The sequence below is a fragment of the Prionailurus bengalensis genome, chromosome C1 (assembly GCF_016509475.1).
Source record: "Prionailurus bengalensis isolate Pbe53 chromosome C1, Fcat_Pben_1.1_paternal_pri, whole genome shotgun sequence".
NCBI classification, from domain to species: domain Eukaryota; kingdom Metazoa; phylum Chordata; class Mammalia; order Carnivora; family Felidae; genus Prionailurus; species Prionailurus bengalensis.
Genome location: NC_057345.1, coordinates 178,436,850 through 178,581,028, shown reverse-complemented (window position 1 = coordinate 178,581,028; position 144,179 = coordinate 178,436,850). Strand labels below are relative to the sequence as shown.

Sequence of the window (144,179 nt, the reverse complement as noted above, 5' to 3'; positions counted from 1 at the left end):
TGAACTGCAGTTGGGCTCTTTATAATACTACTTTAATGGTGTGAAACTCCATGGAAATAAAATTAGAAAAGTCTATCATGTAGTGTGTTTATTGTAATGCATAAATATATCCATTTTAGAAGTGGGTGGTATTTTACATGGCTTTTTTGTATTACTTGGGGATAATTATTTCAGAATTTTTTGCTGATTTCTCTATAGCATATGGAAGAAAAATTTAGGCATAATTTATTTTAAAGATCTAATCACAATTATGTCAATTTAATTCAACTCATTAACTCTCTTTTGAGCTTCTATTGCATACAAAGGACGGAACTAGGCAATATTGGGAATACAAATGAATAATAGGGCATGGCCCTCGTCTCTAAAGAGGTCATAACATAACATCATTATCATTGTCAAAGTGTATTTCTTAATGATTCTATCATGTGTGTTATGCCTAATGGGGTATAAAACTGGGTAAGCAAATCTCAAAGCCTGCTCAAATCTTTTTTTGAAAAAAAGAATGTACATACATAAATAATAATATGCTAGTTCCCAAGATTTACTCTTGACAAGAAACACAAACACCAATAAATATGAAATTCAGTTAAAAATTATAGTAAAGCCTAATTTATCCAGTATTATCAAAGAATATATATGTGTTTTAATTTTCCTGATATTGGAAACACATTTTTTAAAGCACCAAAGCATTTTAAATATTAATCAGTTTGAGGTGTATCTTTCTAAAATGTATCATCTATTTCTTCTGCCTTGTAAAGGTGTGTATCCTGAACCAAATTTAACATTTTCTTAATGAAACTGGGATATTATTGTGAACATCAAATAGTTTGATGTATTATAAATAGGGAGCTTTTCAGGAAGAATATTGAGGTGTGCAGGGCTATTTTTCTGTAGACTAAATGGACTCAGACTATATTTTTGGCTTATCTGTTTATTTATTATAAGAATTTAAAAAAATTTAAAAATATTTATTTAAAAATTTTTATTAACTCCAATATAGTTAACATACAGTGTCATATTCATTTCAGCTATACAATATAGTGATTCCACAATTCCATACATCTATTATAAGTATTTTTTTAAAAATTTTGTTTCCTGGGGTGCCTGGCTGGGCCAGTCAGTGAGGCGTGCAACTCTTGACCTCAGGGTCTTGGACTCAAACCTGACATTAGGTGTAGAGATTACTAAAAGAATAAAAATTTAAAAAAAATATTTTAAAAAATCTTGTTGCCTTAGTGGTTTAACTCTCTGGGCCAGTTACTATTGCTATGTAATAAGTCACCCCAAACTTAGTGGCATAAAAAAAATCATTTTATTATGCTCTCAGATTCTGATTCTCAGAATTCAGAATGGGCAAGTGGAGAGAGCTCTTCTTTGCTCTGTGATGTCTGGCCCCCCATCTAGGAACACTCAGATGAGTAGGAGTGACTTTACTAGATGAAGTCTGGACCAGCTGTGACTAGAGAATCTAGTTTCATGATGACATCTCACTCGCCTGCCTGGCACCTGGACTAGAACAGCTAACGGCCGGGTTCAGCTGGGACTATTGACCAGAACACCTATACAGGGCCTCTTCATGTGGCTTGAGATGTTCACAGCTTGTGATTGGGTTCTGAGAGGGGAGGCCCCAAAGACGGGCTTCTTGAAGATGACTGTTCCAAGGGAAACAGGTGGAAGTTTCATGGTCTTTTCTCATGGCCTCAGAAATCATACCGTGCCATTGTATTAGTAACAGGTGAGGTGTGAGGTCAGCCCCAGATTCAAGGGGACAAGATTTAGACTCCCCTTCTTGATGGGGCAGTGAGTGGCAAGATTACACCAGGAGAGAGCATGAGGGATGGGAGAGATTGTTGCAGCCATCTTTGGAAAATACAGTCTGTCAGCAGCCATTTTTATTGCTATTAACAATGTCTTTTCCGTCTAGGCTTTCCGCATACTTAGTGTAGAGTTTCAGTTCTAAAATAGCAAAACAAATAAGCTATCTTTTAAGAATTAAATGTAAAATCAGAATATGCAATCATTTGGGTGAGGTCAAAGCATTTTCTCATGAACGGGGTGACTGAGTTTTAATACACTGACCTGATGGTAGCTAGTCTGGCTGCCATGGAACTATGAAAGGTTGCAGCAAGAAGGTGACTGCCTGTAAGCCAGGGAGAAAGGCCTGAGGAGAAAACAAACCTGGCAACACCAGAGATCTGCTGCCACCTTAGAGATATTGTGGGTTCAGTTCCAGATCACTGCAAAAAAGCAAGTCAAATGAATTTTTTGGTTTCCCAGTGTTTATAACACTTTTGTTTAAACAATACTTTAGTCTATTAAGTGTCCAATAGCATTATGTCGAAAAAATAATGTACATACCTTAATTTAAAAGAGCTTTATTACTAAAAAATAGTAACCATCATCTGAACTTTCAGCAAGTCATAATCACTGATCACAGATCACAATAACAAATACATATACTAATAATGAAAATATTTGAAATATTGCAAGAAGCACCAATGACATAAGCAAGTGCTGCTAGGAAAATGGTGCCAAAAATTTGTTCAATGCAGGGTTGACACAAAACCTTCAATTTGTTAAAAAAAAATGCAGTTATCTGCAAAGCACAATAAAGCAATGTGCAATAAAATGATATATGCCTAGGGGCACCTGGATAGCTCAATTGGTTGAGCATCCAACTCTTGATTTCAGCTCAGGTCATGATCTCACAATCCTGAGATAGAGCCTCAAGTTGGGCTCCACACTGGGCATGGAAACTGCTTTGGATTCTCTCTCTCCCTCTTCCTCTGCCCCTCCCCTCCCTTTCAAAACAAAAAACAAAAAAGATAAATGTCTGTAGTGCAGGTGGCTGGATGTTATGAACTGAATTGTGCCCTGCCCCAAATTCATACATTGAAACCCTAACCCCCAGTGTGAACGTATTTGGAGATAGGGCCTTTAAGGAGCTAATTAAGGTTAGGGGATACCTGGGTGGCTCAGTGGGTTAAGTGTCCAACTCTTGATCTTGACCTCACAGTTTGTGAGTTTGAGCCCCACATCAGGCTCTGCATTCACAGCAGGGAGCCTACTTGGGATTCTGTCTCTCCTCTCTCTGCCCCTCCCTCACTTGTGCTCACTCTCTTGCTCTCCTCTCTCTCTCAAAATAAGTAAATAAACTTAAAAAAATTGTTTTGAAAAGAGCTAATTAAGGTTAAATGAGGTCATAGGGTGGAGCTCTAATCCAATTGGACTGGTGTTCTTATAAGAAAAGGAAGAGATAATAGGTGTGTCCACACAGAGGAAAGGCTATGAGGTGGCTGTCTACAAGCTAGGGAGAAAGGCCTGGGGAGAAACCAAACCTGACAAGACCTTGATCTTGGACTTCCAGGCTCTAGAACTGTAAGACAATAAATTTTTGTTGTATAAGCCAGTCAGTTTGTTTTATTTTATATGGCAGCCCCAGATTATTAATACACTGGATAACTGACTTCTCAGAGGATATGGTCTTAGTCCTACTGCCCCATCTCTACACTCATCTATGCTCTCTTTGCTATACCTAGATATTCACATGTTTCTATGCCATCACTCATGCTGTTCCTTCTATGTAGAAAGTTCTTTCTAGGGTGCCTGGGTGGCTCAGTCAGTTAAGCATCCATCTTTGGCTCAGGTCATGATCTCACAGTTCATGAGTTCAAGCCCCGTGTTGGGCTCTGTGCTGACAACTTAGAACCTGGAACCTGCTTTAGATTCTGTGTCTCCCCCTCTCTCTGTACCTCCCTCACTTGCTCTCTCTCTCTCTTTCAAAATAAGTAAACATTAAAAAATTTAAAAAAAAAAGAGAAAGTTCTTTCCTTCTTATCTGGGCCCATTAACTCATTTCTCAAGGCTCAGCTCAGATGCCATCTTCTCTGTGTTTTTACTTAATCAACCATCCAGACAGAATTAGCCATTTGATCCTTGTGCAGCTACCTCGATTTTAATCATTTTTAAAATGTTTATTTATTTTTGAGAGAGAGAAAGTGGGAGAAGAGGAGAGAGAGAGAGAGAGAGGGAGACACAGAATCCAAAGCAAGTTCCAGGCTCTGAGGTGTCAGCACACAGCATGACGTGGGGCTTGAACTCACAAACCATGAGATCATGACCTGAGCCAAAGTCAGACACTTAACCAACTGAGCCACCCAGGCACTCCTTGATTTTATCATTTTTAATTTTGAGTGATAGTCATCTCTGATCCCCTCTCCCCTGCCATAGAATAAAGTGGTTGAGGGGAGGGACTGCATCTTGGTTCCCCTAGTTTCTGGTATAGTGCCTGACGTTTAGTAGGTGCTCAATACATGTTTGTTGATTTAATACATTACACTAGAAACACATAAAATTTAAGACCCGGATGACACTTTACCGATGATGTAATCTAGACTTTCATTTTATAAGTGAATAAAAGGTTGGTTTAGACAGATGTTCAAAGGAAATCACCACCACGCTTCTAGTTGGTACAAAAAAACATCCTGAAAGGTAATAATTTTAGGGATGATTGAACAATTGAAAGGCATGAGCTCATAGAGCTGAGAAGGGGAATGTGTTCCAGACATTGGGTGGGGCATTGAAAAGGTTTGGAGACAGAGGGGGATGACTGAATAAAGTGAGTACCAAGTTAATGTGTGCACGTTTAAAATGCATTATTGTGATTTGGAAGGTCTGTTCACAAATCTTCAAAGAAACTACACATTAAATTTTATTACTTTTATTACCTGTATCTCCTAATTTTCCCTACTTAGTTATCGATGTGTCGGTTGTTAGTGACACAAGTCAAAACTTAAGCAGTTGGGATTGTGCTGTGTGTATATCCTGGTAATTGCATATAAATTAAAATAATAAAAACACATCCCTTTATCTCAGTATTCTCACTCAGTCAGACCTAGAGCAAAGATCTTACGCACCTCCTTTCAGTTCATTTCGCCCCTGGCAAACTTCCAAGGATAGGCACGGCTGCCATCTTTCACCCCTCATCCATCTTCCCTCAGAAATACTTTCCATTCAGTGCTAAGGGTTGTAAGAGTATGATTATTTTCTTGTTTCCTAAAACATACTGGCAGTTTGGACTCCAGCCAATAACATGTGAAAGAGCCCGCTTGCTATATGTATATATATATATTGGAATGGTCTTTGTGTCTAAAGAGACAAGCAAAACAAAAAATAACAACAACAAAACAGTGGAAAAGGCACAAAAGAAACCTAAAACCCCATGCTTTCATTATGGAGATAAAGGCAATAACATTATCAACACATAAATAACAACGCAGGGGTTGTTGTGAGACTTTAGTCAGATGATATTGTAAAGAGCTCAGTTTACTGCCTGGCACTTCCTGTGTGAGTGCGCACAAAGCTGTAAAACGTTAGCTGTGAACATCGGCAAGAAGTTCCATGTAGCAGTACCACTTGCCCCATCTGCTTATGAACTTGGGATAATTACTTACCTTTATGACCCTCAGTTTCTTTATCCATCAAATGGGGATAATGATGTGCTTTCCATGGGGTTGTTGTGAGGATTTGATGAAATGATGAAAGGGAAGGACATACTACTGGGTACTCACAGAGATATTTCCTTTTATCAGTGGAAATACTTGGGTTCTATTTCTAATTTTTTAAGTGTATTTATTTATTTTGAGAGAGAGAGCAAGTGGGGGAAGGGCAGAGAGAGAGGGAGAGAGAGAGATCCCAAGCAGGCTCCACTCTCAGCGCAGAGCCCGATGTAGGGCTTGGTCTCACAACCGTGAGATCATGACCTGAACTGGAATCAGCAATCGGAACTCAACTGACTAAGCCACTCAGGCATCCCTAATTTTTTTTTTAAACTGATTCCCTAATGACCTTGTATCAGTTAGGACTTTGAAGCTCATTTTTTTCATATAAAATGGAGAGTTGGGCCAAGTAGTTTCTCTTTTAACTGTAAATTTCTAGGGACCCCCTCAATGGGGCCATCACTGACTATTTGACCTTGGCTCCCTTTTTTCTCCCTTTGCTTATTGGGGTCACTGCAAGCCCTGTGTTAGGAATCTTTATGGGATAGAGGGTTGCAGCAGGCAGAACGGTGTCTCCTTCACTTCACCCTCCAGCCGGGGTAGCTGCTTCTCCCCCCGTTGTGCCCTCTCTCTCAAAATAAATAAATAAACATTAAAAAAAAAAAAAGAAAAGATTTGGCCTTAATATATTTCCAGTGTGACCAGCAGACTTCTTCCCTCCAAGAAGGTGATCAAAAAAAAGGATGATCTAAATAAGAGCTGTATTTTAAATATTTAGACAGTTATTTGTTAGCTGGTTTCTTATTGGATTGGTTATCTATCTAGTAACCAATGCTGCAGTCATGCAGTCACTTGTAAATTATTTAAATGTATTTGACTGTTAAATGCACTGCCTACTAATAATGACATAGACCTTTGTGAAAACCTTGGGGGAAAAAAAGCAACCTTTGTGAGATAATGACAAATGACTTGTCCTGTACATGCCCAGGATTTATCTTCATGCATGGATACCTCCTGAAAATGTTGAACTTAACTAAGCAAATAATGCATACAGATGAAACGTTTAATTGTGTTTTCATGGTCTGGACTAGGATTAGCGCAAAGTTTCTGTTCATCAGAGCTTGGATACCTTCAGGTATCAGATCCTAGTCAGGCTCCCACACTTGGAGCCATTTAGTCAGTATTTATGCCTTAAAAAAAAAAAATACAGAGACTTGAGAGTTAATGATTTGAAAGGATTTAACCTGTAGATTTTTTTTAAAAAGTCAGTGAGAGTTGGGTGTTGAAACAGGGGTGTCAAACTGTAGGTTGACTGTTTAAATTGCCCAGGCCTGGGATTTCCTTTGTCTATGCTAAGGTAGAAACTTCCAAAAAATGATTCAGTTTTACCTTTTGCATGTTAGGGTGAAGGTCATGAACGTCCAGTTTCTCAAATCCTCCTTTTCCCTAAAGTACACAAGAATTAATGGGGAGCTAAAAATAAGCACAGATTCTGTGATGTGTTAAGCATGATTTGTCTTCAGTAACGGGAAGAAAGTTCCCTTAGAGTTGTGGTTTTCTAGAATATAAAGGGGGCATAACATAGAATAAAGAAAAAAGCTTTGGAAAAGCAAGACTGTCCCTCTGAAAAGAGTACTGAAGTGAGGAAGGAAACGGCAGTAGAAGGACGTGGGTGGAAGGAGATGATTCAGCCAGAGGGGGCTGGGTGAGTCCTGTGGGCTGGCCTGCCTGAGTGTGAAATGGGCGGGTGGTTATGACTAGCATTGAATGGGAGATAATTAAGAGCAAGTTGGTACCAGTAGCTGCCACGGAAGGGAAGAGAATATGTCCAGAAAAAGCAGTTCTTGAATTAAAACACCTACCCATGGGGGGCTTTGAGAATCTCATTTTGAAATGAAAAAGTATTTGCTGAAAACAATACAGATGATTATGAAATTCTACGTGCATTCTTCTAGTGTCATGGTGAAAATGTTTCAAAATGATATAATTGTGCTGGGTACTCTTTTGTGGAAAGAAACATATATTTTAAAATACCAGCCATTCCATAAAGGAAAAAGTATTGCTGTTCAAAGTCATGCACAACACAAGTATCAAGTTTCAATGTGGGATCAGCTACACATACATTTCTGAATCTTTTTTTAAGAGAAAGGACGGAAAATGCACAGCTTCCATCGTCCTTTAAATAGCTTTCTGGATTGAAGAGCATTATAATTAAACTGTACCAAGTGTCACTGTAGAGAAGCTTCTAAATTATGGGTCTGAATGGGGGCGAGAAATGCTATTTGATTGCTTGACAATCAAAACCAGAAAATGTTCAGATATGTACAACCCAGACTTATTGTAATTATATCAGATGGAGAAGTGGGAGGAATAGGTGTAGCCTTGAATTCAATAATTACTTGTTTATCTCTCTTTCAAAAAATTTAAAAGAAAAATTATTCATAAATACTCAAGAATGCATATTCACAGAGTACTTTTGTATAAGAAAAAAAAAATATTAACAAGTAATCAGTCCTTTCAGTGTGTCCCAGAAACAGGTTGTGGGGAAATGGTCATGTATGTCCTCAAAACACTCTCAAAATTTAGAAACTAGTACATTGAACTCTTCGATGAGAACCTTTTTTCAAACAGAATGTCAGGAGGGATGTTCATCATGAAATCTACTTGTCATACTGTTTTGCACTCCATTTCGCCCAGCTCTTTGTTCTCTCAAAGCTCTCTTTCTCTTGTAAGGTGGGAAGGAATAGGTAGAGATGTTATCAGGACATTGCTTAGGCAATTGAGAAGATTTCTTGCTTTTTAAGAGGCCCAAAGATGCCTCTTGGAAAGAAAGTGAGAATTTAATACCATACCAGCACCTTTACAAAGTGCCTGATGCCTTGTTAGGTAGTATATGTGAGAACAAACATTAAACATTTGACTGGGAAACATAGGTAGCAGAAAACTGTCAGGCTAAAAATGATGACATAGCACATTTTTTCATTATCCATTCCTAAGAGAGAAACTGCGACCCTAAATTGTACACATAATACATGCATTATATATGTAAACAAAATGATCTCTTATTCTATAGTCTTCTGGATTGATCCTTCCTTTAACATTTAGCTATGGATCTAGTTTCCATCTCATGTAATGAGGAAAGTCCATTATCCTCTTCCAGCCTTCCCTCTCCTGGGCGTTTTTCATTCCAGATTCTCACTACTGGTTTTATGTACTAGTTAACAATTTTTCTTTCATAGATAAGTGAAAGAAATGTTGAACATATTGAAGAATAATTAAACAGTTTAAGAACTGGCTTGAATGATTCTTTCTAAAGAGGGCTATTTCCAGACAACTGTATATAGTCCCCTAGAGTGAGCCATTAGATGCCAGTCATAGAAGGACAGTTTCACTTCAGTTAAGGGGGAGTTATTTCTGTAGGTCAGAGATTTACCAAAACAGCCTCAAGCATCTTGAGATGCAGCAAGTCCCTTATCTCTGGAGATGTTTGAGTATTCAGTGGCTACATTAACTTGAGATTTTTCTCACAGAAGTAGACCCTGAGATGAGGATCCAGGGTAGTTTATCTGGCAGGTGATCCCAGAAAAGAGTGGTAGGAAATATAGAAGAAGGACAAGGAAAGGATATATTGTTCACATGAGAGTCCCATATGGAAACAGGAACTCTAATCCCACTTGGAAATTTTGGAGGCCAGTGTAAAATAGTCACCTGTTATCCTGCCAACAAACTGAGAGGGCTAAGATATTTACACACAAATTTCCATCAGTAGAGGTTGAAAATTACCCCAGGAAACCATTAGTCCTCTGCCACTTTCTGCCTGCCTGGTGCTATGCTGGCAATTGAAAGCCAATTTGGCCCACAGTGAACTGCTAAGAAGGAAAGAGTGTGAGGCAGGGTCTCAGTAGTATCTGATAAATTAGCTAAAAACTTGAGAAGGCTAATGTGGAAAATAGATTGTAATTTGATAACCCAAGGAGGGAGCAAGCCCAGAGAGGTGTATTTATCGGTTTTTCACAGTGTTTGTTTTTCAAATTGAATTTGAATGACCATAGATACTACCATGCCCTCTTCAGTTTGCCTCAAGTCCTATCACTCTGCTGCTAGTTTCACACATTTGCATTACTTGTCTTCTCTTAGAATTTGCTGCCGTTGAGGAAATTCAAATCTAAGATGGTGGGTAGGTCTGGGAAGTCTTGGAGGACACTGCCAACTGTGAAATTCTGTGATGCCATGACTAGATGGTTCCTAAAACTCCTTTGAGCAATAAAATTCTATGAGCTAATTATATGCTGTCTTTTTAATTATCTTTGCAAGTTCCTTGAGGCCAATAGTATAGACCTATAAAAGCTCTGGATTAATTGAAATGCAATTATACATTTCGAAGTGCTAATAAATAGAGCAACATTCATGTATAAATTCACTACTCCTTTAATGTTTTCACTGTACAAGAGTAGCTTGACACACATGTGAATAGAGGACAAAGAGAAACTACTTAGTATTCAGCAGGTTTGTTTTAGGGTCTACAGTCATACTCCAGTGAATTTGTTAAAGCAAGCATGCACATTGATGCTCATCCACTTAGTCTGAGATCACAAGGAAAGATGACCTTGGCAGACAACATTAAAGCTTTTAAAAATTGGTCTTGCATTACGCTAACTGCAAGAAGCCAGACATATAAGGCTATATACTCTGATTCCATTTATATGACATTCTGGAAAAAAACAAAGTATATGGTTAGAAATTAAGTCCATAGTTGTAAGGTTGGGGGTTAGAGTGGGGGGTACTACAAAGGGGCAGGAGGGAATCTGTGGGGGTGATGGAAATGCCCTGTCTTCATAGTATGTTACACTACTGTCTACATTTGTCAAATATCATCAAACTGTATATGGAAAAAGGGTGAATTTTACTGTATACATATATATTTTATATATGATATATATTTATAATATATAATATATTTATAATATTTATATTATATTTATATAATATATAATATATTCATAATAAATATATATTTATATATAATTTATATATTTTTATATATGTATATATACATATTAAACCTCAGTAAATCTGATGGTTTAAAAAGTTGAAAAATAAAAACAACCTCTAGGTCTCAGGCAAGCTCCTTGCATGCCGCCACACAGGAAGTTTCCCCAGCATCCTGGGAAAACCAGGGGAGGCTGGGCTGGACATCCTCTGAGGTAAGAACACATAGTTCCCTCTGCCCCTGAGTTGCCTATTATTTTTAGCATTCCAAATCATCTTTGTTCTTCTGATATGATGGAAACAGGTCAATGGATGAAATAAGGTTTGTTTTGTTGTTGCTCTCAACTTCCTGTGACAGTATCTGCCTTAAGTCTTTTTACCTCCGGTGTTTTTCTCTAGGCCCTGTTTCAGAATTCACATTTTATTATTTTGACATATTTCTTCCTTTATTTATTTAAAGGAGATTTATAGGAGCTTTCTAATTTCCAAGCAAAATCCTAGGCTGTAAGAACCCTAAGTTGAGAGGAGAGATGACGTGGTTTGACTAAGCCTGAACGCCTCCAACATTCTACCTCAAAAGCTGGAGGGCTTGTCTTCCCTGTCAACTCCATTTCTATTCTCTTGAATTCCCTGTGCACAACACATTCCTGAAGAACCTTGTCCTTGATTCTCCCATGGGTAAGCCACTCTCTGGATGTGGTTATATCTGGGGCAGCTGCTGAGGGTGCTGATCTGGGGAGCGGGCAGCAGGGTGGGGTGTCAGGTGCCATTTACATTTCTCTAGTTGACAAGGGAGAGCACTCATGCTGTTCCATCAGGGAATGAGGGATGGTTATAAGAACCTGGGGCCAGCACCATGTACCCTATGTCTCTATTTGCCTATAGCATCTAGCACATTCCCCAGCCTCACACTGGGTGCTTGGTAGTTGTCAATTATTTGACTGACCTCCACTCCTATCTATGCCAAGACTTCCTACTGAGGGACTTGTACTCATCCCTTATATTTCTGCTATACATCCTGAACCTCCAGAGCCAGCCTTTCCCTCCTAGCCAGCCCTAAAATCTGTTCTAGGTATCCCTTCTTTGAACTTTCCTAAGACCTTCTTCTTATACTTATTATAGCCTAGATCACTCTGTAGTTTAATTGTATCCTGATTTCTGTGCCCTCCACCCCTGCCCACTATTGCTCACCACCCCTCCTCCAACAGTACCCTATGGGCCTATTGAAGGCAAAGTTTTTTTTTTTTTTATCTTTATTTATTTTTAAGAGGGAGAGAGAGGTGGGGGGAGAAGAACAGGGAGAGAGGGAGACACAGAGTCTGAAGCAGGCTCCAGGCTCTGAACTGTCAGCACAAAGCCTGACACAGGGCTCGAACTCACAAACTGTGAGATTGTGACCTGAGCTAAAGTCAGATGCTTAACTGACTGAGCCACCCAGGTGCCCTTAGAAGTGTGTGTGTGTGTGTGTGTGTGTGTGTGTGTGTGTGTGTGTGCACGTTGTATCTGGAACATTATAGATTACTTATAAATGTTTACCAATGAACCAATAAAAATTTGCTCATGCTACTTTCAGAAGTTTGCTTCTCGATTGCAAATCATTTCAACTGCAAGAAAAAGAAAAACCTGCTAACTTGTATTAGCTTATACAAATAGATGTTTCTTTTTCTGGCGTTAAAAAAAAAGGTTTGGAAAAAAGCAGCTGCTGACCATGTTTTAGACATGCAAGAGGTCAAGGCCAGAGATTCTGTGATTTACTTGGCCTTTTCTTTATGACCACAAGATGGTTTTTTAAGTGCCCAACTTTTGAAATTAAGTGGGAGAGAGTTGTATCAGTTTTCTATTGCTGTGTTACAAATTGCCACAAATATAGACACTTAAACAACACAAATTTTGTTATCTCCAGTTTCTGTGGGTCAGGAGTCTGGTCAGTGGTTAATTGAGTTCTTGCTCAAAGAATCACCAGATTGAGAGCACAGTGTCAGCAGGGGCTGCATGCCATCTGAGGCTCAGGATCCTCTTAGAAGCTCACTGATAGTTGGTCAAATTCAGTTCCTAGGGCTGAGGCTCTCATCAGCTAGAGGCTGCTCCCAAGCAGTTCACAACATGACCATTTGTCTGCTTGCTTTATTTTTTTTTAGAAGGGAGTGTCTTTTTTAAAAGTTTATTTATTTATTTTGAGAGAAACAGAGGGAGAGAGAGTGTGAGTGTGTGCAAGTGGGGGTGGGGCTGAGAGAGGGAGAGAAAGAACCCCAGGCAGGCTCCACACTGTCAGCACAGAGCCTGATGCTGGGCTTGAATTCACAAACTATGAGATCATGACCAGAGCCAAAGTTGGACACTTACCCGACTGAGCCACCCAGGTGCCCCTATGTTTGCTTTCTTTTACGAGGCCAACGGGAAATGATCTCTTTTGAAAAGCTTGCCTGATTATGTCAGGCCCACCCTGAATAATCTTCCTTTTGATTGACTCAAAGTCAACCGATTGGTAACATAATCATGGTGGTGATATCCCCCATGGGGAGAGAATCAAAGGGAGAGGATCCTACAGGGCATGTCATCTGAGAATTCTGCCTACTGCAGAAGTGATGTCATCTGTGCCTCTCTCTTTCATTTGAAAAACAAATGGCTTCTTAGAGTTCCTCTTAATACGGTTCTGCTTGTCTCTCATTGGCCAGAACTATATTGCATGGCCACTGCTAATTACAAGGACAGCTGGTGAAGAGGATATCTAGCTTTTCTACCTTCTATAAAGAAGGCAAGAAAAGGAGATGGGCTGGAAATGGATGTTGGATTAGTGTATCAACAGACCATGCCACCTGTCAAATCTCCTCGAAACTTAATTATAGAATGTTAGATCTGGAAGAGTACTGAAAATCATTTAGTACTTTTCAGTTTTCTAGATAATGAAACTAAGGTCCAGAAAACTCATGTAACTTTCTTTCTTTCTTTCTTTCTTTTTTTTTTTTTGAGACACAGAGTGAGCATGAGTGGGGGAGGGGCAGAGGGAGAGAGAGAGAGAGGCGGGGGGGGGGGGGGAGAGTCAGTCTTAAACAGGCTCCACACCCGCATACAGAGCCTGAAGTGGGGCTTGATCTCACAACCTTGAGATCATGACCTGAGCCAAAATCAAGTAGGACGCTTAACCAACTGAGCCACCCAGGCACCCCGAGAGAACTCGTGTGACTTTCTTGAAGTCACACATTACTTTTTTTGAAGCACTGGACAAAAGCATATTCACCTTCTCTAGCAGTTTAGTTGATGAAATCTCCAGGGAAAAAAAGATATTATACAAATAAGCCTATGATAGAATAATCTCTCTTGAAGTTGATCACTGATCCATCTTCCTATCACACGAAAGAGGTTTCTACCTTCTAATCATAATTTGTGAAGGAAGCAGCTTGGGCAAAAGGGATGGCCGGTAAATCATAGGTGCAGAGGGTAAGTCTGCCTGAGTTCAGAAAATGAAGATACACTCCTGACTCAAGAAGTCAGGGAAAGCATCAAAGAGGACCTAGAATTTGAGATGGGCCTTAAAGGGAAGATAAGGTGTAGCATGGGGAGATCAAGGAGGGCATTCCATCTAGGGGGAGACATCAAAACAGGAATAGATGTGTTAAACTAGAAAAATGTACAAGGAGGACAGAGATCAACTCAGCTCAACCAGGCTGGCTTCAGAGGGGCTGATTTGTTAGTCTAGGAAAGAGGTAATGCTGACTTGAACTTGGAGGGTGACAGTGAGGGTGAAAAGGATGGCAGGGAGGATGGAATGAAAGTTGTGTATGCTGATTGGACATGTTTTCACTGAGTCTGTAAGCACAAATGTAGGAAGTGGGTTTATTCACCTCCTATTCCCAGCCCCATGACCAATGCCTGCACGTACTAAGTATTCGGTGTTTTTAGTTTAATTTGTGAATGATTTGGTACAGAAGGTAAAGGAAAGGATGGTATCAAGAACCACTTGAGGCTGGATTGGAGAATAGGAGGAGGTGCAGAATTCAAGGGGGTATGGAGTTCAGTTTCAGACATGTTGAGCCCCCGGTGTCTCCTGGAACTGAGGGATGGGATAATGTCTAGTAGGTCACTTGAGAGAGGCACCCAAGAAACTGGCGGGCCTGGAGATCTAGCTGTCAGGGCAGAAAAAGAAGGTAGTGGAGAACTATAGGGAATACCTGTATTTAAGAGGGAGGTAGATAAGCCAGAAAAGGAGAATGAATAGTTATAGAATTGCCTAGAGAAAAAAGATTGTGGGTCCAAGAAGACAAGGAAAAAGAGTGTCTAAAAGATAATAACCAGCAGTTTCTGAACAAGACTGCTTTCAGAGAGAATGCGGTTCTCTCTGAAGAGCCGCAAGAGGTTTAGGAGTGAGTAGGGAAGGGGAGCTGACAGCTAGTATAATTCACTTTCAGAAGTTTTAATGATGGAGAGATGACAGAATCAATGGAAGGTGATTTGGTTTATTTGCTTTTGAGAATGAGAGTGACAGGCATCTAACTTCTGTTTGGGGGGGGGGGGTGTGGAACAGAGGAAAAGGGGAGAGTGAATATAAAAGAGAAATCCTGCTAAGGGGGGCAGTCTAGCATCTGGGGGTGATGGAAGGTGGATCCAGAGAGGAGGAAGCACTCCTTGTCTTCTGAAGCAAGAGGAAGAGATGAGGAGAGAGAAGGAAAGGAAGGTTTTTTTCCATTGCCCTGTCACTAACTGACTTTGGGCCACTATGTAAAGCCTCCCTGAATCCTCATCCATAAAGTCTCCTCACCCATAAAGTCAAGCCTATGCCTAGGTGGTCACTAGAGTATGATAAACTCTTTTTTTTTTTTGCTTTAGATATATTTCTTCAGATTCCCTTCACTCCTCTGCTGTCTTCAAACAATCATTTTCCAATAATGGTAATAATTGGCACAATCATTTACCAATAATGGTAATACTTGGCACAATAAATGGCCACAATTTATTGCATGTCTCAAAGGTCATACCCAATTAGGATGAATTCTGAAAAGCTACATGATGGAAAAATCATTTGAATGTACCTTGAAGGATGGCATTTTATGTATGTGTGTATATAAAATGTCTTAGTATACATATCTAAAATCTTACAGTTAATTCAGTGTAATGTTATTCTATTTCTTTCCTGAGTTCACTCAGCTCTTGTCTTATTTCTTACTGAGTTTTTGTCTGTTTTTGTGCTTAGTTTTTGAATTTATGATTCAAAATGTTTCTCATAGTCCCAAATGCTGGGTTAAGGATAAATAATTCAGTTTGGAGAATTGTGTTACAGTAGGAGAGTTTTCTTTCACTTTGCCATTATTTGGGGGATGAGTTTTTCTCAGTTGATATAGAAATAGATACAGAGTTCTATTGTTTGGATTCTTTTTATTTCTATTATAATGATTTTGCTTAGATGAAGACTGATCTGCATTTCCATGGACAGGGCTGAATGGTGGGGTGGATGAAAGATTTCCAGATCAAGAGTGCCCTCTTCTGTTAGTGTAGCAAAGTATACTGTTTTGTTTTCTTTTTCTTTTTTTAATTGATTGATCATTATTTTATGGAAGAGGAATAATAGGAGAAGAGGAATTATTGTGCTTCCTTCCATTTTAGAGGGAGAGAAGGTCTGATAGGTTCCTAAATTTACCCCTCAAGTTTTTTCCCTTCATCCTACAAGATTTCTGAAACTCACCTCTGCTTTTGTTTGATCCCTCTGCCCAAAACTTTATCTTTCCAAAACTGCTTTCTTGCACCCTCCACACACAGTTAAGTGCCTTCCTTGTAGTAAGTGCTCTGATCTACCAGCATGTTTTTTCAGTGTTTTCAAACTTAGGGTGGGCTTTCTCCTTTGGGTGGTGGTTTTAGATCAATCTTAAGTCCACCACTAGTCCCCCATTTCTACACTCTGTACAGTTTTTCTCAAATTGATTTGTTTTCCTGACAGGCTTGCATCAAGAGTGTGGGGGCAGCTTGCTGGATTTCAGTGTTTATTTTTCTATGTAAAGTTAATTTGAAATTTGAACATTCTCTGTTTTCTAGTTATGTTGAAGGCATGGGCATTATCTAGTGTTATTTGATCTTTTCTTTCTTTCTTTCTTTCTTCCTTTTGAGTCAGGGAGTATGTTGGTAGATTCAGATTTATGCCATCACCATTGTGTTGGCTACTTCAAATTCTTCCATAATGTTTACTCTAAATATAATTTACCAACAAGATATATAGGAATCCATTGACTCAAATTGTCTTATCTTTCTGTTTAAGCTTCTGTATCTGTTAAGAATTCAATTGGGCTGCTGGTTGAGGGGACCCCCAAACCAATGGTTTAAACAAATTAGGGGTCTTTCTTGTGTAACAAGAAGTAGGGGGTAGTGGGCATTAGCTCAGCAGCATAGTAATGTCAGTGTTGATATCTCTGTGACATCTTAACCTTTTCCTTGTTGTTGCCATAGTTGTAATAAGGCTGCTCCACCTCTAGCATTACATCTAGAATCCAGCCAGGAAGAAGGACAAAATGCAAAGGGCAAAAGGCGTTTGTGGACTGTCAGCTCCATTTTAAGGATCTTTACTAAAAACCCCATCCAAAAACTTTTGCTTATGCCTAATTGTCCAGGGCTGAGTTAATGATAATCTCTAGCTGCAAGCAAAAGTGGGAAATGTAGTTTTTGTTCATTTTAGGGTTTTTGTTTGTTTTCCTAAGTACATTATTGCCCATAACAAAATTGGGGAGCTATTAATAAGGAAAAGGATACTGAGTAGGCAACTAACAATTCTCCTCTACAGCTCCCAACTTCCAGAGTCAAGAGTTGCTGGTCTTGCACCATTGACTCAGAAACAATTCCCAGACCCATGACTATTGGCCATCTTTGGGAAGCCCTAGGAAAGCCTATATCAAGAGAGGTAAGAGAACGACAGAGGGACTAACCAACTATAGAAGAGGGCAAGAATAAAGCAAGACTGAAAATTGTCCCAGGCTGATTGACCCTTATCTCAGGAGAGGGCCAAAAAGCAAATAAATAGTTCTTTTTTAAGAAAAACAAAAAGCACATTAAGGAATGCCTTAGTTTATAAACAAGGACATAGTTATTATCATATCTTTGCTCTTTTCTCCACTCTTTCTCCAAATGGAAGTAATCCTATAATGGAACAACTTCTTGAGGAGATAAAATCTAGCAGAAGATCATCTGTTCTCAGCCTGGAAAGATCTAATGGGCTAAATTCATTTCCAAAATGGCCCTCAGTCATCTCATCTAACACACACACACACACACACACACACACACACACATTCATAGAGACTTTCATAAATGATGTCCGCATAGATACATATATCCAAATAACCATTAATTCAGCTACTTGTCCATTTGAGTAACCTCATTTGCTGAAATATGTACATTATTCATTATTCTTTTGTCTTAAATGCAAGCTACTTTTGTAGGTACCCAATTATTTAAGATTCATTTCAGAGAATAGGGAACTAGATACTGAAAAATTTCCAGACATAAAGACAAACATCCAAGTTTATGAATACACCCATTTATTTACTCCAGCAGACAGAATCTTGGCATATAATGATTGCATTTTGATCCACAGAAAATTCTCAGGAGATATGAACTTCTTGTTCTACCACTAGCTAACTGTGCTATTTAGAGCAATTTACTTAGCCTCTCTGAACATCATTCCCCATTTTTAGAAGAATGATGTCGGTATTAGTGTTTCCTCTAAGTTTCAAGATCCTATGATTTTAGATATTCTTATATTCAATTAGTATTTGTTCAATGTCTGCTATGTATTAGGTACTATTATGTGTACTACGAACACATTATAGTCTAGTAATTATAATGAGGGGGGATTTCAAGTCAATTAAAAGGAGAAAGTAAATTAAATACCTAGGAATAAATTTAAACAAAAGTGAAAGACCTATACACTCAAAACTACAAAACATTGCTGAAAGAAACTAAAGGGCTAAATGAATGGAAAGACATCTCATATTCATGGGTAGCAAGACTTAATGTTGTTAAGATGGCGACAGTACTCAAAGCAATCTACAGATTCAGTACAATCTCTATCAAAAATCCAACTGCCCTTTCTTCAAATTCATATGGAATTGCAAGGGGCCTTGATTAGCCAAAAACAGTCTTAAGAAGAGAACAGTAATGGGGCGCCTGGGTGGCTCAGTCAGTTAAGCGTCCAACTTCACCTCAGGTCGTGGTCTCATGGTCCATGAGTTCAAGCCCTGTGATGGGCTCTGTGCCGACAGCTCAGAGCCTGGAGCCTGCTTCGGATTCTGTGTGTGTGTCTCTCTGCCCCTCCCTGCTTATGCCCTGTCTCTATCTGTCTGTCAAAAATAAATAAACATTAAAAAAAATTTTTTTTAAAAGAGAACAGTAAGAGGACTCACATTTCCTGATTTCAAAATTTACTATAAAGCTACAATCATCAAAATGGTGTTGTACTTGCATAAAGATAGACATATGAACCAATAGAATAGAATTGAGAGGTCAGAAATAAGCCCATGCATCTATGACCAATTGATTTTTGACAAGGGTACCAAGTCCATTTAATTGGAAAAGAGCAGTCTTTTCAACAAAAAGTTCTGAGACAGCTGGATTTCCACATGTGAAAAGAATGAAGTTGGACATCTACCTCACATAATATATAAAAATTAAGTCAAAACGGTTTAGTGAACTAAATATAAGCACCGAAACCATAAAACTTAGAAGGAAACAGGGGTAGGTCTTCATGACCTTGGATTTGGCAATGGATTCTTAAATATGACACCAAAAGCATGAGCAATGAAAGAAAAAATAGATCAATTGGATTTCATCAAAATAAAAAACTTCTGTACATCAAAGGACACTATCAAGAAAGTGAAAAACCAACTGACAGAATGAGAGAATGTATTTGCAAATCATATATCTGATGAGGAATTAATATGTAAAATATAAAAAAGAATTCCTACAACTTGACACTAAAAAAAACCAAACAACCCAATTAAAAAATGGGCCAAGAACTTGAATAGAAAATTCTCCAAAGAAGAAATACAGATGGCCAATATGCTCAACATCACTGATCATTAAAATCGTCATGAAAAACCACAATGAGATACCACTCTTCACATCCATTAACATGCCTATTAAAAAAAAAAAAAGAAGGTGTGCCTGGGCAGCTCAGTTGCTTAAGCATTGGACTCTTGATTTCTAGTCAGGTCATGATCTCTTGGTCATGAGATCAAGCCCTGTGTTGGGCATGGAGCCTGCTTGAGATTCTCTCTCTCTCCAATTCCCTCTCCCTCTGCACACCCCCAGAAAAAAAAAAAAAGGAAAATAAAAAATGTTGGCAAACATTGGAAGTTGGAAACTTCCATTGCTGGTGGTAATGTAAAATGGTATAGCTACTATGGAAACAGACTGGTCGTTCCTCAAAACACAAAACATAAAATTACTATATGACTCAGCAATTCCATTTGTAGGTACATAGCCAAAAGAATTAAAAACAGGGACTTTAATTTTTTTTAACGTTTATTCATTTTTGAAAAACAAAGAGAGAAAGTGCAAGTAGGGGGTGGGGCAGAGAGAGAAGGAGACACAGACTCCGAAGCAGGCTCCAGGCACTGAGCTGTTAGCACAGAGCCTGATGAGGGGCTCAAACTCATGAACTGTGAGATCATGACCTGAGCCACAGTCAGATGCTCAACCACCTGAGCCACCAGGCTCTCCCAAAACAGGAATTTTAATAAATATTTGTATACCAATGTTCATTGCAGCATTATCACAACAGCTAAAAAGTGGAAATGACTTAAGTGTCCATCAACACATGATTGCATCAACCTATGCACATAATGGAGTATTATTCAGCCATAAAAAGGAATGAAATTCTGCTATATGTTCCAATATGGATGAACCTTGAAAACATGTGAATTAAAGTAAGCCAGACACAAAAAGGACAATTAATATAATTGTCCACTTTGTATGAAATATTAGAATATGAAATATCTTCTATGAAATATCTAGAATAGGCAAATTCATAGAGGCAGAAGGTAGATTAGAGGTTGGGAGAAGGAAACTGTTGATTCATGGTCACAGAGTTTCTGTTTGGGTGTTGAAAAATTGGGACAATAGGAAATGGTGATTATTCATCCAGTGTTGTGAATGTAATGCCACTGAATCGTACACTTAAAATTGGTTAAAATGTAAATTTTATGTTACATATATTTTAACCACGATAAACATTTTGCCAAAAAATAAAAATGAGAAGGTAACACAGCTAGGTAAGAAGATTTGGAGACAGATGCTCTCACATTATAGGAAGCTATTGGCTATGCCTTGAGACATGCATGCAGATGTATACAGACGCAGACTTATACATGCACAAACGCAACTAGGTACCTAAACACTGATAGCCAGATGAACACAAGAGTTACATACCTACAATTTGCACTTGAAATATAAAGATGGTTGATTTTAAACCTCCATCAGAATTCAACCATCCACACAAAGGTGCACACACCTACACACTACATTATGTAACATAGCTACAAAGGTTGCCAAAGAACCTGTTAACCTACAGAAACACATGTTCTACATGCCTACACACACAGAAAGACCTCCCACAGAAACCATGATGGATGATGTAACAGCAATAGGGTTCAAGGGCATGTAATGGATTCACTGATTGATAGGTAGGAGAATCTGGGTAGTGAGCAAAAAGATAAATATTGGAAGCTAAGAGTTGTATGGAAAGGAGGGAATTGGAGGATGGGTCAAATGGGTGAGTGGGAAGATGAGTGGCTGTCATAAGAAAACATCATACGGCTTCTTTGTCAAAGAGATTCAAATCAGAATAAGCTTGAGTTGCCAAGTGTTACTCTTTCTCTCACCTGTTACTATAAGATCTCTGGTTATCAGAGAACAAGCTATATTTTCAATTACCTTTATAATTACACTAGCCCTTCCAGCTGGTCCCCACACAATTATAGAGGAGTTCTCGGGTGAGTTCAGTGAGATTCCTGCTGTCTTCTTTCTGCCCAGATTCAATGAATCCTCCTCATACATTGTCTGAATTCAGCAGTGGGAAGGCCCCATGCCCACTGGCCTCCAGCTGGGGGTGGTGGGTGAGGAGGGAAGTCCCAGACTGACCAAGATCTTTTTACTGATGGTCGAGCTGAGGAAGTGATCTGGGAATGGTGAGTCAGGAGCCAGTGATCAGCATTTAGAGCTGACATTCGAAGGGAGTAGCCAATGAGAAGAGAAACAAGATCTTCAAGACTGAGCAGGAGTGAGGCCTGAGTACAAGACTTCCCCAGGACATACCTATTGTGTTGGTCCTGGTGTCCTTTGTGGAGGCAAAAGCTGTACCTGGGGCACCCAGGTGACTCAGTTGGATAAGCGTCTGACTTCGGCTCAGGCCACAATCTCACGTTTCGTCAGTTGGATCCCCACATTGGGCTCTGTGCTGTCAGTGCAGAGCCTGCTTCGGATCCTCTTCCCCCCTCTTTCTCTGTTTCTCTCTCTCTCTCTCTCTCTCTCTCTCTCTCTCTCTCTCTCTCAAAAATAAAACCTTTAAAAAAGAACACCAGAAAACAAGCTGTACCTCAGCAGAGAGTTGCTTATGGCAGTACTTAGCTAGAGCCTGCCAGTAAATCACGAAGGAGGCACAAGGGCTCTGCCTCTAGTCTCTTTCCTGGGCCTTTCCACCTCTGTACTGGCACTTTATTTTTCTCTCTTCAGAAACTAATTCCCTTCTACCTCCTATTAAAATCTTGAATGACCATGAGAATTAACATCTTATCCTTCTCTGTTTGGAAAGAGAATCCTCACCACTAACCAATAAAAGCAGAATGAGTTACATACAATTATCAGTACTTCCTCTTTTTCAACCTGTTTTGAAAAGCTGAAAAACAGCCTAGGCTAGTATAGGGTGTTACAATTTAGCAAACAAAGTGACATCTTGGTGTGTTCTGTTTTTTCCTGAGTTTCATAATACAGTAATTTTCTGAAGAGAGCAAACGGATTGAATAGAAGTTGGTCTTTAATAGAAAGCCAAGATTGGCTTTGATTTTTGACTATAAGTATTATCTTTTTTTAAAAAGTACAGTACTTTTTAAAAAATGTTTATTTATTTTTGAGAGAGAGAGAGAGCGTGCGCGGGGGGGGGGGGGGGGAGGGGCAGAGAGAGAGGGAGACAGAGAATCCAAGGGGGCTCTAGACTCTGAGCTGTCAGCACAGAATCCAACGTGGGGCAGAACTCACAAACTATGAAATGTGAGATCATGACCTGACCTGAGCTGAAGTTGAAAGTTTAACTGACTAAGCCACCCAAGCACCCCCAAAGTACACTACTTTCAGTGAATTTTTAAACGAGTATAACTGTTATAATTTTAACAGATATTAATAACATTTGGGATGGGTGTTTGTATGTATGTAAGTGCCAGAGATATATGATTTTGCTGGGTGAAGTCTATGGTTCATGAAATCACTATTCTCAATACCGAGAGCAGTTAAAAAATGTTTTTGTTATTCGGCTGTTATAAGTCCATAGTACAAGTTATTTGAACATAAAGGATGTTGATTCTTAGATAAAATTATCATGTTCTGGCTCTTCACTTACTTTGAATTCAATTGTAGTAGAAAAATTATTCTATCTTTGAAAATAATTTAACTTTTCTAAGCATGCATGCATGGATAACTCCAAAATGAATAGTGAACTTAAAAAGCTGAAACCTCTTCTGACAGCAGCTTAACTTAATTCTGGAAGAAATTAAGGAAGAGAAACATCAGAAGTATGTCCCCTCTTTTAGATATAGTACAAACTCAAGACAAATATTCTTGACTTGAACCATCTGAGAAAAGATTCTGACTGTCTTTCCATGTGATTTGCGTATAACTCACATGCCTACACAAAATATCACAAGCCAGCTGCCTCTGTAGGTTTCCTATTCAGAGGAAAGAAAGCAGACCATTGTCAGAGTGAGGGAGGTGAGGAATGAAGACCAGCAGCTAGGCATGGACTCCACGGTTCGCCTAAGCCTGCACTGAGACAAGGGCCTACCAACTTCATTCCCCAACCCCCATCCTGCCCAGCTCCCCCTACCCTGATGACAGGGACTACTCCAGGTGCTCCGGCCAGGAGGCCTGAAACATACAGCCAGTGTGGATAACCAGGTGGTATTTTGTTTTGTGTTTTTCTTTAAGATGTATATGGATTAAAAGTCTGTGTTTCTGTTTTAAATGTTAGGAGTTTTCATTTTTTGCTTTGAAGTAAAAACAAAATGTCTTTTTTAGGAAAATAACACTTGTTTAGAAAACATAGAAAAGCATAGAAAAATAGAAAACATAGATAAGCAGGGGTGCCTGGGTGGCTCAGTCAGTTAAGCATCTGACTCTTGATTTTGGCTCAGGTCATGATCTCATGGTTTGTGAAATCGAGCCCCACATCCAGCTCTGTGCTGACAGCATGGAGCCTGCTTGGGATTCTCTCTCCCTCTCTCTCTGACCCTCCCTGGCTTGCTCGCTCTCTCTCTCTCAAAGTAATTAAATAAACATTTTAAAAAATTTAAAAACAGAGAAACATAGATAAGCAAAAAAATTATATATATATATATATATATATAAAATATCAGTTTATAAACCTATGTCTAGAATATTTCCATTTTGATTTGATTAGATATATATTGTGTGTATATATAATCATTTTTTAAAACATAAAAATGGTAATATTCTAGAAATAGAAATTTGTAAACTGATAATTTTTTACAGAATATATAAGGAACATTCTTCGATATCACTATATAGACATTTATAACCTCATTCATGGGCACATGATATTTTATTAGAAGTAGCATTATTAATTTACCTTCAATAGCTGGACACATGTCGTAAAAGTGTTTCACCATTATTTGCAGTACTATGCTAAAACATACTTGTACGTGCATCTGTTTATATGAACTGTTTACTTCCCCAGGATAAAATTCTAGAAGAATTGTTAACTATACTCTTTTTAAGGTTTTTGATTCATTTAGATAAATTTCCCTACAGTAAGATTATTATCAGTCTACATTCCAACCAACTGAGTGTCATCATGTTCATTTCTATTCACTGTCAACAAAACAGAATATTAAAATTCTTAAAAAACTGTTTTCAAAAGAAAATAAAATGAAGACTTGTGGAAAAGAAACGTATAACTATAAATGAAGGAAATAAGGACAAGGCAGGAGAAATAATGTTCTTTTTCCCAGACACCTCTAACTCTAATCAGATTCCTTAGTTTTTCTTCCTCTTATTTATTTATTTAGGTCATGTTAGGGACATTGTAGTAGACACTCACCAAACTGATTTCTTTTCTTCCTATGCACACAGCCAGACTACATTTCCCAGGCTCCCTTGAGGCTAAGCATGATCATGACTTCCATCTAGCAGAATGTGGGTGGGAATGCTCATATGTTGTGAAGCCTGGCCCCTGATCCTCTCCTCAGTTCTCTTTTTTTGTCTGCTTGATGCAGAGGCCTCTGAAACTTTGGAAGATGGCAACATCCTAGAAAGAAGGAGCCCAGATCCTTAAATCACTTCATGGAAGGCCATTTGTCAAATCCCCATACTAAATTGTATGCATATGTAACCGCATACTAACATATGCAGTTAATATGTTTTCTTAACCACTGAGATATAGAAAAACTGTAAAATTCAGATAAATGAAAGAAAAAATTACCCAGAATTCTGAAGACCAGAAGTTAACTAATTGTTACAGAAATTAGTCTACTCTGACAAATCCAGGCATGTTGCTGCTTTTAGTCAACCCACATTGGAATTAGTGTTAAAAAAAAAAAATGAGGGCTTAGGAACCCCTGGGTGGTTCAGTTGGTTAAGCGTCCAACTTTGGCTTAGGTCATGATCTTGCGGTCTGTGAGTTGGAGCCCCGTGTTGGGCTCTGTGCTGACAGCTCAGAGCCTGGAGTCTGCTTCAGATTCTGTGTCTCCTTCTCTCTCTGCACCTCCCCAACTCATACTCTGTCTCTCTCTCTCTCTCAAAAGTAAATAAACATTAAAAAAAAAAAAAAGAGGGCTTGGTATTATTTTCTCTTTCACAACATCATCCTCTGTTTTGAATACCTATTGTGGAAAATAATAAGCTATTATGTATACAGTAATTATATAGAGAAAACTGTGTTTATGTGGAAGGTGTATTTTTCTGTACATACATCTCACATTCATATATTCATGCCAAAGGAGTAGAACATTGACATAAGTAAATAACTTAATATCACTTACTTGATTTTGGATGTTGTCAGCCTGTGGTCAGAAATGTACACTTAGGTTTGAGGGAGACAGTTGGTTTTTTTTTATTTTTTTTTATTAGCATTTATTTATTATCGAGAAACAGAAAGAGACAGAGCATGAGCATGGGAGGGGCAGAGAGAGGAGGAGACACAGAATCTGAAGCAGGCTCCAGGTTCTGAGCTGGCATCACAGAGCCCGACGCGGGGCTTGAACTCACAAACTACAAGATCATGACCTGAGCCGAAGTCGGACACTCAACCGACTGAGCCACCCAGGCGCCCCGAGGGAGACAGTTTTAACTAATCATTCCATTTGTTCCCCAAATTCCTAGCTCCTATGAAGTTAGGAAGACCATGTGGCCAATGAAGTGTGAGCAGAAGCCCCAGATATTCCTTCTGGTTGGAAGTAGTGAAAAAAGTACCTGAGATCCTCTTGTCTCTGTTTCTCTGCTGCAGTGACCAACAAGCTTGTGCAGCCACAAGATGGCAGAGCCTCCATCATCCTCAACCGTAAGTGAGACTGCCTCCCCATCAGTAATGCATATGTGGCATAAGCAAGAATTAAACCTTTCTTGCGTTAAACAAGATTTCAGGGGTGCCTGGGTGGCTCAGTCAGTTAAGCATCCTACTCTTAATTTCAGCGCACATCATGATCTTGCAGTCTGTGGGATCCAGCTCTGCATTGGTCTCTGTGCTAACAGTGCAGAGCCTGCTTGGGATTCTTTCTCCTCTCTCTTTGCCCCTCCCCTGCTCATGCTTGCTCACTGGCTCTCTATCTCTCAAAAATAAATACACTTTATTAAAAACAACACTGGGATTTCAGATTAATTGGATAACTGCAACATAAACCTATCTTGTCCTAAATACAAGGCTCTTACAATTCTCTGTATCTTGCACCCTCCACAGCAGCAGCTCAAAGCCACCGTTCATCATCCCGAGACTGATTACCTGAGATTTGATTTCCTAGCTGTGAGGGAAAACATGAGGTAAAGAATAGGACTTTAGAATAGAGAGACGGTAAGAGTTCCCTTCTTGTGAGTGCAAGAGTGATCTTACCAACACAAACAAGAGGTAGATGTAGTTGTTTTGATTTTTTGAGCCCCAAGTAACTTATGAAATACATTTAAATTACACTTACTCTATGTGAGAACCGATGATGGTGTAGAGACATAAAGACAGTAATGACAAAGAATGAGTGGGATTTCTTGCCCTGCTAGGCAAGTACATGTATCACCTATTTTCCGCCTGTTAATAAAGAAAAGTGATGTATGGCAAGGGGTGGAGAAATTAGTTTACAAAGAGAGATATAAAATGAAGCACAGACGCTTTGCTCCTTTAGTATCTAATAGCTTTAAATGAATTTTCCTTAAATCAATGAATGATACTTCTCTATTGTATCTGAATTTTTTATAATGAACTTAAACTATTTTTATAATTAGAAAAATGTATTTCTATTTTGAAAAGAAAAATAATCACTGTTAGTGAATGAGGAATGCGTAATTGTTTCCTCCACTGACCTGTATTCAAGAGCACCTAACATAAACAATGCTTATCAGCTTCTTTAACTGTTTAATTCAAAGCCTGAATTCCTTGAGGGCAGATGCAGGATTGGAATTTGAGAAGCAAACACAGTGAGGGGGCACCTCATGGAGGCTCAAATATGTGAGTTGCCTATTGAATGACTGTACCTACACGGTGCATATTTACCTATCATCTCTTTCATTTCTGGGATTATTTGCTTCTGTTTCAAGTGATATTCCAAAGAGCTTTGTGGGCTCTGGACTGGCCCGTAAGTTCACACTTAACAGGGTCCAGCGATGCAATAATAGAATTGCCAAAAACAGCATCTGAATTTCTTGTTAAATGGAGTCTCTGTGCACAGACTCCGCTTCACTGGCATCATTGCTCTCCCAGAAAAAAAACAGGAAACCAATTATAACACCAGTTCCCTATCTTTTTATACTTTTGTATTGCCCAATTACTACATGTAGGTAAGTACATCAGAAATCATCTTGTTATAGCTATAGATAAAATTCTTGTTATCCTGTTACCCATTTTAGCTCCTTTTTCCTTTGCAAGTTATTTGCTGCCATGCCTTAGTCTATGAACAGCTGAAGGTCATTTTCTAAATAAGAAATTCAGCCAATTTATTTCAATTTTCCCATTTTTAAAAAGTTTTGGCTACCAGGAGCATAAGATTTCATTTGTGATAAATTACCAAATTTCAAGTAAGTGGTAAATGAAAATTGCCTGGTATTGTGTAAGGAGGGGTAATTTAAACTCTTTGTGGGAAGCAATTGGTATTTTAAATAAGCCTTCTGTTGACTGTCTAAAACTATTTTAAAGGGCTCCATGCAGTGCTATATCTTTAAATTTACTTTACTATTATAGTCATTTTACTAGCTACAGAACTACAGCCATCTATCTCTGGTTGTCTCTTTCTGACACCCACAGATGTATCCACCCACACACTCACCCACACAAACCTACACTCTGACTCACATTTAGAACAATTGTCAAAAAATCCCCACTCCCTGTCTAACTAAAATGTTCCTTTCAAACACATGCTATTTGTTTGATCTATTTCCCTGTATCTGTGAGTCAGTTAAGTCTTGTCTGATCTACCCAGTAGATGAGAGCCTACATGTATGTTTTTTTTTTAATATGGATTTGGCAAACCTGATACATATTCAAGCATTTGAGATCATAAAAGCCTGGTGAGCAGTTTTTTACTCCCAACAGTTTTGACATCAAATCTGTGGGTTTTTTTCCTAACACCAACCAATTTTCCAACTCTCCAAACACCAACGGTGTGTCCTACAATGCAATTCTGACACTAACTACCAGAGTTAGCACAGACCCAACAGGTTAGGAGCTCATTCCCACAAGACTGCCCTACTTTAGACACCAATCACACATCCCAGGCCAACCATATTTCTGAGGGATAGGCTATACATTAGGTGTTCCCATGACCCCTTTCTAAGGTTCCATTAATTTTGTTAGAATGGCCCACAAATGTCAGAAGCAGTTTACTTGCTATTACTGGTTTATTACAAAGGATACAATTCAGGAACAGCCAAAAGGAAGAGATACGTTGGGCAAGATACAAGGTGGGATTGGGAGGGCAAAGAGCTTCCATGCCATCTCTGGGCATATCACCCTCCCAATACCTTGATATGTTTATCTGCCACGAAGCTCTCTGAATCTCATCATTTAGTGGTTTTGATGGAGATTGCCCTACATAGGCATGGTTGTGACTAAGTCTATCTCCAGCTTCTCTCCCCTCCCTGGAGGTCAGCGGGGTGGGGCTGAAAGTTCTAGCTCACTAACAAGGTTGGCTCCTCTGGCAAGCCCACATGCTAAAGCCACATAGGGGCCCACCAGAGTCATCTCATTAGCATATACAACTCAGGTGTGATTGAAAGGATATTCTTAAGAGGGGTGCTCCTGGCACCTGTTTCAGGAAATTCTAAGAGTAGAAGCTCTATGTCAAGAACCACAAAGACCAAATATACATTTATCACATTTGGTAACATTTACTATAAATTAATTCTTATCCAAATGCTGGCAATTATTTCTAATTTAAAATATTATTCTAGAACTGGCAACAAGTCCATGGCTATCATTTCGGTTAGCCTGAAGAATGAGAATAGCTCCAGTTTAATATCACATGCATCTACCTGGACTATTGAGCACTTTCATGAGGGAAGGAAGAAAGGATGTACTTCATTTCATTAAATGACAGCAGAGCATCATTTCACTCATATATATCTTTTATCCAGTGTCATCTAGTATCTGAATCACAGCTGGGATCCAGATAGAAAGGATAAGACTGAAATCTCCAAGTAAGTGCACTAAAGCTTTTTTGTGTGTGTGTGGGGGGGGGGGGGGTTCATTGCTCATAGGAGTGACCCGTGGACATATACTCTATGCCCATTTAATTTAATTTTACATAGATTATTAACAAGTTTGTTTATGTGACTTACCAACCAGTCAGCCAATTAGGAGCATCAAATTAAAACAACAAATTTGAAAGAGAGGCTGCTAAAGATAGGTGGAATTCTGTCAGTCTGAAATGACAGCTGACAATCTCAAAGCAGACAGCAAGAAATTTGTGAGAAATAAATTAAAAGTCTGAGGACATTCAGTGTAGGAATGAACATTCAGTACATTCCAGGACTACCTGAGGGTATCATTGCTTTATAGTATAGAGAATTGAGTTTTATAATTCTGATAATGAATCTTCAGTAGAAAACTCAGTTTGGCTCTGTTTGAGAGGTTAGAAATATGTAACCCATTTATTTATGTAGAAATAGTTTCAGGGGTGCCTGAGTGGCAAGTCATTTGGTTGACTTGATTTCTGCTCAGGTCATGATCTCACAGTCTTGAGATTAAGCCCCACGTAGGGCTCCATGCTAGCCTGCTTGGGATTCTCTTTCTCCCTCTGCCCCTCTTCTTCCTTCTCTTTTCTCTCTCTCTCTAAAAAAAAAAAAAAAAGGAAGGAAGGAAGGAAGAAAAGAAAAAAATAAAGAAAAAGTTTCAAGTAAATTTTTATTATTATTTAATTTATTTTTTTTAAGTTTATTTATTTATTTTTGAGACAGAGAGAGCACAAGTGGGGGAGGGGTAGAGAGAGAGGGAGACACAGAATCCAAAGCAAGCTCCAGGCTCTGAGCTGTCAGTGCAGAACCCAATGTGGTGCTTGAACCCACAAACAGTGAGATCATGACCTGAGCCAATGTCGGGTGCTTAACCGAATGAGCCACCCCATCCAGGTGCCCTTCAAGTAAATTTTTAAAAATAACAAAGTAGTATGTATTCATTTTATTTAAAACTTCATTCTTTATAAAAGAGCATAAAGAGAGAAGTAAAAACTTTTCATTTAACTGCCCCTACCCCTTCAATCATACTTCACAGATGTCCTTCCATTTTCTATAGTTAAATTTTTTTTTTTTTACATTTTGGTACTTCATGGGGGAAACCCCAGAAATCTAGGAAATTCATTTATCTAGAGAACCCATTTTCTCATGATCTTGGCTAAAGGTAGCAGGGCTATATCTATAACCACAGTCCCCATACACTAATCTGGTTAGGATGTTTTCTTACAGAAAAAGATAATACCAGCCCTAAATATGGAGATCAAAGATGGTATTATCTCTCCTTGATACTAGCCTCTGTATTCACATCTCTTTATAACCACTGTTCTAACTACTTCTCATTGGTTTTTTGGATATAAGACAAAATTCTTCAAGAGTACCACTGTTTATTTCAAAGATGAGTTCAATCATTGATGCCTGTGTGACTCAATGTCCTTTTTAAATTATGCCAACAAGTGCTCACTTCAGCAGCACAAATACTAAAATTGGAACACTATAGAGATTAGCATGGCCCCTGCACATGGTTTAGCAGGAGGGGCTAGCCTCTTGGCCTGACTACTTCCTGTCTGCACCAGATAGAAAAAGCACCAAACTTCCACTGCTACCATCATATCATCTTCAGAGGTAGCCTCTAACAGGAGCTGACTTCCCATAGGCCCCAAATCAGTCTCAGTCATGGGCTCTAGGGTCGCAAGGGAAGGCCTGATAAATCCAAGCAGGAACCTGATGTGTGCCAAAAATATCTGTCAGAATAAAAACAACTATTTCTTATTTGCTTGTTTTTTAAAACAACAGACAACGTTAAGGTACAGAATTTCAATATATGCTTATACCATTTGAGGTCAAAGTTTGCTCAGCAAGAAACAATTTCCATTTGTAACCACTCTTTTCTTATGAATTCTATGTAGATTGCAATTGAGGCATATCTATAGGAAACTTAAAACTTTCACAAGTAGCACATGAATTTTTGATGCATTCAAAATACAGATTGGTGAGGTTATCAAAATAGAATCATATTTCAAAATAAGAAATACTGTGAGTCAGGACAGCCCTACCAATTATAGCAAACTTGTTTCTGAAAGACTTAGTGCCTGGGTCAGCACGATGTAACGTTTTATCAAAATGGTGTCATTAGGAATGGGTGGCAATATTTTAACCCTTTCTCCCAAGAGTTCCAAAATGCTTTTTTAGCATGTTTATAAATATTTGCTTTTGTGCGATTTCAGGAGAAGCTTTCCATACAAACATTTGGCTTTCAATGAGTCATCCCCAGTCTGGTTCACATCCAGAAGCTTCCTGCTTGGCTATCAGTGAATATTGGGCTCAATAACTGCCTTATTTTTATAACTTGCTTCAATGAAGATCAGAAAGGTGGTGGACTGAGAAAGACATACTGAGATAAATATAAGAACACTCTTGTTTCCTTAAGAGAGTTTGACAACTATGTGCCAATACCCTAACTACCATTTAAACTGAGCTTAATGCTGGGATTGTGATGGATTTGTTTTTGACCTTTTAAAAAACATCCAGATGATGTTGTTACTTTTTTTAGTCATCATGTATATTTGCTAGCTAAAGACACCCCAGAATTCAGAATTACAATATGCAATTTTACTTTTACTGTTATTGGATCTGAAAACCATCAACTGAAAGCAACAGTAAGAGTAAATTACTTTTCCCCAAATTGAAATTGAAAAGAATGAGGGTCCTTAGTTAAGAATTTAAATAAATATTTCTTCAGCTAGAATTACAAAACCTTTAAGTAAACAAGAAAGCAACAGTGATGAAGCATATGAATTAGCAATAATCTTTCTGTATTTTCATTCCTAAAGGGAAAATTTGGGGGGTTGAAATGGCACAGTATGTATCTTGGGGGTAAAATGTCAATATGATAAAAATACTAAAATTTCCAGGCATAATAATGTGAATTACAGATTTTTAAGAAAAGAAATCAGTACCTTGCAAATTATACAGTAGGTAGAATATATTATTTATTCCTCTTTATTGGATTAGAATAAGGGTTGCAAATTCATGGTCCTTTTATCTTGAATTGCACTCATGTACCTAGTCTTACTTTGTTTGCATAGTATATATCTTTTAAATGTTTATTTATTCTGAGAGAGAGAGAGAGCATGAGTGGAGGAGGAGCAGAGAGAGAAAGAGAGAGAGAGAGAGAGAGAGAGAGAGGGAATCCCAAGCAAGCTCTGAGCTGCCATTCGTAGAGCCTGATGTAGAGCTCAATCTCACAAACCATGGGAGCATACTCTGAGCCAAAATCAAGAATCAGACGTCTAACCGACTGAGCCACCCAGGCACCCCTGCATGTTACATATTAAATGCTTAGGAATAGTCTCTGTTCTCTCTTACCTCCTAAAAACTCTCTCCCCATTTTTCTTGAAATGTGTATTTCTCTGTCTACATTTTATTTTTCCAAATTTTTATATGGACTTGGATATAAAAGCTCCATCACTTTTTCTTCACTTCTTTCATACATTGGTGAATGACAACTTTCACTTAGCCTTCAAGTGAAAAAGGCAATGAAGAGTGGTGAAGACTGTGATGAAATAGGAAAGCACATGCCCATTTAATATGAGGGTACACTGCTAAGCACCAGTAAATATGTCAATAGCCATATATTCCAAATTTTCAAGAGAAAGCCTGAAAATATTTAAATATTTTATGATTCAATGCTTTAAAAACAAGAAATGCCATTTTAAGAGGCCCAAAACACCAACAATTACCACTGGAAAATGTGAGAGATTAAATATATGTACTTCAGTTCACATTAGGAGAGGAGAGAGAGAGCGAAAGTACTGAGAACCCTGGAGTGGTGTCCCTCACGGGCTGCCTTCCACCTCTCAGTCCACCACCAGTGCATACATTGTTCTGTGGGACATTTAGTGCCATCAGTCATCTCTGATTCACTTATAGAAACCTTTCCCTAATTTGCTCCAGAGTGAACATTCCACACTTGAATTCGTACTTGCTGGGAGAGACGGAAAAATCAATCTTAGGGCAATTATAACAATAACAGTAATGAACTTATGTTGAGAGGCACTATATAATCTTTCATTTAACAAATATCTACTGAATGCCTGCTATATGCTAGAACTATGTTTTTGTGATGTGTTAGACATTTTGTAGGCATTGGAAATAAATCAGTTTTTTAACAAAGAAAAAAATGCCTGTCCTTATGGAAATTAGATTCATTGGGGAGACAGATAATAAATAAGATGAATAAGTATATTAAGTATAATGAATTAAGTATATTAAGTTATACTTAATAAAGTACTATTAGTGGATGGTGATAAATGCTATGGAGAAAACTAAAGTAAGAAAGAATAAGTTCTCTGGTTCTCCAGTGTATAATTGGAATAGAATACATGGTAACTGGCAGAACCTCCACATTGATTTCCTTTCCTTTTTTTAATGTTTATTCTTTTTTTTCCTTTAAAAATTTTTTTTAATGTTTATTTTTGAGGGACAAAGCATGAGCAGGGGAGGGGCAGAGAGAGAGGGAGACAGAATCAGAAGCAACCTCCAGGATTTGAGCTGCTAGCACAGAACCCAATGTGGGGCTTGGACTCATGAACCATGAGATAATGACCTGAGCCAAAGTCAGACATTTAACTGACTGAGCCAGCCAGGCACCCCATGATTTCTTGCACTGTGGGATAAAAGTTGTATTAGTGGGGAAGACAAAGTGAAATATCTGAAACTGATTTGCACCTTCACATGATAGTAACTAAAAACAATATCATGTCCTGAGGGAATGGCAGAGTTTTATGCTACCGTTTAAGACCTAAAGAATACTGGCCCTCATTTATCCCCATTTAATTCACCAGTCTGGCCCTTAAAAAATGTCTGATCCTAAGGAATAATAAAGTCAGCCATATAGTTGCCCTGATTGCAGTTGCCATGCCAGATGTAATCTCTGCTGGAACAGAGGTTCCAGCCTCTGGTACCTTGCATTGATTAGCAAATACATTCATTTCTATTGCTATCAAGGAATGGGAACAGAAATATATGAATGACAGAGACATTTACACTCCTGACAAGGGTTAAATCTTTCACCCTCTGTCATAATATAACCCAAGGAACCTGGACTGCCTGGGCATTCTGCATATCACTATGATCCACTATACTGAAGGTACCATGTGTGGTGGTTTTAAATATGCCCACAAATTCTTTGATATTTCTTCCTTCAAGAGAGCTTAATGCCTGTTCCCTTGAGTGTGGGCTGGCATTAGTGACTTAATTCTAACAAATAAAATATTGCAGATGTGATAGTATGTGTCTTCTAAGACATTACAGCTTTATTCCTTGTTCTCTCTTGGATCACTTACTGTGAAGGAGGTCAGGTACCATACGATAAGGACACTGAAGCATCCCTTTCAGAGAGATTCATGTGGAAAGGATCTAGGCTTTCTGTCAAAAGCCATGTGAATGAGCCATGTCAGAAGCAGATCCTCCAGCCCCAGTCAAGCCTTCAGATGACTGCAGCCCTGGACAGCATCTTGCCTATAACTTCATGAGAGACCTTAAGCTATACTTCCTGGCAGATCTATGCTATAAGAGGTATCTGTGATGGGAAAAGACATTTTATAGAATTTACAGCAAGCCCTAGTAAGAGAATCACTATGTATACTTTAGAGTTCTGGAACAATGTTATACCATCTACAGCAGACATCATTAAAAGTATGGTTCCTGATGTGCTACTAGGCCCTGGTATAGACAGAACACCTGATCTTGGGACATACAGTGGCTATGCAGCCAAAACTGTTCATTACAAGGTGTGTTCTGTCAGATCCACTAAGTCATAAGGTCATGTGAGCCCAATAGAAGTCCATAGTGAGATGGAAATTGTACATTTAGGGTTAGTCATGAGCAGGGTCAGAGGTCAAGTTAGCTGCATATGTAGGTGGCTTAGACTTCTGGTTCATTCACCTCTATGGCACCATTGCCTTTCTCTCAGGTTACACTCATGTGGTTTTTTTGGGAGATGGGGAACGGTAGAAAGGAGGACAGGCAAGTCCCTATGATCACTTCATGGAAAAGAAAAAAACCTGTTTTGATACACAGATAGATCAGCTTGGTATATGGTGAAGCAAGAAATGAGCCACTATATTATAATCCTCATTCAAAGATGGCCCTAGAAGGTAGCAGTAATTGGAAGAGCTTTAGTGGTACACCTGGTCATCTATATTATATGGAAAGAAAAGTAGCCTAAAATATAAGATTCATGTGATGAATAGTGTATCTGCTTAGTCAGGGGTTTGGAAGAAAGATTCAAAAATTGGGAACAAGCAGGTCTAGAGAAGAAGCATGTGGATAGATCTACAGGAGTTCATTCTTCCAGCTGTTGGAAGTATTGCAGGACTCCTATCCAGAATATATTAAAAACCTTTCACATCTCAATTATAAGGAATGAAACAATCCAATTTTAAAATGGGCAAAAGATTTGAACAGACTCTCTTTATCAAAGAGGATATATGGATGACAAATAAGCACATGAAAATATGTTCAAAATCATTAGTCATAAGGAAATGAAACACTATTTCACAGGAGAATAGCTGAAATTAAAAAGACTGAACACACTATACACTTAAAATTAATACAATGTTATATATCAATTATATCTCAATTAAATTTTTTTCAAAAATAGACTGAACATACCAAGTACTGGTGAAGATAAAGAGTAACTGGAACTCTTTCACCTCTGGTGAGAATGTAAAATATTGAAAAACAATTTGGCGGTTTCTTTAAAAGTTAAATGTACACTTACTATATATGATCCATCTATTTTGCCTCTATTTATTTACCCAAGAGAAGAGGAAGCATTTGTTTACATAAAGACACATATGCACATATATGCTTACATAAAGACCCACATATATTATGTGTTCACAGATACTTTAATTGTATAATGCAAAACTGCAAACAACCCAAATATCCATCAACAGGTAAACAAATTTTGGTATATCAATACAATGGAATACTACTCAGCAGTGAAAATAAGTGAACTCTAGAGTCACACAACCATATGTATGAATCCAAACTAATTACACTGAGTGAAAGTAGCCAGATCAAAAAAGACTGTGCTGTAATGATTCTATTTATCCAATATTCTAGAACATATAAATTAATCTATAGTAACAGAAAGAGATTAGTGGTTGCCTGGTGATAGTGTGGTGGGTTGGAGGGAAAGAGGAGGAATCACAGAAGGGCTTAAGAAATCTTTCAGGAATGACCAAATTGTACATTTTAAATATGTGCAATTTATTGTATGTCATTATATTAACTTTTAAAAGAAAAAAGATTTAATCTCATGCCAATGGTGTCAAGTACCTGATCCTTGGGATCAAAGACCATAATCTGGAAATGCTTTTCCCATTAACACTCAAGGAAGTGACCCGAGGCAAGCCAGGGAGCTTAGATTATCTTTAGGTCAGGTCAGTGTGGAAGCCTATTGGGAGTTGTAAGTCAGGAGATAGGTGGTATTCACTCATTCATCCCAAGAAAGTGTATGTCCAGGTAAATGGAACTTCTTAAGTCTGAGACCATCCAGAAGCATGTGAGGATGGGATGAGCTATGAATGTGGAATGGTCAGACCCAGGTTAGGCAGAACTGGGTTTGGGCACTGAAGTAGAGCTACATTGATCCAGGAGGTGTCTCTGAGGTGTCTCCAGATTCTGACCCTTTGATATCCAAGCTTGAGTCACTTAGCAAGGGTTGTGGGCAAGAGCAGACTCCCTAACAAGAAGTGGGGTTGGGTAGATGCCCCCAAATGTGTCTGTACAGTGAGCCAAAGAATGAAAGGAAGCATGTAGGAAAATGATCAGTGTGAAGAATACCAAAGAGGGGCACCTGGGTGGCTCAGTTGGTTGAGTCTCTGACTGGATCAGGTCACGATCTTGCACCTTGTGAGTTCGAGCCCCATGTCAGGCTCTGTGCTGACAGCTCAGAGCCTGGAGCCTGCTTCGGATTCTGTGTTTCCCTCTCTCTCTCTGCCCATCACCCCCCCCCCCCATCTCTCTCTCTTTCTCAAAAGTAAATAAACATTAAATTTTTTTAAAAAAAATTAAAAATAACACTGAAGAAACTACCTGGCCCAGAGTGAAAAGTCTATAGTACATAAGAGAGAAAAATAATGTACCAGGGAACACTTTGGTGAGAGGGACAGTGGACACAAACTGGAATCTGAGGGCCTCTTAAAACCTAGTCTAAATAAGTGGAGCTCAGTGGGTACCAGACAGGAATTAGCACAGATAGGGAGTAAAGTCTACTCTTCAGTGTAGTGAGGGGTATAGTCATATCAGAGGATGGATGGGAATCCTTTCTTGTATGAACCCAGCAAGGATAGAAGGACTAATAGCCAATCAGAAGAATATATTCAAAACAAGGCCACTGTTTGACAAAATGCCAGGGGGAGGAGCCAGTCCTTGCTCACCAGTAGGGACACAGAGACCATAGAAGAATGAAAGTCCAGGGATTTTGACCAAGAGCCAAGGAGAAGAAGATATCCAGGTCAGAGCAGAAACTGATTTTTATGGGGTGCTGATGGGAGATGTTCAGGTGGGGCCAAGCTAAAAGGCCTAAAAGCCGTTGATTACAGCCAATTTTAAAGTTGGTCAGAGAGAGATGAGAAATTTACCAGCAGATCTCTCAAGGACACAGGCTACTTTTGAGATTGCCAAGGAACTCTGACTCTGCCCATTATGTCATATTCCTACAGTCATGGATTAATACCAGATTACTGAGGGCCTTGGCAGCAAAGCAAAGGAGTTTAGACATGAAATAATGGGCACTAGGAACCACAGCAAGCTTTTAAGCAAGAGTACAACAAATGAAAAAAAAATCAATCTGGCAAACTGGATAGAGAAAGAGAGAGCTTGTTAAGGAAGTCCAGTTTAAAAGCTATTACAGCAACTCAGGACTTATATGGTGAGGGAAGCAGCTGTGAGAAAAGGAGTTGCTGTCAGAGAGGTGGGAGATGAAGCCAGATTGCAGGTGATGAGCTGGTTGACTGTATGTGGTAGATGGTAACAAAAGCCATAACTATAGATGGATAGCTATGTAATAACACAAATATAGTAAAGTGTTAGCTGAAGAAAATAGGTGGTGGGCATGCAGTCTTCATGGTACAGTGCTTTCAAATTTTTTGTATGTTTGAAAATTTACACAATAAAATGGCAAGAAAAAATGGCCAAAAACGAATCCCCTTCTTCTATCTGTGCCCTCGTAATATGATTTTACAGATTTTCCCATCAAACAGTGGACTCTTTTCTACCCTGTGAATCTGAGTTGGCCACGCAACTTGATTTGGCCTGCGGGACATTAGCAAATGTGATAATGCACACGCTTGAACATTTGAGCATTGGGGTTTACCATTTTTCTGATCTATGGAACCTTGCAACTGCTATCATACAGATGATCTTGGACTAGCTTGTTGGATGATAGGCACATGGCCTTGTTACTCTCATCACTCTAAAGCCGACAGCCAGCCAACCACTAGACATGTTTGTGGGACCATTGATGGCCAGCTGATCACAGACGCATCAATGAGTCCTGCTGAGAGAACTTCCCAGCTAAGCCCATCCCAAATTGGCAACCCACAGAATTGTGAACAAATAATTGACTACCATTTTAAGCCACTAAGTTTTAAGAAAATTTCTATGCAGCAAAAACCAACTGATACATTCTTTTTTGGTATCCCTTTGACTCTATTCCAAGGGAACTCCATATTGAGCCCTGCCTGTCTCTACTTGGCTCTGCAAAGTTTCAGGGAGAGGCCAGTGGTATCTAGGGGTTAGAGGGAGGATGACATAGTATGGGGACAATGTGACATGAGAGGATGCCATGGGGTGGAGCCAGTGTGACATTAGGGCAAGAGTCAATGTGACATGGGGGAAGACTCAGCTTGTTAGGTGAGGGGGATCTGTAGCTCAGAGAGGAGGGAGTTTATTTGAAAGTTGAGGGCTAGTGAATGTCACACAGAGAGGTGAAGATCAGCCACACTAAGGACAGGCAAGTAAATGTAAGGGAACCAGGGAGCTGAAGTATTATGGGAGACAGTGGAATAAGGCAGACACAACTGGCCAGTTGAGATTTCTCTTTGCTAATAAAGTATAGCAAAGCTCTTGGTTTATAGGCTATCCCTCAGTGGTCAGGCATTTCACCTTGGAGAAATTTCACATGCTACAATGGGAGGACAGACACTCTAGAGAGATAGGATCTGGCCTGGCTCTCTTTCCTCCCTTTGGTGGCATACTACCTTGGTTGAGCGAACTTTGCTCCCTTGGATGTCCCTACACCTCTTTGATATTTCTCCCTTTGCAAAGCTTCCAGGAGACCAGGTTTGTTATAGTTCACTCCCTTCCCAGATCTTCTGACTGCAAGAGAGCACGGAGATCACAGATATGAACCGCCTCTTTCTAGTCTTCAGCATTCTGACAGTGACTGGTGAGTGCAGGTTTCTATTTTGGCTTAAATTTTGAAAAGGTCATATTGGAGGAAAGTGTAGGAAATGGGTCTAGATAAGGTGGGTAGAGAGTACATTACTTAGATAAGAATTTAGGAACCCAGTGATTAGAAGTTTCCTAGAACACTCAGAGATATCTAGAGCCCACTGATTTTCCTCTGGCTCCATGGGTGCATGAGAAGATTCAGACTGAGATAATAAGACTTGACACAAAGGATGGTGGGTCTTGGCAAAAGAATGTGATTTTGCTATATAGCTAGGAAGAAAGCTTGAAGAAAATAGAGAGGTATCAAGAAGAAGGAAGGAAGGAGAAGAGGAGTGAATAAGGAGTATATAAATTCAGAGGAAAGCCTAAGGGAAAATTAGCAGAAGGACCCTGAATGGTCCAATAACACCTCCTATATCAGTAACACATTGACCATTTCAAAGCACTTCCACATAAAATATTCCAAACTTCTATCCTCTGGAATGTCTGCACCTGTCTCTAAAATTCTGCTCTCCTTTCCCTTATCTGACAGTGGTAACAACAATAATTGTAATACCAACACCAACACAAGTAAAATTAGCCCAGCAGTTCAACCAGATGAGCATAGAAACTGCACCAACCTTTCTGGTTTTCCTGAACTCAGAATATGAGCCTTGTTTGGGGACCCTGATCCACAAACAGTGGGTTCTCACTGCAGCCCACTGCTTCTTACCGTGAGTAATGGAATCCTAGAGGGAAAAGTGGTCCCCCTTAGTCCCCTGAGATTGTTCCTGAGATTGTTCCTGAGATAGTTCCCCCTGAGATTGTTAAAGGGGTACTGAGGCTCAGCCCTGAAGAGACTTGCCCAGGGGCTCTCAAGCCTGAGAAGTTATTGGAAGGAGGCAGGAAGTAGATGTAGGTGGTTATGAGTTCGATTTTTGGGTGGGATGATGTAGACTGAGGGATCTGGGGAAGCCGAGGACTAGGGGATGAATCCATTGGGATAAAAAGCCTATATACAATGTGGTACAGATCAAAGAATTATAGAACTGCAGTAGCAATTGCTCATTTGCCAGACAAGGAGATGGAGGTCTTGCCAAGTTATGGAAGGAACTCATGCAAAGTCACAAAGCAAGTTGGGGTAGAAAAGATACAAGCTGAACAATAGGAAAATATCTCCTTCTTCTACTAATCCTTCATGGCCTTTTCCAGATTTCTTGAGATAAACGTTGCGGCTTCAAAAGAGAATTTTCAAAACAAGATGGGGAACTTAAGACCCACATTTATTGTCCAACACCCAGACTTTACCCGGGATTCTGCTGAGCATGACCTCATGCTCATCAAGCTGAATCATCCTGTAGAGCTCAAGGATCAGGTCAAGCTGGTGGTTCTACCCAACACCACGAATGACAGAAGAGGGGAAAAGTGCACTGTCTCTGGCTGGGGCTGGGAATGGAGAAATTTCAGTGAGTAACCCTCCCAAGACAGACCCTTAGTGCTCCTTGCATACCCACACAAAGAGGATTATCATATAACTATTATTATAGATTATGAGAGCTGGAAGAGCCCTGAGAACTTCTAATATCTCAACCTCTAGTTTTATTCATTTGGAAATTGAGGCCCCAATTGGTAACGTAGCTGTTAAAGGAATCCAGTGTTCTTGCTTCATCACCCAGGTGAGGGTGAAAGGGTGTCTGGGTGAGGAAGAGATTGGCAGGTAATCCTACTGGTGATGCTGAGTGTGGCTCATTCATTAGTAACTTATAGACAAGCATTCACAAATAAAAGCATGTACACACAAGCCCAAGGCATGCAGTTTTACAACACTGGGACCAGACTTGGTTTATTCATTTCATTATTTTTTCTTCCTCTCTGGTTCCTTTTCATGTTGGCTTTTTCTGAATGATGATTCACTGAATGATGGAGAGATTAATAACAGAAAAGAGGGAGGGAAGGGGAGAAGAAAGAAAGATGAATACGTGAAGGATCAAAGAGAAACAAAACCTCTTCTGTCTCTCTCCCTCTGTGTTTGTGTGTGCGCGTGTGTGCACACTCATGTGCTCAGACCCAGAACCTGATATCCAGATAAACCAGACTGTCTTTTGGTTTTCTAATGATGACTGCCAAGAGTCCCTTGTAAGACAAATTCCTATTAAAATCACAGAAAACATGTTCTGTGCAGGATCATCTCTGGAGAATACACACTCATGTAAGGTAACTCTTTTCTCTCTGCCCATTTGAGTTTGGAGCTGTTTTGGGGTCCACATATTTCCCTCAACCATTCCAATCTCCTGTCTCTACATTCAAGAAGAGATCAATGTATATGGGATCCAGGAAGGACTGTGTCCTTCCAATAATGAATGAACTTAGATGCTAGGGTGGAAACATCTCAGAGTGTTCTTATTTCTTTATGGCTAACTCTGATGTGGCCTAGAAGTAGTTGGATGGGCCCAAGATGTCCACCAGACATTTCTCCCTGTCCTTATCCCCTAAGTCTTTCTATTCTGGGCCCCTCAGGGACTTGGCACTAGGTCATCTTTGTTTTGGCTATCCTGTCTGACCCATCTGTCCTTTTTCTAACAGGAATTAGATGCTGTCCCAATCCTGTGCCAAAATCAGCTCCATGGGATCCTATCTTGGTCAGCAGGGTGTATTTTGAAAGGTGATATTGGCTACTACACCAAGGTTTCCCGCTATACAGACTGGATCCACAAAGTTATCCACAGCAACTGAGCTCTCTCTGTTCCCTCTCCCAGTGGCCTCAGAACTGGGTCTACCATCCTTGACCCTCTTTTCCCTTTAGCCTCAGAACAAGATGGGAATAGAGCCTTTAGCTATAAGAAATTTTCTGTTCCTTCTATTATTTTGACTTCTCTTATCCTTTTTCAGTCCTAGCCTGATCACCAAAGGATTTGAGCTGGATAACGTTCTCCTAAATAAGCTACCTTCTCACCACTCTTTTCCTCTCCTCCAACTTCCTACTCACCTGCAATGGTTTCTGCAGACTTTTATGGAGAAGTTCTTCTCCAGCCCCTGCCATCCAGAGGACATATGGGTCCCAGAAATGTGACAGTGAGATGTGGCAGCTTTAGGGTGTCTCCTTTGTTTCACACCACTTAGTGCTGAGTCAGGCCTCTGTGTCAGGCCTGTGTCCTCTCATCATACCCATCATACCTAATAAGGCTCAGTAAATATTGCAGTGTTAAGTAGGCTGCTGGCAAATAATTGTTAGAAATAGAGGTTAGAATTTTATGCTAACAAGAGCTATAAGGGTTTCAGAAAGGGTTAGGAGTTGAAGCAGAAGTAGATACAGAGAGGAATTAAATGGGTCAGATCTCCTGACAGATCTTTCCTAATGCTAAGCACAGAAAAATAAGGTAAATGGCTAGAAAGAGAATGCTAGAAGGATAATAAGGAAATACTGAAATCTAGGTGAGTATAACTGAGCTTGTGTGTTTGCGAGTATGCACATGTACATTTGTGTGTATAGATTAGTGGGAGTGTGGCAAATAATGATCTCACTGAACCAACCAAAATCTATCGTATACCAGTTCAGCTGATTTTCTCCAAATCCTGCATTCACTTGTTCTTATCCTACCTTTATCAATTATCAAATTTTTAAAAACCATTGATATAGGTCCTAATAACATTTTATTTTGAAATTGTTTAGGATAAAAAATTGTAAAAATATTACAAGAGAGTTTCTGTGTACCCAATCTTGCCCCAATGATAATATTTTCTATAACCATAATAAAATGCCAAAACCAGGAAATTCACATTGGTACAATGCTGTTCAATCAAATTCAGATTTTATTTGGATTTCACCAGTCTTTCTTTACATACATTCGTTTTGAATGGTGAAATTTGAAATCTTACTGCATGCATAGATTCCGTAACCATTACCACAAACAGGATCCAAAACTATTCTATCACCCAATCACCAGAAAGAAACTTCTTTGTGTTACACTTTAATACACTTCTCCTGGGACATCTGGGTGGCTCAGTTGGTTAAGCATCCAACTTCGGCTCAGGTCATGATCTCACACTCCATGAGTTTGAGCCCCATGTCTGGCTTTGTGCTGACAGCTCAGAACCTGGAGCCTGCTTCGGATTCTGTGTCTCCCTCTCTCTCTGCCCCTCCCCCGGTTTTGCTGTGTGTCTCTCTCTCCCTCTTTCTCTTTCTCAAAAATAAATAAACATTAAAAAATATTTTTTTTAAATAATAATCACACCTTCTCCTGACCCTAACCCTTGCAACCACTGATCTAGTCTCCATCACTATAATTTTGTCACTTCAAGAATATTCTATAGCATGCAATCTGTATATTCCACTGATCTTTTTTTCATTCATGATGTTCCAAGAATCCTTTCATTGCCATTTCCTTTCTATCTGAATAGTTTTTCAGCCATTCTTTTAAAGCAAGTCTGCTGGTGATACAGCCTCTCAGTGTTTCTTCACCTTCTTTCTTGAAGGATATATTTTACAGGATAAAAAATTCTGGGTTGACAATGTCTTTCTTTCAGAACTTGGAAAATGTTTGCCTCTTCCTTCTGTTCTTCAAGGAGGGGAAATCTGCTATCATTTGATTCATTGTTCCCCAGTTGGGAATGCGTTGTTTCTCTCTGGCTCTGGCTGCTTTCAAAAGTTTTTCTTTGTTTTTCCTTTTCAGAGATTTGATTATGACATGTCTGTGTGTGAATCTTTAAAAGTTTATTCTGTTTGGGGTACATTCAGTTTCTTGAATCTGTAGGTTTATGTCCTTCGCCAAGTTTGAGAAGTTTGAGCCATTATTTCTTCAAATATTTTTCAGCTCAGTGTTCTTTTTCTTCTCCTGAAACTTTGATAACATGAATGTTAAATCTTCCGTTACTATCCCACAGGTCCCTGGGGATCCATTCATTTTTAAAATATCTCTTTTACATCTGTTGTTCATATTGATCATTTCTATTGCTCTATCTTCAAGTTCACTGACTCTTCTGGCTTGCCAATTTTGCTATTGAACTCATTATTTTAATTATGTTTTGATTTTCTATATTTATGATACTTTCACATCTTAGGAGTCTTGCTGGATAGGAAAAGACTGCCCTCCCAGAGCTAACTAATTCCTGGAGGTAGTGACTCCGTCTACCACATTCTTTTTATATGCAAACCAACCAATCCAGGTCTGTACCTCAACCACTTCCTTTAACATTCATACACTAAGCCAATGTTTCCCCTGCTCTAAATCACCCTGGGTCCAGGTACTGAACAACTAGAGATCACCATGATAGCTCAGAGTCTGCTAAAATTATTCCAACTATTTGATCCTAAACCTGTTTCTACTTGACTACCCTGCCTCACCCATTCCTTCTTTCAGAAACCACAATAAAGACTTGTACCTATGCTTCCCTCTTGCTCCTCCTGCCTCCTCACTGACCCTAGTACTTCCTCATGTAGCCCTACATGGCTGGGCATGCTTCTTAATAAACTCTTCTTTTTTAAAAAAAAGTTAAGGTTTATTTATTTTTGAGAGAGAGAGCACATGGGCAGGGGAGTGGCAGAGAGAGAGAGGGAGATACAGAATCCGAAGCAAGCTTCAGGCTCTGAGCTGTCAGCACAGAGACTGACATGGGGCTTGAACCCACAAACCACAAGATCATGACCTGAGCCGAAGTTGGAGGCTTAACTGACTGAGCCACCCAGGTGCTCCTAAACTCTTTCAACAGCATTGAATTGTCAATGTTATCATTCAGTAACCTCTAAAAATTAAGTCCTAGGTTCAGTTAGAACACCTATCTAATGAATTTTTTATTTCAGTTACTATATTTTTAAATTCTAAAATCTCCATTTGGTTTGTCTTTATATCTTCTATAAATCTTTGCTAAGATTTTCTGTTTCTTTTCTATTTGATTCAAGAGTATTTGTAATTGTTTACTGAACATTTTTTTTTACTTTTTACACATTTATTTATTTATTTATTTATTTATTTATTTATTTATTTATGTTTTAATATGAAATTTATTGTCAAATTGGTTTCCATACAACACCCAGTGCTCATCCCAAAAGGTGCCTTCCTCAATACCCATCACCCACCCTCCCCTCCCTCCCACCCCCCATTAACTCTCAGTTTGTTCTCAGTTTTTAAGGGTCTCTTATGCTCTGGCTCTCTCCCACTCTAACCTCTTTTTTTTTTTTCCTTCCCCTCCCCCATGGGTTTCTGTTAAGTTTCTCAGGACCCACATAAGAGTGAAAACATATGGTATCTGTCTTTCTCTGTATGACTTATTTCACTTAACATAACACTCTCCAGTTCCATCCACGTTGCTATAAAGGGCCATATTTCATTCTTTCTCATTGCCACGTAGAATTCCATTGTGTATATAAACCACAACTTCTTTATCCACTCGTCATTTGATGGACATTTAGGCTCTTTCCATAACTTGGCTATTGTTGAGAGTGCTGCTATAAACATTGGGGTACAAGTGCCCCTATGCATCAGTACTCCTGTATCCCTTGGGTAAATTCCTAGCAGTGCTACTGCTGGGTCATAGGGTAGGTCTATTTTTAATTTTTTGAGGAACCTCCATACTGTTTTCCAGAGTGGCTGCACCAGTTTGCATTCCCACAGTGCAAGAGGGTTCCCGTTTCTCCACATCCTCGCCAGCATCTATACTCTCCTGATTTGTTCATTTTGGCCACTCTGACTGGCGTGAGGTAATATCTGAGTGTGGTTTTGATTTGTATTTCCCTGATGAGGAGCGACGTTGAGCATCTTTTCATGTGCCTGTTGCTGAACATTTTTATAATAGCTGCTTTAAAATCTTTGATAATTCCAACATCTTCATCATCTTGATGTTGGCATCTGTTGATTATCTTTTCTTTTCTTTTTTTTAAATTAATGTTTATTTATTTTTAGAGAGAGAGAGAGAGAGAGACAGAGCACGAATGGGGGAGGGCCAGAGAGAGAGGGAGACAGAATCCAAAGCAGGCTTCAGGCTCCGAGCTATCAGCATAGAGCCGAATGCAGGGTTCAAACTTACAAACTTTGAGATTATGACCCGACCTGAGCAGAAGTCAGATGCTTAACCGACTGAGCCACCCAGGCTCCCCATATCTTTTCTTATTTGAGTTGAAATATGCCTAATATGATGAGTAATTTTGTACTATATTCTGGGCAGTTGGATATCATAAGACTCTGATTCCTATTTAGATACCCTAATTGACCATGTAGTTAACTTATTAATGTTCAGAATGTATGTCCTAGCCCACTTTTGAGGGCTGTGATTCAAATGTCAATTTGGTTTATAAAGCCTCTATAGTGTTATAGTAGGGAGTTGCAGTAGACAGAATAATCCCCCCCACCCCACCTAAGCTGTCTCTATCCTAATCCTTAGAACCTATGAATATATTACTTTACATAGTAAAAGAGACTTCACAAATGTGATTAAGTTAAGAATCTTGATATGGGAAGATACCCTGGATTATCCAGATGGGCCCAATGTAATCACAAGTGTCTTTATAAGAAGAAGGCAAAAAAGTCCAAGAAAAAGAGGGACGATATGATCACAGAAGTAGAGGTCAGAGTGATGTGCTTTAAAGATAAAGGAAGGAACCATGAGCCAAGGCATGCAGGCAGCCTCTAAAAGCTGGAAAAGGCAAGGAAATGGATTCTCTCCAAAGACTCCAGAAAGGTTTCCAGAAAGAAAGTGGCTCTATGGACACTTTGATTTTAGCCCAGTAAGACCCATATTGGCCTTCTGATTTCCAGAACTGTAAGATAATACATTTATGTTCTTTTAAGCCACTAACTTTTGGTGATTTTTTACAGCAGCAACAAGAAACTAATACACAGTAGAAGTTCTGCCAACCAGCCCTACTATTGCAGCGCCATAGGGATGAGGACATACATGGCTTTTTCATAGGGTTTGTCACAAGAACAAGGAAATTACCAATAACTTAGTGGTTTAAAACAACAAAAATTTGTTATTTCATGGTTTCATTGGTTAAGAATCCCATGGCTCAAGGTCTGATAAGGCTAAAATCAAGATGTGGGCCAGCTACATCCCCACCTGGAGCTTCAGCTAGGGAAGGACCCACTTCTACCTCTTTCACATTGCCGGCAGAATTCATTCCCTTGCAGTTGTGTGACTAAGATCCTGGAGTCTTGCTACCCGTCAGCTGGGGGCCAAACTCAGCTCCTAGAGGCCATTCTCAGATCCTTGCCATGTGGATTCCTCCATCTTACCAATAGAAAACCTCCCTCATGCCAAATGCTTCTCATGCTTTGACACTCTCTGATTTCGCCTTCTACTACCAAGCAGAGAAAACTCTTGACTTTTAAAAGGCTCATGTGATTAGGCCAGGACCACCTGGATAATCTCCTTATCTTATCTTAATGTCCACCATGCTGTATAACATAGCCTAACCATAGAGGTCATGTCCATCAAATTCATAGTTCCAGGGCAGGCATGTATTCAATGACAGGAAACTTGGGTCAGTACTTCTTAGAATTCTGCCTACCACACACAATTCAGAAGTTTCTGTTCTATTGGGCTTCCCCTTTCCCAGTCCTTTGACTAGAGAAACAAGATTTTCTTTTTTTTGTTGTTGCAGTTTTCTTTTGTTTTGTCTCTGCCCACTGTTGTTTCCAGGTTGCAAATATTTGTATCATACAGACACGAATATATAGAGGGCAAGAAAAAAACCCAGGAAACTCACTACAAGGTCATTCCTCAAGTCTCAAGATGTCTAACTAATTTGCCTTTTTTCCACTTTTCAGATCTTCTGGTAAATGACTTATTCTGTTTAGTGTTTTTTGGTATTGTTACTGTTGTTAGAAGGGGGTGTAAAATGGGATGCACTTACTCCATTTTGTCTGGAACAAATGCCTGCCTTATGCTTTAGTTACATTGGGTATTAGAAAGATGAAAGACAATGCAGTTAAGAGGAAAGACTACTGAACTATAAGTCAGGAGATCTGAGTTCTGGTCTAGACTCTATTATTGACTAGACAATGCTTTTCATGTTGTGTGTGCATGAGCCCTAGGAGGATGTAAGAAGTGAGTATTAAAACTTCTATTTGCAATTTGTTTAGCTCATCCTTTAAAATTTTCTTTTTTGGTGAATGTTTCATAATGTACACAACATGCCAGGATATATATATATATATATATATATATATATATATATACATACACACACACACACACATAGATATATAAATAAATATACACATATTGGTGGTACATGTTCAAAAATGTTTTGTAGGATTGGTGACAATATCAGATATCTAAAATTAGACTGTCCCAGATTTTCTGGGACATCCAGTTGCCTAAATATGTCATCTTTGATTTAGGACAGCTCTCTTCAATGTGGAACAGACTGCAATTCATCAATTAAGATTCTTTTATATATCTTTAGTTGAAAATATAATTCTTAGCTCAAATAATACTTCCTACATTCCTTAGAACTTTCATATGGAGAAATGATCAGATGGGGGTGAATCATTCCTAGAAAAGTAACCCTTTAACAATAAAATCCAGTAAATAAAATCCAAGTTCATAGTTCCAACCTAATAAAATTAGATGAGCTGAGTTAAAAGAAATAAGTGCTTTATTGAATGCATTTAAGATTATAGTTAGTCAATTTGCTAATCATAAAATTCCATTAGTCTAAGCTCCATCTTTAGCCTTAACTTACTTACATATATTAACATTAACGTATTAACACATTTACATATGACTCTCTGAAACTATGATCCACAGTTGTTTCCAAGTAGCTTTTCCTTTGCTTTTTCATTGCCAGCAACATTGTGAGAAAACTGGTACCTATTGCTCCGGTGTCTCAGACCTTCACATGGCTGCATGTGACAGAGACCACTCATTGATCTATCCTATGTCCTCATCTGTTTCTGTAACAGATCCCCCTGAGCTGGCTTCTGACTGCCTTGCGAGAAGCTATCTTCTTCAACATTCTTTGTAACTTATTGTAGCCACATAACTAATGTCTGAGGGGATGTGAGTAGAAGAGATGTGCACAATATCTGTATTACATTCTTAAAAGGATGCTGTGTGCCTATTATATCTTGTTTCTACTTCCCATGGGCTGGAACATAGTTATGATGGTGGTCAGCAAGCTTCTGGAATAAGATAGAAGAAGGCTTCATGATCTATAGGAGCAGAGATGCCTTCCTACCAAAAATTGCCCAAAAGCTCCAGACTGCTTTGTGAGAGAGAAATAAACATTTGTCTTGTTTGATCCATTTTATGTTGTGGTATCTTTGTTACAGCAGCTGATCCTATAACCTAACTAGTACACCTATTTAGTTTTTCAGCACACATTATTTTTACTATGTACTAGCTACTGTCTTAGGTTCTAGAGATTAAACAAAAATAATCACATGTACTTCCTATTTTGACTAACTTTAAACCTAAGAAAGGAAAATTTGACTCAAAGGAAAATGAGATGATAATTGACCTTTATTAACCACCTATGCTTTCACATGCATTGGTTTATTAATCCTCACCCCCCCAAAAAAAGTTGTAAGTGGTATAATTGTACAGCGAAGGAAACTGATGATCCAGTGGCACATCTGTCTTATAAATGGGGTATTCACTCTTCATTTTTATCATCACCTTTGATCTAAGACCACTTGTTAATTGGTACTGACAGAGCAGGTAAAACTATATCTCCATGGCCACAATTGAGATTCCTCATATAATAGGCATATGTCATTTGATATTAGAATCCCATACATTTCCATCTTCCAGTAAGAGCTCCCAATTTTCATATTAATTTTTACTCTTTCGGGGCACCTGGGTGACTCAGTCGGTTAAGCGTCTGACTTCGGCTCAGGTCATGATCTCACGGCTTGTGGGTATGAGCCCCCATGTCCAGCTCTGTGCTGAGAGCTCAGAGCCTGGAGCCTCCTTCGGAATCTGTGTCCCCCCCTCTCTCTGTCCCACCCCTGCTTGCACTCTGTTTCTCTTTGTCTTTCAAAAATGAATGAACATTAATTTTTTTTGTTTTTTTTTTACTCTTTCTTCACTCTTCCTCCCTATAGTCCATGTGCTTGAGCAAGACTAAACCTCTGTCCTTACTTAGAGGTGAAACATACTCCTTAGGCCTAAGCTAGTCAGTGTATCATGTTCCTTTAGCCACAGTAGTTGGCTCAGGGATGAAAGGGAGATTCAAGTCAGTAACTGAGTTCTTGGGGAAGCCAACTTGCTCTTTTTTTTGGTCTTGAACCTAAGAGGTTGGAAGGACTGGAGCACTACTGTGTGGAACCTGATACTGAAGCTCTTCAGAAGATAGAATTAAAGGATGGAGCACTAGTGAATCGGTTTGCCTGAAACCACCTAGACTGGAAGCTTTAGGACCTACCACTTGGGTTTTTTAGTTATACGAGACAATAGATATCCTTTTAGGCCAGGTTGGGTCAGGTTTTCTGCCACTAGTGACCAAAAGAATCCCACTCATTCTTTAAAGTCTCAGCCTGTGCTGAATGTGAGCTATTTCTACTCATTAAGAAAGTATGCATCTTTCTATCCTGTTGTTCATAATTTTATTATTGCTTGCTAGAACTGCAAGATTCTCAATAAACAAAATTTATGATGCAAAATACAAATGCTTTGTCAGCAACAGTAATATAGAGTCAATGGCCACCGCTTTCAGAGAGACTTTAAAACATCTATTTTACTTGGTAATTTTGGATTTGCCATGGTTTCTGGATTATGTATTTTTGATAATGTCAATGGTTTTCCATGTTTGTGTGCTTTAAAAATCTAATATTTGATCTAATTGTATCCTCCTAAATCTAAATGTAATGCACAATCAGAAAGATTTCAGGCTCCAGGAAAAAATCACTAGGGAGTAAAATTTAGAGTTTTTCTGCACCATCAGGACCTCTCTTCATAAGGCTATTATCATTAAGAGCAAGAGAAGTAGTTTACTTTCCTAACACAGAGACACACATACAGAAAGTCAGACAAAATGAAGATACAGAGAAATATCTATGAAATGAAAGAACAGAAACAAACCACAGCAAGAGACCGAAGCAAAATGAATACAAGTAACATGCCTGATAGAGAATTTAAAGTAATGAGCATAAAGATACTCATTGGACTTGAGAAAAGAGTGGAAAACATTAGTGAAACCCTTAACACAGAGATTAAAAACAGCCAATCAGAGATCAAGAACACAATAAATGAAATTTAAAATAAACTTGATGGAATAAATAGTAGTCTAGATGAAGCAGAAGAATGAATCAACGACCTGGAAGACAGACTAAGGGAAAGTAATGAAAGAAATGAAACAAATGAACACATGAAAGAAAATTAGGCAAATTGAGAATAGTCTTAGGGAACTCAGTGACTCCATCAAGCATAATAACATTCACATTAAAGGGAGGTCAGAAGAAGAAAGAGAGAAGGGGATAGAAAATTTACTTGAAGAAATGATAGCTGAAAACCTCCCTAATCTGGGGAAGAAAATAGATGTCCAGATCCAGGAGGCACAGAGATCCCCTCAAAAACAACCTAAGCAGGTCCACACCAAGACACTTAGTAACCAAAATGGCAAAAAGTAGCGATAAAAAAAATTTTTTTAAGAAGCAATAGAAAAGACAGTTACAGGGGCGCCTGGGTGGCGCAGTCGGTTAAGTGTCTGACTTCAGCCAGGTCACGATCTCGTGGTCCATGAGTTCGAGCCCCGAGTCAGGCTCTGGGCTGATGGCTCGGAGCCTGGAGCCTGTTTCCGATTCTGTGTCTCCCTCTCTCTGCCCCTCCCCTGTTCACGCTCTGTCTCTCTCTGTCCCAAAAATAAATTAAAAATTTGAAAAAAAAAATTTAAAAAGAAAAGACAGTTACAGGAAGCTGCATAAGGCTATCAGAAGATTTTTCACCAGAAACTTTGCAGGCCAGAGGGGGTGGCATGATGTATCCAAAGTGCTGAAAGGGAAAAATCTGCATGCAAGAATACTCTATCTAGCAAGCCTATCATTGAGAATAGAAGGAGAGAGAAAGTTTCTCAAACAAAAACTAAAGGAGTTTATGGCTACTAAACTACCTCTACAAGACATATTAAAGGGGACCCTTTGAGTGGAAAGGAAAGACTATAAATAAAAGCATGAAAAGAAAAAAACACAAAAGCAGTAAAAATAAGTATCTTTATAAAAATCAGTCATGAGATTCATAAAAGAAAGGATTTAAAATATGACACCATATACCTAAAATATGGAGATGGGGAAAGGAGTAAAGAATGGGTTTAAACCTAAGCAACCATCAACTTAATATAGATTGCTATATGCAGAAGATGTTATATACAAACCTAATGGTAACCACAAATTAAAAACCAGTCATAGATATGCAAAAAATAAAGAAAAGGAATCCAAGTATATCACTACAAAAAGCCAACTAACTGAGAGAGAAGAGAGCAAAGAGAAGAAAGGGAAAGAGAAAAACTACAATGCATCCACAAATCAAATAACAAAATGGCAGAAAGTGCATACTTATCAATAATTACTTTGAATATAAATGGACTAAATGCTCCAAATAAAAGACATAGGGTGACAGAGTGGATAAAAAACAAGACCCATCTATGTGCTGTCTACAGGAGACACATTTCAGACCTAAAGACACCTGAAGGTTGAAAGTGAGGGAATGGAGAAACACTTATCATGGATAAATGGATGTCAAAAGAGAGCCAGGGTAGCAGTAGCCTTTAAAACAAAGACTGTAACAAGAGACAAAGAATGACACTATAAAATAATAAAGGGGATAATCTAAAAAGAGGAGATAAGAATTGTAAATAATTATGCACCCAATATGAAAGCACCCAAATACATAAAACAGTTAGGGGACTTTAACACTCTCCTCAAATTGATGGACAGATCAACCAAACAGAAAATTAACAAGGAAATGGTGGCTTTGAATGACACACTGAACCAGACATATTTGGAACATTCCATCCTAAAACAGCAGAATACACATTCTTTTCAAGTGTAGATGGAACACTCTCCAGAATAGATCACATATTAGGCCACAAAACAAGTTTCAACAAAAAATGTTTTCAGTTATCTATTTTGAGAGAGAGAGAGCAATCAGGGGAGGGGAAGAAAGGGAGAGAGAGAATCCCAAGCAGGCTCTGCACTGTCAGCACAGAGCCCAACACAGGGCTCAGTCTCACAAACCATGAGGTCATGACATGATCCAAAACCAAGAGTCAGATGCTTAACCAACTAAGCCACCCAGGCGCCCCAACAAATGTTTAAAAATCAAAGTCATACTATGTATTTATTCTGACCACAATGATATGAAACTAGGAATCAACCACAAGAAAAAATCTGAAAAGACTGCAAATACATGAAGATTAAATAACATGTTACTAAACAATGAATGGGTCAACCAAGAAATCAAAGAAGAAATAAAAAATTACATGGAAACAAATGAAAATGAAAACACAACGGTCCAAAATCTTTGGGATGCAGGAAAAATGGTTCTAAGAGGGAAGTTTATAGCAATATAGGCCTACTTCAAGAAGCAAGAAAAATCTCAAATAAACAACCTAACCTTACACCTAAAGGAGCTGGCTAAGAAAAGATCAACAAACAAAACCCAAAACCAACAGAAGGAAGGAAATAATAAAGATTAGAGCAGAAATAAATGATATAGGGGCACCTGGTTGGCTCAGTCAATTAAGTGACCAACTCTTGGTTTTGGCTCAGGTCATGATTTCATAGTTCATGAGATCAAGCACCACATCAGGCTCTATGCTGACAGCATGGGTCCTGCTTGGGATTCTCTCTCTCTCCCTCTCCCTCTGCCCTACCCCTGCTCATGCACTCTAAACAAACAAACAAACAAACAAACAAAACATTTTTAAAAAGAAATAAATTATCTAGAAACCAGAAAAACAATAGAACTGTTCAATGATACCAGGAGCTCGTTCTTTGAAAAGATCACAAAACTGATAAATCTCCAGCTAGATCCGTCAAGGAGAGAGAGAGAGAGAGAGAGAGAGAGAACCTAAATAAACAAAATCACAAATGAAAGAGGAGAAATAACAACCAACACCACAGAAATACAAACAATTATAGCAGAATATTATGAAAACCAATGTATCAACACATCAGACAACTTAGAAGAAATGAATAAATTCCTAGAAACATATAACCTACCAAAACAAAAGCAAGAAGAAGAAAAAATTGAACAGACTAATTACCAACAATAAAGTTGAATCAGTAATCAAGAAACTCCCAACAAACAAAAGTCCAGGAACAGATGGCTTCTTGGGGGATTCTTCCAAACATTTAAAGAAGAGTTAATACCTATTCTTCTCAAACTATTCCAAAAAATACTAGAGTCAGAAAAACCTCCAAATTCATTGTATGAGACCAGTATCATCCTGATACCAAAACCAGATAAAGTCATCACAAAAAACCCCAGAAATATATGCCAATATCCCTCATGAATATGTGCAGAAGTCCTCAACAAAATTTAGCAAACTGAATCCAACAATACATTTAAAAGAATTCGCACACCAACATCAAGTGGGATTTATTTCTGGAATGCAAGTGTGGTTCAATATTCACAAAATAATCAGTGTGATACATCACATCAGTAAGAAAAAGGATAAAAACCATATGATCATTTCAATAGATGCAGAAAAAGCATTTGAGAAAGTACACCATTTATTCATGATAAAAACCCTCAGCAAATTAGGTTCACCTCAACATTTAAAAGCCTTATATGAAAAACCCACAGCCAACATCACATGCAATGGTGAAAAATGGAGAGCTTTTCCCCTAAGGTCAGGAAAAAGACAAGGATGTCCATTCTCACCACTTTCATTCACACAGGAGTAGAAGTCCTAGCCACAGCAATTAGACAACATAAAGAAATAAAAGGCATCCAAACTGGTAAGGAAGACATAAAACTCTCACTATTTGCAGATCACATACTATATAGAAAACCCTAAAGACTCCACCAAAAGAACTGCTAAAACTGATAAATGAATTCAGTAAAGTCACAGGATACAAAATTAATGTGCAGAAATCCGTTGCATTCCTAATAATGAAGTGGCAGAAAGCGAAATTAAGAAAACAATCCCATTTACAATTGCACCAAAACAATAAAATATCTAGAAATAAACTTAAAAAGCTGAAAGACCTGTACTCTGAAAACTATAAAACACTTACAAAAAAAAATCAAGACAATGCAAAGAAATGGAAAGACAGTCATGCTCATGGGTTGGAAGAAAAAATACTGTCAAAATGTCTATACTATCCAAAGCAATCTTCAGATTTAATGCAATCTATATCAAAATGAACTAGAAAAAACAATTCTAAAATTTGTATGGAACCACAAAAGACCTCTAATAGTGAAAGCAATATTGAGAAATAAAAACAAAACTCCTGGAAGTATCACAATTCCAGATTTCAAGTTAGACTATAGAGTGGTAGTAATTAAAACAGTATGGTACTGGCATAAAAATAGACACATAGATCAACAGAATAAAACCCAACCCCCCAAAAAATCCATGACCCTATGGTCAATTAATCTTCGATAAAGGAGGAATTAATATAAAGTAGGAAAAAAGATAGTCTCTTCAACAGGTGATGTTGGGAAAACTAAACAGCCAAATGCCAAAGAATGAAACCGGACCATTTTCTTTCACCATACACAAAAATAAACTCAAAACAGATTAAATACCTAAATGTGAGACCTGAAATCATAAAAATCCTTAAAGAGAGCACAGGCAGCAATCTCTAGCATGGCCATAGCAACATTTTTCTAGATATGTCTCCTGAGGCAAGGGAAATAAAAGCAAAAATAAGCCATTGGGACTATAGCAAAATAAACAGTTTCTGCACAGTGAAAGAAACAATCAACAAAACTAAAAGGCAGCCTGTGGAATGAGAGATGATATTTAATGAAGTATCCAATAAAGGGTTTGTATCCAAAATATATAAAGAACTGATACAACTCAATACCCAAAAACAAATAATCCAACTTAAAAATGAGCAGAAAACATGAACAGACATTTTTTCAAAGAGGAAGAAGCCATATAGATGGCTAATAGACACATGAAAAGATGCCCAACATCACTCATCATCAGGGAAATACAAATCAAAAATACAATGAGTTATCACTTCACACCTGTCAGAAATGGCTGAAATCAAAAACTTAAGAAGCAGCATGTGTTGGCAAGGATATGGAAGAAGAGGAACTTTCGTGCACTATTGGTGGCAATGCAGACTGGTGCAGCCACTATGGGAAACACTATGGAGTGTCCTCAAAAAGTTAAAAACAGAACTACCTCATGATCCAGTAATCACACTATTAAGTATTTACCCCCAGAATACAAAAACATTAATTCAAAGGGATACATGAACCCCTATGTTTATAGCAGCATTATTGCATTATTTACAGTAGCCATATTATGGAAGCACCCCAAGTGTCCATCAATAGATGAATGAGTAAAGAAGATATGGCATGCATGCATATATATATATACATATATGTATGTATATATATATACATATACACATATATGTATGTATATATATACATATATATACACATATATGTATGTATATATATACATATATATACACATATATGTATGTATATATATACATATATATATACATATATATGTATATATATATATAGCAGAAACAGGGGTTGGGGATTAAAGAGTACACTTATGATGAAAAAATAAATAAAAGATGATATAAGCAAAACCAAAAGAAAAATATTATTTTCTTCTTTTTAGAATTATTAGAACTAATTTAGTAGTACTGTTTTAAGCCCTTTTCCTCAGAAATTATCAATTTATTGTATTTGTTGAGATATATTATCAAAAATGGATTGGATTAAACTCTGAATCACGATCTTCCTTTCTAGTCTCATGAATTTAAGCTGGAGGAGCTGACTCTATTTTCACTGATTTTACTAATGTTAATTTTTCTGAAATAAACTATTACTATTTCATTGAAAGCTTTTTTCCACAGGCTTTGTGTAATACACACATTTATACATCGTGCAGCTGTGCTCCTGGGTTTCATTTCTCCTTCACACTATCTCCCATAGATGAAGGACATGGAACAAATGTGTCAGAACTGTGTGTGAGAGGCAGGTGAGGGGCTGAATGTGTAGGTGTGAATGTGGGGGCGTGTGTTTTAGACTGCATCTGTTGGTGTGTGGGAGCAAAGGTTTAAAGAACAAGGATGTGTGTTAGAATTCAGTGGCTACTGAAAACTCTGCATAATAGCTTTATTTTTTATATCAGATTTCCATTAAAACTCTAATTTTCAGGTTTTTGAGTGTGTGTGTGCACGCTATCACAGATCTCAAGTTAACAAGAGAAGATCTCTAAGAGAATCCATAAAATTTTAAGAAAGGGCTATATAGACCTTGATGTGACACGTCATCCGTCACACTTATAATGTAACTTGACATTTTACAACTCTATATTACCATCCTCCAATATGTTTCTATTCAAATTATTTATATATCTTTTTTCTCACATATTGAAACTAGAAAATGTCCTTAACACTATCACACACACACACCAACATACCCCTATTCTTATAACATTTTTTTTACCTGAATTTTAATGCTATAATTTTCTGACAGGCTGATTTTATAAACACAGCTAAAGTATATTTTTCAGTGTGATACTTTTTCACAAAATGTAACTCATCAAAAGCACCTGTACAAGAATCAATATTCTTGGATTCTACTTCTAGCCCTGACGTTAATGTTGCACATGACGCTGAACAAATAAAATCCTGTGACTCAGTACTCAGACTTCTCATCTAACTGAAGTGGTTAATTAAATAACTCCCAAGGTCCTTTCAAGGTCCATGTCTCCCTAAAAGAGACATTATTTATAAATCACCAATATTATGTTTGTGATTAACAGGAAAGAATATGAAGTAGTTTTGAAGCCTTATCCAATTATTTAATCTTAATCCCGGATAATAGATTTACACATTTAGCAGGGAATAAAAATGCTTGAAGTTTAAATCTTGCCTGCCCTTCTTATCTCAATTTGAGACAGCCTTAGAGTACAAAGGATACTATATAATTATGCAATAAGCTTTGCAAAGGAAATGACTTTGTTTTGGTCACTGCTAAATCCCTAGTTCCCAGAATAATACCTAACATATGGAGGGACTTCAAACTTGCTAAATGAATAAACAAGAAAGTGTGAAGATGGAAGGTTTTATAAAACCCAGTGAGAAAACAGAGCGAAGGCTTTGCAGGAAGGATGATAATTGAGCTAAGCCTACAGGGATGAACTAGAGTTTGCAAGCAGAGAAGGAAATAAAAACATTCCAGGCAGAGCCAACCAAGTGTGTTGTGTGGCAAAAACAGTTATCTTCAATATCCACTCTTCTTCCTTCCTCAGGAACAGAACTTATATGCCCATCACCACTGGAATGAAGGCTATATCAAAACCTAGCAAACCCTAAGCCACCTTATCAATTTTAACATCATTTTAAAAATGGAATTATAGGGGCGCCTGGGTGGCGCAGTCGGTTAAGCGTCCGACTTCAGCCAGGTCACGATCTCGCGGTCTGTGAGTTCGAGCCCCGCGTCGGGCTCTGGGCTGATGGCTCAGAGCCTGGAGCCTGTTTCCGATTCTGTGTCTCCCTCTCTCTCTGCCCCTCCCCCGTTCATGCTCTGTCTCTCTCTGTCCCAAAAATAAATAAACGTTAAAAATGGAATTATAGTAGTTGCTATAACAATTAGGTAAAAAACAATTGTCCAACACAAAACATTTTATATGCAAATAATAGTCAAGTCCCAAACTACTCTACACTGTCCCTGCCCTGAATTTCCTAAAATGGTGCAGGAAGCCTTCCGTTGGGAGTCCAGAGATTTGGTTGCAGGCCTAGAACTATCATCAGCCCTGGGACTTTGGGCAAATCTCTGTACCTTTCTCATCCTCAGTTTTCCCACTTGTAAAATGACAGTGATCAGTGATAATCATTCCCAATCCAGGAATCATTACCTACCTTTGCAATACAGCTTGAAGTATAATTTTAAAAAGAAAAATTATAAAGCTGCCTTTAGTGAGCTGCTTCATATATATGCCTATATAGTCACATTTTAGTGGCTAAAAAGCAAGACCGCTCTCTCATTGATATTTTTCAATTCAATGAATTGGGTGATGTAAATCCTAAGATTTTACATATTTTACAAAAAAATACCCTTAAATTTATAGACTACCATGAAAATTACCATTGGCTTTTGGGAATTTTTAACCCTTTAAAAGAAATCTCTGGTCATGTAGGTATACAACAGAAGTTGGTGGCTTTCTAAAGTGGTGTTGGATAGATGAAGACATATAAATACAGAGGGGTATATCATGTATGTTTACCTTATGCAAATTTAGCTATCCATGATAGAGGACAAGAGGCAGAGAAAGCAAAGTTTACACAGTGAGAATGATTCTGCTCTCTGTTCGACTCCAAATGTTTAAGCACGGGTATGATTATGGTATGAGAAATCACTTTCATGCCATTCTTACAATGAGACACCATCTGCATGCTCTAAGAAGATTGCCAGCCATCAGGTCTGCATACTTTTCACCCACGAGCAAGAGAAAAGGCAAAGAGAAAGCACACTCACAAACTGATTATGCCCTTCCCCCCAAAAGGGTACCTAAAAAAAATTTTTTTTAATGTTTATTTATTTTTGAGAGAGAGAGCATAAGTGGGGGCGGGGGGTGGGGGGGCTGTGCAACACAGAATCCAAAGCAGGCTCCAGGCTCTGAGCTGTCAGCACAGAGCCCAACCTGCGAGCAGCAAGATCATAACCTGAGCCTAAGTTGGATGCTCAATTGACTGAGCTACCCAGCCACCCCCTAAAAGGGTACTCTTTTAGATGTCCCTCCCAACTATTCTTCTGAAGAAAAATTAGCTCCAAACTTAGCAATGTAAAGCAACAAACATTACCAATTTTACCAAATATGTCAACTAACTAGAATGTAAATAAAAGCTTGAAAAGAAAAGAAAAAAAGCAACAAACATTATCTCACAATTTCTATGGCTGGGAATCTGGTATGGCTTCGCTTTCAATCAAATCATCACCTGGGCCTGCTGTCATTTCAAGGTTCAAATGGGAAAGATCTGCTTCCAAATTCACTCATAGTATTGTTGGCAGGATTTAGTTCCTCCAGCCTCTTGGACTAAGGGTCTCAGTTCTTCTCTGGCTGTTGACCAACGATCTCGTTTGGTTTCTTGCCACAAGGGCCTCCCCCAGGGCAGTTCATAGCATGGCAACTGGCTTCAAAATGAGCAAGTAAGAGACCAAGAGAAAGCAAATAAGACACAAGCAAGTGTCCTGTTGTTGCCTGTCCTGGTGGGGATAGCCTGTCACCATTTGTTATATTCCACTTATTAGAAGCAAACCACTAGGTCCAACCCACACTCACAGGCGTGAATACCGGGAGGAAGGATCATTGGGAGCCATGGTAGAGCTGCCAACCACACTAACCAAAGGATAGTTTTCCATAATTATTATTTCAAAACTGCAATGCAACACTCTGCCACAAAGAAACAGAAATCTGTTCAGAATCTTTGTCAACGTATGTCTCTGTATATTGAGAATAATTGTAGACTTTTAGAAATCAGTGAAAGGAGTTCCAAGCAGAACTAGAGTCAAATTTTTGAAACCCTCAATAGGCAAAAACATGTCGTTATTCTTGGTCTTGAAGCTAGAGCTGCCCAATTTGTGCACAGCAAGTGGATGCTATTGTATTCTGATTCCTTAGCGGAGTGGGGTGTGAGTGTGCCCCAAGACTCCTGCAGATGGCAAGCAGAGCAACATCTTTTACCCCAACTCTGCCAAGATGCAGGGATTGCAGTCAAGGGGGTACTTGACCACCTAGCCCCTCCTTCAGTGGGCTACTTAGAGCACACTAACATAGACTTCACAGGAGGCTGTGGTCCTGCTGGGAGAGTTTGTGCTGTGCGTGCCCAAGGAGCAGAGAAAGTGGAGTTGGGCAGCTTGGGCAGGGGCTTCCGACCAGTGTAGCTCCCACCTTGGCATTTGCCCTAAATCTCTATTTTCATCTTTATTCAATGCTCTTTGCAACCAATTCAATGGTCTTTGCAACCAATGTGTCACTTTAGGGATATTCAAGCTAGCTGTAGAGTAAATATACTGACCATGGTGTGTGTGGTAGAAACACATTAAGTGAATTTGAAAATTTTTTATAGAATTCGAAAACCATGTTATCACAAGAAATGTCAACATTATGTTTGTCAATGAAGAAGAGTTAGTTTTTGTTTTCAACAGTAGAGAATTTTTGAATTGTTATTTAAAATTGTTTTCGTTTTTTCTGTCACCCATTTGTGAACAATTTCTTATTAATATTGACCATAAACAATTTGAAGAGCTCTTTATTGAACAGCATTGATAAGAATTCATGTGGTCACTTGAGTATAAATCACACATAAAATGTCATGTTTAAGGAGGCAAATTCAAGTTTATCATTGAACTTAAATATATTTTATTTGGAAATATCAAATTCAATATCTAATATCTTCCTTTATACTTTGTATTGTACTTATTCATCATAATTATAATATAAGCAAAATGTAATAGATGGTTTTACCAAGCCCTATGTAGAGCCCCAAATGTCCTCCAGTTTATCGCAATACCTATATATGCTATGAACTAAAAGAAAGTTTAGGAAGCTTTAAGATTAAGAGGATATTGCCTATGTTGATTATTTACCTATTGCTTTTCACCTTCATATTTAACCTTTTATAATATGTTCTGTATTCCTTAGGGCCTGGGGTCTGCAAATTACATTTCTCAGACTCCCTGCCAGTGGTTTCCTGTTAGCATCTGCCAACACAGGCATTGGGAAAGATTGGAGGTTGGAGGAAAGGAAAAGTGTTGTACCTCTGAATTCAACAGCAGCAGAGGTGGTAGTGTGGTTGCAGGCTCCCACTGCCCAGGCAGCAGCAGAATCTCTTTGTAATTTATAACCCTAGCCATGGAAGGAAATTTTTGACAATTCCAGTCCCTGATGTGACAGAATCCATAGCTGTCCAGGGGCAGGAACCGGCTCATGGGCACCAGCTTAGAAGCATCAAGAGCTTTCAGAGCTCTGCAAATCTCCCTTTCTTCCTTTTGCTCCTTCAGCCCTTCCAACACTTTGTAAACAATTCCCTGTATTAAATCCCTCATGTTTGAAATACCATGGTTTCTGTTTTCCTGACTGACTCCAGAATAGTAAATTGAGTTTTGGGTAAGGAGGAATTACTATTCTTTTCTTAAAGGCTCTAAGAGCCCATGGGAAAGGAGATGTGGAGTTCGGTCAGTCTAGGTCCATGAAGAGTATTTCAAGAGTCACTCTTCAAATCGTCTAAAGTGTCTTCTCTTTCCTAAAGCATGGAGAGAGGACATTGAGGATGGGCAGTGAGAAAGAAGAAAAAAGAGAAAGAAGCACAGTAATGACACATGGCTCACAGTTCCATTGAGTGGACCTTAAAGCCACTGGCAAATTCTGACTGGCTGGATGAGGACTCCTGTTTCAAAATTTATGTTGGTGTCAGAAAAAAAATCCGCCCATATTGTTGATCTCTCTTAGTGTCCATCTCACCTCTTAGTTACAATCTATACTTCTGTTTGGTGTTTCCTTCCTTGGTATTTTTTTAATGTTTACTTATTTTTGAGAAAGAGAAACAGAGTGCAAGTTGGGGAGAAGTAGAAAGAAGGAGACACAGAATCTGAAACAAGCTCCAGGCTCTGAGCTGTCAGCACAGAGGCCGATGCGGGGCTCGAACTCACAAACCACGAGATCATGACCTAAGCTGAAGTCGGATGCTCAACCGACTGAGCCACCCAGGCACCCTCCTTCCTTGGTATTATTAGCGGCTTTGCATCCTATTAGAAAACTGAATGTTAAACCATTCACATTCAGCTTGGATTACAAATATCAAATATTAGTATTTTCCCAGAATTAGAGGAAAACTTAAAAATCTTGGTGTATCCCTTCTCTTGGTTCACCAGCTACTGAATAAGTGAGATGCTTTCTTCATTCCTTATTTGATCTAAGATCAACAGAACAAAAGATCTTAAAGTACACCCTATAACTCCACTCTAGAGAGACCTAAAAATCATTTCTTAGATTTTTTCTGTATGAACTGACTAGTTACATTCCAAGATATCTGTAGCATTTCCAGAAATGTCAACTATTGTATAAAATACCGTATGAATTCTATTTCATTCTTAAATTCCTCAAATGCTTGCAGAAAAGGCAAATACATACATATTAATTACCTGTGCAACTTGGTATACATTTGTTTCTGGTACCCAGGCTTTGCTGTGGAAGAACACCATGACCTAGCAGCCTCTAACTGTGTCCTCATGGTTTGGCTCTACTTCATCACGCGTTGGAGTGATTGTTAGAGAGGACGACAGGCTTTTCTCCTGTCTTCCTCTGGAGCTATGCCTCTGCTTCTGCCTTCCCTGGAGCTATGTGAGAATGGCGTGGTGTATGAGGCAAAGTCTAATGCCCAGGGATCCCAGGTAGACGTAGAGTATACCAGCACAGCTGAAGAGAAGAAAGCAATTAATTATATTCCCTTTCTGCCTCATTTATTCTGACCTCCAGTGAAATGAAATTTACCCAGGGAAAGGTGCATTTTGCTTTAAACCCCAAACTGTCCATTCCTAGTAGTGGCCTGGTGATTGGATTTGAAACATTATACTCAGAGCTAGAATGTGAACTGCAGGCCATCTTTACCTCTGTTGTGTGTGGGGCGTGGGATGTGTGTGAAATGGTAATGATGCTCAGCTTGACTTTTGGAGTCATTGTGGTATCTGTATGTTTTAATGACTTTCAGTGTAGTGGTTTCCAATAAACCTTGTTTGTAGACGTAGAAAGAGAGTCCATTTGTAAGTACAGAATTCTCAAATTATGTCAATATTAACGCAATCACCTTAGAGTTATATGGAGAAAGTGTTCCAGAATACCAGACCAAAGATTTATCATACAACAGCAATTTTCTGCCTTTCTGGATCTCTTTTCTTGATAATTCAAAGATCTTATTTAATCTAAAGTTGTGTAAATGTTCTTTTGTAATATGCTTTTTTTCTGAACCTCACTGTATCATATTCTCAAGTTTATGCTTGATGCCAATATGCATTTGACCATTTTTCCAAAAACCTTTCTACAGTTATTTTTATGCCACACACATACCCTTTACATATTTCTTGGAGTTGCAGTGGCTTTTTTGTTTGTTTGTTTTGTTTCTGCTTGGATTACTCAAAAGTCTGTGGTGACAGCAAAGTGAGCTGAGAGCTTCACATTTTTTAAGGTCACTGCCACTTAAAGTTGTGCATTATCAAGCTGTGTCTGTCAGTACTAAGGGAAAAACATTTTGCCTCAACCTGCCTGCAGCCCAGCCCAGACTTTGAAAAGTATTTCTAATCATAGAGCATATCAGGTTGTGGTTTGAACACACAACCACCCAACAACAACAACAATAAAAGTCTTCAGGGACTGTCTGAATATGCTCCCTTCTTTAATAAAAATAAGACTCAGATGGCTTCTGGATAATCTCTAGCTACAAAGGGACAGCTAAATCACCATGACCTTCACTGCTGGTGAAATTCACCTTTCTGTTGAGAAAGATAAACCATTTGCACGCCAGCCACAGAGAAATTATATTTCCTAACTTTGCTTGTGACACAACTGGAAAAAGTCTTCTGATTCGAGACAGGGAGTCACAAAGGGGAAACTAAGCACACAGTCCCGGGAGTGGGGAACAGGGCTCTTCAGAAAGGAATGAACACACCTCCATGTAGGGGGAGTCACTGGGGAAGGCATGGAAATATTAGAACTTTCTACAACTACTTTTTATCTCTTCTTTTGAATATCACTATTTATGTCTGTTCTGTGATATGCAGAAAATGTCGGTATAATGTACATGCATGTAACATATACATAATGACACATAAAGTTGAAGATACATGTTCAAATTTATTTGGGGGTACATAAACCAGAACATTTGAAGACCACTGGCCCAGAGTATACAGTTTATAAACTATGAATAGTTCTCTATCCCATAAGGAATAAACACTCTTGCTCAAGAATTTCCTCTTGCTCCTGTTTAGCCAAGAAACAATCTATTGATTCAGCTATACAATCTATAGATTCTATTGAATGTATTGATTCAGCTCAAAGAAGAAAGGAGAGGAAGCCTTGTTATTATGTTCAGAGACATACATCAAAGGGGGTAGGAGACACAGTAATCTATTTTTGCTGTAGAAGAGCCAAGGATGAGACTTTAATTCTGCCTTAAGGAGGCAGAGTGGGAAAGTTTTATGGAGGAGGCTTCTAAAAAGACGTTAGGCATTTAAAACGGTGGTAGAATCTTGATAAGAGAAGATGGGTAAGGGACATTTCGAAAGGGAATTAATAGCATAAACAAAGGAAAAGGAAGCAAAACCACAAAGTTTGTTTATTAAGCAATCTAAACAAGGCTACAAGTGTAGCCTAATGAGTGGGAGAAAATAAGACTGGCATAGGGGCTGAGGCCAGTTTATCAGGGCCTTGACTGCCTGGCTGAGAAGTTTAACATTATTCTCAAATCAATGAGGAAAAAACTGAAGTTGTTTTGGTTTGGGTTGGCTCTAAAGTTAAAACCTCACTTATTCCAAGATCTACATTAGAAAGATTAACTTGGTAGCCACGTATGTCAGTACAATTGGGAAGAGAACATTTAGGGAACTAATACGATCTACATGGAAAGTATCATGGTCTAAATTACATCAGTAATGGTGGTGAAAATGTAGAGGACACGTTTAGGAGATGCTGAAGATAGAGATACCTTTGGATAATAGAGACATATCTGGACAGGCTATCAGGCAGTTGGATGGGAGGGTTTTGATTCTGAGATTATAATATTAGTAGACTGGAAGAATGGTGGTACAATTAACTGAAATAGAGCTGCAGGGAAAAATAGGTCTTGGGTAGCAGTGAGAAAGGGGGCCACTTAAGTCAGTTTCTCTAAGATACTGGAGATTTGCATGCAGAAAGTTTTGGGGGGATTTCAGTGATTCACTAGAAAGACTAACAGGACTTGGCACATAGCTGTAGTCACAGATATATATCATTACAATGAAAGGATGTCAAGAAAAATCAGCAAGGGGAAAAAGGTGCATGGGACAAAGTCCTGAGGAAACCAAGCACAAACTTCCAAGAGTCCTCTCCCCACAGAGTTACACAGGACTTGTGGGGCAACACATGTGAAATTGTGTCTACTGGGGAAGCTCATTAGAGATTCAGTGCCTACATTTTTTATCGCAGGCTGGTCACATACGTATCCCTGGTCTAGCACATACCAAAATCCAGACTCCCAGAGGGAAAGGAGGTGTTTAGCATACATCACATTGTTTTTGTAAATAGTTTAGGCACAGTGAACTGCTCTTATCAGTTCTGGGAATGGTATAAACAAAACTCAAGTTCCCAGGCCAGCCAAGGGCCAAACGTATAAGCAGGTGTTTCAAAGGATAACAGTCTCGGGCTGCTAAGTTAACTCTTTTCTGCATAAGTGGAATATCACCTATATGAAAGGAAAGGAAGTAGGACTGGGCAGAGGCAAAAGTTGAACCATGAAGCGGTTGCGGCAGAGGCCTCAGCCAATCCCACAGAGAGCTCTGGCGCTGAATGGTCCTTTAAAGATGTCCTAAATGGAGCCCAGGGGGTCAGACCTTCCTACCCCCACATTGACCAGGCATTGTCAGCTCCCTTCAGCTGAGAGAAATTCCTAGGCAAGGAAGAAAGGAATTGAGCCCTCTGAAGGCAACCCCCCAGAAGGCTGGTTCAATGAGTGTTTTGGTCCTATGGTCAGCATACCCCAGCATCCACCTCAGAGGGCATGATGAATTGAGTTGGTTGTATAAACGGCACTATTGCTTCTTCGCTAATTTGATCCAACCACTTTGAAGACATTGGAATTCTAATGGCAAAAACTCAAATTCCAGGGTATATAAATTCAAACAATAAGGATGTATAGGTATATAAGACAAGCTATAAGAGTATATAGGACACCTAGGACAGAATATTTTTAAAGCATCTCAGCACCTAAGGGCCCTCAGTACAGTCCTGACTTTTCTCCAGAAAACCATATGGGAAAATTTACTGACCAGACACTGACATCTGCCTAAATCCTATTACCAACACCACCAACTACTTAAAGGAATTCTACATTGGAATGCTTTGCCCAGGAGCATGGAATCTGCTTCTTGGGTAGACAGAGGTAGCACCCTATCCCTTAAGTGAGAAAGTGTCCAGTTTCCAAGTAATCACACTCACAATAACATTGAGACATTATTTTGCCTGATATCTTGGTGTTCACATCTCTTTTGCAAATATGAAGTCTTCTGATCTCATGTAAACTTCAGCAGGCAGTGTGACAATTCTTATAATTGAGGAAATTGAGGCTTAGGGGTTACAGGATGAGCCTAGAGTTCCACTGCCAGTAAGTAACAGATGCAGTCCTGAGATCTGATGAGTCTGATCTCCGGTCTTCTTTCCGCTACCCCACACATGTCTCTTCTGCATCATCAAATCCCTCTCCTAGAAAACAGAACCAGAGTCCTGGATGTGCATCAGGGAGACTGGATTTTTTTTTTTAATGAAAAAAATTAACATTTGAAAGATATATTCTTTGTTTTATTTGGGGCTGAAGTGCCAGAATCACTAGCACAGAAGAGAGCAACAGGCATAACACTTAATGAATGAGGAGATTGTGGAGGTCTACAAAGAGCAATTCCTGCTTTGGGAATTCAAATATTCTGCTGTATGAGAGAAATTCTGTTGGTTTTGGAAATATCATGAATCATTTCCTGAAAGAGCAAAATAATGGAAGCTTTTCAATCCAAGTTTCCAAGAAATGTTGTCTAAAGGCAGAAGACACTTGGGAGCACCAGGCCATGTGTAGAGGCCTTTGTTGTGCCCTGGGCAGGACTGGATCTTTCCTTTTATACACTGGGTACCTACTAGCAGGGGCTTCTTCCTCCCAAGTGGTCAGGTGGGTAAAGGAGAAGATTTGTTTCTCTTTGTTCTCACAAGTTACATTGGTCAGGGATGCATGGCTTTGATGGCCAGTGACAGTATCAGAGCCTGGAGACCCACTTTTCAGAATATTAGTAAGGGTCTTTTTACCAGGGAATTTCCAGTGAAGTCAGTACGTGTGGTGTCTCTCTCATCAGTAACCCCACAAGAAACTCAAAAGTGCAAGATTCGTGTTTGCATCTGTGAAATTTCAGTGGAGTAGCTGCTTGTCAGCATCAGTAAAGTCAGAATGTGGTCAACATTTCCATTCTAACAGACCTCTTGAGCTCCCCTCTGTCTTTAGCACTTTATAAGTCAACCATAACAATTCACCACAAGTTGAAATTTGAGACCATTTTTTTTTTCAGTTGGGAATGTTTTTCTCAAACGATAGAGTTGAGATCAATGTGATCTTTCCCAGTGAGCAACAGAGAAGGAGTGTGGCTATGAGGCATACAGGGTCCTGTCTCCAAGATGGAGACTGAGTAGGTAGGGATTTTGTCCTATAGGGACCATCTTTTTGAGTTTCACCCAGAAGATACAGAAAATTATGAAAACTCTGTAGAGCCCAGAATGATCTTTTCCCCAGAAGCCTTGCAGCTATGAAGAGGCAGGTAGCAGTTAACAAAGTCAGTCTTTAATTTAGTTGTCAAAGATGATTTCCCAGTTCTGCCACATTGCCTCTCCTGATGATCAAGATTAGTCTTCTCAGTTTGACTCAAATCATCTGTTTGTATTTCTACGCTATCTTATTGGGGAGAAGTGAAGAGTCAAGTTTTAATGATTACAGTTGGCAGTGAACCCCTCTAAACAAGTTGTTTTTCTAAATTTTTTTTATATTTATTTTTGAGAGAGACAGGGTGTGAACAGGCGAGGTACAGACACAGAATCAAAGCAGGCTCCAGGCTCTGAGCTGTCAGCACAGAGCCTGACGTGGGGCTCAAACCCACAAACCGTGAGATCATGACCTGAGCCAAAGTCAGACACTTAACCGACTGAGCCACCCAGGCGCCCCTCTCTAAACAAGTTTCTTAGACATTGTTGAGATCTTTGTTGCTTTTCAGAACAAAAGAATAGCAGGGTATTATAGGGGTTCGGGTGACAAGAAATCGTGACCTCCAGAGGTCGGTTCAGAAGTGAAAACAAGCTAACATGCTCAGATGTGCTCTGTTCCTGCAATCATGTCCAGATATGACTTTTTATTTTGATAGTTATCGCCTGTGCCTCACACACTGGGCAGGTGTCTAAGGAGAGGATTATGGGACTGGTGGAAGCTCCTCAGGATTTCTAAACTTTTTTTTAAATGTTTATTTATTTTTGAGAGACAGAGCATGAGTGGGGAGGGGCAGAGAGAGAGAGGGAGACACAGAATCCAAAGCAGGCTCGAGGCTCTGAGCTGTCAACACAGAGCCTGATGTGGAGCTCGAACCCACAAGCTGTGAAATCATGATCTGAACAGAAGTCAGGTGCCTAACCGACTGAGCCACCTAGGTGCCCCAACCTCAGGATTTCTACAAACACCAAAGATGCCTCTAGTGGCTAAGACTTTTACAGCCCTCTAGCTAAGCTGCTTGTTTCCTTAAGCCTACATTGAAAATTTGTTTCTTAAGGTAATACATATGTGAACTTAATGGGTTGCATGCAAACCAATGAACTGGACCTATATATTTTCACTGCACCAGGTTATGGGGTGTTAGAGCCACAAATCGACACTGTGTCCTCACATCACAAAACTGAAATGCTTAATTGGGTATTATTACAAAAATCACAGGCTTTGATCGTAACACCCTGGCAGTATATTTGAGAAAGTTGAGTAAAACAGCAACTTTTAATTAGGCAACCAGCTTTTGTATAATGATAATAGGCATGTTACAAACACATTCATTTCAAGAAAAGCCAGGTAATTTAAAAATTTTTTTTTCAACGTTTATTTATTTTTGGGACAGAGAGAGACAGAGCATGAATGGGGGAGGGGCAGAGAGAGAGGGAGACACAGAATCGGAAACAGGCGCCAGGCTCTGAGCTGTCAGCCCAGAGCCCGATGCGGGGCTCGAACTCCCGGACCGCGAGATCGTGACCTGGCTGAAGTCGGACGCTTAACCGACTGCACCACCCAGGCGCCCCAAGAAAAGCCAGGTAATTAATAGAATTACAGATTCTTAATGTAGTAAGGAATCTCCCTAGCCTCAGAATGTTGGGATGTTCTTCAAACTCCAGTGACCTTTACCACCTGTTTATTTCCAACAACACTGCCACGGTGACCCCATGCATCTTCTCATCATCTGAAAGTGCTCCACCTCAGAGATCTTACACTCCAAACTCTGCTCTCAGAAAGCAACCTCCAAACATTTCCGCTGTCCCCACAGCTGCTTTTCTTTAACCATCTGGTTCATGGTCTTCCAGGATAACTACAGCCTCACCGGCACTCCCTGACTCACCCTTTGCATTTCTTGCTGATGAGTTTGGAGTGTCCCCATTCCTGTCTTTGAAAAGCTATGTTGAGTCTTGACCTGTCCATGCTGTCATTCAGCTACTTCAACGAATATTTATTGAACTGCCCTTGTGGGAGAATCATTTCCCTGGCCCCTCTGTCTGGAATGTCAGCCTCCTCTCACCAACCCCCATGATGCTCCCTCCTTCTTCTAACTCCCACACACCATTTAAGACACAGTCTTGGAGACACATCCTCTAAGAAGCCTCTCCTGACCATCCACTCCATTCCCTCTTCTCCCTCCCTTATGTTATGTGCCCATAACAATTTGTGCATATCTACACAGTGGATCAGTCTATAGTTGTTTCATCCTCCCCCACTAGACTAGTGGGCTCTAGCATACTCACCTTTGGAGTGAGTACAGGGTAGTGGTTAGAGTTCAACAACCTGTTGTCACACCCTATCTCTACTGCTTATTAGCTGTTATGGTCTTAGACAACTTATGTTACTTTTTTTAATGTTTATTTTTGAGAAAGAGAGAGAGTGCATTATCGGGGGAGGGGCAGAGAGAGAGGGAGACAGAGAATCGGAAACAGGCTCCACACTGTCAGGTCAAAGCTCAATATGGGGCTCGAACCTGAGATCATGACCTGAGCCGAAGTCAGATGCTCAGCCGACTGAACCACCCACACGCCCCTACAGCGTATGTAACTTTTAAGCCTCAGTTTCCTCATCTATAAAACTGGTTACTAATAGGGATTGTGGGTAAACTTAGCATAATGCTTGATACACAGTAAATGTAAAATAAATACATTTGAATAAATGAATGTCACAGAAACACCCTTAGAAGATTCCCTAATAGGAAAATATTTATCTTTCAAATACTTGTAGCAGCAAGGAGCTCATTCCATGGTTGGATAACTCCAATTATAGGACAGCTCAAAAGTTTTGGCTTGGGGCTCCTGCGTGGCTCAGTAGGTTGGGCATCCGACTTCGGCTCAGGTCATGGTCTCACAGTCTGTGAGTTCGAGCCCCACGTCGGGAGCCTGCTTCAGATTCTGTCTCTGTCTTTCTCTGCCCCTTCCCCACTCTCACTGTGTCTCTCTCTCAAAAGTAAAATGAAAACATAAAAAATAAATAAGTAAATAAATAAAAACTTTTGGCTTGACTCACACTAGTTTTATTGACATAAAGCAGTCCCCCACCCTCAGCATCCCCTGCTGTGCTTAAGAATCTTGAGAACCTCTCAGGGTACCCTGTCATGTGCATCAGCAACCCGTCCCTCGGGTACCCCTATTTTTGCCACTACCTCTGGTGTAATTGGCTGCTGTGAGATGATCACATCTGGACAAAGCTCTTCTCAGCTAGTGCCCAAGGCCAGTTGCAGCTGCCACCACTGTGGCCTCAAGTCAGGAGTCACAACCCTCCTCTGTACTAGTTAAGGACCCTTTAATTCTCAGGACATCAGAAGTCAAAATATGTAAGAAGTTGATCAAATCTTAATGACAGTCAGGGACAATGAATGGGAAAGGGAACACAGAGAATAAGTCAATGCTCCAGGAGGAAGCATGTCGTGGCTAGCAGCCCACGTGCCCAGGAGCTCATCAGTGCCTCAGAAAGTGCCTTTCCTGGGAAATCCAGCCAGTCTGACTGTAGATGCGAGAGTTCTGATTTCCTGCCCTACCACTGACCTCTTCTGAGGACAGCTGGCTGCGAGAAGTTCTAGTCCCTTCTGGGGAAACCCACCCGCATAATCACACAGTGACTCATCACCAGCGCATTTCCCCCAAGCTGTATCATTCAGTCGTGCCTGTTGCCACTTTGTTGTTAATGAAAATATTAGCTACCGCATCTGGTTTATCAAACACTCCTAGTTCATAGGAGGGTGAAACCTGGAACGATTTTGTTTTTCTATGATCCCCGTCTTCAACTCTGCAAAGTCTGCAATCTCCCTATTGTGTCCCCTGACAAGATCTCTGGTAGACCTGTAGAGTTCTTGTCACTTTCAGGGATAAAATGCCCTGTCCAGTTTAGTCCAGTTAAAAATCTGGCTTTAATAAAATGACCATGTTCCCTCTCCCAGCCCTGGCCAGCTCCCCAACCACGGAGGGGCTTACCTGCCCCCCTCTGCTGCCTACACTCCTCCTCTCTGTGTGGAGATGGGGAAGAGGGACAGAACGGTAGACAAGTGTTTCTTACCCACCTGGGGTGTCGAAGGCCTCTCTGACGGTGCTGGCTGTTGGCTCCCTCTCTGTGGCAGACGTCCAAATCTGGTTCCCTCACTGTTGCTTATGTGAATTTTCCAGAGGCCCTATAGGAGGCCCCTCACTTCACCTTCTGAACCATCTGCCCCATTCTTGGTGATTCACCCCACTGTTTCCTGTGGCCAGGGTCTACTTTCCTGGCAGCCAGTTCTCTTGGATGTTAGTGAGACAACCTCAAGCCTGGCTGCCTGCCACAGCATCCCTCTGATCCATGGTAAAATCATGCATCTATCCCCAAATGCTAAATGTGGGTCATGGAAGCTTCTGGCCTCTGCCCTTCTCTCTGCTCTGCCTCTCCTTCCAATTTTCTTTTCCACTTAACAAATAGACAGAGGTAGACCAGCCCATTGATGGTACAAGCAGATGCCCCATTGGTAAATGTGAAGAAAGCAGGAAAAACATCTGATCAGAATGTACCCCCCAAGGATACAATGACTCTCCAGAATTCCCTCCTCCTGGCTCCTGCCTGCTTCTAGGGACTGGGAGCAGGTGGCAGAGATGAAGGATAGAGAAGCAGGACTGGTTTAGCCACTTCTTGATAAGTCCTGAAAGGATATCTGATCTTTGTTCCTTTATTATTGTTGGGTCCTTGACATCTTTGCCCTCATCTTTGGATTCCAACTGTTAATTCCAGAGCAACAAAAAAACTTCCCATGAACATTCTGTTTTACTTGCTCAATGCTAGACATTATATTTTGGGTCTTTATATAAATGATCACAGATGAACCTCAAAATTGTATTATTACCTATATTTTTTTGGTGAGGAAATATTTTACTGATGAGTTATGCTTTGAGTAACTCATGGAGTTTAAGTACATTTCTCAAGATCACACAGCTATTAGTGGTAGATCCAGGACTTAGACTCAGTGCATAAGATTAAAGCCCTTTTACCCTGATAAAATGTCCCTCATACAGAAAGTTCTTCTTGTGGTTGAGCTGAATTCTTGGAGGGCATCCTTGGGACTTTAAATCCCTCAATTCTAATTCTGCTTCTAGAGCCACACTAAGGAAGTCTAACCCCCTCGACATGCCAAGAGTTTGGGATATTTCTTGCTCTAGAGTTTGGAACATGGCTGGCTTTATCAGAAGATCAAGGAGTTAAGACTTTTCATTCAAACATTTATACACAATTGTCATGGTCCCTGTAGCTTCTTTTCTCCAAGCTAAGCATCTCCATCTCCTTCACCTGATTCTCTCATTCATCCAGACCCTGAGTAGTATTTTACAAACATAGTTAAGGACTGGGAGGGGTGCCTGGGTGGCTTAGTCAGTTAAGTATCCAACTTCGACTCAGGTCATGGTCTCATGTTCATGGGTTTGAGTCCCACATTGGTTTCAGTGCTGACAGCTCAAAGTCCAGAGCCTGCATCAGATTCTGTGTCTCCCTCTCTCTCTGCCCCTCCCCCGCTCCTGCTCTGTCCCACAAAAATAAATAAATGTTAACAAAAAAAAATTTTTAATTAGAATTTAACATATTAAGGACTGAAGGAAATTTTTTCCATCCTTTTTGTCCTTTTTCTTTCTACCCACTCTTTCTGGTCTAATTTGCCTTAACAGAAGAGTCAAGATTAAATGTCCAATTCTTATATATTAAAGTTTAGAGGTGAAAAAAGGATATTCTGTATTCATAATATATATTAGGTTTTTAAAAATATGCAAAAGAAAAAAAACTATGAAATTTAATAGTCACAACAACATGCAAGCAATTGCCTTTTTAAGTCTGATGGAGTTAGAATTGATTTCTTTCATTTCTAGTTTCTGTATTTTTAAAATATGTGAGTATATTTATAATAAAATTGATTCATGCTTTGAAATGTCAGAAAATTAAACTAATAAAATTAATGCTATCTTTTAAAAGAAGACAGGTTAAATTTCTTTTTTGTATATGTTCTATCTTTGTAGGGTTTTATATAAAATACTCCCTGGGTGATATTGAGACAACGGGAATATTGAGTTCCAATTTATAAGAAACGACTAGGTTAGTTCACCAGGGTTTAATTTTGAGGATCCTGAAGACTCTGATGAGAGCTTAAAAATAATTAAAAGATTTTCTCTTAGAATGAGTCTAAAGGTTGAAGAAACAACTATTTCTCCCAGAATTTTTTCTTAACTTTGCAGTAGGTCAGATCCAGTTGAAACCCTTGCTTGGCCACTATCTGCTATATTTTACAGGGCATACCCACTCTGGACTTCCCTGTCTTTATCTCTAAGTGATCTCTATCTTGCAAGCCTGTTGCATTTGTTGAAACAAAATATATAAAAGCACCAACTGCCTCCTACAAAAAAACACCTGAATATAGTTCATTACAGTTAGGATACTGAGATCAACGCGGTTCGTGAGTTTGCCCCACATTGGGCTCCTCGATGACAGCTCAGAGCCTGCCTGGGATTCTCTCTCTCTCCCTCTCTCTGCCCCTCCCTTGCTCATGCTCTCTCTCTCTCTCAAAATAAATACAACTTTAAAAAAATTGTTTTAAATATTTAACATTTCCGAGATAGAAGTCTAATGTTCTTTTAATCCTCTAGCACACTTTACCAATATTCCCCCTTTTATAAAGTATGTACCATGCAGAATTGAACACTGTACTTCCTCATCAAAGATTTAATCCATCACAATTGTAGTGACACTTCTCAAAGGAACATACAACAACTTACGCTGCAAAACACATCTTTGAAAGGAATGGCATTTACTCATGAAGTCGGTGAAAATATTTTTTTCTGAGAATTCTAACTTCAGTACATGTAAGTCTTCAGTATAGTAAAGACTCAATTCAGTAAGCAAGGAGGCTCCTCTGCATTCTGACTCCCCCTCTGAAATGCCCTGAGGTATCTCCTGGCACAAATCTTACCCAATATTGGCAATACCTGCCCAACCTTTCAGTGGCCTCAGAATTTCCTTTATTCATGATTTCTCATATTTCATACAATAGAGGATAGTTGGAACCAGATGATTTCTGACTTTGTTTTCATCTCTAAGACTTGATGATTCTAAAACATAATTAACTTTTTTTTTTTTTTTTTTTTTTTTTGGTAACTGATTGAATAGCTGGAGAAATGGGCAGGTCTTATCTAAACTGGATTATAAAGTCCTTGAGGGTGCATCTTTCCAGATATACTTCCTGCCATTTTCTGTATTTTTGAAATAAATAATATTAAATTTATAGCAAAGAAATGTAAACAAAAGTATATATTCTACCTTTGTGCATAAATTGTACTCCTATGGAAAGTGCACAGTATCAAAAAATTTGTTGTAAACATAATTATCTCCATGGGAGATGGGGTTAGGATCTAGAGACTCTCTTATACACAATTCTTATCACTTCCATTATTATTACAAACAAAACACAAAATTAGTATGAGATTACAAAAGAAAGCAGAGTTAAATGAGCAGCCAGGCACACAAAGCAGCAATGTATTCCTAGCTTGTGTGAACCACAGTATTTCATTTTTCTTATTTTGGTGCTAGTTCTTGATTATAATTGTAAGAAATTTCTGTTATGCAAAACATGTTCTTTAATTAGTCAATTGTCTGTCTTGCAGTTCACATTAAGAAAACTTGCTCTGGAGAAATCGTGTCTGTACTCAATACCCAGGAATGGGGGTACCTGGGTGGCTCAGTTGGTTAAGCATTTGACTTCAGCTCAGGTCATGATCTCGTGGTCCATGAGTTCAAGCCCCACATTGGGGTCTGTACTGACAGCTCAAAAGTGAATAAATGTTTAAAAAAAAAAAAGCCATGAATGGAAGTGTGGTCCACCTCATCACAAATCTTTTAAAGGGACCCAGTCCACCCCAAGCCCTTCAGAATCCCTGATTTTGGCTCTTTGTTCTATTTTGCTTCCATACCTTGGCTCTCAGTCTCCCCACAGACCTCCAAATTGGTATCCTGATTTCAGATTTAGTATCTCAGAAGCCTCTTCAGGACACAGTTCTCAACCAACCCAACCATGGATAAGAAGAGATACTCTGTCCCTGAGCACTGCCATAGCATGTGAGATCTTCTGGCCTTTGTCCAGGTCTCACATCTTACAAAAGGAATGCTGTATAGGTGTCACCAGTAAGAAACACGCATTAGCACTCTCAGGTCATTTGTGCCCTCATCTGTGGATACTCACTGATAGGGCTGATCAGGGCAAGACAGATTCTTGTCCCTTTGAAAGGTTTGATCCAGTCTAGTTCAGAAGAAAAGACTAGGATTTCTTCCATCTGGAGATTCCATAACCTATTCTTGTCAATGCTTGCAACTACAGAACAAAGTTATTTTGAGGAAGGATTTGTAGTTTTCAGCCCGATTCCTTCAGTGTGAATAAGCAGTGCTATTTATAGTTATCTCATTTTATTGCTTTAATTTATGTATCTGCAAGAATCTGTCCTAATTGTGGGTGATTATCAGGAGGGAAATGTGCTCTCATGCACCTCAGGGGATTTGTTTGTGAACCTCTGGTTTAAAATAGCCCATTTATTCCCCAGTAGGTAGAACATCAATTTTATGGATCTTCAAAAATACATAGTAACCATCATGAATAAGAAGGTAAATATTAAAGTGATATTAGCACATTATTTGCTTTAATGGTTTTTCGTTTCTAATGATAAAGTCACCTATGTTTCTATTATGTACTTTCAGAGGTATTTCAAGTGTGATATAATACAAAGAGAGACTTTGACCCTTTCTATGAATTACTAGAATTCAAAATTGGTTAATGGCACTGATAGGGAGATAAAGGCCTGAAACAACAGAGAAGATCCTCCAAGGCATAAGAAGTGGCAGGACTGGATTTCTGCTAGTTACAGATGACCTTAAGGAAGCATGCTATGTCCAAGCAAAGTTCCCCAGCCCTATCAAGTATTTGATATGTGTCTTTCCAACCCAGTCTTCTCATTAACATAGAGTTCTATTTCTCAACAAAAAGTGAGATGAGAATATTCTTTTCTCAAGACTGAAAATGCATTTTTGTTGCTTTACCTGTACTGTTCCCCCAACAATGCCATATTCTCCATTACTCTAGGTCTGTGTATGTTATTTCATCTACCTTAATGCCATTGTTCACCTGTTAAAACCCTACTCATATGAAGGACATTAAATGACACTACTTCCAAAAAATCTTTTCTGATCAAAATCAACCCTCCCCAGTTAAAATCAACATCCCTCCATCCTCATTTGCAACCTATTAGTTATGTAATGCCCCCCATTTCGAATCCGAGAGACCACCAAGGAGCTGATACCGATGCAGACGCACGAGGGTTTATTTACAAGCTCGATCTTGGGCCCAAGTATACCCGACACAGCGGAGCAGGGACTTGGACCCCTAGGTTAAGAGGCGTAGCAGTTTTACGGGGGCCGGTGGCCAATGAGGTTGTAACACACACAGAAAGTTGCACATTCATGTCAGTCCACACTCAGGTGGCCAATTGAGTTACAATTTACCCTATAGTAACTTTTTGAACTAGCCTATCGCTCTGGTCAGAATTGGCGCGCGAGTTTGGCGAGCAAAAGGCGGGGTTTACATTCTTTGGCGGTTAGGGGTTCTGCATTCCTAAATGAGCCGGTTTCCAGTAAGGGTGTGCTCAGCGTCTTGACTAGGGTGGGGGAGTGTCTTAAGCAATAAGTAGGTCATGTGGGGGTTATACATGACATGGTGGATGTAGCACAAAATGGAGTTAGTCTTGCTCTGCTTGTCCAGGGGTAGGGGATTTTTGTAAAATTCCTTGGGTCCCACAGTTATTTCATTTTTTATGTCATGACTAGTTGCTGACATAACTTACATCATTTGTTAGCTTCTACACTCCTAGAATTCAGATTGTGCTATCTATCTATGTATATCCCACAAAGTCCACATGTATCTCCTACACATGAGCTGTAAAGGAGAAGTTATATAATTGCTATATGAGCACCATAATAGTGAGAAATGGGATAAACTAGAATATCCCCCTTATTGTCTCAAGTCTGTCAACGGGAAACTTGGAGTCCAAAGAATTTGAGCTAAGCCTGAGCCATCTCTCTTAGACAGTTGATGTAGTGACTCAAGTCTTTAAGTTGGGTCCAGTAAAGAAACAAGTGTCTCTTGCCAACAAAAACAGTGGGTTCCATTTTTTCTGAAAAGACTAAGAAAAAAGCCATGCTAATAGGAGAAATATCTTGGGGCACCTGGGTGGCTCAGTGGGTTAAGCATCTGACTTCAGCTCGGGTCATGATCTCGTAGTCTGTGAGTTCGAGCCCCACGTCAGGCTCTGTGCTGACAGCTCAGAGCCTGGAGCCTGCTTCGGATTCTGTGCCTCCCTCTCTCTCTCTGCTCCTCACCTGCTCATGCTCTATCTCTCTGTCTCTCAAAAATAAATAAACAATAATTTTTTTTTAAATAGGAGAAATATCCTTTCTTCAAGGTGAGTTTACATTGTGTTATCTTAACCAATGTTAAGATGCTTGCTTTGGTGAGGTGTGATTACTAGCTAGGCTACCAGCAAGGGAAACTGATTGCAGTTCTCATAGTGGGGAAATGAGACTGGGGTTAGAACATCCACTTTCACCCTCATTCGGGGGCTTGGTGTCTGTCCCTCCCCTCCAGAGCTGACTGAACCAGCCTCAATGCCCCAAAAAACACTTTATCAAAGCCTGAGGACCTCAACTTTTCAAGGACCAAAATGGTTTCTCTGGACAGTGCCTCCTCTTCCTTCTATGGAAGGAATTTCCTCAGAGAGAGGATAAACCTCTTAATGAAGAGTAGGGAAAGATGGAGGGAGGAAAGGACAGGAAGATGGATCTATGGAAGACATCTCTCCTTTAAAGACCAAATTGGGTCTTTTTTGTTTTAATTTTTTTTAATGCTTATTTGTCTTTTGAGAGAGAGAGAGAGACAGACATCAGACAGAATGCAAGCAGGGGAGGGGCAGAGAGAGGGAGACACAGAATCTAAAGCAGGCTCCTGGCTCCAAGCTGTCAGCACAGAGCCTGATGCAGGACTTGAACTCACGAACCACAAAATCATGACCTGAGCCAAAGTCAGACACTCAACCGACTGAGTTACCCAGGTACCCTGGAAAGGGCCTTTCTTAAGATGGGACAAAGGGATACCTTGGATAGAAACATAACCAGTGTTTTTCTCACACTGCCCTGTAACCTGGGATCTGACACCCTCATGGGGGAAAGCAACAATAACAGCAACAAAATATTTCACTGAGGCTATTTATTTCATCAGGTAGAGAATGGCAAACCAAGAGGTCAGACAGAGACAGAGCTGGAGGGGATTCTGCTCTCAAGTGGATTACTAGACCCAGTCATACGTGGTTAATGGCAATGATGAGGAGACCTATTGTCTACAGAAACAACATGATGAAGCAGAGAGATGGTCATACTGGATTCCCAGATTGTATCCATATGTTAGTAGAAACCATCCTAAAAAACAAATAGGAGGGACCTCATCATTCTCTGGTGATGAATAATAGGGATTCTGATACAAAATTTTCCTTTGGGCTGTCATAGTTGGGGGCTTAAGATAGGTGAGTAGAGATTTAGGGTACCATAAGGGGACTCTTTGCTGAAATAAATCATTTAGATAGGGAGGAAAGGCAAAAAATATATGTAGAGGCCATATTGAAGAGAGCGTTAAAGGCTATCTGATCTCCCATTTCCAGCTGGTGAATGCTAGAGTGTTGCCCCCCAGCTGAGTCAAATTTGTCAGAGGCTATCATTGGCTGCACCATATAGAGCTGGATCTCAGAAGCCCCTATTGGGAAGAAGCTGAATCCAAAGCCAAGCAGGAATCCCAGCTCACTATCCGTCTGAAGGGACCGGGCAATAAGAAATCTGGTGATGAGACACAGGACAAAGGTTTGAAGTGCCAGGTAGGAGGGTCCTCTGAGCCAAAGCCCTTACTTTGCTTTTTTCAGTGAGCCAGGGTCACTGGCATTTAACTACAGAGTAAACTTTTAATGGTACTGAATTAGCCTAACAAAATGCTTATCTAAGGAATTTTGATTTTGTTCTATTAGCATTGGAGAGTCATTGAAATTGTTTGTTGTGATGTGTTTTCTAAATTTAGCAAGGCAATGAATGAGAAAAGTAGTGTTGAGGGGGAATTATTCTGGGAACAATATAAAGAATGGGTGGGAGGATAGAAGAAATAGAGGTTGAAATTGCATGAGATGAAAAGGGACTGAACTAAAAGGTGACAATAAGACTAGGAAAAAAATGCATATTTGTGTGAGAAAATACAAATGAAGAATTAACAGGACTTGGTATTTGACTGAATATAAAGGATAAAGAAAGATAAGTTTCAAAAATGACTCAGGTTTCAAATTTAAGTGAAGAGAAAAATCTTGGCACCTACCAGGAGTAAGGGTAAGTCACCCTTTCTTTGGTTTCCCCTTCAGATTTTTCCTGAGCATATTTTGGGGAAAATAGCTCATTTTATGGAAGCTGATGAGCCAAAAATATTTGAATCAGGTGATTAGAGCAGAGAAAGAATCAGGTTTTCCCTAATCACAAAGTTCTTCTAAGTACATAGGGAAGATAATATAGGCAGAACTTAACAAAGATCTAAATTCAAGCCAATGTAATTTAAGTATTGTTACGCATATATTTTTAATAGGGTTGGAGATAAATGGATATTTTACTAGCAAAAGCTTCTTTGTATTCAAAAGAATTGATTTATTACATGACCTGAATGTAGCATAACATTTTCAGTTTTCAGTCGCTAATGTCATAATATCAATCAAATTTATTTTGCCAGGTGTGAGCAACTTACAATTTGCCAGGAGCAGAACAACTTACAATTAGCCTATTAATACCATTAACCATCACCATATTCTCAGTTTGTTCTGGTGTGTCCATGTGAATTCCTATAGACTGGAGTCCCGGGATGGTCAACGAGCACCTTTCAAGGCTGCTCTGAGTTTAAAATAATCCTTTTGTGGGAAATCCTGTAGGACTCAATAATTAAACAGCTAGTTGGTTTCTTTCAGAGAACATTATTATGCAATCACTTGAAACTGGCCATTTTGCTATTTGTGATGCCATCAGTCACTAGCTAGGCTGAAGGTGTAGCTCTTTTTTCTGTTCTGTTGTGACATGTTTAGCTTTACGTGGATAATACTAATGTCTTCTCCCTGTTCTTAAAACACACACACACACACACACACACACACACACACACACACACAGTTATAATTCAATAAATCTTTAATCTGTTTTATTAGGAAGTTTATAAAGGGCAGAAATCAAGAAATTTCCTTCAGAAAACAATGACCTAGTATTAGTTTTCTAGGGCTGCTGTAACAAAGTACCACAAACCCAGTGGCTTAAACAACAGAAGTTTATTTTCTTACAATTTGAGAGGCTAAAAGTCCAAGATCAAGGTGTTGGCAGAGTTGGTTCCCTCTGAGGGTGATGAGGGAAGGATCTGTTCCAGCCTCTGTCCTCCTCTTGTAGATGACCATCCTCGCCCTGTCTCTTCACATCATCTTCCCTCTCTGTATGCGTCTGTGCCTAAATTTCCTCATTCTATAAGGAGACCAATCATATTAGAGGAGGTCCACCAGAAGACTTCATTTTAATTTAATTACCTCTCTAAAGATCCTGGCTTCAAATATGGCTACATTCTGAAGTACTGGGGAGTTAAAACTTCAACATGTGAGAGCATCTGGGTGACTCGGTGGTTAAGCATCCAACTTCAGCTTAGATTATGATCTCATGGTTCATGAGTTCAAGCCCTGCTTTGGGTAAGCCCCACTTCTCTCTCCCTCTCTGTCTCTGCCCCTTGTGGGATTCTCTCTCTCTCTACCCCTTGCTCACATGCGCCCTCTCTCTGTCTCTCAAAATAAATAAGTAAATAAGCTTCAACTATGAATTTTTAGGGACATAATTTACCCCATAACATCTGGAAACAAAGTTTTCTGGCGCTTAAAGGCCTTTCGTGTCTATTTGAGTCAGTGCAGCACGTTGGTTCTCAGGTAAAGTGGGTCCTAAGTAAGCAGATTCCCCAAACCATGCCAGCACCCTGCTTGACATGTACTTTGGGCTTGCTTTCTTCTTCTTTTACTTCAGCTCCAGCTTCGTGACATCTACTCCTTATAAGGCTGCAGGGAGACAGCTCACCAGCCTCTGACATCTCCAGAGTCTTTGTCCAGGGCGTAGGGTCTGCTCCCACAGCTGCCAGTCTTTAGGGAAATCTCAGCCACACTCCAACCACACATGTCACCTGGGATTCTGGAGCCGCTCTGCTTGTACTCAAAATCTCACAGAGTCTTCTTGACCAACTCACTCAGCTCCAGCCTCCAGGCCCTCACGGCACGGAGGATGCCAAATCAGACCAAGGGATTTGGAGGAAACACTTCACTCTGCCCTTTCCAGCCTTCTCTCTCCACCTCAGCCCATCTGACCCACAAAAGCCCTCTCTCCTCTCACAGTTCCAAGACAAGGACTTTAATCCTGAAGAGTGGAAACAAGCAACCTCTGACATATGAATGTGTGTGTGGGTGGTGAGAGTGGGCAGTATGACCGGGTAGTGCCGTGCTGTGCAGCAGGTAGGTAATGTGTTTGCATGTATAGAAGGTATTGGTTATTTGAGCACAGAACTTAATTTTTCAGTACTGGCTCTCTGAATGATCAGCCTGTAGCCATCTACAGATAATGGTGAGATAAAGAGAATCCTAGAATCTTAAACAAAGACAAGAAATTTTGAGATACTTTTGCTAATGTCTTTGTGGTTTTAAGTGGAAAAATCTGGGGCACAGAAATATTGGATCCAAGATTACATAATAGTTCATTAAATTTTATAAGTCTGAGAGCTAACTAACATATATGTGATGATCTGATGCTATGAAGTATAACTGTGGAAAGAGTTTCATATGAAAGCACCCTGGAATATATGCCCAGTCTGTGACATCACCATAAAATATCCCTACCACCTAAAGTAGATGAATCTCTACTTTTCTTTCCACAGTTGGTTAAACAGGTGTGTATACTTGACCCAGACAAAGCCATTTAGAATCCCTTCCCTGACAATTTAGAACTGGACTTGGAGATAGAGAGCAGCAATCTATGTGACTCTGTGACAAGGTCAAGTTCCCCACTGTTCAGAAATAGCCAAGTACAGGGGCAGTGGCATCCTTTCCCCACTACCACTACCGCCCTTTGAAGTCACCCACCTTCTCCTTTGGAAAGCTTAGGAATATCCTGCTCTGTTGAAAAGGCCGATTATCAGTGTGGGGAGATCAGATGGAGGTCCTCGAATTCCTGAGTCCAGGAGGGCCCCTTCTGCTGGATGGGCCCAGGTGATGTGATGTGCTCACTTTTGTCAGTGGAAGGGCCTCTACAGGTAGCAAAGCAAAATGCCCAGCTAGTTGTGGCTCCTTGGCACAAAGGATCAGGGCAAGTGTGGGCTCACTCCAGTAGTGGCCCATGATCTGCAGGCCAGCTGCCCCCCCGCCCCCCATGTGGCTCCCAGCCCTGGTGTAAGGTACTCATCATCTCTCTAGACCAACTCTGCCTCCATCCACATGGTTCCTCAGAGGTCCTGGTCCCTCATCCCAGGCTCTGCTGACCTCACCTCCCTTCTCCCTGGGGAAGGGGTGGTTACAGTCAGGAGTTTCTCGCAGCCTCTTTCCAATGTATTATTATTAGCACATAAATTCTCTGCCCTGCTTCCTTTGAGGCTTTTCCTTCCAATTCTCACAATCCTTTTCCCCCTTCAACAAAAACCTACCTCATTCAGATCAAAAGCTTTGGCTTCTATGGCATGTGTGGGAAATCTCTGTTAAGTTCCCCTTAATTTTGCTGTGAACCTTAAGCTGCTCTTTAAAAAAAGAAGAAAAGCTTTGGTTTCCAAAACTATTGTTTCTGAAAGACTCTTACAAAAAAGCCCCTTTTTTAAATTAAAAAAAAAAAAAGAAAGAAAGCATTAAGCATTGACTGTTTTATTATCTTTACATACTGTCTGGAACCTTCCTAATTCTCTTTTAGTCAATGTAGATGGCTCTGGGGGGTGGGAGGCAGAAGGAAGTACAAAACAACACACACACACAAATTCATATTTCAAGAAATCACCTCAGTAAGTGGATAAACTCACTGTTGTTAGTGGTCATATTCCACCTTATGAATTAGAAGCAGGTAAAAGCCGGTTGTCAGGGAAAATAATGAATTAGACTCTCAAAAAGAACCAGAGAAAACCGTGGGGGAATCATGGGGGGAGGATTATGGGGGTTCCTAATACTTTTTAGCTTCCTGGTTTCTGCCCAGCTAGAACCCTTTTATCCTCATATCCTTAAATACCACTGTATTTTTAAAATCAATTTCTAATCTTTCTGTAGCTAGCTCAGGTGAACTTATATATTTAGCTAACCAAAATGGTGCTAAGGAATACAGTTTCATAGTTTCAAGGCTAATCTACACTTTCCCAACTGTCTTGAAAAGACACTATAGAGATGAATAAATAGGTGGTTAAATGGTCCAAAACTTATATTATGAAAATCTGTATTATTTATTGTAACTCTGTAGTTAAAATTTTCTTGATAAGGATTTCAGAATGTGGTTGCCAACATACATCCTAACTGTTGGTACACATCTGGAAAGAGCTATGGACCAGATAATATACTCGCTTCCCATGGTAACTGGGAGTTGCTGGGCTATAGATATCTTCTCTAGACAAAGGCTTCTTCTGAGTGTTGAGGAGTAGTATCAACAAGAGACTGGACCTTGGGAACAAGCATCAGTGTTCCGTCCTCAGCTACTACAGGATGCTCTGGATACTGTTGATTACCTTGCCTTGCTTTAAAATATTTGTTTTATTTTATTTTATTTTATTTTATTTTATTTTATTATTTTTATTTATTTTTGTGTGTACATTGTCTCGTTTAATCCTTTTACCTCTCATCAAATAAATGTTTTATTTTATTTATTATTTATTTATTTAAATATGAAATTTATTGTCAAATTGGTTTCTATACAACACCCAGTGCTCATCCCAACAGGTACCCTCCTCAATACCCATAACCCACCCTCTCCTCCCTCCCACCCCCATCAACCCTCAGTTTGTTCTCAGTTTTTAAGGGTCTCTTAGGTTTTGGCTCCCTCCCTCTCTAACCTTTTTTTTTTTCTTCCCTTCCCTCATGGTCTTCTGTTAAGTTTCTCAGGATCCACATAAGAGTGAAAACATATGGTATCTGTCTTTTGCTGTATGACTTATTTCACGTAGCATAATACTCTCCAGTTCCATCCACGTTGCTACAAAAGGCCATATTTCATTCTTTCTCATTGCCATGTAGTACCCCATTGTGTATATAAACCACAATTTCTTTATCCATTTGTCAGTTGACGGACATTTAGGCTCTTTCCATAATTTGGCTATTGTTGAGAGTGCTGCTATAAACATTGGGGTACAAGTGCCCCTATGCATCAGTACTCCTGTATCACTTGGGTAAATTCCTAGCAGTGCTACTGCTGGGTCATAGGGTAGGTCTATTTTTAATTTTTTGAGGAACCTCCACACTGTTTTCCAGAGCGGCTGTACCAGTTTTCATACCCACCAACAGTGCAAGAGGGTTCCCGTTTCTCCACATCCTGGCCAGCATCTATAGTCTCCTGATCTGTTCATTTTAGCCACTCTGACTGGCGTGAGGTGGTATCTGAGTGTGGTTTTGATTTGTATTTCCCTGATGAGGAGTGATGTTGAGCATCTTTTCATGTGCCTGTTGGCCATCTGGATGTCTTCTTAAAGAAGTGTCTATTCATGTTTGCTGCCCATTTCTTCACTGGATTATTTGTTTTTCTGGTGTGGAGTTTGGTGAGCTCTTTATAGATTTTGGATACTAGCCCTTTGTCTGCTATATCATTTGCAAATATCTTTTCCCATTCTGTTGGTTGCCTTTTAGTTTTATTGATTGTTTCCTTTGCAGCACAGAAGCTTTTTATCTTCATGAGGTCCCAATAGTTCATTTTTGCTTTTAATTCCCTTGTCTTTGGGGATGTGTCAAGTAAGCAATTGCGGCTGAGATCAGAGAGGTTTTTTCCTGCTTTCTCCTCTAGGATTTCAATGGTTTCCTATCTCACATTCAGGTCCTTCATCCATCTTGAGTTTATTTTTGTGAATGGTGTAAGAAAGTGGTCTAGTTTCATCCTTCTGCATGTTGCTGTCCAGTTCTCCTAGCACCATTTGTTAAAGAGACTGTCTTTTTTCCATTGGATATTCTTTCCTGCTTGGTCAAAGATTAGTTGGCCCTACTTTTGTGGGTCTCATTCTGGGGTTTCTATTCTATTCCTTTGGTCTATGTGTCTGTTTTTGTGCCAATACCATGCTGTCTTGATGACTACAGCTTTGTAGTAGAGGCTAAAGTCTGGGATTGTGATGCCTCCCGCTTTGGTCTTCTTCTTCAATATTACTTTGGCTATTCAGGGTCTTTTGTGGTTCCATACAAATTTTAGGATTGCTTGTTCTAGCTTCGAGAAGAATGCTGGTGCAATTTTGATTGGGATTGCATTGAATGTATAGATAGCTTTGGGTCGTATTGACATTTTAACAATATTTATTCTTCCAATCCATGAGCATGGAATTTTTTTCCATTTCTTTATATCTTCTTCAATTACCTTCATAAGCTTTCTATAGTTTTCAGCATACAGATCTTTTACATCTTTGGTTAGGTTTATTCCTAGGTATTTTATGCTTCTTGGTGCAATTGTGAATGGGATCAGTTTCTTTACTTGTCTTTCTGTTGCTTCATTATTAGTGTATAAGAATGCAACTGATTTCTGTACATTGATTTTGTATCCTGTGACTTTGCTGAATTCATGTATCAGTACTAGCAAACTTTTGGTGGAGTGTATCAGATTTTCCATGTATAATATCATGTCATCTGCAAAAAGTGAAAGCTTGACTTCATCTTTGCCAATTTTGATGCCTTTGATTTCCTTTTGTTGTCTGATTGCTGATGCTAGCACTTCCAACACTATGTTAAACAACAGCGGTGAGAGTGGACATCCCTGTCGTGTTCCTGATCTCAGGGGGAAAGTTCTCAGATTTTCCCCATTGAGAATAATATTAGCTGTGGGCTTTTCATAAATGGCTTTTATGATGTTTAAGTATGTTCCTTCTATCCCAACTTTCTCGAGGGTTTTTATTAAGAAAGATGCTGAATTTTGTCAAGTGCTTTTTCTGCATTGATTGACAGGATCATATGGTTCTTATCTTTTCTTTTATTAATGTGATATATCACATTGATTGATTTGCAAATGTTTTGTTGAACCAGCCCTGCAGTCCAGGAATGAATCCCGCTTGATCATGGAAAAAAAAATTTTTTTTAATGTTTATTGATTGATTGATTGAGAGAGAGAGAGAGAGAGAATGAGTGGAGGAGGGGCGGGGGGGGGGGGCAGGGAGAGAATCCCAAGCAGGCTCCATGCTGTCAGCACAAAGCCCAACACAGGGCTCAAACTCAAGAACTGTGAGATCGTGACCTGAACCAAAATCAAGAGTCAGTAGCTTAACTGACTGAGCCACCCAGGTGCCCTTACCTTACCTTGCTTTGAAGTCTGCCATATCCTAGGGATGAAAGTTGTTTGCTTTCCCTATTGTTTTCACTCTGTCTGACTCTTTTTAGGGAATCTGGGCAAGCCCCCTTCTTGGGAATTTTGGTCCCATGGCTCCTTCTAAGCAGGCAGTGATGTGACCTAACTTCTCACAGCTCACTGGAATGTGTTTGTGCTTTGAGTTGGAACAATCAAATTCTCTCAGCAGGGAATTTGGAATTGGGCTTTCAAGACTCTAATCAGTCCTGGTTGATATCTGGACAGAAAGTCACTGTCAGGCTGAGCCAGGCAGACATGAGCATCCTGAAACAGACTGCTGGTCTGACAGACGTGCAGAGGGAAGGGGAAACTGGGAAGCATTCAGCTTCTGTGATACAGCAAGAGAGAACAACTTCCGCTTCTAAATTCCCGAATCTTGGGCTCCAGTTCTTCCTGAAGCTGCCCTGACTTCCTGTCCTGGGTTCCTTGAGATATCCTTGTATTCTTCCAAAAAACTTTCCTGTGCGCTTAACCTGATTCCAATGGGCTCTGCTGCATTCAATAAAGAGCTCACTGTAGGGGCTAGTCATTATATAAGATAGAGTATGTAGCCTGACACCCATTCTCCTGATTCTCAATACAGTGAATAGCAAATAAAAAGAACATAATCCAAGTTTATTTTTTCCCTTCCCAAGTATTTTTTCAAGCAGAGTGGGGGTATTTCAATTTCTTGAATTTGCTTTTCAATATGAACAAAGATTTAAGAATTTGTTTTACCAAATGCTGTTTTATTTTAGTTGAAGGCCTAGATGTAAGAGCCGGAAGTCACATATGCTTAAGATACGAGATAATAGATTCAGGAGTTCTCATTCTAAATAATGTTGAGGCTGGGGCACCTGGGTGGCTCAGTCGGTTAAGCCTCTGACTTTGGCTCAGGTCATGATCTTGCAGTTTGTGAGTTCGAGCCCCGCATCAGGGTCAGTGCTGACAGCTCAGAGCTTGGAGCCTGCTTCGGATTCTGTCTCCCTGCCTCTCTCTTTCTGCCCCTCTCCCCCTCTCTCTTTCTCTCTCAAGAAGAAATTAAAAAAAAAAACAACATTAAAAAATTAAAAGAAAATAATGAGGCCATCAGATATTTTTCTTCACAAATTTCAACTATTTGTGGAGTGATCTAGTGCCAGAAATCTCTTACTCTGTGTAGGATTCAGGTTGAACTCTAATGAATAAAATAGCTAACTGGAAATGGAATGCCATCTTTGTTCAAAATTGATAAAGTTATAGATTTCTTAGATGATTAAAGCTAGAAGAGATCAGTGAGGTTAGGACTTGTTTACCTGGAGTTCATTATGCATTAGATGAGGCAGTGAGTCCACTGAAGTTTATGCAAAAGTTGAGGCCTGTGTACATTAGGAGGAGGGGATCAGTAGACTTCATTGGATTATCAAAGGGCACCCGTTACCAGAAACCAGTGAAAGCCCAGCCTCTTTTTACAGATGAGGAAATTACAGCATGGCAAAGACCCCATAAATGACATATAAAGACAGTGGCAGAGCCAACGGCTGGAATCCTGGGGTCCTGAACCTTATTCAGTATTCTTTTACTGCATGGCGGTATCTCCTAAGTGCTCAAATAAAAAAGCCCCTTTATTATTATTTTTTAAAACCTCCTTGATTTTTTTTAAGTAGGACTGTAACAAATAAGTAAAGCATGTTCTTAAATGGAAAAGATAAATTGCAGACTACAAGATGTTTTTTCCTCAGTAACTCGTAGCAATAACTTAAACATTGTAAGAGTAGCTTCATGGGTTCTCAGGGCACTCATGGAACCAGCTGAGGTAGTATATGCACCTTATAAAAGACGGACCATTTTCGAGCACCTTTATGGTTTTTTACATGCTATGATCCCACCACAGTCCTGCAATTTGGAGAGCATCCCTTATGATTTACCTTTTACAAATGGGAAACTGAAGGTCAAAAAGCTTTCATGACTTGCTTAAAAGTCTCATCACCTGAAGACGAACCACTTATGAAAAGGAGGGTTTTTGACCCCGAGCCCTTTGATCTGTAGCACTTGGCTTTGAACCGCAAAGTGCACTTCTCTGGATGAGGGAAATGCAGCTTTGGATACAAGATAAAAGGTGGCTTGTTGGTGGCAGTAAATAAATGGTAGGTGCACAGCAGGACTCATATTCATGTTTCCTGAATTGTCTCTAACCACTAATAGTCAACAGGTGTTGGTTGGTTGGTTGCTTGGTTTGGGGAAGTAACACAACCCTTCCCTAGTGGAGAAGGAAAGTGGTGCAGGAGAGACAGCACTAGACCAGGGAGACAGTCTAGCCCTGGCTCTGTCACTTGGGGGAGGTGGGACCTTTAACAAGTCACCAAACAGGTGCACCTCAGTTCATTTTGAGAACTGGGCATGTGATCTCAACATTCTGGACTCTTTCAGCAGAAAAGATTCCTTAGATTCTTCCATCTATGTGTGTGTATCGCACTCATGATAACATTCACCATGTTAGAATTCAGGTCCCCATCTGCACTCAAGCAAACATAGAATGGACATCTTGTGAGAGATTTTGAGAGAATCAAGTGAATTTAACAACATTCTTTTATGTTTTATTTATTTTTGAGAGAGAGAGAGAGAAGTGGGGTAGGGGGTAGGGGTAGAGAGAGAGGGAGACACAGAATCCAAAGCAGGCTCTAGGCTCTGAGTAGTCAGCAAAGAGCTCGATGTGGGGTTTGAACCCACAAACTGTGAGATCATGACCTGAGAAAAGTTGGCCGCTTAACTGACCGAGCCAGGTGTCCTGAGAATCAAGTGAATTTTAAGATGCTTTTATTAAGTGAAAGAAAAAAAAAAAAAGCAAATTTCAAAGAATGAGGCTGATTTCCTTAACTCGGAGGTTTTTATAGAAGTTAATTACCTTGTAGACTACTAAAATTTTAATTTTTACAGCTCTGTAGTCTCGATTCTTATGTTCTTTGAGTTTGAGCAGGCCTATCTTTCCAAACTGCCAGGGCACATACCTCTTTTTAGGGTCTCTTGTGTCAACATACACCCCCTCCCTTTGGTGGCAGAAGCAAAGAGCAGATGAGTCAAGTTCACTTTCATGGAATTAAAGGCATCGAAGTTCAGGGCATGTGAGATCAGGGAGAGTATGTTTAGGCTGAACTACAGCTATCAGAGTGTTCTATTCATACCTCAAAGCTGCCTTTAGCATGAGGAAAACAAGCACATTCTAGAGGTTAAAACGTACTACAAATCTTTAAAAAATATATCGCTTGATGAATTATTTGGGTTTTTTTTAAGTTTGTTTATTTTGAGAGAGACACAGACAGTGTGAGTGGAAGAGGGGCAGAGAGAGGGAGAGAGAATCCCAAACAGGTTCCAAGTTCAGTGCTGAGCACTGATATGGAGCTCGAACTCACATAACTGTGAGATCCTGACCTGAGCTGAAACCAAGAGTCGGATGCGTAACTGACTGAGCCACCCAGGTGCCCTATTACTGCTTTCTTCTAAACATTCTGTTCATTCTTGATTTTCACTACTTGTTTCTACCTGTCTCGCTACTTCATCTTAGCCAAAAGGCTGAGAAGCGATGGCTACCTGTTTCTGAAACCATAAAAACCGCAAATAAGCAGGGATGAAATAAAAGTAGTGTTCAAAAAGAAACACAAGATTATAATAAACAGCCAGATGTTTGTGATGGTGGCCTGGCATCATGGGGTGAGAATCAGTAGTATTTTACTGTTAAAAGGTCATTTTACTGAAACACATAGAAAAACTGAAAACACAACAAATTTTTTCTTTTATACAAATCTGTTCTGCTGTAAGGTCTGGTGTTTCCAATTAGTTGTTACAGGATTCTACTGCAGCCTTTTGAGATGCAGACTGTGATGGCAGCTGGGATGAGTTGCTTAAGGATTCTAGTGCCCTGCCTTCTGGCTTGCATAGTAAGCTTAAATATGTCCCATAGTTTTAAGTAAATCTATCTTAAGTTTCTGTGATGAAAGGGGCGCCTGGGTGACTTCGGCACAGGTCATGATCTCATGATTTGGTTCATGAGTTCGAGCCCTGTGTCTAGCTCTGTGCCGACAGCTCAGAGCCTGCTTCGGATTCTGCGTCTTCCTCTCTGTCTGCCCCTCCCCTGCCCGCGTTCTCTCTCTCTCTCAAAAATAAACATTAAAAAAAAAATGTTTCTGTGATGAAGGAAGGATGTGGTGTTTTATCAAGGTTTAAACAACCTTAGATTTGAATAGAAGAGGCCTGTATGAAGCCAGTTGGTAATTTTCATATTCTTTGTTTACTTTTATCAGTATGTTGTTTTACTTTAATGGCATTAAACAATTGCATCAATTACTCTTCCCAATTACCCTCTTTGGTAGCACTATCTTAAAGGTTAACAGTGACCTACTTAGCAATAATCAAATCCAGCCTGTTCTCATCCTAATTGATTCTTGTCTAATTTGACCTTACTGCTGACCTCTACTCAGTGGCTGCTTGATGTTACTTAGTCCTCCTCTCTCTCTGACTGCTCTGAGTATGTTTGGTGGCTCCTGTCATCCCACCTGCTCCATATGAGCTAATATTTCTCAGGATTCTATCTTTAACTATCTTCTATTTTTGTCCTCTTCACTCTCAGGGCTTCAACTACCATCTGTGAGACACCAGTACCTCCCAAATCTATGATGCCAGTCTTGACCTGAGCTCCATATTTTTCAATGTCCAGATTTTTGTTTCCAAGTAAATCCTAAGTACCTCCGCTAAGACAGGCAGAGAACCTCAAACTCAACATGTCAAACAGGGCTCACTGTGGAAGTCAGCTCTCACCATGGCCTTCAGTGATACCGTTTTGGGTACTCATGCCCTTGAGTGGAGGCAGAGCATGGATCTGGGTGGTGGACACAGTTTGTAGTTCTTATTCTTTGCATTTGTTCAGATGATAATTTTTGTTGTATTTGGGACACCTTTGAGTTCTTAAAAAAATATTTTAACAAAACATTTCTCGATCTTAAAAACAAAACAAAACAAAACAAAACAATCCTCAATGGGGGTGTCTGGGTGGCTCAGCCAGTTAAGCGTCTGACTTCAGCTCCGGTCATGATCTTGAGGTTCATGAGCTCGAGCCCTAGCCCAGAGCCCACTTCAGATCCTCTGTCCTCCTCTCTCTCTGCCCCTCCCCTTCTTGTGCTCTCTCTCAAAAATAATAAACATTAAAAAAAGACCCTCAATTTAAAAAACACAGTATATATTTATATTTGACTTTGAGTATCTTAAGCCATCAGTGCCCATGCTTCTTCCTCAAATCTTCCGTAATTGTCTCATTAGTGCCTCACATTGGCTCTCATAAAAGAGCTGGAGGCAACCTGTATTTTTTTTAAATGTACAGTCTAATTTTCTTTCTTCATTAAGGACAGAAACCACAGCAGAAATAACCATCACCTGCAAACTAATTCCTTCTCTAGGTATCAATGGGTTCCTAAAACTCTTGGTGCAGTTTTTTCTTTCAGAGAACAAGGAAAATAATGCCAAATTTGCAGGGTGTGAAAAGGATTTAATTAGGTCACAATTGTAATGATAAAGATAGCCTTGCAAGCTTTAAGTGAAGGCGCTATTTCTAAAATTTTTCCACTCAGTTCAGGAAAGAATAGATTTCACAATAGTAAAATTCGCTTTTTCTCTTTGTAATTAATAATTTGTAGGTGAAATTTGGAGATGTAAATGAAGTTAAATGAAGCAGTTCCTAATCTAGCTAATTTGTTTCCTTCACCGAACCCTTCCTCTCTTCCATCTAAATACACTGTAAACACACCTTAGCCTTTCATCATGGTGTTTTTCTTTGTGGGTTTATCAGTTTGTCTATACAAACTTTGCTCTTGGTGGAGTCTCTCCGGGAACAGGACTTCAAATTCTCAAAAATCCAGAACTCCATCCTGGACCTTTTACATGATCTTTGTTTTGATATTTCTTGTTGCCTGTAAGGCATCCCTAGTCACACAGATCAACAACACCAAAATGGAATGTATGTGAAACAAAATATTATTGAACACTAAACTCTTTCCTAAGTTCTTTTTTGGAAAGTGGCACTACTGTTCCTTTTCCCAGGGTCAAAGGCATGGATAGTTTTCATCCGATTGGTTAATATGTTCCTTTCTCATGAGCCAGACATTTATTTTAATCTGTTGTCAAGTACTGCCACTTTATCATCAATGATCTTGATTGCTGTCTTCCTCTACTAGTGAGTGTCCCTCAAGGGCAGGGACCATGCCTCGAGATCTTTGTGTTCCTAGTTCCTAATATTGTGCCTGGGTATTTTTAAGCAGGTGGCTTAATGAATGCATGATTGGGTAGCTTTCATTCTTGTTCTCCCTGGTCCTGATTCTCACTGCTCACTTTGGCCACCTGAACGTTGGACACTGCTAGAGTATCCTAGTCGCTCCTTCCATACCTCAGAGCCAGAATCACACTCTTTGGGGGCTCCTTGAAACACCTTAAGGATCCAATTTGTATTACTTTGCTCTTATGTTCCAGACATTTTTGGACTGTTTCACTACCCTCCCGAAAAGCTTCTATTTGCTTCCCAAATTAAACCAGAACTTTGTGGGAGTTTCAAAAGATTTCATTGAATGGACATGATCTCCTTTCTAGATGTTTCCTCTCTAATAAAATTTTTGTTTGAAGTCTTTGCTCTAGTCTGTTAAGTTTTCTAACGGTACTTGAATGTGACTTTTCTGCTCCCCCATTGTGGGCCTATCCCAAAGCAGTGCAATGTCCTTTTACTCCTCTGCTTAAATACCTGCCTTCAGAATGGCTCGATATTTCCTTCCTTTAGGAAGTTTCTGCTGGAATCTAGACCCCACTAACAACTTAACCAGCTGATCACTTGGTTCAAAGGAAATTTAACAGAACAGGGTGCATGCGGTCTTGCCATGGAATAAGCAGAATGGCCCAAGTTACTACTTACTAGCTCTGTGATAACTAATTACCTAATCTTAAGACCTGTTTTCTCATCTGCAAAATGGGTTGTTACTTCCTGGAGTTGGATTAAATGTACAGCAATTGGCCCAGTGCTAGGAAATGGTAAATGTGATACATGACAGTAACACAATTACCACAGGATTAAGAGTATAAGCCTGTTTTTAGGTCATTTGCTTTCCAAAGCAGAACTAGTTGTCTTTTTAATAAGGGAACATAGAAAGTGACTTATTTCTCCTGTTGAAAGTCTTGGGAAATTCAATCTTTCTTCTTACTTTTAAATATTACTACAGAGGCACCTGGGTGGCCCAGTTGGTTAAGCATCTGGCTTTGGTTCAGGTCACGATCGTACAGTTTGTGAGTTCAAGCCCCACATCAGATTCTGCACTGATGGTGCAGAGCTGGGATTTTCTCTCTCTGGCCCTCCCCAACTTGCATGCTCTCTCCAAATTAATAAATATATAAATATATTTTTATATTATAAATTATAATAATTATAAATAAATATAAATTATATATAATTTTATATAATTATATATAAATTATAATTATTTATATATAATATATAAAATAAAAAATAATTATATATAAATTATAATAATTATAAATAAATATATATATATAATAAATATATAAATATAAACTTTAAAAAATACATTTTTATTCTCTTTGAATAAATTAGGTAACCTCAAATTTCTTACCTTGAGCTGTTAATTTTTGAAAAGTTAATTTTTAAATAAGTGCAAATTGCTTTTTTAATACCCTAAGCGTTAGAGTTAAGTAGGTGGCTGTTTCTGTGGTATCCTTCTCATTGTACAAGCTGTCTTGTCTTCTCATCAGTAAAAATCAGAAAGATGTGGTCCAATCTGAGACTTAGCCAATGCACGCAAAAGAAATTCACTCAATCCGTATATGGATGTGTTCTGATGACAATTAACTGGCTGAATTCAGAAAGGAAAAGGATGACCCAGTTCATTTTAACTGCTGATGGAAAACATCCTTACCTTATGCTGTTGGGAACCTGAGGGTGGAAAGTGTGTGCTTTAAAAGAAAAAAAAACTAAGTAAAATGATGTGACTTCTGGAGGGCCTACAGTAGAAGAAGATGCTACCAAAGAAATCACTGTCTTGTGGAAAGGGTAATAAATAGGGTATGGGGCTAGACCACGAGTGTCTGGTTTAACAGTTCACAGTTGACGATGGTAGGTCGTCTCAGAAAATTAGAAAATGCTTCTGCTGAGCCAGTTACCGGTAAGATCCCACCTACGTATGCACTACTTCAATATCTTCCCACATACTTGAGCCTAAGTGACCTGTCAGCAGAGGGTATCTGTGACAGTCGTAAGAGAATGGCCTTGCCTGCTTAAGATTGTATGTGGGTGTTGAACATGGCGCTTTAAACATAAATTTATGAGGTGCAAATTTCTAATGCAAAGATGACTCATAAAGTTTCAGAATGTGTAAATATGAAGCACAATCTAACTTACCCTGTCACTGGTGCTCACCCACAGCAAAACTGGGCTGTTTACCAAACTGTTTGCACTGCCAGGACATTCACATAATTGGCCACCCTTCCCGAGTTGGTGAGAAAAATTCTCGGGCTGGTGTTAACATTTGTGTGGCACTACCCTCTTACCTTGAACAACTGTTCTGTTTATGTAACCTGCATCTGCAACATGTTTGGTGGCAATATTCAATTAACTCTATTTCTCTGAGTTTGTGAAGAAGTCAGTTGTTTTGGAGAAGTTCCACTGGAAAACTTAAGTAGACAGCAGTTGTGTAATAAAATAAAAAAGTTAAGAGGAAACTTCTCTCTAAAGTGTCTGGAATCGGTCAATAAGAATAAAATAGAAAGAGGATCGTAAATACATATTTCGTATGTATGTTGAAAAAAACCTAAGATTAGTATTTTATGTGATTCATTTTCGAGGTTCTTGTTTTGAGTTTTATCCAATCGCTACGAAAATGTCATAAAAATCTCCTTTAGCTGAAGATGAACTAAACTTTGAAAATAGGTATTTAGCTGTCAGAAGAATAACCTTGGAAACTATGACCAAACAGACACAACCAGGAGACCCAGAATTCAATAAGATGTTGTTTTAATACTTAGAAGTTTCATGGCCTTTAAAAGACAGGGAGGATATGAAAGAATAAAGAAAGAAAGAAGCTTAGTTAACCAATTCTGTAAGCAGAACCAGTCATTATTCATTGTTCCCTTAAAAGTGATTTGTTAAAAATTTCTCCACTGATAAAGACTTGCAAGTTGGAACTTAAAAAATAAATTTCCGATTAGCTTTTTCTGCACACATACAAAAAAATAAAAAGACCTTCAAGGTAATTAAAAAATTTTTTTCAAAGGTTGGTAGAAATGGAAGTCAGAGAAGAGGTTTTAAAGCTTTAACCAGTGCATACTCAAAAAGTAAGAAAAACTCTGGCCCTCGCATTTAGCTTTTGGTCACTTCTATGTAAAATAAGAATCATCTTACAGAGTCAGTAAGGAAATAGTTAACAGTAGGGTTTTTAAGATTAAACGGGTTTACAATAAAAATAAATTTCTGAACATTGGCTCATTCTTTTATTAATTTTGGAGGCCCACTTGAGAATCTCATTTATGAGGACACCCACGGATAATAATAAATAAATAAGCCTGGATTCCCTGAAACAACACCCAGGCACACAGCTGGACCATAAGGTGGTTTTTAGTTAAATAGCAGCTACCATATTTGGTTATATGCTTTAAGCTGTTACAAACACAAAACATTTACTCAACTCTAACTTTAGCTGTTTACTTAACCGAATTCACTTCCTATAAGAGACAGACCTCCTCAATTTCAGTAGGTTAATACGTTGGTTGATTTTCTTTTGAAGTCTCAGTGCAATAAGTGAAGTTACAAGCATACAAGTAAAAGAGGTATCGTGTCAATAATACTTTTTAACATTTGAGCAACCAAGTATGTGAGAAAATTCCTTGCATGCTTATTTAGGTTTTAAGTCTTAAATACCGCCAACTATAATTGCAAAGGTACACTAGGTGCTGGTAGCCTCATAATCACTGCGTCCTAAAGCTTTTACCCAGGTGGTTTTGCTAATTAAGGACAAGAAAAAAAAAAACACAATTTCCCCCTGCCTTTTGACAGGTTCAGTGGGCCGGTCAAAAGAATTACTATCCTGGCAAGCAGATGTAACTGGCATTCAACTTAAAAAAACAACAACAACAACAACAAAAACAACCTAATAATTTTTTTTTTAAGTGGCCTCAAAGAGAAATGCGCAACCGCTATGGCTTTTCATCACATCTCATGGCCTTCTGTTAACTATTCTAGTCGTGGCTGATCTCTTCTGCATCTCAATCACTAAATATGCTTTCTTTCACCTGTGCAGTGCCTACTCCCATAATGGCTACTAAACACAGAATACGCATAAATGTCAGCTCCTTATTCATCCCAAGTCTGTAACGCATGAAAATCTGTATTTTTATCTGAGTGGTATTAGCTCCAATTCAACTAGGTATTGGATTCACAAAGGGCAAGGATCATGTCTTAGGTTTCCTCTGTGGCCTCCACCCTCATCCTACCATCTAGCACAGTGTTGGGACACAATGAAGCTCTTTATTAACCCACCAAACTCATCAATTAAAACTTCACTGCAAAGCTTTTGCTAATACTCTACCACAGTTTGGCTCAATATCATGTAATTAGCTGTAACACTGAGGCCAAATCACATTAACACTTTATAAATATTAGTGTATCATAAATGTTAAATCCTAATGTTCCTCCTTTAATTTATTAGTTGGTTAGATATGGTGGATAGTTTTTACAACGTCTTTGTAAACTTCTCTTAAGTGAGAACAATATAAACCAAACGCCATCCCCGACAGAGTCAAATTAAGTACCTGTTTGCCAAGTAACTTTCTAGAAATGAAGGCAGACAATAATATTTAGTTTCTAGAAATGAAGGCAGACAATGATATTTAGTTTCGACTTAAAGAGAGAAGTCCTGGCCCTGGCTCCTAACACCCAAGTCCAGCCCAAAAAATCACAGAGGGGAGGCAGAGAAGGCTACTAATACCTAACTGTGAAAAGTGCTATGCAGAAAGTTCTATACACATAAATGTGTGAGGCACAGAAAATCTTTATTGCCACAGGAAGCAAGTGCACTCGTCCCACCTCACCAACAGATTTAAGAGTCACAGAAACGCAGACTTCACATAATAAAGTACAACACAGACTTGGGGAGAAATGGTCCCTTGGACTATATTGGCTGTAATACTGAGGTAACCAATTGACCTTGTTCAGTGAAAATACCTCCAACACAATGAAAAAAATCAACTAATTATAACATCCAATTCATATATACAATTCAAATAAAAATATATATTATTTGCTTCAATGTATAGCAAATTTAATACATTAGTGTTTACAAAATAAAAACTGTATTCTACTGAAATTTTTCTTGTGCTTCCCCCTTATCACTAAGCTTGAAAGACCAGGAAAGTATGATACTTACGGAAACTTATTTATGGATTTAAAGATGCAGTTTGTGGGGCCATGAAAGATGGATAAATATTAGTTGGAAGATTACCGCATCTTTAAAAATTGTTGCTTATTAAAATCTACAAACTTGAACTGTAAGACACAATTAAAAAAAAACCCACAAAATTTCTCAAAATAGATTAGAATACAGGAAACGTTTCATGAAACTACTGAGATACTAACCAGTTCTATGGCTAATATTAAAAACTGAACAATCTATTTAAATCATACTCCTACTATTTCTACACAGTGAACAATACCACCACAATAATCAACCTCACGCTAGCAACGAAGTTGCAAGGTCCATAAAAAGCTTCTTCAGTGGGCTAAACACTATGGTACAATTAAAACATTTAGGTAGGGGAAAGAGCCTTTCAATAGTATAAAAGTTGTTTACTGGTGTTTCTACTGTAAAGCTATTCTACATATCAAAATGAAAAAGCAATTATATATGTGACAGTGATCAGAGACTACAGTCCCGACATTTCATCCAACATTTGGCTGATGAATTTTAGTATAACAGAGTACAACTGAGTATTTTGTACACAATTATGACCTAGAGCAGAATTAAAAACAAAAAAACCCACATATTCAACTCAGTATGCTGTTGTCAGCAATATCTGGGTTTAGATGAATCTGGAGGAAGTAGGTAAAGCGGTCAAATGTCTTCTTTTAAACCAAAAGAAAAAATGTAAATTGGTAGAAATAGTATTTGGTTTTTTTAAACTATGGATTCCAATGTGAAATTCTCCTAAGTATGCAAGTACATTATTAACATTTAAGCACACCCCCATAAATATGCACACAGCCCACTAATTAGGGGGAAGAAATTAAAACATACTTTCAAGCTAAAATGAATTTTAAGAAAAAAACTGCAGACACAAATATGAAAGGTCCACAAAATTGTAAAATAAATAACAAATACAGGTGTCAACTAAATGTCCCAGAATTATGCCTGCAAATGTGGATGTAGTGATTGTCCACACTTGTTACGGTCTGGGTGGTGAGACATTCCCCAGGGAGAGCCACCTACTTTCTCAGACTCTATCTAGGACATAAAGAAGAATTTCTGGATATAAAATGGTTCTTACTCTGTAATATTCTATATTATAGCCTTTTTACTAGTCACCATCCTTATCACATTTGGGGTTAACTTATTAGCCTTAATCTATTCAACACATTCTTAAATAACAATGTTTAAGTCAAGGCTTTTACACATCAGTTCACTTGTTTCAAATACTCTGTCCAAGTAATAGCTTCCTATTCTTGTTACGATATAATGATATAATGCAATCTGAGTCGACTAAGTAAGAGATTTGCTACTCTAGTGCCCATTTTTAAACTTACTTTAGTATTTATTAATTGCATAAATGTGCCTGATTAAGCCAGCAAAAGTGACATTTTACTACTAAAAAAGACACATTTCCTATTAAAATCAGTTTTATCAAATATTAAATACACAATATTTTTCTTGGTTTAAATTAAGCCATTTGCTTTCCATTTTTCCAAAGTCACTGCAACCTTGCCAATAACTACATCACTTGAACTTTCTTTACGACTGCAAAGATCTAAACTCTAACAAATAATAATATCTATGCTAAATACACTTAAAAGTAGACAGTGAAATTTCAAGTAAAATAAACTGTATCCACATCTATTGGACCAAACAGGTCTCCACATCTAGCTTTTACTTCTATAAATTACACAAATACATTGTACATTCTTAAATAATGAATGCTTACAATATTAATTTGTAAGCTTTTCCACGTAAAATGACTTACACAGGAATGTGAATGGATCAATATTTCTGTTACAGATTGCAACATTCTCTCAATTTTCTCTTTTGTGGCTGTTGTTTTGTCTTCCTGGTTTCCACAGACTACTGTATCAATCCTTATGCTTTGGCTATGAAATCTGTTTGAGCTGAATGAGGCAACGTTGGTTATTAAGGCTTATTTCTATGATGGAGCATTATCCTTAAACTGAATGCCATTTCCAGAGAACAGTGGGAGAATCACAGCTATCTTGAATCTTCAGGCTCTGTTTTGATGACTTTCTTTTCTAAAGTAAAAGCTGAGTGAGGGTAGTCTTTTAAAATCCCAAGACTCTCTGCATAAAAATGGAAACAGGGTGTGTCGATACTTTAAATCAATGGATCACAAAAAACAAATTCAAACATATGAAACAAATCCCCAAAATCCACAGCAAACAGTATCAACTATTCGTAATTCAGCAATTCCATAAAAACATTTTATGTTTATAGAGTTTGTGATTAAGAGCTTCGATTCTGGATTTAAATTCCATCTCTGCCAATTACTAGCTGTGTACATCTCCAAGCAACGTACACACCTCTCTAAGCCTTAGTATCTGTCTTCATCTGTAATATGGGGATAGTATCTATATAGGGCGGCATGAGAGTTAAACGATGAAAGGCACAAAAAAGCATTTAACAAATAGACCATATTTTTATTAAACATTTGGTTCAACATGATAAAATATATGCGAAATAAAATGGGTCACACGTATACAAAGTTACTGGCTAAAATATTTAATCACTATCAATGAAAAAAAGAGACAAAAAAAATCTTCCACATTTCAACATAGAACTATCTTTAAAAGTATCTCCAGCCATGACACATGATAGAAGAACGAAGACTACTTTCATAAGGAACCATTTCCTAGAGTCAGGTGTGTGCAGTTATTTCAACCTCACAAAAACACCAGAGAATGACAGCATAGAGCATTGATAGGAAGCACTAGCACTAAAAGACAAATATATATGCACACACTTTGAAAAGGATTCTAGAAATGTAACCAATACGAATAGCTGATCCGAAATTAGGCAGTTCAATTTATGAATTTACTCTCTCTATGAAAAAGTAGATTTTAAATTTAGCAAGAGTATAAAAACAGTAGCTACCATTTACTGAATTCCTATCAGCCAGGCAATTCTATATATATATGCTATCAACCAGACAATTCTATATATATGCTACCTGTAGAACACTCATTAACTCCATGCGGTAGAAATGATACTTGTTTTACAGATGAAGCAACGGACTTCAAGAGAAGTTACTTTAACTCAAAGGCTGAGTGATACTACATATTTTCAAATGGTGTTGTTCTCTAATACTGTGTCTAACTCACTTTTTCTTGGGTGAAAATAGGTAAACATCTAACAGTAATAAGGAATAACTTTTCCTTTATGGAGTTCAGTTTACTTCTGAAATATAAATATCACCCCCAAAATGCATCTGTAAGAAAAGTTTAGACTTGGTGTACAGGGTTTTCTTAGTATGAAAAGAAACATGTAATCCCTCAATTTCACATTATGAAAGGCTGGAAAAAGGTAATTACATAAATCAGCCATGTATTATTTGGTTTTAAATCTTGTATAAAAGTAACCATTCGTGTAATAGCTAATCAAAATAGTATCAACCTTCATAAGCTTCTGTCAATTCTTTGGAATACCATTTTCTTTTAAAAAAAAATTTTTTTTTTCAACGTTTATTTTATTTTTGGGACAGAGAGAGACAGAGCATGAACGGGGGAGGGGCAAGAGAGAGAGGGAGACACAGAATCGGAAACAGGCTCCAGACTCCGAGCCATCAGCCCAGAGCCCGACGCGGGGCTCGAACTCACGGACCGCGAGATCGTGACCTGGCTGAAGTCGGACGCTTAACCGACTGCGCCACCCAGGCGCCCCTGGAATACCATTTTCTAAAAAAGATTGGCTAATGGGGCACCTGAGTGGCTCAGCCAGTTAAGACCCTGACTCGGGGTCAAGCATCCCAAGTCAAGCATCCCAGGGTCATGAATTCAAGCCTACTTTATACAAACAAACAAAAGACTTGCTATTATTCGAGCAATCTATTATTTCCAAAAGGAGAAAAACTGACTAGTAACATTGTTAGTAAATGACCTTTTTTTTTTTTTTTTGGCGGGGGGGGGGGGGGCGGGTAGGGAATGACAGTGGAGGGCAGGAAAACAGAATTTAAAGATATTTTATTCCAGTGTTACTCTAATAATATCCCATATTCTTACCTGACTGGGACTTTGCCTCACTGGGATAAAGTCTACTCAGCTCTCCATCCACCACAAAATGATGGGGTTGTCTGTTCTGTAAATTAGGCATTCGGAGATTCAAAGGTCTTTCTCCTAATGAAAAGGGGGAAAAAAGCAACATGAACAATACTAAAAACACTTTGTGGTTTTTCTTAAAAATAAGTTTTCACAAATTGCCTGAACACTCCTTAGGAAAGAAGTAAGGAAGGCCAACAGGCACTGAACAATTTGAATAAGAGTTAGAGAAATATCTTAAATGATAACTTAAGAGGGAAATGGCAATTCATGCTAGTTCCAAGGTTTATGAATCTGCCGGGACATTAAGACTGAAACATGAACTAAACAAAAGACTGGGATTTCCAGTAAGCACTCCAGCTTTAGCATGTAATACATCCCCCGAGTAAGGCATTTTCTTAGCAGCGCAACCATTTTATTTACCAAGACATGTCATTCACTATATAATAACACTAGAGACAGAGAAGGCTTCAAGCAACTTCCTGTTAACAACAAAGTCTATGGTAAATCCATGAAGACAGAATTAGCACAGATATGGTAATAACGCTTAATGCACCAAATCCTATTCTCTGTCATAATCCTAAATCCATCACACAGAGCTGACTGCTACCCCACAGTGCACTGTCCTGGTTTCACAAATTAAGAGTCACCAAATCTTTCATTAATTTTGCTTTTGCTTCTTAACCCTTTTGAGTCTTAACTGTCAAGGATGACTTAGAGAAGTTAAACAAGACCTCAACTATAAAGTTTCCATAATATTTTAAAAAGGAAGAATGTTCTTCTCCTCCAGTACTCTGAAATCAGCTGACATATTTTACTCTACATTTGGCGAATGCTTATTAAGATGGTATTGTTACTGGGGCACCTGGGTGGCTCAGTTGTTAAGCATCTGACTTTGGCTCTGGTCATGATCTCACAGTTCTGAGTTCAAGCCCCTCTTCGGGTGAAGCCCATTTCTCTTTCTTTCTCTGCCCTTCCTGGGATTCTCTTTTTGCCCCCTCACTCACTTGCGCCCTCTCTCTCTCTCTCTCTCTCCAAAAAAAAAAAAAAAAACAAACACCAAAAAACAAAAAACATGGTACTGTTACTTAGAAAGAAATCTAGTATTTTGACAGTAGTAACCACTCTCTAGAAAACTGTAATAATATGTGAACAAAACAAAAAAGGCGGTCCTACAAAAATTATTGTTTTTCTTCAGACACATATCACTATTTGGACCTAGTTATTATCTTCCTCCACTGCAGCATAAGCTCCAAGCCAGCAGGGACTTAACTTCACCGATGCATCTTCAGTGCCCAGAAGGATGCCTGGCGGCACCCAGGAAATACTATGAGTAAATGACAATGACTTGAGATTTTCTTCATGTGTGAATACAAAAAAATGAAAATAATTTTTAAAATGATAAAAATACTCATGAATCATAGCTTTCTAAACCTAAGTGTCTAAGAGAACAATCTCCAACATACCACACAAAATATTTTCATAGGGACTGTAGGCCAATCTAAAGCCTGAGAGAATACAAAATTTCTTCAAGTCTCTCCATTTGTATACTATCTCTACAAATCTCAACTCTCGTCACAGTACTTTAGAAGCAGTTAACCATATTCCCTTAGAAACCAAATGTTATAAATTTCATAGATAAATCTGTTTTTGAAGTCTAAAAAAGTATGAAGTTGTGGTCTTTTAAAAAATGACAAACGTCTCCCATGGAATCAGTTTCTTGGGGGGAAATGATCTGTAATGTTTACATTTCCCATTCCCACTCACCCTTTACAAAATACATGGCAAATGCATGTGTCGGCTACTGTTTAGGGATAATAAGGTAAAAATCAAACATACAAACAAAAAAAACCCCCAAAATAATTACGAGTTACATTTGCAGGATGAATTCCTTCTTTTTAAAAAAGAGACAATTTACCAATTAATTTTTAGACAGAATGTATAAAATAATCTCTCTAAAATATTAAGATTTAAAAGTAGGCAAACTTTTGTTTCTCTCTGACGTGCACCTAGCAATGTGCTAGAAGCATAGGCCACTCTCGAGAGGTACCTTGTCCGTCAGAGCTGTCAGCAGCCAGGCCGTTAGGGCTGTGCTCTTCCGACGTCTGCCTGTACAGCCCCGCGGACAGTCTTCTCTCAGCATGCTGCAGTCTCTCACAGCCAGCTGGGGCGCAAAGGAACTCGATCTGCTTTGCCATCACCTTTTCAGGCTGCTAGTAAGTAAAGCAAAAATAAAATCAGTAACTAAAACATTCTACATGGTTTTAATGGTTTAAAGATGCCAATTTCAGACTCCAGCAAATATATTTAGTATTCATTAAATTAGTTCGCACTTCATGTGGTATACACATTCCATAAATATGCTTAGATGTCTATATCATCATGTTAAAACATAAAATGTTGGATTTTGTGCAAAAGAAAAAAAACCTTCCTGCTCATCCTTGAAAGAGAATTCCACTTCAGCTCAAAGGCAAAATAACCTTAGCTTTGTTTCCCAAAGTACTGAGTCCTTTAAAATATTTTTTTTAAAAAGGAACCTCAGAGCAACAGCAACATCTGCTATAATCTGCTTCTAACACACAGGGTGACATCTTGGCATTTTTTATTTTAGGATCTGGCACTACACATGCTCTGATATGATGACAGTATGTTTGGGGGAGAAAAGGTGTAAAATGGCTGTCTAGAAGAACAAGACAAATACATCTCCCACCAAAATCAAACAATGCAAATTATGCAGGAAAAACATGAGTGCCAACAAGAATCTTCACCTTGCTCGTGGAATGAGACTGCGGTATTTCCCAACCAATCGTAAAAAGACATGCTTTAAAATCACAATTAAGTTGGCTGACATACAAATTATCTCTGTGTGTGTTTTGTAAGTTTCTTCTTTATGTATTGCTTTAAGTTACTTACATGTGACACTGAAAGCACTGTATTTATGTATTTTGCTAAGCAGGTAATAATCAAAATGCAGACAGGAATCACTACCATTCCATATGAAACAGTAGCACAAGGAAGCTCCTATATAAAATTAGTTACGAAAAATCCTGATTCACAGTAGTAAAAATCAACAGGTGAAAAATATTAATTCAGAGACTGGGATAAAAGCTTATGCTATTTTTCTGAATGCACATAAACCAGATCAAAAGGAACAGTAATGTCGATTCACTCGAGCTTATTAATTGATAAAACTTCAGTAAGATTTCTAAGGAGGAAATGGAGTTTTCATCCTCTGAACAAGACAAAAACAAGAGTTGGCACTACTGAATTTGACCCAAAGCAGTCACTAGGCAGAAGATCAACAGGAATAAAACTTCCAGTGTTTTCTAAAAGGTTAAATTAGACCTTTTAACGCCTTTTAGAAATGTTAAATTAGATTTAAATTAAATGTTAATTTTCACATACAACAATAAAATAACTCAATAGCAAAAGCACCTGAAGCTACACATTAATTTAAGGATTTTTTTTACCATACATGAATTGAAATGATTTAACAATAGCTACCATGGCAATTGATGTTGTGTTGAGAACGAGTTCTAGTTTATCTCAGAGTTGTATTACACACAGCCATAGTCAACATGGCTGTTTTCCTGGTACCAAATTGAGTTTTCTTAGGTAGAGAATCTGTCTTTCTTCCTACAAAACTACAAAGAATAAATATCACTCTATCAGATTCTGCTCATAACCAAATCAAACTACATTGTTGTTGCTATCTTGTTGATACAGCTGTGGATCAGATGACATTTAAAAAACCACCAGAAAGAAATCCAATCCCTGGATGCTTAAAACTGAAGCTAGCCGAAGCAGCCATTTATTGTTCATCGACAGACATTATTAGGAAATGTTAACTGGTGGTTTACGTTACCTGTGAACTAAGAGCAGCAAGTTCTTCACTCTTAGCTTTAGCCTGCTGGAAGAGTGTCTGCACAGAATCCTGGAAATCTGGAAATCCATCCTATGGGCCAAAGCATAAGTCCTTTTTAGTTGGAGTTTGTAAATAAAATATCAGAACTGGGAAGACAGGGCCAAGTAAACAGCTTTAATCCTACAGTTCAAGTAATCATGATTAAAATTTTAATGTATAATACTTCACTTCAGACTTTTATGGTACGAACTTTATTTCTACAGCTGTAACATCAGTAAAAATACAAATGAAAAAGAGAAAAAGATTTATATGTTTATACATTTCACATAGCATTTCATCTAGTGGTTCAACTAGTAATATTCACTATCTTCATACTGGACATTCTTTTCTTTTTCTTATTTTTGGTTTGAAAACCACCACAAAAATATTTTCATGGAAATAGCATTTTCCATAGCTTAGATTTTCCGATACAATAGATTGCAGAAGTACAATTACAGCAAAGGGATGGACATTTTTATGAACATTTTTCTTTCACATCCTCTACCCAAGGGCCTTCACTGGTTAATCTTACCATAAGTTTTCTTTGCCAGCACTGGGCGGTGTTGGCTTCTTAATTTTTGCCAGTTTGCATTTTGTTATCAATATTCAAAAATTTTTATTACATTTTATCTACTGTAGTTGTGTATACATTTATTTTGTAAATTCTTCTATCACTATAAACTTCAGAAAGGCACTCTGCTTTACAGATTTGATAAATACTCAACTCTACCCTCCAGTTTTTCTAAAGCTTTATCTTGTTTGCTTTGTTTTTTAAATTTAACTCTCTAGTCCATCAGGATTTTATTTTGTTATATGTAATGTTGTAAAGAACCAATGTAAATTTCCTTCGAAGTGCTACCCAATAATCCCGACCGGAATTTCAGAATTCTTCCATGTTGACTTGTGATTTCTCCTTTAGCATTTCATATAAGAGGCAATGGGGATTTGAATTCTCAACACCTGCACTCAAGTTCCAATTCTACCACTTAACACTGGATGAGTAATTTAATCTTTCAGAAGGTTAGTTTCCTCATATGAAAAATAAAGATAAGAGCAACTATCTGTTAGGGTTGTTGTGAGGAGCAAATGAGATACTGCCTTCAGCATGTAATCACTGCTAAATAAGTGTATCAATGCATACTTAATTCTTACATAAAACAGAGCCTACCTCGGGCACTCTACTCCTGGACAATATACCAACTTACATTATTACCACTGTCCACTTTATGTATATATAAAAGTGTCAATCTACTACTTTTCTCAGTTATTTTGTGGGTTTTTTGGTAATTTATTGCTCCACATGAAATTGTTATCTACAAATATCATGACAGCATGGTTTTAGTAACCTTACTAAAAACTACTAAAGGACTCTTCACAGAAATGGTCATTGACTTCCAAAACATTTCTCCCCTTGTTTCATGAACTATATATTTGTGTAACAAAGGGTAAATCATTAAAAACCAAAGTTCTTATAATAACAGCAGAAAGAGATGTGATAATAACAAAATATTTTATCTTATTTGAAATAAGAGATACGGATTCAAAAATTTTTCCCCAACAAGGTCTTATTTTACCACTGCAGAACTCATGTTTTCAAAGATTTCATCTACCAAACTTCTTTTCTTAAGCAGTAATTTACTATTTTAAAATTCAAAGACATGAAATGAAAGAGTCAGAAGCAAATAAATTTGACATCTTGAGATAATCTCATGTAGCTCTATGGTGGGTAAACATATAATCAACATTTTTATTTTTTAATAGTTATTTATTTATTTTGAGAGAAAGAGAGAGAATGTGAGCAGGGCAGGGGCCCAGGTAGAGAGACAGAGAGAAAGAGAGAGAGAGAGAGAGAGACAGAGACAGAGAGGGAATGCCAAGCAGGCTCCACACTCTGCGTGGAGCCCAATGTGGGGCTCAATCTCACAACTGTGAGACCATGACTTGAGCCAAAATCAAGAGTAGGACGCTTAACCGACGAGCCACCCAGGCACCGTAGAATTTTTTTAGTATTGAAAAAAGCTTCCTGTCTAGGCCCCTACAAGACCAAAGACACTTGGCTCAGAAGAATGTATGGAATATAATCATTAACGGAGCCAGAATGAACTTTATGCAAGTGTATATAATCTAAGTCTAAATCAAAAGTACACTTTTTTAGCCATTCAGTTTTTCTCTAAGAACTTATTTAGACCTAAAAATCTAACTTTCTCTTTTTAGCGATCTCTCCTTTAAGTTCTGAAGTTCAACAAGGTAAGGTAGTAGAAGACTTGGAAAAGAGAAGCTATCATTTTCCAGGTGACTACCATGTACCACCAATTCCCAACTATCATTTGACATATATTATCTCATTTAATCCCCACCACAAACAACCCTGGGTTTCTCTCATTTTACAGCTATGGACATTGGCTTCAAAGCCTATGCTCAAACAAGAAAGTCCTAGACTTACATACTTAAGAAACTCCTAACAATAAACAGAGGCACATCTCTTGGATTTTCATAAGCTGAACGGGTTTAACCCTCTGATTTATACTGAGTTCCAAATCCAATTGTACTACTTATTTGCTGTGATACTGGACAGACCATTTCATGTTTCTGTCTACTCTGTCTACTCTGCTAACTTTAGAACCATTTTTTTTTTAACGTTTATTTATTTTTGAGGCAGAGAGACAGAGCATGAACAGGGGAGGGGCAGAGAGAGAGAGGGAGACACAGAATCTGAAACAAGCTCCAGGCTCTGAGCTGTCAGCACAGAGCCCGACGCGGGGCTCGAACTCAAGGACCGTGAGATCATGACCTGAGCTGAAGTCGGACGCTTAACCGACCGAGCCACCCAGGTGCCCCTAGAACCATTTTAAGCAAAAATTGATAAAGAACACTTAGCACAATGTTTGGCACACAGATATTACCCAACAAATGTCTGCTACTGATATTTATTAAGTTCCCTTTAAAAGCTACCGGATTATGGGGCGCCTGGGTGGCGCAGTCGGTTAAGGGGCCGACTTCAGCCAGGTCACGATCTCGCGGTCCATGAGTTCGAGCCCCGCGTCAGGCTCTGGGCTGATGGCTCAGAGCCTGGCGTCTGTTTCCGATTCTGTGTCTCCCTCTCTCTCTGCCCCTCCCCTGTTCATGCTCTGTCTCTCTCTGTCCCAAAAATAAATAAACGTTGAAAAAAAAAAATTAAAAGCTACCGGATTTAACCACAGTAAAATAGAGAACACGCTGTTAAGTGACTTACTGCATTTCTATGATATAGCATAGGCAGCTCAGAGATTACTTACATACTAGACATCTTGGGTTTTTAACACTAAAACCAGCAGGACAATATTGACCATACTGGAAGGGAACTGTTCTAGTGGAAAGAACAGTGGAAATCTGGAAATACTTGTTTGTTCATTCATACAAAATCTCTTGTTTGCATAATAGGTTCTAGACTCGGTACTCGATGCCTGGACTCCATGCCTCCTGCCCTTCTAGCAAACAGTCTAGAGAAGGCAAGGACGAAGAGATCCTGAGCACAGACGCCGTCAGGGAAGGCTTCCCAGAAGGCATGACATCTAGGCTGAGACTTGAAAGAAGAGAAGGCTCTAGGGAAAGAGAGCAGCTTATATAAAAGCCTGGAGGCAAAAAGAACAGGAGGACACACTTGAGAGGCTGGAGAATATTTAACATAGCTCAGGGAGAAACATAGCTCTCAGGGAGAAAATGAACCCGATCTGTGTTTCTGAAAGTCCAATCTGAATGTGATGGGGGCAATGTACTGGGGGGGCAAGGATGGTGGTAGGGAGACTGGTTAGAAGGCTGTGACCAAGACAGAGAATAGTGGCCTTACAACAGAGAAACACACGAATTCCTAAGATATGGCTTTGGCAACCAGGAGTTTGGTGGTAACATTCTCTAAAGTAATGAATTCAGCACCAAGAAGGAGGCTTGGGAGGGAGCAGAAGGTTGATGAATTCAGTAGGGGACAGGCTACATCTTACCTTCTGGAGACCTCTGTGCAGGTAAGTTTGAAAGGCAGGTTCACGGAGTTGTGAACTTGGGGCAAGAGTCAGGTTGGATAACCACACTAGAGAATTCCAGCTTCTCAACAAGCCCTGGGTGGGGTGTGCCCAGGCCAGAATCGCCTATATTCCGGTATTTTTAAAGGAACTCACAGAAGAAAGAGTGATCTAGTCTTCTTATGTTAAGAACTAGATGTGTGATCCCAGGTAGGAAAGTTAACTTCATTATTGTTCAATGGAGATTTAAACCATCTGCTTTATCTGCCCAGTGGAGATCTGTGGGGATTCCATGAAGTAATGCAAACAGTGACTCTTGGAAAAGCCCACATTGCTATACAAACATACAGTGGCAACACTGTCAGGATTATTCAACCATGAGAATTTGGAAAAGCTGGAAGGGGTAACTTCAAACTCTACATGTATGCGCAAGTTTTTGGGAAATGGACACTGCTCCTTCATTAATAAAGAGATGTAAAAACATGCAATAAGCAATAAACAACAATATCCAAGTAATGAGTGGTCTGTCTCTGTAATGAAGACGTTAGTCATTCTGATTTTCTCCCACAGTCTTTGATAGTTCTTTATGGAAAAATACAGGACTGAGGAGCTATCACTACATGATCTAGGTTTCAGGTACCCAAAATATGTGGCTTAGAAATAAAAGTGAGAACATTCCCAAGAAACTGGTGTCTTTCATATTATGTTTGGTGCAGGACTTTTGTTATATGTCTCTCAAGCTTTTTTCCCAAGAACCAGCTGTACCACGCTATGAGCAATTTATCTTCATGTCATATTCTTGGCTGCTGCCATTAATCACAGTGTTCCCTTACTGGTGAGACTCTGATTCTGAGCACTGAGAAAATAAAAGACACAGGGTGGGATGCTGTTCGTGACCTAATTACTCTCATCCCATTGGTCTCCACCCCCATTCCTCCTCAACTTTCCCACCAAATACCGGCAAGCTTTAAAGCCACTGCTTAGCTGTCTTTAAAACGACTTGTTCCAACAGATGTTCTCAGCCTCACACGTGCATTTTCCTTTTTTTTTTCTACTCACACTTTCTATATGAATAGCAGATTGTAATGCTTCTGTTTTTCTGATCCAGAGGGGAAGAGTCTACATCAAATTAGACCAGCTTTCTCTCAATAGCTTAGTAACAGCGTAGGTGGATGTTCTGACCCTCTTCCCTCCCCCTGCCTCCCTCTCCCACCCCCACCCCCCTGGAACTGCTAGCAGATGTTTCCTCTAAGTCTTTCTTCTTCAAAACCCCAATTCTCTGACTTTCTGGACTCTATTAACAAACTGCATTTCTTTCATGCAGTTATCTCTGATTGCTTGGCACTCCCAGCCCACACAGGATCAAGAATGCTGTCACCTCCCATCTCTCTCCCTAGTTTCCAGCAATGTCAGTGAACGAAGAAAACTTACAGATGAGATTGGAACAGTAACCACCATATCCTTCCTCTCTTCCAAGACACTACTTACGACACTGAAGGTAATGACAGGGTTTGTTCTGAGAACATGTTATGTTCTTAATGAAAAAGAAAGGCTATCAACTGAAATCTATTTTAATTAATATTTAAAAAAAATTTTTTTTAATCTTTATTTTGAGAGAGAGACACAGTGTGAGCACGGGAGGGGTAGAGAGAGGGGGAGACACAGAATCCAAGGCAGGCTCCAGGCCCTGAGCTGTCAGCCCAGAGCCCGACGCTGGGCTCGAACCCACGAACTGTGAGATCATGACCTGAGCCAAAGTCGGACACCTAACCGACTGAGCCACCCAGGTGCCCCTAATTAATATTTTTTAAAAATGAGGGAAAGATATGAGTGCCAGGGACTTTGGCTGTTGGTTTTTCACCTCCTTTAGTTGTCAAGCTGTCTTAAACACACTGTCATAGGTAGAGTATACGTAAATCAAGCTAATTTTTCTTGATTTACTCGGTTTAACCTCCTTCCAAAGACAGTGCTTTTCCTCATGCTAAGCATTTAGTTTGACAAATGGTAACGTCTTATATTTAAATACATTTTGTAATTTATGTTGTTAAATTTTCTACTCAAAACTTAATTGTTCGGATAAGCTTCCTTGAAACAGAAAATGGTAACTGCCACCCTTTCCCCTTTCTTCAAAGACTTCAGTTGCTATACACGCTTGGCTTTTCATACCAGACTAGCAGGAGAAAAGGTATAATTCTAACAGTGTTTTTATAGCCAAGGTTCATGAGCACCCAGGAAGGTAGTTCTGCTTTGCAGTTTAGGAGTCAGACCTAGATTAGGAGCCCTGGCTCTGCCACTAGATAGCAATGTGGCAACTTGAGCAGGCTCCTGAGACTTCATGGGTGTCTCCTTGGCTATACACAGAAATCATAAAGCCTCCATATAATGAGAGACAGGAAGGTTTGTGATCATGAATTTCAAATGCCTAGCAGGGACAGGCATACAATACATTCAGGAAAAAGCAGTTATTTTTCCAAGTGTCCCAGAAATTAGGTTTGGGGTTTCTGATGAAAAAGGAAAGAATAAACATAATTCATTTTTATTTTAGCTGAAAGTGGATTTACACAAAGGGTTGTATTCCAGGTGGACAAGTTATTCATCTAGCCTTGACAGGAGAAATATTCCCAAGCCTTGCTTACTAACCTACAGGGTTGAAGAGGTGCCTTCCCTAGAGGCTCCACTGAGTTACCCTAAGGCCTCCCCAAGCTAGCAACCTTTTTCCTCTGTGTCCACTTCATTATTCTAGGAATTACAGAAAGAAAGTTCAAGATCTTTATGTTGTTTTTTTTTTTTAATTTTATTTGAGAGAGAGAACATGCAAGTGGGGTAGAGGGACAGAAGGAGAGAGAGAATCTTAAGCAGGCTCCACACTCAGTGTGGGGTGGCCTGACCCGGGGCTCCATGCCATGACCCTGGATCATGACCTGAGCTGAAATCAAGAGTCAGATGCTCAACTAACTGAGCCACTCAGGCGCCCCTAAAATCTCTAGGTTTTTTAATGTCAAACTTTCCCTGTAGAAAGGAGTGCTACTTAAGGACAACAGATTATGCTGAGTACTTTTACTACAATACGTATCCTGTATTAAACAAAAACAATCAAATAAATAGCTAACTATCCTTCAAGGGGAAAAACTGGGGTGCTTGGGTGGCTCAGTCTGTTGCAAGTCTGACTCTTGATTTCAGCTCGGGTCAGGATCTCCCAGTTCCTGAGATAGAACCCAGAGCCGGGCTCCATCCTGACAGCAAGAAGCCTGCTTGGGATTCCCTTTCTCTCTCTCTCTCTCTCTCTCTGACCCTTCCCCACTCGCACTGGCTCACACTCTCAAAACTACCATTACAAAATATCTTTAGGGTGGGAGGGAGGGGAGGGTGGGTGATGGGCATTGAGGAGGGCACCGGTTGGGATGAGCACTGGGTGTTGTATGGAAACCAATTTGACAATAAATTTTATATTAAAAAAAAAATCTTTAAAAGGGAACAACTCACTACATAATAAGAGGAAAAATATCAGACAAGGATTTTAAAACTTCTAGCCAATCCTTCACAAACAGTTCAGGAAATTACATAATTCAGCAACAAGAAAACACTTTCGTTTAGTTTCGTTAGTTTATCCTAATGCACTGATAATGGCACGCAAGAAATTTTTTTTCCCTTACGTGTCTATTTGTGATGTCATTTCTATTTTATCTACTGACATTACATTTCTTTTTGTTCATTATAAAAATTATCTTTTTTAAGGGGTGTCTGGGTAGCTCAGTTGGGTGAGCGTCCAACTCTTGGTTTTGGCTCAGGTCATGGTCTCAAGGATCCTTACTTTAAGCCCTGTGTTGGGCAGGCAGGCTCTGTGCTGACAGTGCAGAACCTGCTTGGGATTCTCTCTTCCTCTCTCTCTGCCCCTCCCCTGCTCATGCACTCTTCTCCCTCTCTCTCAAGAAAAATAAATAAGCTTAAAAATTTTTTTCTTAATTATCTTTTTAAAATGAAAAGAAGTCAGCAACTTGGCATGTATGCCAATTGGTTACTGTCAAGGATTTCAGAAACATGAAAATTAAAGACTAAATTCTCATTCATATGGACCTAGTAATTAGTAATCTGCTATAATTTACAATGTGCTAAGGTTATCTTTATAGTATATTCTTTTAATAGAGAATTAGTAATTCAAATGAAATAAGAAACACTATGTTCAAAGAATTCTAAAATCTTTCTAGTTGTACTTATGAAGTCCTTGGTGTCAGTCATATATTCTGAACAAACTGTTCTCACTGTTCTCTAAAAATGCACAGGATTTTCTCCTCTGTGTCTTTGGCCATGCTAGATAGACTACCTTTGTGATGCCCCTCTACCCTCCACCCCACATCTTTACCTTCTGAAATCCTACCCTTATTTTAAAACCCAGCCCTGGGTGGCTCAGTTGGTTGGTTGAGCGTCCAACTTCAGGTCATGAACTCGCGGTTCATGGGTTCGAACCCCGCATCGGGCCCTGTGCTGAAAGCTCGGAGCCTGGAGCCTGCTTTGGATTCTGTGTCTCCCTCTCTCTCTGTTCCTCCTCCGCTCACACTCTCTCTCTTTCTCAGAAATAAATAAAGATTAAAAAATTTTTTTAAAAATAAAATAAACCAGCTCAAACAGCTATCTACTCAACAGAGCCTCCCTTAATCTCTCCTCATGCCAGAAACTCTCCCCTTCGCAGTAGCCACATAGAAAGTAGATCTAGACAAAGCATTAATACTTGATGAAAAGTCCTGTATACTATACAATACTCCTTCTGTCCCTCTACCCCACTTGCATGTTCTCTCTCTCAAATAAAATTAAAAATTGTATAGGTTTGTTACTTTTGGATCATTTGAACAATTTTTTTTGTATAGTATCTGAAGCTAACCCATCTTAAACATTACTCAAGACCTAATAAGAGGTTGATTACAAATATAAACACAACGTTTTAAATTCTTCCCTTCTTCAAGAACCACTGCTTTAGGCTAAAGTTTTTAAGAAATCAAAGATGCTTAACCATGGCCATTCATTATTTCATCTAACAGATTTTATTAAGTGCCTATTAAGTGCAAGGCACTATTATAAAATCTGAGTATAAAGTAGTGGACAGATAAGAGCTGTACTCTCATCTAATGGGGAAGACTGATAATAAAAATAAATACATAATAGTTTCAGGTACCAGTAAGTGCTATGAAAACAAACAAACCAGGAAAATGAGCCTGAATGTGATTTTGAGGTAAAGGTGCCCTTTTATTTTTTATTTTTTATTTTTTTTAATTTTTTTTTTTTTCAACATTTATTTATTTTTGGGACAGAGAGAGACAGAGCATGAACGGGGGAGGGGCAGAGAGAGAGGGAGACACAGAATCGGAAACAGGCTCCAGGCTCTGAGCCATAGGCCCAGAGCCCGACGCGGGGCTCGAACTCACGGAGTGCGAGATCGTGACCTGGCTGAAGTCGGCGCTTAACCGACTGCGCCACCCAGGCGCCCCAAGGTGCCCTTTTAGAAAGGGAAGCAGGTATGTCAGAGCAAATTCTCAGCTATGAGCTGAAGCCAGGTGAAGAGCTAAAGATCTAGGTAGGGGAACAAACAGCGAGTGATGAGGCACAAATGAGCTTGGCATGTTTCCGCAACAGAAAGTGGGTCAGTGTAGCTGGGACACAGTAAGAATGGGGAAGTGTGGTAGCAGATGAGGCCAGAGATACAGAGTTAGAGTCAGATCATAGAGGATCTTAGATGCCTCAGGAAAAAGTGTAGATTTTATTCTAGGTACAGTAGAAAGCCCTGGAAAGATTTAAGCAAGGAAGGGATTTATGTTTGTTTGTTTCTTTCTTTTTTTCTTTTGTAATTGTTTTTTTTTTTTTAATTTTTGTTATTTTTTTATTTTGACAGAGCACAAGCAGGGGAGAGGGGGACAGAGGATCGGAAGCAGTCTCTACACTGTCAGCAGTGAACCTGATGTGGGGCTCAAACTCACTAACCGTGAGATCATGATCCTAGCCAAAGTTGGATGCTCAACCGAGCCACCCAGGTGCCCCAGGATTTATGTTTTTAAAAGATAACTATGGCTTTGGTATGGCTGAAAGATTAGTCCAAACAGATGCTTAGTTAAAATGAGAGAATTTAGGATAGTCAAACATAGTTTATTTGTTTGAACTTGAAATTAAATAATGGATGGCTAAGAGAATTAATGACCCCCCTCCCCTCCCCCCCTTGTCAATCCCCTGCCCAAGAAAAAAAGGAAGGAGCTCTCTGACTTCAAATTTCTACTCTGCTTCAGACTGGCCTTTAAAAAGTATTTATTCCAAATTAAGGAACAGTGGTTTTGAAACCATTCTATAGTTCTGACAGCCCTAACAAAAGCTCGTTTTTCTTGCTCAACTCCCACCTTACCTCTTGCAAGCCTAAAATCTGAAGGGACAGCCTCAACCACAATCCTCTAAGAGGCTTAATTATAGGCAAGTCTCCATTACTTGCAGCTACTAAATTGTCATTTCTCTCAGATTGTTAATATAAATAAACCTTGGCTCCTCTAAATGTATTTGATAAGATGACTAAATGATGTAAATAAGATTATAAAAGAAATCATTTGGAGCCCCTGGGTGGTTCAGTTAGTTAAGTGTCTGACTCTTGATTGTGGCTCAGGTCATGATCTCACAGTTTGTGACTTCGAGCCCCACATTGAGCTCTGCGCTGATGGTGCAGAGACTGGTTTGGATTCTGTCTCTCCTTCTCTCTGCCCCTCCCCTGCTTGTGCTCTCTCTCTCTCAAAAAAATAGATAGATGGGGGCGCCTGGGTGGCGCAGTCGGTTAAGCGTCCGACTTCAGCCAGGTCACGATCTCGCGGTCCGGGAGTGACTGGACATCAATCTCATCATCGTTTTCTAAGAATTTCTTCAGTTTCCTAGTTCAAATTAGATACTTCAAAGCAACAAAATTCTATATTGTTTTAAAGATTCCAAAATTCACATTTTTCACTTGTTCATGGAATATCCTTTTTTTTGGTTTGAATTAGTAAATAAACATTATTAGCATGAAAATATATAATGCATAATCTTACCTCCACTTTAATTCTCTTCGGAGATAATTCATCTCTTTCTCCACATTTTGACCTGAAGAGAAAAACTTGAGAAGGTAAAAAATTTTATCCTGAAGACATCTCAATCTATAAACTTCCACCAAAACATATACCACTGGAACCTTTACACTGGAAGTAAGAGATTCATAGTGAACATGGACATAATAAAGAAGAGACTTTTTATCACTTCTAAATAAAATTAGAAAAGTACGCAGACACACTTATACACTTTAAAAGGCCACTACCTAAGAACTACCCACAAAGAAATTACTTAATAAATATGTAATGATCACATAATGAAAAAGAAAAAAAAATCAAGGAGGTTTACACTGCATGATATCCTTTTATGAATCAGTAGAAACACTTCAGGATAAAATGACCAGTGGCTCTTTAAGATGAATGCTTAAGGCTACATAAGATTAAAATACATTTTGTCTATCTATTGAAACTACAGAGGCATTTTCCCTTGACCTACAGATCCCTCTTCTGGGAAATCTCCCAAAGGTACCTACAAATATTTGAAATACTATGGCCACTTAAACTACAATAAGACATCAATTCTAAGTTATCCCTCAAAATAAAGATGTTAAAATGTAAAAAAAAAAAAAAGTATATCTCAGAACCAACAAAATACGTATGATGTTATCTATTATGGTGCTATTTATAATGATAAAAGACTAGAAATAACTCCAGTATCCATCAATAGGGGACTGGTTAAATAAATCATGGTATATCCACACAATGCAATACCATGCAGATGCAAAAAATAATGCTAGATGTGTACGTACTAACACGACAAGATCTCCAAGATATGTTAAAAGCAAGATATATGCTTGATACAAGATCTCCAAGATATGTTAAAAGCAAGATATATAGGCAGTAAATATATGCTGCCTATTGTTTTTTGGAAAAAAGGTAAAAATGAGAAAATATATTTATATTTGTTTGCAAGTGCATAAACATACACTAGAAAGCTGAAAAAAAAACCTAATAAAACCATTTACACACTGAGGAGAGGAAGAGGGTAAAAAGACAAGAACCAGAGTGCAACTTTTTTATATTACATATTCACATAGTTTTGACTTTCACATGATGTAAAAGTCTTATATATTTAAAAATATATTTAAGTTAAAAAACATATAAATGTACATACTACAAGAAATAGCTAAAAACTGTTGAAAGCAGCTGCCTCTAAGATGTGATGTGGTACTCAGAAGGGGGAAGGCGTGGAGCAGAGAAACGCTGAGTTTCATCATAAGCCCTGTGTACTGCATGACTCCCTAAATCCTGTATATGTATTGCTCTGATTAAAGCAAATCATTTAAATAAAGCAATCAGAGAGGCGCCTGGGTGGCTCAGTCAGTTAAGCATCCGACTTCGGCTCAGGCCATGACCTTGAGGTTCATGGGTTCAGTCGGGCTCTGTGCTGACAGCTCAGAGCCTGGAGCCTCCTTTGGATTCTGTGTCTCCCTCTCTCTCTCTGCTCCTCCCCCGACTCGTGCTCAGTCTCTCTCTCAAAAATAAACATTAAAAAAATTAAATTAAGCAGTCAGAAATTTTGTAGAATACAGTGAAAAAAATAAATATATCACTGAATCAGCTCTTGATTAGCTTGTTCATTTAGTCTGCAGAATTTTACTTTGTGTCAGTTTGTAAACATGTGGGATCTTTCTTTAGGCAGGGTAGCAAATGAGGCTGCTAGGAGCTAGGGGGAAATCGTGACAATGACAGCAAATGCCTACAACAGTGGTTTTTCAATCTGGAGCAGGCACCAGAATAATCTGAGATACTTGTGAAAATGTGGATTCCAAGGTTCCATCCAGAAACTGTGATTTATTAGGGCCGGGGAGGGTGCTCAGGATGTGGTTTCTGAATACACATTCAATTACTCCAATGCCAGTGGTCATTGGCATCTCCTCAGAGAAGCAGTCGCACACACAACTGATGGTGAACGAGAAGTTAGGGTCCATGTGGAACCGAAGAATACAATCAAAATGGTACTACAACCATTTTGCTTCGGGTTTAAGTGAGGATGAGATAAGAGGAATAAGATATTTATATCAAATTTTAAAGCCACACTGCTTTTCAACAAGTAAGTTTTTTATTTCAAATATTCCATATTGCACTTCCATATTTTACATGTCCATATTCCACATCATCTGGTATCTTTCAATTTTCCCTTAAATACTCATCAATGGAGTCTTTTTTATCTATTCTGCTAATCTCATTAGCTTGCAAACACCCTGCAGCAAAAGGAACCCCTTTGCTTCCTCAGAGAGTTCAACAAGTTCATATGGTAAGTGAGTATACAAAAAAGCCTACACATGCTGACTGACTAAATCCCATCCTCACACTCAAAACCAAAGCATCTGTGTGCGAAGAACGTCTAAAACCACTACCAGAACGATGCTGTAATACTAGGGAACTGCCTTTCAAAAGAAAGACAAAAGAGGATTTAAACAAAACAAGAAAAACCACTTTAGCAATGTCTGGAAAAATGTCCTACTCCCATAAAGCAATGTAAAAATATTGCCAATTAGTTAGACACTTACTTGGTGGTTCTGTAGGTATATTTGTAGGTGACTTCTCGAGAAATCTGCCTAGCCAGGGCAAATAGTTCATCTCTTCTCGTCAGCAGGGCGTTATCCTTCACACAGAGCTGAGCAGCCGCTTCATTAACAGTGAGCTGTGGATCCAAAACCAAGTTTAAAAGTTATAAACACCCTCATTTCACCAGTGTGAAAAATGCTTCACTTAAGGATATAAAAATGTCAGGTCATTATATAATGAGATAGTAATTTATAAAAATCAGGATGGGCCTTTCTTTATTCCTTATTAGTCCTAATGCCTAATTTCACAGGAAAATCACATCATCTACCATCTCTCAGGACTCAAATTAATCAAAATAGTCATCTTGGTTTTAGGTATTTATATGCTTAAAATACTTTTGTTTAGGTATGAGAATTTATAGAAAGTAAGCAAAATAAAATAAAAAGTAAAAAATGTTCTGTATCTCATTTTTATGAAAAGCCAGGGGATAGGATATGATTTGGTGATAACATTCCCCTAACTAAAAATGAGTATACATGGTCTGACCTATTTTTCAAAGTGAACGGATATGAAAATTCTTAGAAAGGAATAAAAATTAGATGACTGGAGTTAAATATTTATCAAATCACTTAGTACCAGAGTTATCACAAATTAGGGCCAAAAAGGAAAATCACTGTCTTGGAGTCAGTAATTCCCTAAAATTCATCGAATTCTACTTTTTCATCAAAGTGTTAAATAATGCCAATACAGAGTTGCTACCTGACAAAACATTCTGTAATGAAATTTAAAGTAGCAAATGTTACCTTTTAAATTCAAAACCTATTAATTTTTTCATAAATCAGAAAAAGGTTTTTTCACATAATTTTACCAACTTAAATTGATGGAGGGAACTGCGAAGAGGTATATCACACTTTTTTAAAAAGCAAGAAACATGCTGGTTCCACACATGACTGATGGCAAGATGAGAATGGGATTTGATGGCAGACAGATCTGAGAGGAGTCTTGCTCCATCACTTAGCATCTGTAGGACTTTGGGCATGTAAAATCTTCTCAGAGCCTCAGTTTTCTCAGAGGCAAAAACAGGATAATCAAAACGGGAACTACCTCAAGGGATTTTAACAAGAGGTAAATGAGGAGACACACGTGGCACAAAGTTGTTCTTAGTTCTGGTTTCCTTTCATAAAAAGGCAGGCATTTACTTTCTCCCTACCCAGGCATCCCACTTTATTCATAAAAATCATCTGCATTTAAATTTTCAAAAATAGAAGCAAAAGAAAATAAATGCAGAATGCACACCTTCCATCTACTAACATTTTAATGTATATAGTCTACTATCTGTGAACATATAAACATACACGTGAATATAGATTTGCAATTGCCTTTTCTCACATACACTACATTTTTGTACATCACATATTAAGGCAGAAAGGTGGTTTGTTTACATCAGCACGTGGCATGTAAACTGATAAATGAATTTAAGTATTCTTTATGATCTCATTTTTACTAACTAGAAATATTCCATTATAGTTAAGAGTAATATATTATTTAAATCAACCTCACTCTGAACATTAAACTCCCCAGTTTTTCATGTACTATAAAGAAAGCTGCTAAGAACATTCTTAATTGTATATCTCTGCACACATATTCAATTATTTTCTTGGAATAAATTCCTATGAATAAACTCGTAAGGCCACAAAACATACTACATTTTAAAACTTACATATTTCACCAAATTACTCTCCAGAAAAATTGCTCCAAATCATAATGCTAGCAACAATTATATGAAGATCCATTACTCAGAATTAACTAACACTGGTTATTTTATTTTAAAAGCTTTACCAATTTAATGTATTTTCAATGACATTTGATTATAATTCACATTTCTTTAACTATAAAACTGAACCTTTTTTAATGTTTTTAAGTTGTTTTAAAATCTGCTTGCTCATGGCAGTTGCCTGTTTCTTCCATTGAACTATTTTGTTTCTTATGGACTTCAGGAACTTGAGAACATTAACTCTTCATGTGCAGAGGTATTTTCCTTTTTCAGTTTATCATCAGCCTTATAATTTTTGTCTTGGGTGCTAAGCATAGAAATTCCGTTCACACCCTAATAATACATAAATGTTTTCCTGTAATTTAGTCTAACAGCTTTATTTTTTCCACTTAAGTACTGAAACCATTTAGAATATGTTATGATAGGGGAGCCTGGGTGGCTCAGTCGATTAGGCATCCGACTTCAGCTAAGGTCATGATCTCACAGTCCGTGAGTTCGAGCCCCGTGTCAGGCTCTGTGCTGAAGCTCAGAGCCTAGAGCCTGCTTCAGATTCTGTGTCTCACTCTCTCTCTGCCCCTCCCTGCTCATGCTTTGTCTCTCTCTGTCTCAAAAAAAATAAAAAACATTTTTAAAAAGAATATGTTATATGATATAAATTACATACCTTACATCCTCCTCCCCAGATTTCCACCTGTAATTTACATTGGCTTATTCTCAAATAATTTTGCTACTGACAATGTTATAATAAACCCAAGTATCCTATTTTATTTGTAATGTTTATTTATTTATTTTGAGAGAGCCAGTAAGTGAGCAGGGGAGAGGCAGAGAGAGAATCCCAAGCAGGCTCTGCACTGTTAGTGCAGAGCCCAAAGCGAGGCTTGAGCTCATAAACCACTATGAGATCAGGACCTGTGCCTAAGTCAAGAATTGGTTGCTTAACCAACTGAGCTCCGCTGGGGCACACCCTCCCCCCCAACCCCAGCCTTCCTATTTTAAATCCACAACTGAATAGGAGAGCATAATAGAAGCAATGTATTTTCAGTCTTCTCCCCTCTTCCTAAAGAATCATCAATAGACCAATTTCTTCCCTAAGTGCTTTTGAAAGGCACAGTGTTAATGGAGCTAAAAGTGAAATATACTTAAAGAATGATTTCCTAAATAAATTTACTTCAATTTTGGCTTAGTAGTAGCTACAATGACCTTGAAGTCCTTCTCAAGCTCCTTCTTATGTAGCCTGGTCTTTCCTGTATTGATAACCCTAAATTAGTATGGAGAACTTCTGATTGTCATTAAGATATTTTAGTTGACAACACTTTAGAGGCACCACCTTATGCACAACCAGAGAAAATAACCTTTCAACATAAACTGAAAACAGTATTTGGTATTCTTTCCACCATCCTATCAGGAACCAAAAAAGCAAACAAACATAACACATCCTTCGTTACTTGAATTCAGGCTTAAAAGATAAAAAAAAAAAAGTAGACTGAGCACTCCAGGATCTTAGGGAGACCTCTGGTATTAAAATTGAGGTTGCAGAAATAACTATGGCCCACTCCAAGTTACAATAAGAAGCTGACTCATCAAGGTTACCCCTCAAAAATGTATTTTCTGTCAGTGTTTTCTAGACTTCATACTAATTAATAATTAAATCAATAAATATTATGATATATTTCGAAAACTTATACAAATACTCTAACACAGTAGTCACTGCAGTACCATACTAGCTTTTTAAAAATTCCAAGTGTCTAATTTTGTTAAAAGTATAAAATATTCTAATTGTTTACTTCCTCCAATTCCTCTTTTTGTGGCTAAAACCACCAAAATTCCATTCAATCTTGATGTAAAATATTTCTTGAAGTTAGCTTTCTAGCATTTATAACTAGACTTAAAATTTCCTTTACTGGTAGTTAAAATTATAATCTTTAACAATCACATGATTTGACTTTCCACTGAGTATTGTTAGCATAAAAATACCATGAGAACGCTGTGTGATAGGGAGGCTCAAAGGCATTCAAGGCTTTCATTTTCCAGCACAGGGAGGGAATGACTGGCCCCCTGAAAGGAAACAACTAAAAAATGTTGGATGAAATGGAGGGGAAAAATATCTTAAATGCATCAATAAGGCAGCAAGACAACAGTAAGGGTTAGTCAGGCTCAAATGAATGAAGACAGTATCTCAAAGGAGTAAATTGAGGACAGTTGCTAAACCAGATGACCCTGAGTTTCAGTTTTCACGGCCTGAAGTGTGGGAACATCTCTCTGGGAAGAGAAGAAGAAAAACGCAGGATCCACTAAAGGTGAGGCATCTAAGACCCCTCCTCCACAAAGCTGAAATCCCAAAGCACTACACACCCACTATTAGCCTGAATTAAAAATACACCTGTACTCCCAGGAGAGTGCTGGGGAAATTACCTGTTTTGACCCTTGTTACTATGAGTGGGAGAAAACAGAAGATACTCTCTGGAGATTTCATAACTCCAAATCAGCCCTCACATGATTTTTAGCCTTAATTCACACTAAGTGGGCTGAGAATTTTTTTCAGGGGGTCCCAGACTTGTATTGTGCAGAAAACAGGTGCCTGGTGGAAGCAAAAGCAAATAACCTCTAGGAGAATCCATTTTCTTCCCAGACTTCCAAACATTCCCACAGTTCCAAGAAATATGAATGGTAGAAATCATAAAACATCCAAAGAAACAAGGCATCGAAAGTAATAATCAGCAGAAATGACAGCAGAATGAGCTCTCAAAGATTTCATTTAAAGAAATAAAAAGAGTTGAAAACATGACATGAATAATACAGTAAAGAAAAGACCAAGAAAAACTGAGAAATCAGGAGAGAAAAAAAACAGGGAGAGGCAAACAGAAGATTTCAAAAGCAGCCAGTAGTCAGATGACCACTGACTTGCAAACATAATAATGAAAACCAAAAGCCAAGGAAGTATCTTCAATTACTAAGGAAAGATAACAATATAGAATTTGATACACAGAATAAACAGCAGTTAAGAATGAGGGCAAAATTAAGCTATATTCCAGTGGTTGGGGTAGGTCAGTAGGCTTTCATTAAGAAATTCTACAATATGGGGTGCCTGGGTGGCTCAGTCGATTAAGCTTCCGACTTCAGCTCAGGTCATGATCTCCTGGTTAGTGAGTTGGAGCCCTGAGTCAGGCTCTGTGCTGACAGCTCAGAGCCTGGAGCCTGCTTCGGATTCTGTGTCTCCCTCTCTCTCTGCCCCTCCCCCGCTCACACTCTGTCTCTCAAAAATAAACATTAAAAAAAATTTTTTTGAAGAAATTCTACAACATGTACCTCAGGCTAAAGGAAACTTAATTCCAAATAGTAAACCTGAGATCTGAAGAGGGGGAGGCAGGATAGAAATATAAAATAAGGGAAATGAATTCAAAATATTAGTCATTATAATAAATGTAAAAAGGTCAAATATTACAGTGAGAAGACAAAATTTGACTCGATTTTTTTAAGAAATCCAACTATTGGTATTTACAAGAGATGTATGTAAAACATGGATTCAGAAAAACTGAAAGTAAAAGGGTGCAGAAAACATAAACCGATTACTAACAAAAAGAAAGCACATGTATTTATATTAATATCAAACAAAATGGGCTTTTTTTTAATATTTATTTTTTGGCAAAGCGCAAGCGGGGGAAGGGCAGAGAGAGGGGGACAGAGGATCTGAAGCAGTCTCTGCACTGGCAGGCTGTCATCGCAGACCCCAATGTGGGGCACAACTCACAAACTGCAAGATCATGACCGGAAACAAAATCTGATGCTCAACGAACTGAGCCACCCAGGTGTGCCCAAAATAGGCTTTTAAAGCAAAATGTGTTATTAAAGATTGACATAGTTACTGCAAAATACAAAGAGAAACAGACAACTCCACAATCACAGGTGATTTTCAAACAAAAGTCTTCCTGATAGAGCAAGCAGACTGAAATGAAATGAAATGAAATGAAATGAAATGAAATGAAATGAAATGAAATGAAATGAAATGAAATACTACTTTAGAAGGTCTAGTGAAGTTAATAAGCTTGTTAAAACAGACACAGAACGCTCTACCAACAGCTACAGAAGCACATAAAAAAACACCACATACTGAACTGTAACTAAAATCTCAACAAATCTTAAAGCTTTGGCATCATGCAAACCTTGTGTTCTGACCACACTGTAATTCAGTTAAAAATCATTAGAAAAATAATTAAGGGAAACCCCTCATATTTGGAAATAAAAAAACATATAAATAGTTCATGGGTACGAAATCATAAATAAAGAGAAGTAATCAGAATTGGAAAAAAATAACTTCATACCAAAACCTTGGGAATTATGCTAAATCAATATAACCAGGTCTTAAGACCACTGCTGATTCTTTAGCTTAAAAAAAAAGTTTATAACAATGATTAATTCTGTAATTCTTTACTGCCCATGTACAGTGCATTTGGAAACAAATATAAAAATACATACAAGAAAAAAGAATTTTAAGTACCTGAGAAAGTTGAAAAAATGTTTTCAGGTGTAGATAACTTTTTGATTTTCATCCACTAAAGACCTACATACAGCTCTATGTCTTGAAAGATTGAAAGAACAGTATCCACTGCGTGTATATGAAGAAAACTCACAAACAGGAACAGTGAATTAACAGTAAATCATGTATTTCTATATTTGGAAATTGAAGACAAACCAGTATCGTTCTTTAATCTTAGGAATTTAGAAAAAACTCAAATATCTTTCATTCATTTTAAACAGTCAAGTGAGAAAATGTGAAATTATCATACTTAGATGGTACACTTAATGTAGCACCTTCTCTTTTAATTCTCTCAAGATTTCATAATTTCCACAAAGCTGTTGAATGGTTACTAGTTTGAAGGAAGCATCCTGATTCATAAACATCTATCCTAAGCTATAATTTTGGACCAGATTCACATACTTGAGTTACAAATAACAAGTGGTCTAAGTTTCAAAAATACAAGCCACATATTCTAAAGCCCCCACCCCCACATCTCAGCCTACTAGCATTCATTTTGAGTGTTCTCTTATTTTGGGAAACCCACGATAATCTCATTACCTAAATACCATCTGTACCTATTTATCTACAGAAGCAAAGAACCCTTTAGCAAAAACCAAGTGTGAAATAATTTTTCTCTCTTTTAAAAGTAGGTTAGGACTTCTAAAAGAAAAAAGTGAGGTTGATTTGGTTTATTAAAGTCATCTCTTTAACATATGTTTGCTTTGATAATAATACTGGCTCAATTCTGTGTTTCATCTGCTATGTTTAAAAAAATCACATAAAAACTAGATTAAAGCATGAAACTAAAACTGCCAACATGTTTTTCCCTTTGTTTTCTACTAATGACAACCACAACAACTCCTCTATTAATTCATAGGTAGTGAAAACGTCAAAGTGTATCAGAATTATAACACTAAGTGTATTTTCTGGATCTATTCCTAAATCCTTGTGAGTCTGTTATTGTATGGCAACAATATGTATAACAATTGCAAAAGGATATGCCCAACATATATCAAATTACAGATTCGCTGTTACTTTAAGGCATTTTACTAACCAATTTCCTTATTCTGAGCTCCATTATGCATCCAAATCTAAAGCATTTAAAAAGATGAGGTAGTGAAATTGCTGAAAACAAGATTAATATACAAAAATCAGCCAGTGATAGTAATTAAAAAAAAGTGGGGAAAAAAATTTCATTTACAATTATATCCCTTTTAAATCCTATATATTTGCATACCCTGTATTAAACAAAATAAATTTAAATATATAATAAACATTTAACATGCATATATATAATACGCAGTACTTGACCTAACAAAAAATGTGCAAAACCTATGTGATATGTGAATAAAGAACTATAAAATTACTGAGGAATATGTAAATGTAGACACTATACTTATTGTATGGGCGTTTTCATTATTGTAAATATGTCAATTTTTCCCAAGTGAATCCATACCTTTAAGGAATTTCTAATAAAAATAGCAACAGAAAATTTTGGGAAATTTAACAAATGCATTAAAAATTTCATTTGAAAGGAGAAATGCATATGGCTACCTAAAAAAACAGAAGCAACAAGACTACTGAAGGAACACTTGCCTTTCCAGATACCAAAATATATTATTTAGCTATACTAATTAATGTAACTCTACACTGGTATAGGAATAGAGAGTTAGACTAATGAAATCAAACAGGACAAGATCAGTAAATAACACTACATAAAATCAAACTTCAGTATGGCAATGAGTCTGAAAGGTCAAAGGACAAATGATAATCTGTGAAAATGTTTACAACGTGAGACAAAAGGTTAATATCCTTAAAATATAAAAAGTTCTATCCAATCAATTTTTTAGAGGTTAAGAAGAACCCCAACATTAAAACAAAGGATAAGAACATAAAATTGGATGTCCATTACACATATAGAAAGATACTCATCCTCCCTAAGGAAAGTAAATATGAGCAATGAAAATTTTTCATCTGTTAGACTGGCAAAGATTAAAAAGAATGATAATTGTAGTATTAGCAAGAGTGTGGAGAAATGGATACCTGCATATAGTAATGGCAGTATAGAAGCTGCAGAAGGCAATTTAGCAGTATCTACTAAAATATTAAATCTAGATATTCTCTGATCCCGTAATTTTAGATGTTGGAAGCTATTCCATAGAAAAATATGCATGAGTCTGTCTGTAAAGGACCAGGTGTATAATATTCATGTACCACCATACATAGTATCGAAAAAATAGAATGACCTAAATGACACCAACAAGTGAATGGTTCAGATAAATAATGGCACATTCACATTATGGAATATAATGCAACACAAAAATTAAAAAGGCACCTCTACGTTTACTTGGAAAGATATCTAACAGTATATTCTACTGTGAGTGTACTATTAAGTTTTTTGGAAAAAAAAAAAAAAAAGAATTTGGAGGGCCACCTGGGTGGCTCAGTCGGTTAAGCATCCGGCTCTTGGTTTCCGCTCAGGTCACGATCTCACAGTTTCCTGAGTTTAAGCCCTGCATCCGGCTCCACGCTGGCAGCACGGAGCCTTTTTAGGATTCTCTGTCTCCTCTCTCTCTGCCCCTACCCCACTTGCTCTGTCTCTCTCAAATAAACTTTAAAAAGAAAAAAAAAAAAAAAAAAGGAATACCAATGTGAAAATTAAAAAAAAAAAGGAATTTGGAGAACAGTGTGCAAACTATGATCCCTTATTTGTATGTGTAAAGAAAACTATCTGAAAGTTTACAGATTCAATTACTTTACATCCTTTTGTAATGACTGAATATTTTTGCAGTAAGTATACATTCTTTTCTGTGTTAAAGTACAAATCTTAGGAGAAAAATCTAACGTTTCTTACATGGAATACTATATTCAACTGAACATTTTTTCAATCTTTACAGGATAAAAGCTATTTAAAAAATCAGCAATAAAATCGCCTTTTTAACTCTTGAAAATGTGTTTATTTTCTAAGCACATATTGAGTGTGTTAGACTCTGAAGATATAAAAATGAATGAGACATTACCTCTGCCTTGGAGGAACCCAAAGTAAACTGTGAGGGACAGACTAGTATTCAAATAAGTACAATGAAGTGCCGAAGTTACTATGACAGTAGTATACGTAGGGATAAAAATGGAAACGGAAAGGGAGATCATTCTACTTGTGGGAAAACATATCAGAACAGACTTAAGCTTATGCTTGAGTGAAATCTTAAAGATGATGCACTGACCAGATGGACAAGAAGAGAAAGGAAGTACGTGCAAAAGAGATATATATGCATTCTTCTAATTAAGGAAGATATTTCTGGACAGAGTGCTACAAATATACAATGATGAGAATCTGAATGCCAAATGTCAAACCAAAACAATTTTCAAACCTATAATAATAACGTTCATCTAATATAATTTTATTTTCTATGCTAGCTGAAAATTCCTTTTAAGTTCCAGCTATTTTTTACAAATTGTTTTTCTAAAAAATGTCTACAAAAATGCTTTTTAAATGGTTGTATTTAAAATCCTGTTTTATTTCTTCATTAAAATACAAACTGCCTTCTAAGTGCACAGACTTTATGCTTTCCCTGCTTAAATTCTTCCCCTACACCGTAGTTCCAAAGCTGAACATGTTTGAGTCCAACGCAAAAACACCCAACACAATAAACAAGGTCTATTTTCATAAAAGAGTTTATATTTTGCGAACACCTAGAGGTTCTTAACACTGCTTTCAGGGAGTGTATCTCCTTCGCTGCAAAATATTACCCAGCTTACCTCTAAGGAACAAAACCTACCACACACATACAAAGAAAAATGTGGGCCTTTTACCTCATGAAGCGTGAGATGTTTCCCATCCTTTCTCTTTGAGTCAAACCTGCCATATATTGCACTGTACTTTCGAATTTCCTCCTCTTTGTGTGGATCATCGTCACTCATCTCAAAGATGTGCCCGATCATTTTGGCCAACTTCTTGTTGGTTTTTAGCAGCTCTTTCACTTCATTCAAGTCACTTTTTGGCAGCGTGGGGGCCATCCGCTCCACACACTCGGCCACAGACAGCGCGGCGGCAGCGTCCAGGGCCTCGCTGCTTTCCTTCGGGGAAGCCGGGGAGCCAAGGTCTGCTGGAGAGAGGCTGTGCTCGCTTTCGGTGGCGTGGTGGCCTTGCCAGAGTCTGGACTCCCCGATACCCTGCAGCACTAAGCTCCCCACCACATCTGATTTCCCCTGTCCCAAACTCTGCACACAAGTGGTGGCAGCGCACTTGGGGATTTTTAAGTGAGGTTCCCGGGCACTGCTACTCCTGTCATAACTGCTGCAGGATATCCCCAGCCACGTTGGTGATCCCTCTGGTAACTTATAGATGGGTATGCTACTGACAGGCAGGGAAGTCAGTGGCTGATTGAAAAGGCCAGGGTTTGTAACCCAGTCTCTCAAAGCTTTCTGTAGCCTTCTGACATGAAGGGGTTTGCTAGCCATGCCCACGAGCGCCATGATTTCCAAGAATTCCTCTTCTCCAGCTTCACAGAGCTGCTGGACATCATCACCACCTTGTTGAATAAAGGCATCAAAGTAAGACAGCAGATTGGCTTTTTGTAATATTCTATACAACTGCAACTCCCCCAGGGTCCTGGGTAAGGCCGCAGCCATTACTGTGGATGGTCTTAACCTGCAAGAAGAAGAGAGGAAATACTCATCTCACTTGCTCCAAAATTCTTAAACCTGTTTTTCAGACACCACAGGATTTACAAATACAGTGTGGGAAGAACAAAGACAAGGATCATTTGCATAGCAACCGTTAAGGAAGCATCCCCCCTCTACATAAGTTCTCTCATTTTATTCTCCTACCAATCCTAGTGGTCAATATAATTGTTTCCATTTTAAAGTGAAAACTATAAAGAATGCAAGTAATTTGCCTAAAATCTCACAACTAGTTAAGCAGAAGTCTAAGACTCAAACCAAGGCTTACAGGGCTCTATATCCTCTATTTTTGACTTTTCACGTTGCTGCTTCCATGGTATGGATACAGAGGTGAAGTGAAGGATAATCAGATTCAGAAGGACATAATAAGTATGTTATACTGCCATTTGCCGAATACTTATTTTGCCTCAGACAATATGACAAATACTTTACATTACATCTACAGATGGTCCCCAACTTACAGGTTTGACTTACGATTTTTCAACTTTGCGATGGTGAGAAAGCCATATGCATTCAGTAGAAACCATGCTTCAGATTTTGAATTTTGATCTTTTCCTGGGCTAGCAATACTCTCTTGTAATGCTGGGCAGCAGCAGTGAGCCAACGCTCACAGTCAGCCACACAATCATGAGGAGAACAACCAATATGCTTACCATCATTCTGTGCCCATGCCAACCACTGGTTTTGACTTTCAGTATTCAATAAATTACATGGATATTCAACACTTTATTATAAACTAGGCTTTGTGTTAGATGATTGTGCCCAACTGTAAGCCAATGTAAGTGTTCTGAGCACGTTTAAGGTAGGCTAGGCTAACCAATGATGTTCAGTTAGGTTTGGTGTATTAAACCCGTTTTCAACACATGACATGTTACAACTTACTGGAATGTTACCCCAACTATAAGTCAAAGAAGATCTTTAATCCTCTCAACAGCCCTGCGAAATTGGTATAGTAATTCCCATTTTATGAAGAAAAATTAGCAAGATTAGTCTGGCAGGCAGAGGAAGATAGATTTCAGTATGAATTGGAGGTGAGAAGATAGAAGGTGGTGGTAATTTAAGAACCAAGAAAAAGAGAAGGAGGAAAAATTCAAACAAATAAATGACAGGACTTGGTGATCACTTAGATGTAAGTGATGAAGGAAAGGAAATGGCTACCATTTTTTGACACTTTCTGTGATTCCACAAAGAAAAGAGTTAATAGATGACTACAGGATTACACAGTCTAAGAACCGCGACAGGCATTGGGGATACAGAAAAATCAGGATGATGAGATTCTCTTTCAAACATATGGCACTTGAAGATGGCGTAAGGTAGAATGCTTAAATAGATATGCCCTGCATGCAAAGTAACAGACTGGAGCCTAAGTGTGTATAAACGGTTAGAGATACAGAATGGAAAAAGGGAGAGTGGAACAGCCCTCCAAAGAAACAGAGGAGAGCCTAAGACAGAGTCCAGGAAGAAACATACTCTTAGAACCCAATCAAGACAGAGAAGCCTGCTTTTAAAGAGACAGAACAAGACCCAGCAAAGCACTTCTTGACCTCTTAGCAGCCTTTAAAAGTTATTCACAGTTGCCTGGAGACCTCCCACATACAAAGAGGAGTTGGCCAAGTACTTCCATTTAAGAGAAACAAACAAACATGTTGTAATCAACCTACTCCTTTAGGATTAAAAAGTATCCTATAGCCCTCCATGGAGAAAGTTATCGAAAGCCAAAAGAGTATGTACATCAGAGGAAAACGGAAGCTCCACTTGCAACTCAAAATTGTACAGAGCAACAGTTAACTGGGAGATAGTCTTAGGAACATCTCTAAAGGCCAGGAGGTCATCCAATTTTTGGGACTTCTATTTTATGTCATTGACCAGAATGCTATACAAAATCCTAGTCTCAGTCATCCCATTGAAGAAGAATGTAGCTCCCTAACACCCTAAGGACTGACTTCTAAGGGGACCTCTGTGTCATCCACAATCTGCTTGGATCAACTAGTGACTTCCTCAAATTTTATGGTTCTTTATTTTACAAGGGTATTGCCAGGTGACTTGATGACCTGTCCCCAAGGGTTATATCCCTATATAAGGGATATAAAAAAAAAACTTAATTGGGGAGCAGCAGCCATCACTTGGGGTGCTACTAAAAAATACAATTTCCTACGTCACAGAGTTGTACCCTAGGAGACTCATGATTTGATAAATTTGGCAACATACACTAGAAGATCCCTATTTAGTATACCTTCTGGGTACCACAAACTCCTACATATTGTGATCATCCAGATTTTTTAAGTCTACCTTCATATTCATGCCACCTCAGCCCTCTGGATAAAAACATTCTCGCATCTTCCAAATCACCCACAAGAGGATCCGCTTGCCCTCCCACTCCAGGGAGCCTCTCCAGGGAGAGAGCGTTTCATCCAGCTGGACACTAAAACCTAAGAACACAGTTCTTTGGAACTACAGACGCAAGATAAAGTCCGTATTGAACTACATTATACCAAATAGAAGGACTTCTAGAAAGTGTCTGAGGTAGAAAAAAGGAAACCTCCTTTCCCATCATGCACCTAATGCAAGAGCTTCAAAGACTTTCAGCTCAAGAGTATACAAAAAAAAAAAAAAAATACAGGTACACACACAATCTTTTTAATAAAAGGACTATAACTTTGCAGGGTTTGTGATGATTTCATCATATGTGCTCCCCCAAATTATACAATAAAGAAAGACTACATGAGAAAATCTGTAAGAATAGTTTTTGAATCTTTTTATTAGCAATAAGAAAGGAAAGGAATATATGTTAGACAAATATAAAACAGAAAAAACTTAAGGAGAACTAAAGACCCAAACTTAAGTTTTTATTCTTCTGACATTAAGTCTGTAAGTTTGGAAAATATTAATTTAAAATGTCTATCCTTTCTCATCTTTACCTAGAAAGAAAAGAAACCCTCTAGTTCCTAAGGGGGTAAGAAAGCAGTGCCATTAAGAAAGCAGTAATTATTATACTGCCTCCGTAATGACTGATAGGACCAAATGTGCATTTCCAAAGTCAAGATACCAGATGAAAGATAAATAAGTCAACTATTTAGAGTCCCAGGAGGCTTCTAAAGGCCCACACTGACTGCTGGGAAAGGAGTTTTCTCCTTAAGCTTTTGCTTTAGGAGAATGTTTCAGTTTCCTACAAAAGCCAGTTGTGATAATTTAAACACCCACCACTTCATACATTAACTTGATTTGATTTAAAAGAAAATTCTTATAAGATGAGTTTTTCTGTTTTTACAAACGCTGTATCTATTCATGCTTCAACATGAAGGTCAAACAAGTCAAGAGCAAGCATCTATCTACATCTCTCCAATCTTTAGTAAATATAAAAATATCCGAACGACAACACGCTAAACAGGTAGCTAATAGTATAGTAAATCTACCCAGCTGAAAACTACTGCTACCTGGCCTTTGCAGGATGCTGAAACAACCATGCTGAGTCTGACCTTTTTATGAATTCCAAAGTTAAGAGAAACCGGTTACTAATTTTTACTGCATTCAAAATCTCAACCAAAGGCCTGCTGCCTATATACAGCAAACCTCCACTTGTACTAGCTTGAATGTTCTCAGCCTGGTCAGTTCAAGAGGAAGAGGAATTAAACAACAATGGATTCAATTAAGGCCATTTGTTATTCATTAATCTATTTTTAATGGTAATAATTGTTACAGAACCTTAAAAACAAACTCACTTTGCTTCCTTACTGGATACCATCAGTCACCTGTCAGATTCGAATTATGCTCAATAAAATAAGGGGTTAGCTTGGCCCAGAAAACTTGACAGGTCAACTCCTACTATTTTGTCCTTGAACCACAACGAAGCACTTAATATGGCTACAGGAAACAAAACTTCTCTGGCATTTAGTGTAGGACAGAGGCCTTTACTGGTCACTAGAGAAACAAACCTTTCCCTTAAACCTGCCTGAATCCATTCCAAGAAGTTTCCGCCTGCCTCCTGGTCCTACAACTCTATCAAAACTCTCAAGCAGCTATTATCATTAGCCTCTCTCTTTAACCTCTCTGCAGCTTGACAGAACTCCATGAAACACTCTATACCTGACTTTGGTAATGGCAATGCCTTCCTTAAGTGCAAGAGTTCTCTCAACTTTTACATTAAATCTCTTTTCTATTGTCTTTCCATATTCTCCATCAAAAGAGAATCTCAACCACTCCCAGGCTTCAATTATCACAAAAAGCAGACTGACCTCCAAATCGTTATCTGAAGATTGGACCAGTGCCAGGGACCGTGGGGTTACTGGCAAATGTGCAACAACCACTGGCTAGTGAGTAAAAAACATGCCTCTCACACAGGCCTACTTTGTGAATGAAAGTAAACACCTTGTGATTTAATAAAATAATAAACTTATTTAAAAGTGCAACCGAATTCACAGTAGTGGTCGAAGTGGTCACAGTAGCTGTTGTCATTACAGTATATGTTTCTCACTCAAAAATACTAAAAAATATCAATGAACATGTGCAATTTTTTAATTAAAAAAATAATCTTCGTAACTGAAAAGTTTGAGAACCATCAGACCAAATCATTTTTCTGATAATTTCGCATTTCAACTATTACCTGGAAATTGTCAAAACTTCACATTTTCCTCCCTTCTTCCACACTCCCAAATCTACTCTTCCCAACTCTTATTTCTTTAGTTGCGCCACTACTCTTTCATCTTTGTTTTCCTCTTCCTTTCTCAAATCCTCATCTCTTTAAACCACATCACCACCCTTTTTCTTTCTCTGCCTCAAAAGCACCCAATTCTAGTTTTGACTGCTTCTTGCTTCAACTTTGAAAACAGCTCCCCCTTACCTTCAATACATCCCAGACTGCAATACCAACTTTATCTTCCTAAAGATCTTCCTCTTTACTCCACCTGTGCAAATGCCCCCACTTCAAGGGAAAGAAATCCAAACTACTCATACAGGCATCCCAGACCCAAACCTACCTTTCCACCCTTCTCTCTGGTCCCAAACATGCCCCTGTGCTCATGCCAAACTGATACACCGGGCATTCCTCGAATGTGCCTCCCACTTCCCTGCCCCTGTGCCAGGCACGCTCCCTCCCACCCACCTCCACTAGCCTTTTCCATAAAGCCTTTCCCACACCCCCTTGGTGTAGGTGTCCTCTCCCTTCTCTGAACCCCACACTACTTCCTGTCTCATTTTTTCCCCACTTATTCAAATATGCCAGTTACTGACCTAGTCCTGGGGATCTGGAAGAAAGATGACCTTCATGGGGAATGAGTTAGGAGGGAGTAGGAAGACAGAGAAGCAGACACTTAAACACTGTGACAACTGCCATTCTAAGTGTTATACATAAGAAGCCACAGAACAGAGAAGCAACCCCACCTGGCTCTGCGGAACAGGTTACTGTCAGGCTATAAGCTCCCTGAGGGTAGGAACCGGCCTTGTTATCCCCTCTGTTCCTAGCAAAGTGCTCAATGTAGAATAAAGTCTCTATGAAGGCTGCTGTTGAATGAAACCAACATTTGAGACAAAATCTGGTCATTGGCCCCCTTTCACATACCAAAAGGGATGCTCTCTGTGTAAATTGGTGTCCTGAAGAATTTCGAATCTAGTAACAGTGCTTTAGCTGTTACTTTCCCTATAATCTCCTACATTCTCTCATCCTCAATATTTCTCATAAGGCTGTATGGTTGATTCCCATAACATGGCTATTTTTCCAAGAGATCAAAGGATGCATTCCCTGATGCAGAAACTACATATGATTAGTGTTAGAATATACTTCATGTGTTAGTCCAGACCCAGCACCAGCATTTTAAGAGATCATGAAAGAGAAGTCTTTTCCCTCCATTTCCACAAATAAAAATGCAATCTAAGCTATCCTCAAATAACAAATACCAAATGGATTCATAATCACTACTCTTGAATCCTCCTCTTCATGACATAGGAAATATACACACTTTTGTGAAGTCTGTGGCATTCCAAAGAGGAGAGACTCTTCCAGCAGTGAGGAGAAAGCAAGGGCAAAATCCCAGTAAAATGTGACTGATTTTTTATGCAAAGGACTATAAATTCCTTCCTCCCAACACAGCCTGAAATTTTTACTTTAAAATTGTCTAAGTTAACAGCAGCTTCTTACAGATTTATAAAAAATGTGAAAAAAACTTGGGAAGTTAGCTCATGAGTCATTTACAGATTAAGGTGAATTAGTTCCACCAGACTGTTTTCCTCTTAACATCTAGATGAGATCCAGTGTGTGCCAAGGAATGAAAGATAGGGACTGGAAATGGTAAGGAAAAAACAGGAAACTTGAGGGTAGAGACCGCATTTAAAGCCTCTGAAGTACCACCAAGTTCGGAAGACTGTAGCTTAAAGGTATAGGGCCTGGGGAGAAGGGCTCAGTGGGTTACAACACAGGTTGAAACACAAAAGGTTTATGAAAAGCCAGAACTGGGCTTAGGAATGGATGAGCCTTAAGCCTAGGAAATGAATTCTAACTTTCGTCCTAGTCCTACAACTCAAGTTAAAATCATTAAGTTTAGTTACATCACGGCTTACACTTAAGACTACAGACTTGGCCTAGGCACTAACTCCTGTATGTTCCAAGTGCCAAATAATTTACTTAAACACATTTATTACTAAGCATTTAGTGATCTTAAGGTATTTTGGATCTCATTGCTGTCATAGCTCTGAATTAAACATATAGCTCCTAATGGATATTAGTCGTAACTTGGGAAACTTAAAATGTTCCCTCCTATTGATTTTTTCTGATTTCTGAATGAAGCTGGAGAAAAATGTCTTACAGACCCCTTAAAGTTTTAATTAAAGTATCCAATGCTTAAGTTTAATCTATTAAATTAGAAAAACAGTATTTATTTAATTTATTTAATTTATTTTTTCAATTAAACAATAACTACGCATTAACATAGGTATTTTATAGGATACGGCTGGAAATTCTTCAATTAACTCACAGCCAAATCATTCAAGAAACATTGTCCTCTGAGCACACAGAATGCATGTAGTGTATATAAATGTTATCACTATTTTCAGAAATTTCTCTTTGGGGCACCTGGGTGGCTCAGTCGGTTAAGCGTCCGACTTCGGCTCAGGTCATGATCTCGCGGTTCATGAGTTTAAGCCCCGCATCGGGCTCTGTGCTGATGCCTCGGAGCCTGGAGCCTGCTTCGGATTCTGTGTCTCCCTCTCTCTCTGCCCCTCCCCTGCTCATGCTCTGTCTCTCTGTGTCACTAAAAAATAAATAAATGTTAAAGAAAGAAAAAAAAAGAAATTTCTCTTTAAAATTAAATTAATGTACTGTGCAAATTAACGTGCAGCCCCCTAAACAGAATGTATTGAGAAATGACAAACTATTTGAAACCCTAATGGTATGTTTTAGCTGTGAGAATTCTGACAAGATGAGGATTACTATTTTTTCCCAGCATCAACTTCTCTGATTTCCCACTTGTTCCATTATTAAGTTTAAGAGAGTTTAAGACACTCTACTATTGTACTAATTTTTTGAACATGTCAGATCAAAAAGGAAATTTGCATTTAATATCGTAACTGTGCTAATCTTCATTCTACTGAAAAGTATGAAAGAAGCAGGTAAGATAAAACTAAATCCAAAGCAAAGGGGCTAGGGACCTTTTATTATGCCTGAATGGGGATTATTTATTCCTTAATAGATTTAAAGAACTCCATGATGAAATATTCATATGCGAGACAATTACACATTAGCAAGATCTAAACTGTTCAAAACATTATAAAATGGTCCTTTCCATGAAAGAAATATAAAGCATAAAACATCATATTCATAATGCACATGAAGAGCACCAACAAAAATAAAGACTTCTAATGGAATAGATGAGACCCAAGTCTTAGAAAAGAGTCTAGGTCAAGAGACACACAAACCTGCCATATTTGTTTCCATTCAACTACCTTTTACTTTAAATATTTAAAGCTCATGCAATAGATTCTTCAAAGGTCTTTCCCACTTTGTAATACATTTAATTTCTTCTTTCAGAGCATCCACAATGCAAACCCCCAAAATCCTTAATAATAAACCATTATGTCCTTAAAGTGTGATTAAAATATCGGAAGCTTTAACTGATTGATTCTCAGAGGAATGAAAATCTATTAACTTTCCTATAGGAAAACGGGTGTTCCTTAATAGTCACAAAAAAAGGAAAATTTTAAATTATTTTAGCTGAGATTAAATTATATCAATAATTCTGAAAAAGGATGAGATTTAATTAATATATCAAATTACTTATTAGACACATAAACTCACTAAATTTTCTTTTATCAGGTTTAGTATTCCTAAGGATTTCTGTCATTTTAATTACATCCACAATTAGCAGGCAGAATGAAATAAAATTAAAAGTCTACAATGCCTCAGTGTTATTATTATTAATATGGATTCATTCACATATAACAGAGAATCACCAGAGACAAGGAATAGGAGATTTTTCTAATACCAGGATGGCATATTAACTTTTGTGCAAGATGCTAAACTAATAAAATTAAAACAAGAAACTCTCCCATGGTTCCTTGAAATTATTTTCTTTCAAGACCTAATTTTCCAGCATCCAACACCCCAACAAGAACAAAGAAGGCTGACCTTGCCAGACAGCTATACATTCTTAAGAGGACTTTTATATGTATTTTAATACCTAGGGGTATAACATAATTTTTAAGCTTAAAGGACAATATTAAATGTCTCAAATGATATTGAAAGATGGAGGAAAAAGGATACCCTTGAATCTAAGAGCCCACTTCTACTGGCACTTAGGTTAGAAGCAGCTCTTTTAAGCCTTCACCCAAAATAGAGAAAGTCCTATGCATCGTTTTCCAATATTTCTCCTTAAAACCCACACATAAATTGTGACGTGTCATAATTTGGTATGTTTCACAAGGGAAAATCTTCAAAAAAGTGAAAATCTAAAAAGGTAATTCACTGTGTGCACACTTTTCTAACAAAACAGCCTAGCATTTCCTACGTGACTAATCTATTTTAAATTCCGTTCCTCTGTTCCTATGCAATCTAATATTATCTATTAAAACTGCCAAAATATTTTTAAACAAGATCTGAGAATTTCCCTCTCAGCTTCTGATCTTTGCACTCCTTGAGTTTGCAGACACGTCACTGGCAAACCAATTGGTAGTGACAGGTTACTCCAAGTCAATTCTTTGGGATGCAATCTGAAATTGACAGTTACCCCAAATTTTCCATGCCTCACGGATCTCGATGAGCGTGGTGGGATAGAGCTACATGCAAGTCAAAGATTCCTTCAGATCACCGGCTGCAAACTTGGTCTGCAGAATCTATACCTGAATCTTCCAACTCAATTATCCTTTTCCAAGACGTCGGAATATTTTTATATTTTTAGGCTTACTTGGAAGTGTCGTTTCATATCTTAAGCCTTGTGAACCCTGAGATTGAAAACCATAAACCTGATAGCACTTGCAATGTTTCTCCATGAATAAGATCACACACCTCTGCCTGCATCCAAGGCTTTTATGTCCCACATGTGTTTGCAAATTCCACACTCGGCCTTAGTGAGCACGAGTCTCTCGCTTCCCTGCACCTTGGTGCCAAGTTTCTGTAAGCCACTTCCAAGCAAAACTCTCCTTCCGCTTTTAAAAAGAAAACTACATTTGGAAGGAGAGGATACCCAGGAGAAAAATTAAGACTGAGTGTAACATTTCTATAAAGTAAACAAATCAACAAAAAGATTCCCCCCCTGGGGAAGGTGGCTGCAAAACTCAGGAGCCAGCGCGAACACCCACCACGCACAATACACTACGCACCCCCGAGCCCCGCGCGACGACCCCAGTCGCGTTAGAATGGACTCGCACCCCCGGCTCTCTCGGAGGAAAGACGCACAACCCAGGCCCGCTGCCTTGCTCGCCCTCTTCTCGCTGCCCCGCGCACCGAATTTCTCCGGGAATCACCCACACAAGCCAGATGCCGCCCTCTTCTTCCGGTGGCGGCCGCGCGGGGCCCGCTCCCCAGGACGCCGGCCCCCGAGTGCCCGCGGCCCGGCGACTCTGCCGCCCCAAGTTCGCCCGCCGCCTCACGAGCGCCAACGCGTCTCGCACTTGGCAGACAGCGAGCAGGTACGTACTCGGCCAGCGGCTGCAGCGGTCTTGGCACACTCTCCCGCGAGGACTGCTCAGCCCCAACTCCGAAGTGACGGCCCCCAGTTCTCCCTCCTCAGGCGGCAGCGGCGGCCGGGACGCCCCCGCTCCCATCGAGGGGGGAAGGGTAGGTGGTGGGCGCGCTCTCCCTGCTTCCCCCCCAGCTCGGACCCGCCGCTCCTTCCTGCCCGCCAGCCCCGACGGCGCTCCGCTCGGCCGCGTTGGCGGCGGCGGCTCCTCAGGGCTCCGGCGCGCGGGCGGTGGCAGCCGCACCTCCCCCGCCGCGTCCTCCCTCCACCTCCTCCCTTCCCTTCTCCTCCCGGCGCGCGCTGCACCCTCCCCCTCCCCCGCCCGCCTCCGCCGCCTCCACCCCCCGCGCGCTGTCACATTGGGAGATTCCGCTCTTGCTACATTCGCCGCTCCGGCTCCCGCCCACGCGCGGCCGAGTGACGCAGATCCCGGCGTGGGCCGCCGCGGGGCGGGGGCGGGGGCGGCGGCCGCCGGGACCCGGGCTCGGCCTCTTCCCGCCGCCCCCTCCGCGGAATCCGGAGGGCGGCCCATTCACACGGCAGCTGGGAGGAACCAAGTGGGCGCCCGGGAGGGGGCGGCTCCCGCGAGTCCCGCTCCGGGCGGGGGGAGGGGGCGGGAAG

At 39.0% G+C, this 144,179-nt stretch overlaps 2 protein-coding genes across 5 annotated transcripts; one reads left to right on the top strand and one right to left on the bottom strand.

The window, feature by feature from the left end:
* The first annotated feature begins 26,071 nt into the window (after positions 1 to 26,071).
* LOC122481577 (serine protease 58-like) lies at positions 26,072 to 42,904 on the top strand. 3 transcript variants are annotated; one of them, XM_043577326.1, is made up of 6 exons: positions 38,636 to 39,639; positions 39,960 to 40,080; positions 40,618 to 40,798; positions 41,277 to 41,530; positions 42,130 to 42,278; positions 42,648 to 42,904. In XM_043577326.1, exons 2-6 carry the CDS (start codon positions 40,038 to 40,040, stop codon positions 42,795 to 42,797), a joined length of 777 nt encoding a protein of 258 aa, XP_043433261.1. In that variant the 5' UTR covers positions 38,636 to 39,639; positions 39,960 to 40,037; the 3' UTR covers positions 42,798 to 42,904. The 3 variants fall into 3 exon arrangements, with proteins under 3 accessions (XP_043433262.1, XP_043433261.1, XP_043433260.1); XM_043577325.1 differs by having other exon boundaries at positions 38,637 to 39,645; XM_043577327.1 differs by lacking the exons at positions 38,636 to 39,639; positions 39,960 to 40,080 and adding an exon at positions 26,072 to 26,250.
* A 57,506-nt stretch (positions 42,905 to 100,410) lies between these two features.
* NAB1 (NGFI-A binding protein 1) lies at positions 100,411 to 143,866 on the bottom strand. 2 transcript variants are annotated; one of them, XM_043577322.1, is made up of 9 exons: positions 143,517 to 143,866; positions 132,529 to 133,366; positions 122,428 to 122,561; positions 119,858 to 119,909; positions 108,775 to 108,864; positions 106,960 to 107,122; positions 104,874 to 104,987; positions 102,611 to 102,938; positions 100,411 to 100,922 (listed from the first exon to the last, which is right to left on the bottom strand). In XM_043577322.1, exons 2-8 carry the CDS (start codon positions 133,345 to 133,347, stop codon positions 102,850 to 102,852), a joined length of 1,461 nt encoding a protein of 486 aa, XP_043433257.1. In that variant the 5' UTR covers positions 133,348 to 133,366; positions 143,517 to 143,866; the 3' UTR covers positions 100,411 to 100,922; positions 102,611 to 102,849. The 2 variants fall into 2 exon arrangements, with proteins under 2 accessions (XP_043433257.1, XP_043433258.1); XM_043577323.1 differs by having other exon boundaries at positions 106,960 to 107,119; positions 143,517 to 143,850.
* Between the last annotated feature and the right edge of the window lie 313 nt (positions 143,867 to 144,179).

Bases quoted from the DNA above. Each gene is read 5' to 3' on its own strand.
- NAB1 (XM_043577322.1), bottom strand. From the start codon at position 133,347: ATGGCTGCGGCCTTACCCAGGACCCTGGGGGAGTTGCAGTTGTATAGA. The intron at 108,865-119,857 runs GTAAGATTATGC...TTTGGCCCATAG, and splicing joins CGAAGAGAATTAAAGTGGAG to GATGGATTTCCAGATTTCCA. The intron at 104,988-106,959 runs GTACCTCTCGAG...CCTTTTCATTAG, and splicing joins TGACAGCTCTGACGGACAAG to GAGAAAGACCTTTGAATCTC.
- LOC122481577 (XM_043577326.1), top strand. From the start codon at position 40,038: ATGAACCGCCTCTTTCTAGTCTTCAGCATTCTGACAGTGACTG. The intron at 40,081-40,617 runs GTGAGTGCAGGT...CTTATCTGACAG, and splicing joins CAGCATTCTGACAGTGACTG to TGGTAACAACAATAATTGTA. The intron at 41,531-42,129 runs GTGAGTAACCCT...TCATGTGCTCAG, and splicing joins CTGGGAATGGAGAAATTTCA to ACCCAGAACCTGATATCCAG.